Here is a 144,179-nt window from a genome sequence, read left to right on the forward strand (position 1 = left end):
CCCTGTTAATTAGTTGAAATTGGGAATCTGTAGAGAAAAAATATTGAAAAACAGTACTGTTAGTGATGTAAAAAACAAAGAATAAGTTATAGAGGATTATAGAGAAATAGAGGGCATAATCTTACATATAGTACAGACAGGTTTGACATTAATTATGCTCTGTAAAAGAGTAAAAAAACTAAAATTAATAGTTGGACTACTGTACCATTTGAAGCCAAACAGAAAAATGTTTGGATGAGAAGCACAAACGCTGTAAAAGTTATCCTCATTGTTAGTATTCCCATTCCTATGTCATATATCATATGAGCTACTTGCACAGGACTGAAACATAAGGTGCAAATGATTGTCGACCATGACTCTTTATATCATCCTGTCTTGCCTCATCATGATGGGTGATGTTGCACAAGAAAAGGGAGGGGAAAGTTATTGTGAATTTTGCACAACTGAGGACAACTGAGCAAACAGTGTAGATAAATAACCTTGAAACTCTTTGGTTGAAATAGTAAAAGTAAAAATAAAAGTTAAAACTTATAAATAAATGTAAGTGAGCTCTCTAACCATGATAGATACAAACTCACTCACTAAGTCCCTAACTCACTAACAAATTTCCCACGTGTGGGACTAACAAAAGGTAATCTTATCTTAACTCAACATAAAGTTGTGGTGTACAGTATTTTCCCCAAAAAACACTTACAATAGAAATACAGAATAGTTTGTCAAGTCGTCATCGGGGTAGATATCAACATGAAGCTAGGATAGGTTTTTGTCATCAGAATCAGAAATACTTTATTAATCCCGGAGTGCTTCATCAGTTGTTTTAGAAAGATGCAGGAACTCAAATTGTGATTTAAGCACAGCCAAACATGATTCGTAGCAGTGACTGATAACTGCAAGCATTGGGTAATAATTGAAAAAAATTTGGCTTTCATTTTGCTGACCATCACATTATGTTGCAATGCAAAATTGTGCAATTATTTAAAAGGTTATAACACTAAATAATGTAAGTGCCAGTGTCCTCTACAACTAACTCACAGCCCAGCAGAAAAGCTTCCTGTTGTGAATAGGAACATTGTCAGGAAAGCGGAAGGACATAAAATTCTCAGTAAACAGTACAAAACTTTCTCAGTTTATATCTGCATATTACTTCCTTATTGGGTTTAGAATTTGTAGTTTCAGATTTCAAACAACAGTGCAGATCACCACAAGCTGTGATTTGTACTCCCACAAACTCTTTATCAGTGATGCTTGTAAGTTTAACGAAGTTAGCAAATACTTGCTCAAAAAAACGGTTTCAACAGTTAATACTCTGATAAAGAAAAGACTTTTAGCTAGTTTTATGTTCCCATGTAGAACCAATACATGTTTCATCGAATCTCTGCATCAGAGGTGGCAAGGCTAAAGTTAGCATGTCCCATTGAGCTCCAGTAGTGACAAAAGCAGGATATTTAGCAAGCTGTAATTTTTACTCCCAAGTTTCAAAACAACATCTCTGTTTTTCTGTTGTAATAAACACAATTGTGTATAAATGTCAAGAGTATTAAGATGGCTGATAATACACTCAAAAAAGATAAAAACAGTTTTAATAGAGTACTAAAATAAACATGTACAAATAGATACTTGACATATGAAATTCTTTATCTACAAATAGCGTTTGACGCGTAAGTAAGTGAAAACTGTCTGGATTTAGACTTTCAATTAGATCTATACCGACTTGCCTATGCCATGCTGTCATGCTACCTCCCTGGCGAAGGCGTCGGGGTAGGCGCAGTGGTCGGCTGTTTAAACTAAAGCTCTCTTTGGTGCACCATCCCACTACCGTCAAAGGAATACATAGATTATTTCCTGGAGGTTTTTTGCACCGACGTTTCCTGGACCCTGTGGATTCCTGCCTTATCCCCGTGGTCTGCCAGGATGACGCGCCGCTCCTTCGTGACCCCTGTCCTCCTCGGCCCAACGTGCGCCGGGCGAACCTCTGCAATCTGAGGCTGCTGTGTTGGGCTCCCTATGCTGCTGAGGCTCATACCTCATCCCCGGCTCCTAGGATTGGGCTGGTAAATGCCAGATCGATGGTGAACAAATCTTTTATTCTGAATGAGTTATTCACCTCCTGGAAACTGGACTTCATGTGTGTCACGGAGACTTGGCTTAACACTGGTGCACTCAAAAAAAGGAATGAGGTGGATTGTTCAGTGTATATTAATTATTTATTTTCATTTTACTTAAAATATGTTTTTGTTAAGTTAAAATATGTTTTTCTAATCAAGTCTAGGTAATTGTGTCTATTATTGTCTGTACAGAATACTAATGTGTTACTTGATGGCATAACATTTAAGTTAATTAGGATCGATATACTTCGTATATCCACAAGGTGGCAGTAATGCAAAAACAGTTAATAAAACCGCGAAGAACAACAAGGTTTCACGGCTTGGGCCTGCTCGTGCGCAAGACTTCAAATTTAATTTAAAAACGTTTTTGGCGGCGAGCTGCTATTTCGTTTTTGAGAGGTAAGACCACTTTTTTCTTTGACTGTGTTGTGTAGTATCTACATGTTGAGCATGGTTATATTTTGCGTTTGTGTTATGTGACATGTTATGTAGTTTGCGTGCGCCTGTGCTACATTAGTTTTACTGGGTCCTGGATAAGTTAGATATGTCTGCTTTCATCTTGCCAAGCCCTGCCATCGTAACACGGGAACCGTGAGACCACTGGACAGTTGGTGTGTATAGGTATACATCGTGTGCAAGAATTTTGGTAACAGATGAAGTATGCCCCTCATAGAGCAAACCTGGGCTTAAGATGAAATATAATATTACAAGGGATGAAATTTAGTGTGCCTGTTTATCTCAGGCTATTGCAAACAACTATATTAACTGCTGTTGTGACATTTAAAATCCAAAAAGTCGAGGGCGAAAGCCACCGTGACACCATTGTTATGCGCTGTCAGTAATCTGTATTATGTAAAAATGGTCTGTAAATACAGCATGTTTCCTAGTGGAGTTATACATATCAACATAGTTATAAATTACATTTTGTTAAATCACACACTTAAGTTTTTTTTAATGAAATTATTCACAACATATGAGTGGGCAGACAATGGAGGTCAACAGACCTGGTGATAATTGTTTCTATAGAAAGTTAGCACATGGTAGTGTCAGTCTCTTGCTTTTTTTCTGAGTAGTATTTTATGTAGTTGTAATTCAATCAATAATTTGCTTCTTGAAATTAAGTAATGAATTTCTTGTTTTACTTTCTAAATTTCAGATCCTGGCTTTTACCTGCTCCCTCCTATACTGATGTGCTGTATGTGGTACTGCTGAGCTTGTATGTGGTATGTGAACTGTTATACTTTTCAAAAGAAAACTGTTTTATAAGTTAAGTTTTCTTTACTGACCCATCCCATGCCCGTTATTTCTTCTCCAGATCTGAACCAGTGTAAAGGTTGCAGTTCAAGGGCCTGAGGTATGTAATTCCTTTCAGATCAGCTGTGATCAATAGTTTTTGGATCTTGATAAATAACAATAAAAGCTGTAATGGCTCCATTAGCATTTTGTGTAAATGTTTGTGTGAAATTATAGCTTTGATGAGGTCTTTCTATATTATTTTTAGTTGTGAAGTATGTATATGTGTCATGGTCCTGGGCCACGTTGGCCCAGTATTCTTAGTTTTCATGTGTTTTTGTACTTTTGTTCTTTCATTATGCCATGGTTCCTAGGTTCTGCCAAAATGTTCCTTATTTGATTACCCCCTGTGTGCCCTTCTGTGTATCTGTGAGCCCTCGTCTCTCCTTGTGTTTTATTCCATGTTTTCCCCAGCCCGTTATGTCTGTGCTCTCTCTCCTCCTGTCTGAACCTCTGTACTTCCTGTTTTACTTTGTCAGTCTCCCGTCAGTGTTGCGTTTACTCCTGCCTCGTCTTGTTATGATTATCAGTGTCACCTGTGTTCCTCGTGTGCTCCCACTCCCCTCGTTAACCCTCTGTGTATTTAGGTCTGCGTCTCCCTCAGTTCTGGGTCGCGTTCTCCCTCTTGGCTGTGTTTTCCCTATGTGTCTCTAGTTATCCATGTCCCAGTTTAGATTTGTTATATTTTTCGTGCTAGCCTGCAATAAAGCAGTGTTTTGAGTTCACTTTTGGTCTTGGTGAGTTTTGCGTTTGGGTCCTTCTCCTGCCTCCACACAGCCGGTTCATGACAATATGTGTACTAGGGCTGCCACAAACGATTATTTTGATAGTCGACTAGTCACCCAATATTTTTGCGATTAGTCGACTAATCAGATCGTGCATCCATTGGACGTAAAATGTACAGCTTATTGCACCAGCATGCATCTGCTCTTATATAACTATCATTAGCTTACAGCTTTAAGTGTTTAAGGTATGTGCTAACTAAAAATAAAGACAAGGTGATAGTTTATTAAATTTTAATGAAATTTGCAGATTGTTTCGGTGGAGTTTAATAAACTCAGCCGTCTGCTCCTTGCTATCTAAAATATAACAGGACACCGGAGTATATTCTCGACCATCTCACACTTCTGATAATCAGTTGTCTGCTTGAAGTTTATTCAGCTGTGTAAAAACTATAACTTTAATCTCAGGCAAACCGATTTACTCAGGAACAAATAAAATACTGAAAAAAGCCTAACAATAACATTTTTAAGTTATCTAAGTGACTCATGTTTAACCTGAGTAGCGAAAGACGGCGGTGGGTTTGAAAACGATTTGCCGGGAGTCCGGTGTTCTCATGGGCTCTAGTGAGCCTCGAACCCCGGCTAGGTATCGAGCTGGTGGGTAACAGACATCTCCGAAAACGTCGGAGCGCTTTTGAGGTGTCTTGATAAATTGAGCAGATATTTGAGGTTTACACAGCTACATTCTCGCGTGAAAATATGTTAAACGTTTATTTTGTGACCCAGAAAGAATAATAAGAGTAATATTAAAACTAACTAGCTGCCGCCATTGTTGAAAACTGAGCAGGGTCGCGCTATGAATTCTGGGACACAGCTTTTTCTTCTTCGGGGTTTAACGGCAGCTGGCATCCTTGTACATGCAGTGCTGGCATCTTCTGTTTCAGTCCGTTATTACACTCTTAAATCCTACTACTTATTCCTGCGTCTTGTGGGATCTTACAAAGCTTCAAACGACGCATCGACTATTAAATTAGTCGTCGACGATTTTAATAGTCGACGTAATCGTGACTAGTCGGCTAATCGTGGCAGCCCTAATATGTACATATAGTATGTATATTTACAGTACAGTGTGTTGTGTTTGTTCACATGTTTTCAGGTGGAAGCAGAATTTGTGAGGATTACTACTGCTGTACTTGTTCCTAGGCTTTTTGCACAACTTGACCAATACACTGACCAGTTCATAGAAGTCTTCAAGAAAAAAGGAGGCACTGCAGTGAAGAAAATTAGACAAACTTTGGCCCCAGCCACACAGGTGCGTTATTCTGTTGGCAGAAATATTATGGCATTATAAGATCACTTTCAAATTTAAACAGCTAGTGTATGGTAGCTGCACAGTGTTCATTGTACTTACAATTATATTAAGCAAGACAAAGTTTGGTACTCAAAACTTTGGAAAATTAAAATTACCTAATCATAAGTAAAATTTTATCCCTCACTTACAGGTTAAACCATAAGTGAATGGTTTTATGTTAAAGATCAATTTTTGAATGCAAAAAAAGATGATGTTTTTTTTTCGTTACCTTCGTTATGGACATATATAATGTGGTGGAAACCCTGACCAACAGGTTAACTACTCATGTCCATATAATGATTAGTTGGTCTTGTGTACATGTCTATCTCTGCAGTAAATATGTCATTCATTTTGCGTATAATGTGAGTTTGTGTCATCCTAAAGTATTTCTGTTTTCTCTTCCTGTATCTCTGCCACTCTCTACAGAAGGAAACTATTGAAAAGGGGAGGGAGTGTGTCCTCAGTGCACTACCTTCTTACATGAATGAAGACCCAAGCATCCTCTTCAAAGAATACCTGGTTGGTAATTTGAGTGTAGTTTTTATCTGTATTAAACCAAATCTTGAATAACTAATGTTGTCACGTGTTGTAATGTTGTTGTTATCATAATTTGCACGTAACCTGCTAAAATGTTTTTGGGAATCTTATATAATGTATTGTTGAGTCTGGATGTTTTTGTGTCTAATTGACAAATGGGTTTGGTTTTTGTACTCTCCGTTGTAAAGGATTCTGATGCTACAGCTGTTCAAAGGGAGCTGGAACAAATTACCCTTGCTATCTTCACCATTGAAAGAGGTGATGCCAACACTCCTCCAGCCGATGTGGATATAACCGTCGAGGGTGTTCTGTCTGGAAGACATGGCCTCTGCATGTGCACTCTTACTGGGTTTGATATATGCACTGAATCTCAGTTAACCTCGAGACTGAAAGCTTTCTTTGAAGTACTTCAGAAGCTCTTCCTTCGTCTGGACGTCAGCAGACTCTTGACCAAGGTACAGATGCTCAAGAATAAACTGAATGAATAAGCAAACCCTTGATTTGGATGATGAATGTTCTGTCAGATGGACAGAAGTTTTTCGGAGGCTGAATGTGAATAAAATGGCAATTTGTTGAAAATAGCAGATGAAGGGAAAATCTACATTTGAGAGAAATTTAGAAAATTTGGAAAAGTTTGTAAACTACTACAATTAGAGAGATTTTACTCTTGTGGGGGGGCTAGTAAGAGACAATCAAAAATATTGAGATTTAATTGAGAGATGATACTGCACCAGAAATATTGAAGGGTGGTGTGTATATTAACGTTCAAGGTGTATTGTTATGAGGTGGAAGTATGTTCATATTGTGTTTGTGCTACATTGTGTGCATTGTAAAGGTAATTGCAATACATACTAAGAATAAGGGTAAGTTAGGAATGCAAGATCAATATATATTTTGCGGACTTTTAAAAAACGAACAATTGTTTCCATGTTAAAATGTTTGCAACTCGAGTTTTTTGCCCATACAGTGCTAAAACAAATGTTGACAGTGGCAAGTGTTAAATGGTTACTGTTGTGCTGTTGCAACAAAACTGAAAGCTGACAAGCTGTTTTATTGTTAGACCATAATGTTGGCATGTTTTATTAAAGTTTTATTTGGGATGTTGATATAATTTTGTTTGATTGCTAATATCAGTGGACTATTTTTTATTATTATTATTAGTACATTAATTTTTTTAATTGTGGCTGTTGAGGTGGACACTTCACTTTGCAATGTTAAAGGAAAGCACTTCATTGGCGTTGTGTTACTGGACTGACCCTAAGCAATCATTGCAAATAGCAACTTTGCTATCCATTTCAGATACTTTAAAGAAAAAGCACTCCACAGACCTTACTAGCATCACATGTGCATAACTCAAGAGTCATCTTATCAATGTGTTATGTGGTCTTCAATGTTTTTTTTCTTCTATTCCTGGCAGATACAGACATTTAATTTAAAGTCTTGATGTTGCATCTGTCTACATACTGTTAGTTACTAACCCTAATGAGCTGTTGTGTTTTGTTTTGGACTGGGTTTACACAAATGCTCACTGAATGTGTTGGCAATAAAGGAAATTAAAAAAATAAGCTGGATGTACTTAATTCATTTGTGTGGAACCTGTTGACAAAATAGATTTATGTAAAACTAATTAGTAAAGAATACGGTGGCTGAAAATAATATTTGAATTAATCTAACTTAAATTTAACATTTTACTGCCACAAATAAGAAATGTGTTTAAAAAACTAATCTAAACTATCTAACCTGTAAATATATCATTTATGTTCATACAACATAACTTGATTTAGGTAGTCTTAAATATCTCTTGTTAATCCTAAGTAGTTTTTTTAAAATTAGATGACTTAAAGATTTTTGCTTTAAACTAACACAATGCAATTTCGTGGAACCTGTTGACAAAATAATTGTAATTAAAGTCAGCGTTTCATTTTTTTGAGTGTGAGTCCAGTATTTTATCCGAACTTTTACCAGCGGGTTGTTCCTATTTTAACACACCAAGGGAGACATCAGGGAGAGGAGGAGGTACGGCAGTTGTTTTTAAAAGGGATTTTAAATGTAAACAGTGTTTATTACAGCCCTCGTTTTCCAGCTTTGAGCTCAGGTATTTTGAAGTCAATCACTCTAACTTTGTGCTCTTTGCTGTTATTTATCATCCCCCTAAATACAATAAGAATTTCATAAATGACTTTTCAGAATTTCTAGCTGGGATTATGCCCAACTACTATCATGTTCTTATTGTGGGAGATTTTAATATCCATGTCTGCTGTCCTGACAAACTTCTGGTGAAGGAGTTTTTAAGCCTTATTGACTCTTTTAATCTGGTCCGGTCCATAGCTGGTCCCACACATGAACGCGGACACACACTAGACCTGGTCTTGTCATACAGTCTACCTGTGTCTAACGTGGAAGTGACTGACGCTGCCTTTTCTGACCATATGGCTGTATTAGGGCTGGGCGATATGACCCAAAATTCATATCTCGATATTTTTTAGCTGGATGGCGATATAAGATATATATCTCGATATTTTTTTAAAGCCATAAAGTAAGAACAAAAAGAGAGTTCTTAGTCAAAGCTGTGTCCCAGATGTCACACAGGCACTTTTATTAACATACAGCATAGATGTACATGAAAAAAACTACTCAAAAATAAATTATGAGCATTTATTAAATAATAATGCTCCATAAATAAAAGAAAACTATGTTGTTTTTGTGCATAACAAAGAGCTCACAATTGTGCAGTCAAAATGTAAACTAAAAGACGCTGAGCATAATAACATAGACAGATTTCACAGCTGCTCTGTTCCCAAGTTCTACTGCGTGACTGACAGCCTGGAGTTTGAAATCCGCTTCGTAACCATGTCTCTTAACAGGTGCCATTTATGGTCCTTATACACACAATACGGTAAATATACGTTGAAGCACAGTACATATTACTACACGAGGCTCCTCGGTAGCCGTAATGCTCTGACAATCCATCAAGCGGTGCAGCTCCGTAGCTTACCAAAGTCATACTAAAACATTTTTTGACAGATTGCTGAGCGCCGTGTACCACATTAAATCGGTTCGCGGTCATCAAGCACAACCAGAATTCATACATAAGGCGCGCTGTCAACTTTTGAGAAAATGAAAGGATTTCAGGCCGTGCATGGCGTTAGCGTGGTTAGCTCGTTAGCGTGGTTAGCTTGTTACCACGTTGACGCCGTCCAGCCCCACGCACGGGGCGATGCGCAGTAACTCGTTAACGGAGATTTGCCGTGTCCATCTTGTCGCTGCCTGCAGGTGAAGCGATGGGGAAGGAGGGGGAGTTGTGTTTAGTGAAGGAGAGAGGCGAGGTCGAGTAACGTTGCGTAAAGACAAAAGTGGACGAAAGAGAGGCAAACTTGTGGCTCCACAACTATAATTATAACGTAACATAGACTATATCGATATAAAGGATATTGTCACATCTTATATCTCGTATAAAAATATATCGATATTTTTTAAAAGCTCGATATATCGCCCAGCCTAGGCTGTATTATTTGATGCTGTGTTTTCACGCACTACAGTTCAAACCAGCGCTCCTGTTCGCTGCTGTCAGAATATTAACCCTTCCACTGCTGCCCAGTTCTCCTCTGCTTTTAGCCAGCTGTCTATCCCCGCCAATCGTACTTCCTTGGAGTACAGAGGACCTCAGCTCCTGGTATCAATATTCTTGCCTAACTATTCTGGACTCTGTGGCACCATTAAAAACCAGGTAGCCCAAGGCTAAAACAGAGCCTTGGTTTAATGACACCACTTGGGCTGTGAGGAGGGAGTGTCGTAGAGCTGAGCGCAGATGGAAGAGGGACAAACTGCAGGTGTCTCTTCAAATCTTAAAGGACTGCTGGCGCCTCTATCAGGATACGGTCAAAGAGGCTAAAAGAAAATATTTCTCTAAGATCGTTTCCTCCAACAGTCACAATCCATGTGTGTTATTTAAATCTATTGGCTTAGTCTTAAATGCTTCACAAAGTGGCTGTATGGAGGCCTCTCATAAACTGTCTAATGATTTTATGTGTTTTTTCATTGAGAAGGTTGCGGGGTCTCATTTCTTCCCCTGAGTCTGACCCCTCTGTCTCGATCCCTTGCTCTGCTGTTTTTAACCAGTTTGAGCCTGTGACTCTTTCTTATTTAGAGGATGTGGTCGGCCACCTGAGGCCCTCTGGTTCCCTAAACGATCCTGTCCCACCACAATTTTTTAAGGAGATTTTTCCTAGCATAGGCCAGACTGTTCTTACTGTTATAAACAGCAGTTTAATATCTGGTGTAGTCCCTGATAATTTTAGGCATGCAGTAGTACAACCCTTGCTTAAGAAGCCTGCCCTGGACTACACTGTATTGGCTAACTACAGGCCTATTTCCAAGTTGTCATTTATGTCTAAAATCTTAGACAAAATTGTACACTGCCAATTGATGGATTTATTTTTATGAGAAAGGTATCTTAGAGTCTTCCAATCAGGTTTTAAAAACTTTCATAGCACTGAGTCAGCACTCTTAAAGGTTTTTAATGATATCCTCCTTTCCTGTGATTCTGGTAATTATGTTGTTCTTGTCCTCCTTGACCTAACAGGTGCTTTTGACACTGTAGACCACAACATTTTACTGTCTCGCTTGCACCATCTTGCGGGCATTTGTGGTACTGCTTTGAAATAGTTTAGGTCTTATCTTTCTGACAGAACTTCTCCTCTGCCGCTTTTCAGTTTGGGGTCCCGCAGGGCTCAATTTTAGGGCCTCTGCTTTTTTCATTATATTTACAGCCCCTGGGAACCATCCTCAGAAGGCATGAAATATCCTTCCACTATTACGCTGATGACTTTCAGATTTATCTGCCTCTGAAGCAGAAAGATGTGTTCTCTATTAAACCACTTCTAGCATGTCTAGAAGACAATGTAATTCTAATGATCATTTTATACTATTTTATTATTTTCTTTGCTACTTGAGCTAATTTTATTATTTTAAATGTCATTTTAATTATCATCTTGTTTTTTTTAAATATTTTTTCTTTTTTTATATTATTTAAATTTTTTTTAACTTGTTCAATGTATCATTTCTGGCATGTCAAGTGTACAGCACTTTGTGTTCAGCTGGGGGTTGTTCTGAAAGTCTTATATAAATTGCTTGCTTGCTTGCTTTGTCTTCTGTGACTTGTGTCATTATAAGTTTAAATGGATGAACTACTGTATGTAAAAACACTTCCGAATTGTTTGAAATGCTATGGTGTGCAAGATAATGGCTACAGTGGCTTGCAAAAGTATTCGGCCTCCTTGAACTTTTCCACATTTTGTCACATTACAGCCACAAACATGAATCAATTTTGTAAAGGTCAGTTTTTACCAACAGAGATCCTTTGCTAAATTAAAGCAAATTATATCATTAAAGGTCTTAAAAACTGTTATCCATTACTTTATCATCTCTTAGATGGACTATTGCGAGACTAGGCATGGGGAAAATAGGAGGACAGGAAAAACTCAATAACTAAAAGATCAAAATGAAATCATAACCTAGGCAAAGGTAATATCAAATCTGAAACTACAATGTCAAGCGCAAATATATAACAGCATGTTTCATGCTTTTTTTTTTTACAGTGACAGGTAGCAAAGGGAATCCGGAACTGTAGTCCAATTCCTTGTAATTGTTTGTCCTCTTGCCTATTGATCCCACTTATGTGTTCCACTTGCACTTGCAGTACAATCAGCTAATTTCAATTAGTGTGTCAGAGGAGGAAGACAGAGCCACAGCCTGGATGTCGACATAATTTTTTATTGCACAACAGGACGAGAGCGCGATGGTAAAGTTTAAACTGCTGCTGACACAACTTCGGCTCTTTGCAAACATCTACACCAGGGGAGTCAAACTCAATTGCACAGGGGGCCAAAACTCAAGGCACACTTTAGGTCGCGGGCCAAACAAGATAAACATTTATTGAACACACTAAAAAAATGTTTTTTAAACATAAATATGAACAAAAACAGACAGGAATATTATTCCAGATTAAATAAACTTAAAAAAAATAAACTTTAACTTTAAATATTTTGCTCTTCATAAAAATATATCCTGTCAAAATTATGCAAGTTAGAAATATGAACATGCTGCCAAAAACCCCAGAAAAAATAAATGAAAGCATACACAAGATTCGAGCCGCATGTAGACGGATCTGCACAGGTGCAGTTCAGCAAAGTCCGCTTGGCAACAGGGAAAGTGAGGCAAGTTGCACTGGTGCATTTGTGACAGCTTTACTTGAAATGTGCCATGTCCATGAACTGACAGATTTCTTTGCTGAGCTCAAAAACTCTACTGAGAATTTTTCCCGGACTCAGCCAACAGACCTCTGTATGATAAGGAATGTCGGCAAACTCCGAATCTATTTCCCACATAAAAGACTGAAATTGACGGTGATTTAAACCTTAGCTCGGATAAAATTTACGGTTTGCCTTACGGTGATCATTACATGCTCCATTTTTAGGACTTTACCACACAGCCTTTCCTGGTGTATGATGCAGTGATATGCTGTTAACTCACGGGTACAGTTCTCCTCCTGCACCTTTACTCGTATCCTGCTGACTAGTCCGCTTTTTTCACCGCACAACACCGGCCCTCCATCTGTTGTAAGTCCAACAAGTTTGTCCCAGGGCAGTTTCATGTCAGTTACACTTTGACATACGTTTTAAAAAATGTCTTTTCCTGTCGTTTTCCCGTGCATCGATTTAATGTTCAATATTTCCTCTCCACGGATGAAGATGGTCAGCTGTGCAATGTCCATCATGTCTATACTTTCATCCACAGCAAGAGAGTATGCAAGAAAGTTTTTGCTTCTTTCACACAACTGTGTTCTTAAATCAGTGGCCATCTCACAAACCTGATCAGCAATCGTATTTCTCCTCAGGCTCACATTTGCCAAAATCTGCGTTTTGTCTGGACACAAGACGTCGCACACCTTCATCACGCAGCTCTTCAGAGTGGTACAGGGCTGATTTGGCTCCTCTGCTACAATAAAACTTGCTTTCACAACAGCTTCACTTTGTGATTTTGCTCTGGTGAAAAAGGTCTGCTGAAATGTCAGATTCTTCTTTAGCTCTTCTACTTTCTGTAGTTTCTGCTCTGCATTTAGGTTTTTCAGCTTATCCTGAAGTTTTGTCTCGTAGTGCCGTCTTAAATTAAATTCCTTAATTACAGCCACATTAGCTCCACTAATAAGACACACGGGTTTACCAGCAATGTCTGTAAACATATATTCAGTCACCACCTGTGGCTGAAAGGCTCTGCTTTCAGAATCAACTTTTCTCTCCACCATTGTGAGCGGCTAGATTGGCGTGGGAATGTTCCCAGTTAGCCTAGCGTTTGGCAAGAAGGCTGCAGCGCTGCATTATGGGATCTGTAGTTTGTATATTATTAGCGCCTCATATCGCCGGGCCATGCATAACAATAATAATACATCTATATAAAATGATCTCGTGGGCCGGATATAAATGTACGACGGGCCGGATGTGGCCCGCGGGCCTTGACTTTGACACATGTGATCTACACGGACAGCATGCTAACGCTAAGCCAGCCAAGTACCCAGAGTGATGTTAAAGCTAAATGAATGCTGATCCCAGCCCAGCAGCCAGACCCTTGATCGTCAACAGGTAACAAAAACGGTGCATGACTGCGATTTCTACCTGTTAATGTTTCATATGTGTGTCGTCAGGATTTTTTTTTGGTATGTGAGACTGTAGTCCAGTGGCGGTCCTAGCCTGTTTGGCGCCCTGGGCGAACACTCCCTCAGTATTCTGATTCTTAATGTTTTAGGATACATGACCTGCCATTATCCAATGACACATGTGCTTACCTGTATCTTTTGCTCGCTTCTCCTTGTAGGAGCCATAATTAAATGTATTGAATTTTAATGATCACTGGGTTTTCATTTGTTTGGTTGCTATGGTGATGTGTAACGGGAGTCACGTGGGTGCTAGCGGTGACATTAAGAGGGCGTTGTCAGTCTGTCTTTCACTGGTTTGATTTTGACAGAGAGGAGGGCTGGGTAGCCATAGTTTTTGTTGACCGCAGCACAACGAGTTTCCCCTTGTTGCATTAGAGCTGTGATGTTTTAAGAGTTTGAATCGTGAGCCGATCACATTGCTCTGTAAACTTTTCAAGCATAAGTATATATTTATGTTCTTACTCTTCTTATATTTGTTGTTTGTTTACTTGCACTGCTGTAACTGGAGCCTCGTCGTCTCGTCTCTCTATATACTGGACTGTATGTAGCGGAGATGACAATAAAGTTTACTTTGACTTCAGCAGCGAGCACGCGCACCGAGGGCTCTCGCGCTCACTTTTCCCGTATAGAATTTCGAAAAAACATCGGTGCAAATTATAAGTCTGTATCATGATGTCTGGTGTTTTCGTGTTTGTTGGTTTGTTTTTATTTTGTTTTATTTTGCAAGTTGGTTATTAGATGCTGCTCCAGCCAGACAGAGAATCCCCCGCCGCCCCGCCCTCTCCTCCCTGTGCCGCAAGCAGCAGGCGCACCTCGCAAACGGAGGGCGCCCTTACTCCCAGCAAATGGGCGATAGAAAACCGATCGGTGCCTATGCCATTCCCAATATGCGCTGGCATGATGTCGGGGCAGCATGAGTACGAGCAATTTTTTTTTTTTGCCGATATCCGTGATGCCGCCCCCCACCACGATGCCGCCCCGGGCAACCGCCCGTGTCGCCCGTATCTAAAACCGCTACTGCTGTAGTCTATAGGTTTATATTGTTAAATGGTAATTATGAGACAATGCATTTCAGGTCATTTTACAGAGAAACAAGAACGTAATGCAATGAGTAGTGTAAGAAATTGCTTTCACTTGGGAGTAATTAAGTAACATACTGCATTACTTTTAATAAAAGTGTTGTGTGTAACATGTATAATATATTACTTTTTTGGCTAATAACCTCAACACCAATCACAACAAAGAGGGAAAGTACCTTCAACACGTACAAACATTTAACCACATACCATGCAATGAAGTTGCACATATTTAATGTCTTTAATGTCGTATTCTGCTTAGTGATGGTGATGACTCTCAGAGTGGAGCCAATAAGAACCCAGTAAGAGTTGATAAGGAATTGAATCGATAAGCAATATTGATAATTATTGATCATTAGTACCTACTTGGATCGACTCGGCACGGTTCGCCACGGTTTTAAGAGTTTACCATTAGGTCATAGTACATGGTACCAGGTACATTTTTAGCACCTGCTTGGCCGGGGTTCCAAGCAATCTAAGGTAATACAATGTGACATCATCAAACTGCATGCCACCGATTGCCTGGTCAGTGGCGTCACTCAATGAGTCATTAGAGCCTCTCATTCCCAATAATTAAAACTGCCATTTTTGAAATTCGGCAATGAGGGAAATACAAAAAAAAAACAATGTCGCGGTCCCGAGAATCTGACGAAAAGCCATGGACCAAGCTCCAGGTATATCGTCACCTCGACATACACCTTTGTTGTAGCGTTTGTGTCGCACTAATTGTCGCACTCAGCAGCATTGTTATGACGACAACCACACACATAAGGTAGTACTGGATTGTAATACCTTATCTGGATTGTAATGGAAAACCGGTTGATCGGAGTCGAGTTGTAGCGATTTGATCCAAGTAGGTAGTATTAGAACAGGTTCTATAGACACAGACAACTATTCAAACTCACATTCACACCAATGGGCAATTTAGATTCACCAGTTAACCTAACCCAACTAACTGCATGTCTTCGGACTATGGGAGAAAGGATGGAACTCAGGACCTTCATACTGTGAAGAAACTGTGCCACCGTCCATATACAAAAATGTTTTAAATATTTACATTCACATAATACAGCAAATTTAATCAATTTTCATAGTCATAATATACATATTTGGTTAAACATGATTCTCCCATGTTGTTTCAAATATGCTTTTAGCCATTTACTGCCACCTCAGCTCAAATTTTCATAACATACTAGGAAATCATACGGGCCATGCAAATGAGCCCAAAATATTTAAATTACATACTGATTAAATCTCCAGTGTTCTCTTCTGCTGCATTCTCTACTAGTATACTGGTGTCAGCTTGCTCAGGCTGTGACACCCTACTGCTGAAGAAGAGCGGGTTATCAAAGGTGTTAGGGGCGGGTAACTGATGACCAAATTTCTTGAAGAAGAAGACAGCAGTTACCGCCACCACTGCAATCCCAGTAATGACTAACACAACTGCTGTGGTTATATAGACACGCTGATGATGAGGTAATCCAGTTTCTGTACACAGTGAAAAAGTAGATGGTAATCAGCTAAAAATCATTTGTAATAATTTGAAATAAAATATGTAAGATAAATAGTTAAAAGAGGTGTTACTTACTCGATGATGGCGATGGCTTTGGTAGCAATACTACAAAAGGAAAAGAAGAACAATCAAATAAGACACTTTATCACAAAGTAGCTCTACTTCATTTAAAGATAAAAGTAAATTGCTGTGGAGTAAACAGGTATTTGCATTTGTAACATGTTAACAAGAGTTATTCCTTTTGGATTCATATGACTGTGTCATGTCTGTTGTGAACATCTTACAAGAGATTCATATCATTGCAGAAAAGAAAAAGAGAAAACACTGTTATAAATAAAGATTACCTTTTTGTGTCTTGCAGATGTAAGGTCTTTCAACCCACATTTTGATATCCTTCCATGTCCCATCTGATGTACTAATCTCTCCTCTGCGGGGTAATCTGCTGCCATTAACAGGTTGATCTTCAGCCCAGTTAGTGTAACTAATGACTGATCTATCCAACCAGAGCCATTCCTCTGCAGGCAAATAGACAAATAAAAACAGTGTACATCATTTAAAAAAATTATTTATTTTGAACTGAAAATTTAGTTAAAAACAAATGATCAAAAAATATGTTACTATTGTTATTATTGTTATTATTTACCATAAAAAATAAATAATAACCTTTGTATTGTTTTTTAAACAGGCCAATCCAGAAAGATGTGTAACTATCTTGAAAAGTTCTCAAGTTACTTTCTAGAAATTTTTGCTCAGAGGAATTTTCAATGCTGGCAAGCATTCCACCTTAACAAAACAAATCAGATGTTAATGAAAACTACAGCAATTTATTGCATACAGATATCTTTCAGATAAATTGCCTACCATGTGCTACACAGCTGGTAGATGCGTCTTGCCAGCGCTTTTGCTCTGTGATAAAAATATAACAATAACCCCTGAATGGTAACCAGATATAGTTCTTGTTTTCTATTGTTGTCTCTGGGTCTAGAGGACAAACTCCTGGAAAAAGAGTTGACTCTGTTGGCAGCACATCTGTGAATGAGACAGTGATGTCAATGAGATCAATGAATTACATCTTTTAAAACTTTGAAATGTACTTTTTTGACAACGAACGTGTGTGTGTGTGTGTGTGTGTGTGTGTGTGTGTGTGTGTGTGTGTGTGTGTGTGTGTGTGTGTGAGAAAAATTTTACGGACATCAGTACCTGTGATCTGTAATTTACGCTTCTCAGCAGCGATTCAAGTATAAATGAAACAGACATGTCAGTCATTACAGGGTTACTATTAGCCAGTGTTTGGTTGTACCTGTAGACTTCATGCAAACACTCCTTAGTGACTCATTACAGTGAGCGGTTTTCCATTTTCCATCCACATCCATGTATACACAACTTCGGTCTTTGCTTGGTTCATTTTTACCCCATCGACTGAATGTTAAATGCCATCCATCAACATATCTGAAAGAACCATTGATCTGAAAGAAGATTAATGAGACAGCAGTTACCAATCAAGACAACTAGCAGAACCATAGGAACCCTCTCATCTGTAATCCAGTTTTGAGATCCCTTCCCACACGCCTTAACGCCCTCTCACATCTTGGGTCATTTGATCTGAGTAACTCACGATAGGGTGGTGCAAGATCTAACAATGGGTTCACCTGAAACCTTGGCTGATTGTGACCCACACCTGTATTCACCTCTTGGCTCATGTGATTAGGCAGAGAATCAATAGTGGTCCACGACCCTCTTAGGGACGCTCCTAATAGGGCTTAAAAATCTGTGACTCTCCACCCGTTGCTCTTAGAATGAAAGAAGCTTCTCAGATGAGAGAATAAAAGTCATCAAGTAACTTAAAGAAGTCCAGACACTTTTCTTTCCAGGCTTCTTAGAACACTTAGAAGGCTTCTTAGTGACCTGATGACTAAGACACTTTCACATACATGCAGTTACCGATATTATTCGGCTTTTAGGAATATTTGCCTTAGTAAGCATAGCTGCACAGAGGATATAACAGTTGAACGGAGCTGACTCAAACTAACATGATAATCTATACTGCTTAAAAAACAGGTAGGCAAATCAAAATGTACCATTGCCAGAAGGTTTACTGTGTCTCCCAGCACAGTCTCAAGAGCATAGAAGAGATTCCAGGAGACAGTTACTATGGAAGAGCTGGACAGGTCTGTAGAAGGCCCTTAACTCATCAGCAGGACCAGTATCTGCTCCTTTAGCTAAGACAGCCGGAGCTGGGTAAAATGATGGAGTTTTAAGTAACGGTTTAAGATTTTACATAAGAGGTGCTGCTGCTCAATACGCCTTCCTCACACAGATCATCTCCCTGCTGGAGTAGGGAGGCTGCACTGATCATGCCCTGGGTAAGGTAGGCACTTTAGTAAAACAGTGAAACTTGCCACAATGCTTATTTAATGAATGCTGCATTTAAAAGTGTTTATTTTTAATGCAGCATAATGTGCAACTGCTTCTTTATATCACATTTATTGGCATCTTTGTAGTCAAGTTAGCAAGTGCTTTATAACAATCAGTCATGTCAGCCATGATTGAGAGTACAGAATGTAAACACACAGCAACTTCAAATGTGTTTACGTGGCGCTGGCAGATTTATTATGAAAAGGGATAGCTAGATTTAACTGAAATGGATGGATGATAATCTCAGTTCACAAATAAACAAATGATTGGATAAATAACTAGGCCAGTATATTTATCCATCAACAAAGATTTCATTTTCATAATTACAGATTATTTCGTTAGATAAAATCTTTGTTGAAACAATTTATTGTGCCCATAAGTAGATTTTTGATTGAATTTGCAGTCAGAAGTTTCAAAGTGGTTGGCCCTATTATTGAGTTATGAACTTTTTATATGTTTTCGAAAGTTTACCTGCGCTTTGTGTAATCCAAACCATAGAGGAGCCTTGAGATTCAGCGCCAGGAGCTCAACATAAGCTTGTGTCCACTCATTCCTCAGGCTAGCTAGGAGGGAATCGTCATTTTTACAGTACTCTGCAGCTTTATCCCAATTCATTTGTTGAGGAACAACCTTAATTGAGTCATTGAGTATTTTCATGTAGTTAGTAGAAATTGTTGGTTCTGGAGAATCTGGTTGAGATGCGTCTGTTTAGGATGAGAACAGAAACAATTTTATTTTTTTTACATAATAAAACCCTCTGAATCATTCTTAAAAAGTTATTATAGCTATTTCCAATTCTGAATCATACCCTTGATCATATATATTATTATTATTATATATTATTTATAGATGTAGATATTAATTATAGGAATGAAAAGTCAAAGCAAATTCTTTGTTGTTTTAGAAAAGCTAGAGAGAGTCTGATGTAGCTGCAGCTGAAGTTGGGTGGCAACAGGCCTGGGGGTAGAAATGGACTCACCAAGATTTCGATGACAGATAAATCCATTGGTGTCATTGCATGACTTTTGAATCCATTTCCCAATACCAACCAAAGGCTTGGTATTGATCACAAAACAGTTTTTCTGTGGAAACACAGTTGGGTCAACAGAGAATAACGATACTTGATGACACAGGGAACTGTCAGGGAACACAGGGCATTCTTGGATCTTTAAAATCTACTTACCTTTTGATTATAATACCAATACCAACGCTGCAATGTAAACACAAAGATTTTAATTATTTGTACAAAAATACAAAAATATACAGTTCTAGATTATTTCCATTTATCTGACCCTTCACAATAGCTAATATAGACTGTATCTACATGGTGCAAGTACACTGCTCAAAAAATTAATGGAACACTTTTTAACCAAAGTATAGCATAGAGTCAGCTAAAGTTCTGGGATACTGATCATTTAATTAGCAGAACAGGTTGTCAATCAGTGTCAGCAACTTTGTGGTTAATGAAATTATCAACAGGTGCAGTAGAGGGGCAAAAGTGAGACAACCTCCAAAACAGGAATGGTTTTACACGTGGAGGACACTGACATTTTTCCCCTGCTCCTCTTTTCCGAGTGTTTCTTCACTAGTTTGGCCTTTGGCTAGAGTTAGTGTCACTGCTGGTAGCATGAGGCCATACCTGGACCCTACAGAGGTTGCACAGATAATCCAACTCCTCCAGAATTGCACATCAATATGTACCATTGCCAGAAGGTTTGCTGTGTCTTCCAGCACAGTCTCAAGAGCATAGAAGAGATTCCAGGAGACAGGAAGTTACTCTGGAAGAGCTGGACAGGCCTGTAGAAGGTCTTTAACTCAACAGCAGGACCAGTATCTGCTCCTTTGTTGAAGGAGGAACAGGATGAGCACTGTCAGAGCCCAGCAAGTCATCTCCAGCAGGGCCCTGGTGTAAATGTCTTTGACCAAACAATCAGAAGCAGAATTTCTAAGAGTAGCCTGAGATCACTACATCATGTAGGGTGGCCTGTTCTCACTGTCCAACTTCATTGAATTTGATTGGTATTTGCCATAGAATACCATAATGTTAAATCGTTCAGCATGACTGGTTTGGTTGTGGCTCAGTGATAGTCTGGGGAGGCATATCGATGGGAGGATGCAAAGACTTTTACAGGTTTGGCAATGGCACCAGTGTTGCCAACTTGGCGACTTTGGCGATATATTTAGCGAGTTTTCAAACCCTCTTTTCTAAAAAGCGACTAGTGACAAATCTGCCGACTTTTGCTGGTGTTTTTAGGAAAAACCACTTTGTGACATGAAAGCACGTATCGCTCTTACTCTCAACAAGCAGCGGGTGCTGCCATGGGCACCTCGCCCGTGCTAAAGCGCTCACAGGCGGCAGATCGTCCTCACACAGCAGTGTCCCCCAGCTGGTGTCAGAGCAGATGTTAACCCCTACGCGTCCAAACTGCAATGAATTGCACATGAGAGAAGCCGCTGCTCCAGCCCTGACTGTAATGCAGTCAGTTCTTCTTTTACTTTTAGTTTTTGTGGATCACAAGGTTTAAAACTACTTAAAAACACACACACACACGCACACACACACACACACAAAGTAACTCCGCCAGAGTGCCTATTTTGGGTCACTTTTGCCTGTTCCAAGCCCAGATAAAGCAGGTGGGCTGGAATTGTGACAAAAAAAAGCAATAATTGCTAAAAGAATTTAATTTGTAGTTCTAAATATATTCTAAATGCATTTAGGGTGTTTTTTACTCACTTAATGTTCTGATGTCCCAAATCTGGGAGGAGACACCCGAAACACTATCAGTCGTGTCATTAGAAACATGCCCCAATGTCATCAAGCATGTATACAAACATGCGGGGGCCATACAAACTACTGAGTCATCTCTGTACTTGTCCACCTAGATCTTAGTGTGATACTGGTTGATACTTGGCCATAATAGCTTATTAGGTGATTAGAGCATGATGTAGCTATTAAATGTACTGCACTGCAGTGGTTTGAATCCTATCTATCTAATAGACTCCAATTTGCTCATGTATATTGAGTCCTCCTTACACACTTATGGTTAATTATGGTGTTCCACAGGGTTCCATGCTAGAACTGATTCTGTTACATTTCTCACTTAGACAAGTGTAATCTATCCATGAAGCCAGATCACACACACCAATTAGTTAAACTTATCTTGCTGTATGCCTTAAAGACACAAAGATCTGGATGATCCCTAATTTTCTGCTTCTAAATTTCAATAAAACTGAGATTATTGTGTTCTGCCCTAAAAATATTAGAAATATGGTATCTAACCACATGCTTACTCTGGATAGCATTACCTTGGCCTCCAGAGACACTGTGATGAATCTTAAGAGTTGTTTTGACCAGGATATTAAACAGATATGTAAGACTGCTTTCTTGTATTTGCCCAATATCTCTAAAAGTAGAAATATTCTGTCTCAGAATGACGCTGAAAAACTAGTTCATGCATTTATTACTCCTAGGCTTGACTACTGTAGTTTTTTATTGTCAGGATCTCCTAAAAACTCCCTGAAAAGCCTTCAGTTGGTCCAAAATGCTGAAGCGTGAATACTGACAGGGACTACAAAGAGTAAGCATATTTCTTTTATATTTGCTTCTCTTCACTGGTTCCCTTCTAAATCCAGAATTGAATTTAAAATCTTTCTCATCACATACAAGGTCTTAAATAATGGGCCCCCATCTTATCTTAATGACCTATAGTACTCAAAGGAGTTTGCGAAGAAAAGCGTCTGGACTTCTTTAAGTTGCTTGAAGACGTTTCACCTCTCATCCGAGAAGCTTCTTCAGTTCTAAGGTCAAATGGCCGAGAGTCCCAGATTTAAACCCAGTGGGAGTGTCCCCCCAAAGAGGGACAAAGGACCCCCTGGTGATCCTCTAATCACATGAGCCAAGGTGTGAAAGCGGGTGTGGGACCTAATCAGCCAGGGTTTCGGGTGAGCTCATTGTGAAATCTGGCCCCACCTTGTCATGTGAATTCCTGAGGTCAGACCTATAGTACTGTATCATTAGAACACTTTTCTCTCGTATAATTGTTGGATTTTCTCTGTTTTTTTTCTTGTTTTTTTTTCTTTTCTTTGTATTATTGTAGTCTTGACCTTACAGTATAAAATACCTGTAGGCAACTGTTGTTGTGATTTTGTACTACTTAAATAAAATTTAATTTAATTTAATTGAGTACCATTTCCAGTTGTTGCAGTAAAAGTTCAACAAAATGGACTGGCCTGCTGTCTCATTTTTTGACTTTGATTTTCAGGGAATCTTTGAATTCGGCCACTCTGTAGGTTGACCATTTTCATTTTTGTCAAGCAAGGTGACATCTGTTCGTTCCTGACACATTAACCAGTCTATATAGCTACAGATTTCCAGCATGATTTTTTTTTACTCACTGAGAACAGATTATTATTTTCCCACTTACATCATTACCCAAATTGATGTATGACTTTGGTTGTCCATCAGTCCAGTAAGTTCTCCACTGTGACTGAAATAAACCAATCCACAAGTCTGTAGTAGGTGCATCAGCCATTTGAGACAGTAAAAACACTGAAAATGTAGACAAAGATTTATGGTTAAGATATTTTCTTGCAAATAAAAGTGCACCATGGTATCAGCTCTAACTTGTGGCTATGCCAAAACTGCACACCAACAGAAATTCAGTGGTAACTTTAGGTATTGGGAATAGATGAATGTTTGAAGGATGGCAAAATATAGCTTGTTTAAAACAGAGTTGTTGGCTTTGTGAGCTGTCGCTGTAGTATCATAGGTAACAAAATCAAAATACTTTTTTAAGTGAAAAGAAAATGAAACAAACCTTCCACGTCTCTTGAAGTAATAGACACCAAGTTTCCACCCTTTTGTTTGCATTTTTCCCTTGCATCATGCCATGTTAAATTCTGATTGTCAATGATGCTGTAACACTAAAATTGAAAAATGAAAAAGATCAATATAGTGTTCCAACCACTAAGAACATAGTAAATAACAGAAAGATTAAAAGACATGAAAAGACATCTGACCTTAGAGTTAAATTTTTTCCAGGGGGGTGGACATCCACCTTTTGGAGGCACTGTAGGCACTGCGGCGGTGGTGTTTGCAGGTGTTGAGCTGCTGCGCTTACAAATGGACGCATACTCAAGCCCACAGCTGGAGTCATGCCAGAATCCTGCAGGCCAGGTCAGCATATTAAATTAATAACATTATCAACTTGAATGAATAATTAAAAATCTTCAATCAATTTTGATATCACACACTCATTTTATTTTTTGTAACATGTCCTCTTGAGTAGTTGTTTTCTACATACTTTTTACTTTCACTCCCTACATTTTTAAACAAATATCTGTATTCTACTTCTTACATTTTCAAAACAGGCTCGTTACTATTGCTTTAACGCATATGGGTCAAATTATTATTTCGTCCCTGCGAGTCCAGCTGCTGTGATGGATTTAAAGTAATACAGTGTGTGACTGTGACTACATTTCACTTTTTTTTTTTAACTTTTACTTAAGTACGAAGTTGAATGGTTACTTCAGCTCAATGTATATTTTCTAATAGTAGTATTTCTACTTCTGCTTCAGTAAAGAATGTCTGTACTTTTGCTGTTGTTTTATATGTGTGTATGGGGTGTGAAGGATACGTATTACTGTCATAAAACTAGGGTGCCATTAAAACTGAAGGGCTAGTTGTGACAGGATCGCCTGAGTGCTATCTCTGGGTGATACCACTTGTTCTGTGTATGTATTTCAGTGAAACTGAGTCATATTTCGGTACACTCACCATTGTGATATGCCATGAAAGCACAGTTCTCATCAAAGTTCTTGAAGTCAGGTTGATTTTCCTGCCAACTTTGAAACAACAACTGAGAACCATCCATCCACCTTAATGTAACACAGAAAATAAATTTGTTTAAATATATCTGTAAAAGATTTGTGACAATATTACCAAGACAGTGGCATACTGGATTCGTTAAAGATACTCTTATCCGTCTTCTTTTTGGTCACACTTTTGTTGTTTTTAGCTGTAATAACTGAATAAAGTTGGTGGGAAAGATTGCAAACAGGAAACAAATAGAAATTCTTCGCAAATAGAAATGCAAATAGATCTGCATTTGCAGTTAGATCTTAAAGTATTTGGACAATAAGACACATTTAATTTCCCCCTTTGTGTATCAGAACAGTCGATTTTAAATCAAACACTCGAGATATGACTGACTGAAATTAAAACTGGTATACTTATCTGACATGCTGCCTTGCACTAAGTACTCTCTATTTTTAACTTGCTGTTACATAAATATAAGTTAATTGTGTTGCATTTACATTTTTGTCACTAAATTCATACTCACTGAAATGTTCCATCAAGATCTACAGATAGGCCAATCCAAGAACTCAGATAACCTGTTGAAATCTGCACAAAAACATGGATACATAGTAAAACTATGCAATTATACCTTAATTACCCGTTGCCTTGGTAAATCTTTTACATTGCTCACCTGTTTCCATAAAAATATCCTTTCTTCTTCACTGTTGATAGATACCAGGTCACCATGCCTCTGTTTGCAGAAGGTACGAGCGTCCTCCATGGCCATCGCCTTTTTGTTAATGTAATACTGAGCCCCATTCCATTCTAGCCACCCATCAGAGGTCGTGTTATACTCTGAGAATAGATAAGAGATGCGCAATCTATTTCAGTAAATGTGCAAATAATATGACCCTCTTTTTCAAAGATTTCAAAGAAAACGTTATAAAAACGTCTTTGGAAACTACTGTAAATGATTTCAGAAGAGCAAGTCTAGGTTCTATTTTATATTTTGAATTTGTTGTTGGATTACATAAAAAACGCCTTTCATATGAGTTCATATACATTCATATATTCATTGTACATGTGTCCTAGCAGACACAGCTATGGTATCAATTTCAAAATCCTACATAAGTGTTTTCTCAAGTTATCGCATTCACAAACATGACACCCATCCATCCCATCTGCCTGCCCAGTGGGGGTCACAGCAATACCCCATCAGCCTTTAACAGCTTAGTGGTCAAAACAAAACAAAACGCAAAAATACTTTTTAGCCTATTATTATTATATGGGGCGATCATGGCTCAAGAGTTGGGATTTCGCCTTGTAATCGGAAGGTTGCCGGTTTGAGCCCCAGCTTGGACAGTCTCGGTCGTTGTGTCCTTGGGCAAGACACTTCACCCGTTGCCTACTGGTGGTGGTCAGAGGGCCCGGTGGCGCCAGTGTCCGGCAGCCTCGCCTCTGTCAGTGCGCCCCAGGGTGGCTGTGGCTACAATGTAGCTTGCCATCACCAGTGTGTGAATGTGTGTGTGAATGGGTGGATGACTGGTTGTGTAAAGCGCTTTGGGGTCCTTAGGGACTAATGTAAAGCGCTATACAAATACAGGCCATTTATTAATTATATTATACTATTTTCATGTATTTGCCGCGCAGAAAATCAGAATCCATGAGACATCAGTTTCCCTGTCAGCATGGTATACATAATGGTCTCAGCCTGGTAATCCCAATAGAAAGTCAACAGTCATGTAAAGATGCTGTCTGGCAGTGTGGTCAAATTCCTCAACGCACTGGTGCACTTACCAGGGGTGACAGGGTCTGGAGCCGGCTTTGGGGTGACTCCTGTAAAGGAATATAAACAGAGTAGTGTTGAGTTACTAGTGACCACCTTAATTGACATTGTGAGAATACATGAGCCAGACAACAATAATCTTCTGGTCCAAAAAAAATGTTACAAAAGAATTTAATAACTGTGACCATGCTGTACCTGCGTGGATCTGACAAATCCAGCTATTGTACTTCTCACAGTGCACATCACTCCAAAACAAAGTTTTCTCCCAATAATAGTGTTCCATTTGAGCACATGATTCAGCGTTATTTTTATTGTTTGGCTCTCCATCACTCCACTCTTGAAAGTTTACCTTTATACAAAAATAAGATAATTGTGAATAGTAGTAGTAGTATTTGCAGCAGTAGTAATAGCAGCTGTAACATCAGTAATATTAATAATCATCATCTTGATCATTATCATCATTTTGGCTACATAAACCATTGTAGAGAGTTAAAAACTGTAAACTCACCGGGGATCCATCACTCCATACATAACCTGTGTCTGGGTCGGGCGCACTAAGTCCAATCCAGTATTGATTAAGCCTATAATGGACAAATGTATGTTCTAAATGTTTATACTTGTGCAATTTCTTTTTCTTTCTCAAATACCTTTTATTTAGTTATTTTGTATAAATATTTTGCAAAAGCATGTTTCCTTCTATCAGTGATTATGCTTATACACAACTCATTGCTTGAGAATGATAAGAATCTATGACTGCCACTAATGTGTGACTTAGACTGGAGGTGTACTTTACGAAAGATTTTTATCTTATGTAGCTCTGATTGTAGACCAGATAACACCATACCATGAAAATTGCCTCAGCAGTAAATCAGCACCGCTGTGAATGCTGACTAGGTCTCCTCCAATGGCTCTGCAGTAATCTCTAGCCTCGTACCAGGTCTTTGTCTTTTCTAAAGCCTCTGGAAAGATCTTAAACAAAACATAAGAAACTGAATTGTGATCTAAAGCTTTGGTAATATTTGTACATTTAGAACTACATGCTAAACTTGGGCAGTCATTTCTGTTTTTATGTCATCCTTATTATGAATAAGATCAATAGAATAATCATATCCTTCTACAACAGAAAGGATTATGTGATGGGAAGTGACAGAAACCCTTGGGCAGAAATGATCAGAAATCACTAATAAAAGGAAAGTCAAGTTGTTAGCAAAAAGTCACAACTGTCACAGATTTTATGAAATTGATGGGACACACACTCAAAACAATATTAACATGTTTTTCCTCTGCTTAGTCAGTGTTTTTTTGTTTTTGTTTTTTTTTTGGCCAGGTTTGAAGTTAGCTCTGCAATCCAAACGGTGATATTACAGCTAAGCTAAGAGGAATACCATCTATATTTACATTCTGGGACGTTATCACAAGTAGAAGCCTCTTGTCATGTGTCAATGCACACTTTCTTTTGCACAAATGATGCAAATGGCAAGTGTAGTTTGGTTGGAATGAAATCTTTCCTACATAAAACTGATCACAAGGTTGTGAGGTTTTTCTTTATTTGTTTAGTTTTTTGGGGCTTATAGCAGCACAACGCTTTCTGGTTTCGATAATTTTTCTGAGTAAAATAACATCGGACATGTCTTTACCCGTTTATTCTTTTAACAAAACTAGTTAATATTGGTCCTCTGCTACTGCCTTGAATCAGGAGGAGCTCAGGGTAAACTTACTTGTTTATAGTGCTACTAGACTGCTGCTCTTGGTAACTCTACTGTTTGTAAAGGGCTTGTGAAAAATAGTGACTGCAGAGTACGTAAGTCATGTACCGCTGTAGCAGCCACAGTACCTTATAACAGACGCCTCTGGATTGCATCTTACTCCATCCATCTGTGCAGTTAGGTGTGGCAGTGCTCGGTGGAGCAGGGGTTAAAGCTTCCCCCTCTGCCAGGTGTTTGCAGATGTATTTTTCCTTATTGGTACAAGGTAACACATCCCAAAGGCCAGCAGAATGCCCAGTTGCCATAGAAACACAACCCTGCAAGTGACCTTGTGTTATAAAAGAAATTGTTAGCTGTCATTTGTGAAGACATCTCTTAACTATAGTTTACATATCGATTCACATTTTTCATTACCTGGCATATGAGTGTTCCAGTGAGTATATCTTGCATAGGCATTGTTGGTCCACATAAAATATTCTCTGTTTTTCAGGTTTGAGAGACCTATCCAGAAGTGTTTCTCTGGCCTCAGTCCCACCAAGCTTACAAGGAAAGCATTATCCACCCTGGAAATATTTACACAAGTCAGATTAGAGGCTGCCTGATGCCAAATTACATATACATTTATTTTATTTATTTTTTTACACCTGAGCCTTTTTTATAGTAAACATTTCAGAAGTTGTGAAAACTATTTTACCCAGTTGAAACATCAGCTAAGTAAGAGTTTGAGCTCTTGCAGTCATCGTTGGCTTCATGAAACGTCTTTGTCTCAGTCCCTACAAAGTAGCAGTAGGATCCATGTCTTTTCCAACCCTGCATTGCAGAGAAACAACAGTTGGAAAACTATTTAAGCCTGTCGTATAATGTTGTCTTTTTGTGATAGCAAGGAGTAAAACACCAGAATGCAGAATCACTCTGCATCAGTGTGACTACTTGTTTACTCTACTGGAATGTTTTTTTTTCCTAAAAATGCAATGACTACATAAGATGTTCTCTTAATCAGGAGATTCAGCCTGCTTTCTTTTGTTTTTACTACAAAAAAGCACCCAAATAAAATGTTTCATTAGGCATCATACCTTATGTGTATGCTGCTTTCCTAGATATTTCATGGACCACAGGCACAAAATTAAATTTAGACATCATGCCAATTGAAATATACAACAGCCTTTACAAAACAGAAACAGATTACAGAATGTGTGCATTCAGACCAACCAGATGAAGACATTCTTTGGAAAATATCCAAAAAGTTCACATACAGTTTTGCAGCCTGCGTTCAGCACCACTTCATCTCCAGAGGTTTCAGAGTCACTTGTCTTCATGCAGATAAAGCCATGTTTCTCGTCACACACACGGTCAGCCCAGTTTCCATTCTGCAAGAATGAGAAGAACAAAATGTATGTAGACAGGCTACGGTGCATATCATAAAACAAAGACCTAATTTTCCTGGATAATAATGGACCTTCCTGGCATCCAGTGTTCTTTAACAGAACTGCATAGTTTTACAGAAAAAAGCTGGCGTGTCACAATCATCAATAATTACCTCCCCTCTGATCAGAACACAGTCTTCTTGTTCAGAGGTGACAGTTGGTTCCCTAGAGTCCCAGCTAGTGTAACTCACAGGAGAATGATCACTCCAGACAAACAGCCTCTCTCTGTTCCTATCGTTTAGTCCAATCCAGAGTTCATCAGTGGATGCTGCAGACAGAAAATAACATTAATTGTTGTATAATCTTCTTGATACATTCTGCTCATTTGCTACTCTTTAGATGTTACTTTTACACTTAAGTTTTAGACTGCTGCTAATTGTCTGCCAGAATTGCTGGACTCATCATCATATGTGAGATGTGCAGCGATACAGGGATCAGACAACAGAAAGTGACTGAATGCTTATGAAGTGACAAAAATAAAAACGTAGTTTTGTGTCCAAAATAGCAAGATTCCCAAAATGAATGACTAATAAACGGTCATTATTCTAAAGAGGAAGTCTGCATGGTAGGTCTGAAGTGACTGTTAGCTGTGGTGAGAGCCCTGGATTTCTTGAAGGTGGTGGACTGCTGTACATTTCCAAGAATAGATTGCTCACAATTGTATTATGTGTGTAGCTATAAAATAAGATATTCATTAATATCTGTGTTTGAGTGTGTTTTAACTTTTCAGTGTGATGTTCAAATTAGACATTTTAAAAATTAAGGAGAGACAACTTCTTATGACTTAATTACAAGCTGAACACTTCCTGGAACTTTAACAGTTAACTTCATATTTATGCGGAATTTACATCTTTCAGTAAAGTGGATTGAAGTGAATTTAGGGCTGAAGTATAAATGAGCATAAATTTCTTCAATATTCAATCACCTGACTTCTTGTTTTTTTCTTTTGACTTTAATTTTATGAGGTTAAATGTGTTCTCAGAAATGGACTATCTGATATAATCATGTTAAATCCAGCATTGAATTTAAAATCCTTCTCATTACGTACCAGGTCTTGAATAATCTGGCACCATCTTGTCTTAATGACCTTATCACCCTATTAGAGCACTTCGCTCTCAGCCTGCTGGCTTACTTGTGGCTCCTACAGTAAACTTAAACTTAGAATGGGAAGCACATCATTCAGCTTCCAAGCCCCTCGACTATGGTTCAGAGAGGTAACTGTTGCTGAGATTTGCGGTATATACATTGAATAAAACTGAATTGTTGGTGTTTTTCTTAGACCAACATAATAATGTTTGTCTAGGGTCAACACTGTATATGACAAATAACATTATTATGATGTCACAGCTTTGCAACTTGGAAAAAACTTTTGTTGATCCAGGAACATACCAACACAATCATATTAGATCGTGCCTCAAAAATATTTTAGTTAGTCACCAGCAATTGCAGATATGTCAGGAAATTACCAACAAGATAAATATGAAAAGTGTTGGGTGAAGATTATGTTAAAGGAATGCAAATGGTGCTCAGAAGTTTTTATTGCCATACCATATCCAAGTTGAGAGATGATGAAGCTTTGGTCCTCCACATTACGAATGCTTACTAGGTCTCCTCCTTCTTTACGGCAAACTTTCTGAGCATCAGACCATTTTTTTGTTTCATTACGATAAAGGTAAAAGCAGTGGCCATTGTAGGGGATCCAGGGTGCTGTACAGAATCCGCTCTCGGCCGCTATGAAGCATAAGAACAAAAGAAGAAGATCAAAGAAATAGAGTCAATCAAGTTGTTTAAAGAGAAGACAAAATAAGGGATTTTTTCTATACCTTCAGTAGGTGCAGCCAAAGGTCCTTCACTGTAGCAGATGTATCCCAGTTTCTTGTTGCATTTTGAACTTTGCCAAGAGTACTGAACAGCGCCATCAATAATTCCACACTTATATCCTGGATTAGAAACTGGATGTCCTAAAGTACAGTGATGGTAAATGATACTTGTCACTTATGAGATGAGACTCGGCAACTTTCCATTCACACGATTCTCAAGATATTTAGAAGCACGGTGTGTATTGTGTATAAGCATTTTAGTTTTAGTGGAAATGACGTAGAAGCCTGTGATTTCTACCCAAGAGTGACAAGGCTATGTGACACACAACATCACCACAATAATTTAGCGGTTGTTGAAATTGCTGACCAACAGCAAATTCTCTGATTATTGCTATATCAGCAGTGTGACTGGCACACCCATGTGGAAGAAATTTATAAGAAATAGGGAAAAAAATTATTTGCTTGCTGACAGATAACATTTCTTATATAAAGAAAACAGATGCCAAACATGATCAAGATGACCTGCTGAGGTAATTTAACAACAGTAACGTAAATTATCATCAGAATGGTAACACAAGCTCCTGAAACTTGAAAGAAAACTTACCTGAGTCCCAATTCAGATATGCATAAGGATTCCCATTAGACCACTTCCACACATAATCTAAATCCTGGAAGATCAGTCCAACCCAGAGCTTGTACTCCTGCCCCCTATTTGCCCCTAATAGTGCTGTCAGTAAAGTTTAACAGAGAAAAGAGACAGAGAAAACAAAAAGTTACCAAGTGTAATACTCAAAACATAATCATCAGCTGGAGCAGTGTCTACAGTCTACAGACCACAACAACTTGAATGTTTCAAGTTTTAGTTATTTTTAAACCCTCTCAGCTTAAATTAATCATTTTGTTTTAAATACATTCAGTGTACTGTGGAGATTTGTCACCTTACCTGAAACATAAGCTTGCTCGTGAGGATTGCTGATACTGAGCAGGGAGGCACCCTGCTGTTTGCAGCTGGCGTCAGCCTGACCCCAGGTCAGCGCTGACTGTGTGTTGAGCTGATAAGATGCTCCTGTTGTGGGGTCTTTGTTCCAGGTTTCTTTGGCTGTGACACAAAAACAGTCAAAGTATTATAGTATTGCACTGAACTTGTATGTTAACATGGTGTTTCTCAACATTTCACACAAATGTAAAGTTTGGGTGGTTCTGCTTGTACAGTAGATTATTATTCTGAAAACCTGTATTAGAATTTGTTGTGTACTTACAGTTAGTTGGGCAGTAACCCCAGAGTTCATGATCATATTTTGTTTCAACTGCACACCATTTACGGTTCCCTGCATCGTCAAATGGAGTGCACTCCGAGTACCAATTGCTTTTGTAGAAGAAAGGAAACATGCACGGCCTTCCAGCTGCATTTCCTTCAATGGTGTAAAGTTCTGAAGGACCAAAATAAGGAAAACGTATAAGAAAAGAACAAAGAATAGCTTGAATAGCTTAAGCAAAATGATACTTTTATCATCTTCTAATCATTTGACACACTATCTTTGCATTACAACTATTTTGGAACTAAATATGAAAATCTTCAAATTTACTATGCCACTACTATTATTTCCATAAAAGTAATCATGATTTACTTTACAATGTTTTTTTTTTTGTATTATTATTTCAGTTACCTGTATATGTTCTTGTGCAAGCACCACTGGAAGTCCCAGAAATTGTAAGATGGCTACTGGATCCGACTTTATTTGAGAGCACGGCCGAGTTATCAGCAGTGAGGTCAATGTAAAGTTCTTGGCCTTTGAGAGCGATCACAGTTTCATTCTTGCATTCCCACTTTTGGAGCTCACTGGTTTCATCACAGTCATAGAGGTTTACTTCACTGCCCACAGTTTTCCCCTGATTACCCAGGCACTTGTTCTTATACTGAACCAAAAGTCGATCCCCAGATGTCCAGCGCATGGAAAAACAGAAGTTATTTAATTTTACCAAACAAAAACCAGTGCCCCTGTTAATTAGTTGAAATTGGGAATCTGTAGAGAAAAAATATTGAAAAACAGTACTGTTAGTGATGTAAAAAACAAAGAATAAGTTATAGAGGATTATAGAGAAATAGAGGGCATAATCTTACATATAGTACAGACAGGCAGGACATTAATTATGCTTTGTAAAAGAGTAAAAAAAAATAAAATTAATAGTTGGACTACTGTACCATTTGAAGCTAAACAGAAAAATGTTTGGATGAGAAGCACAAACACTGTAAAAGTTATCCTCATTGTTAGTATTCCCATTCCTATGTCATATATTTTCATATAAGCTACTTACACAGAACTGAAACATATGATGATTTTGATTGATTGTCGACCATGACTCTTTATATCATCCTGTCTTGCCTCATCATGATGGGTGATGTTGCACAAGAAAAGGGAGGGGAGGGTTTCTGTGAATTTTGCACAACTGAGGACAACTGAGCAAACAGTGAAGATAAATAACCTTGAAACTCTTTGGTTGAAATAGTAAAAGTAAAATATCAATTAAAGTTAAAATTTCACTTTATATCTCAATGCTCCTTTGTCATATGGAGCGCAGTCAGGAACAATAAGCCCTTGCCAGTTCTAAATATTAGATTCATCCACTTGAATGATTCGGAAATTCTTTGTTCCATAATCGCGATAGGCCGAGATAGGCTCCAGCGCCCCCCGCAACCCTGAAAAGGATAAGCAGAAGCGAATGAATGGATGGATGGATGGACTTCACTTTATAAATAAATTTAAGTGAGCGCTCTAACCATGATAGATACAAACTCAACATAAAGTTGTGGTGTACAGTATTTTCCCTGAAAAACACAATAAAAATACAGAATACTTTGTCATGTAGTCATCAGGGTAGATATCAACATCAATCTAGGATAGGTTTTTGTCACTGGAGTGCTTCATCAGTTGTGTTAGAAAGATGCAAGGACTCAAATTGTGATTTAAGCACAGCCAAACATGATTCGTAGCAATCACTGATAACTGCAAGCATTGGGTATTAATTGCAAAAATTAAGCTTTCATTTTGCTGACTGTTACATTTTGTTGCAATGCAAACTTGTGCAATTATTTAGAAAGTTATAACTCTAAATGACGTTAAGTGCCAGTGTCTTCTATGACTATCTCACAGCCCAGCAGAAAAGCTTCCTGTTGTGAATCAGAAAATGTCAGGAAAACAGAAGGACGTAAAATTCTCAGTTAACAGTATAAAACTTTCTCAATTTATATCTGCATATTACTTCCTTATTGGGTTTAGAATTTGTAGTTTCAGATTTCAAACAACATTGCAGATCACCACAAGCTGTGATTTGTACTTCAGCGAACTCTGTATCAGTGATGCTTGTAAGTTTAACGAAGTTAGCAAATACTTGCTCAATAAAAGGTTTCAACATTTCACAGTCTGATAAAGAAAAGACTTTAAGCTAGTTATATGTTCCCATGTAGACCCACCACATGTTTCCTCGAATCTCTGCATCAGAGGTGGCAAGGCTAAAGTTAGCATGTCCCATTGAGCTCCAGTAGTGACATAAGCAGGATATTTAGCAAGCTGTAATTTTTACTCCCAAGTTTCTAAACAACATCTCTGTTTTTCTGTTGTAATAAACACAATTGTGTTTATGTCAAGGCTATTAAGATGGCTGATAATGCACTAAAAAAATAAAAACAGTTACAATGAGCACTAAAATAAAACATGTACAAATAGACTTTACATATGAAACTCTTTATCTACAAATAGTTTTTGACGTGTAAGTAAGTGAAAACTGTCTGGATTTAGACTTTCAATTAGATCTTTGTCTTCTGTGACTTGTGTCATCACACGTTTAAATGGGTGAACTACTGTATGTAAAAACACTGCTGAATTGCTTGAAATGCTATGTTGTGCAAGATAATGTCTATTTTACTTTTTTTTTCCTCTTTAGCAACTCTACCTTCTTCTCTTCTGTTCAATTATGTACTTGTGCCCTCGGACATGTCAGAGTTGCCAGTAAATAGAATGACTTGACCTAGTGATTAATACTTGTTCAAAAAGAAGAAGCTCCTGTTTTTAAATGATACTGTGGGGAAAAAACTTTCAAGACACTACTGTCAAACAAAAGGTAGTACAATGACTTTCTTCATATCTAAAAGATATAATCTATGGTTTGGAATTTAACACGTTAATTGCGATTAATTAATTTGAAAAACATAACGCGTTGAAAAATAAAGAAACACTTTTAATCGCGTTTTGCATTCCAATCAAAGCTGAACTTTTGTGAGTGCATGATTTCCTGATATACCGATTACACTGATGCACACATCAGAGCTACAAAGAATCAGAAGAAAGGGCGTTGCTAGAACTGATCGGAGGCAAATTTCATTTCAAAAGACTGCCCGACAGAAGCCTTAATAAAAGCGTGGTATTGTGCAAAAAGGAGTTTGCGTAGCACTGAAGCACTTAAACCTTATGGTACCATCTAAATGCAAAACATGTTGCAGCGAGCACAGAAACTGTGGGAGCTGTTAGCTCTAGCAGTCCTAGTTTGGCAGCCCGAACTTGATGAAATGACTGGCTTCTGGACCAAAATTAGTAAGTCAACATTGGACAAACTTACAAATTCTCTCGCAAAATGGGTTGCTCTGGACTGTAGACGACTATCAATGGTAGAAGACAGGGGGTTAGAAAATGTGCTACAGTTAGCATCAGGTGGTCCAGCTTTCCAACTGCCATGCTGAAAGACTATTTCAAGTAAAATTCAACAGCTTTATGACACTGAAAAGCAAGCAAAATTAGACGCATTACAGACAGCCCTGCTAATATGGAGGAACTACACGAGGAGTAAACAGGCCTGGGGCAACAGAAATAGCCACTCATACAGGATGTTTCCTATGGTGGAATACAACACTGGATATGATTTCTCGTCTACTAAAAAATCAAGAGGCTGTTTTTGCTGCTTTAGACAAACAAATGCACAAGCTAGTTATTTTAACAGAGCTGGTAAAACTCCAAAAGGTGGCAACTGTCCTTGAATCAGGCAGGTGAGTAAAAATATTTTTAACTTATTGTTACTGTTTCTTCAAAAAGCTATATAGTTGACAATTATTGTGTAGATTAATAGTTACTTTCTTGAACTGTCTACTACAGGTTTGTGACTGAGCTCCTTGGAGGTGAGACATATGTCTCATGTTCAGCGGTTTTACCTGCTTCTGCCACCTGCATCAAACCACTCCGATGTAGGGCTGCCACAAACGATTATTTTGATAGTCGACTAGTCACAGATTATTTTTGTGATTAGTCGACTAATCAGATCATGCATCCATTGAACGTAAAACGTACAGCTTACTGCACCAGCATGCATCTGCTCTTATATAACTATCATTAGCTTACAGCTTGAAGTGTTTATGGTATGTGCTAACTTAAAATAAAGACAAGATGATAGTTTATTAAACTTTTAATGAAATTTGCAGATTGTCTCGGTGAAGTTTAATAAACTCAGCCGTCTGCTCCTTGCTTTCTAAAATATAACAGGACACTGGAGTAAATTCTCAACCATCTGACACTTAGGTTTAATCAGTTTTCTGTTTGACGTTTATTCAGCTGTGTGAAAACTTTAAATTTAATCTCAGCCAAATGACGCGTCGACTATTATACTAGGCGTTGACGATTTTGATAGTCGACATAATCGTGACTAGTCAACTAATCGTGGCAGCCCTACTCCGATGATGACTCAAACTACATGGTTAAAATTTAAGACTGCCTTCACAAAGGACCTATCCCAACGTGTAGCTACATTCAACCATCAGTGGCTGTTTGACCCACGCTTTAAGGATTTAAAGTGTCTTGCAAAGGGAGAATGAGAAGAGGTTTGGACCAGCCTTGAGGCCCTGCTGCAGGAACAGTGTAAAGATGCCACCACAAAGGAGCCAGCAAAGACAAAAAGACTCCTTCTCTCTTCATTGTCTTCAGACTCTGATTCAGATGAGGAAGCCCCCTGTGTAACTGTCCCATGTGAGAGACTGCTCTCACTTGCAGGTCACATAGTAACAAAGAAGAGAGCTGCCCTGAGCTCTGAAAATGTGAACAGGCTAGTTTGTCTAAGCAACTCCCTGAAAGAGATAGACTGTAAATAAGCATTGAGGTATTGTGAGTACAATGGGTTTGTTATTTTTTGCACTAAAATGTTCGATGATCACGCTGTTTTAAATAATGTTGGCTAGGGTTACTCAGAGTTTAGTGAAGCTGTTCAAATAACCTTTTATGTTTCTGCCTTATTTTTTTAAAGAAGAAAAACGACACTTTATGTTGACATTTTTATTATTATTATTTAAAGACAGTACCATTTTTAAAATGTACTTAAAGTACTTAAAATAGCACTTTAGCACAGGGATATTATTTTAGTTTCTCTGTTTTGAATGGAAATGCAGTTTAAATGCCTTTTTTCTCCCAGAAATTAAAAGAGTTTGAGTTTACAATATTCATGTTCATATCTATTATTTGATTCTGTTGCCCACTAAAACCCTTAGCAACATACATCAAAATTGTAATTAAACAGTATAGCAAAATATTGTAAATGTCAGATTTTACCAATAGAGAACCTTTGCTAAATTAAAGCAAATTATGTCATTAAAGGTCTTAAAAAAAATCATCTCTCACATGGACTATTGCGATTCCCTTATATTTGAAGTATACATGGACTCATCTATGCCATCAATGGTGTTTCAAGTTTAGGGATTTCTTTGAACTGTTCTTTTTCCAGGGTGGAATGATTGAACACAACTCGGCACAATTGTATATAGTATTGCCCAAATTATTTATATTTATTCATTTTTGCTTGATATTTATTTTTTTCTGCTTATAGGAGTTCTGTGTTTTTAGAGTCGAGTTTTTGAACCAGGAATGTAAATGCATCTAGCTTGAAAGCACGTGTCATGAAACTGTGTAAGGCAGACAGGACCCAAAATACAGACTCACAACCAAAATGAAAACTGAACTCAAAATACATTTTTATTGCTGATCTGCAGGCTACAAAACTAAAACTGGAAAACACTAACCAGATGGCACACACAACCAGTGGATGAGGATGGATGGAGGGAGACACAATACATACACAAGAGGGAATCAGGGCAGAGAGGAAAAACCTGGGGAACATGGCTGGACTAACTGACGAGTCAGGGGAACCCAAACTGAACACGATGTACACAGGGCAAGTGACTATCAAACAGAGAGATATCACAAAAATGCAGACTAGGCATGGGGAATGGGGAAAATAGGAGGACAGGAAAAACTCAAGAACAAGATCAAAATTAAAACAGAACCTAGGCAAAGGTAATATCCAAAATGAAAACTACAACATTGTCAAGCATAAATTTATAACAGCATGTTTCATGCTTTTTCCTATTTTCAAAGCATATTGCTTTGAATTTTCTATCCTGACACTTTATCCTTTTATAACCTCCCCATTTTGTTTGCACTTTCTCCAGATTTCCATTTCACCCATGCATGCAGTTATGTAGAGGCCAATGTAGGAACCAAAGATAAACCCAAGAACAATGATAAGTAATATTTTTAAAATATTTTTAAATGTTGATTTTGAGTAGCTTTTTTGTTTTGGGAGACTTTTATTAGTTAGAAAATTGAAACTGATCAATGACAAAGTAATTTCTATCTAAAATTAAAAATATACACGCTCGTGTGATTATAACTGGCAATTTGCAAGGGGTGAATGTGTGTGTCATGGCAAAATACGAGGAGTGAACAATCAAGTAATGAAAACCAAAGTCTGTGCAGATGTATCCGGAAATCCAAAATGAGATTAAAGCACAAATGCAAAACAGAGGTGTAGTGCTTTTGTCTTAATAATGGACTGCAACAGTCATGTGCTTAGAACACACATTACCTTACATCTTTTTCTCCCTCACAACACTGACGAAACCACCAGTTCTTTTAACTCCCATTTTGTTCTTTGTTTCTTCTACTTGCTACTTTCTTCAGCTGCAGTACATTTGACCTCCCAGGGCCACCATACTATATTATTATATTATAATATTATTATAGCACAGTATTGCATAATATGATGTGATATCAGAATTTTTTTAGCTACATACTTGCACTCAGGAGCATAATTTGTGAGTTCTACTAGAACCCAGTGAGAATTGATAAGGAATTGAATAGATAAGCAATATTGATAATGCAAATGGAATTGCCGAATTCGTATCAGTTTCTACCACTAGTTCCTGGTGAGATCAGTGATGGAAACAAGACCGTTTTGGTGTGCAACAAAAAGCGAGTAAGTCATAACCTGATGTGAGTTTCTCACCAATTTGCTCTGTGCATGCATATATGATTGCTGACTCACACATGCATCAATTTCAGCTTAATCTGACTTTTATCCTAACCATAACTGAAGCGACAAAAGCCAGCATTTTTGCAATTTCAATGCTATTGCTGGTTAATTACAGTAGTATACAGAAGTATTATTGCAGTATTGCAGTTACAGAGACAAACTTGACCAGTGAGTATTTTAATGTTTTTTCTGATGAATGAAATAGTACCAAAATCTAACTCAAAAAACAAGGTACAACATTTTTGTATAACATGTTTAACACCACTCAGTGCAAGGTTTATGCCACAGGGCCAGAATTGTTTTTTATGTTTATGTATTGCTTAATCTACCAGTATGTGCAAGCTCTTTATTCAAATATTTTAATGATAAAATCTAATTATTGTTATTATCCATGAATGTTCAAATGTACAGATTTCTAAAAGATTTATGTTTTCTTGTTTTTTCACCACAGTTTTAAGAGTTTACCATTAGGTCATAGTACATGGTACCAGGTACATTTTTAGCACCTGCTTGGCCGGGGTTCCAAGCAATCTAAGGTAATACAATGTGACATCATCAAACTGCATGCCACCGATTGCCTGGTCAGTGGCGTCACTCAATGAGTCATTAGAGCCTCTCATTCCCAATAATTAAAACTGCCATTTTTGAAATTCGGCAATGAGGGAAATACAAAAAAAAAACAATGTCGCGGTCCCGAGAATCTGACGAAAAGCCATGGACCAAGCACCAGGTATATCGTCACCTCGACATACACCTTTGTTGTAGCGTTCGTGTCTCACTAATTACGTCACTCAGCAGCATTGCTATGACGACAACCACACACATAAGGTAGTACTGGATTGTAATATCTTATCTGGATTGTAATGGAAAACCGGTTGATCGGAGTCGAGTTGTAGCGATTTGAGTAGGTACTATTAGAACAGGTTCTATAGACACAGACAACCATTCAAACTCACATTCACACCAATGGGTAATTTAGATTCACCAGTTAACCTAACCCAACTAACTGCATGTCTTCGGACTATGGGAGAAAGGATGGAACTCAGGACCTTCATACTGTGAGGAAACTGTGCCACTGTCCATATACAAAAATGTTTTAAATATTTACATTCACAAAATACAGCAAATTTAATCAAATTTCATAGTCATAATATACATATTTTGTTAAACATGATTCTCCCATGTTGTTTCAAATATGCTTTTAGCCATTTGCTGCCACCTCAGCTCAAATTTTCATAACGTACTAGGAATCATATGGGCCATGCAAATGAGCCCAAATATTTAAATTACATACTGATTAAATCTCCAGTGTTCTCTTCTGCTGCATTCTCTACCAGAATACTGGTGTCAGCTTGCTCAGGCTGTGACACCCTACTGCTGAAGAAGAGCGGGTTATCGAAGGTGTTAGGGGCGGGTAACTGATGACCAAATTTCTTGAAGAAGAAGACAGCAGTTACCGCCACCACTGCAATCCCAGTAATGACTAACACAACTGCTGTGATTATATAGACACGCTGATGATGAGGTAATCCAGTTTCTGTACAGAGTGAAAAAGTAGATGGTAATCAGCTAAAAAACATTTGTAACAATTTGAAATAAAATATGTAAAATAAATAGTTAAAAGAGGTGTTACTTACTCGATGATGGCGATGGCTTTAGTAGCAATACTGCAAAAGGAAAAGAACAATCAAATAAGACACTTTATTACAAAGTAGCTCTACTTCATTTAAAGATAAAAGTAAATTGCTGTGGAGTAAACAGGTATTTGCATTTGTAACATGTTAACAAGAGTTATTCCTTTTGGATTCATATGACTGTGTCATGTCTGTTGTGAACATCTTACAAGAGATTCATATCATTGCAGAAAAGAAAAAGAGAAAACACTGTTATAAATAAAGATTACCTTTTTGTGTCTTGCAGATGTAAGGTCTTTGACCCCACATTTCAATATCCTTCCATGTCCCATCTGATGTACTAATCTCTCCTCTGCGGGGTAATCTGCTGCCATTAACAGGTTGATCTTCAGCCCAGTTAGTGTAACTAATGACTGATCTATCCAACCAGAGCCATTCCTCTGCAGGCAAATAGACAAATAAAAACAGTGTACATCATTTAAAAAAAATTATTTATTTTGAACTGAAAATTTGGTTAAAAACAAATTATCAAAAAATATGTTACTATTGTTATTATTATTATTTACCATAAAAAATAAATAATGACTCACCTTTGTATTGTTTTTTAAACAGGCCAATCCAGAAAGATGTGTAACTATCTTGAAAAGTTCCCAGGTTACTTTCAAGAAACTTTTGCTCAGAGGAATCTTCAATGCTGGCAAGCATTCCACCTTAACAAAACAAATCAGATGTTAATGAAAACTACAGCAATTTATTGCATACAGATATCTTTCAGATAAATTGCCTACCATGTGCTACACAGCTGGTAGATGCGTCTTGCCAGCGTTTTTGCTCTGTGATAAAAATATAACAATAACCCCTGAATGGTAACCAGATATAGTTCTTGTTTTCTATTGTTGTCTCTGGGTCTAGAGGACAAACTCCTGGAAAAAGAGTTGACTCTGTTGGCAGCACATCTGTGAATGAGACAGTGATGTCAATGAGATCAATGAATTACATCTTTTAAAACTTTGAAATGTACTTTTTTGACAACGAACGTGTATGTGTGTGTGTGTGTGTGTGTGTGTGTGTGTGTGTGTGTGTGTGTGTGTGTGTGTGTGTGTGAGAGAGAAACATTTCTGACATCAGTATCTGTGATCTGTAATTTACGCTTCTCAGCAGCGATTCAAGTATAAATGAAACAGACATGTCAGTCATTACAGGGTTATAGGGTATCTATTAGCCAGTGTTTGGTTGTACCTGTAGACTTCATGCAAACACTCCTTAGTGACTCATTACAGTGAGCGGTTTTCCATCTTCCATCCACATCCATGTATACACAACTTCGGTCCTTGCTTGGTTCATTTTTACCCCATCGACTGAATGTTAAATGCCATCCATCAACATATCTGAAAGAACCATTGATCTGAAAGAAAAGATTAATGAGACAGCAGTTACCAATCAAGACAACTAGCAGAACCATAGGAACCCTCTCATCTGTAATCCAGTTTTGAGATCCCTTCCCACATGCCTTAACGCCCTCTCACATCTTGGGTCATTTGATCTGAGTAACTCACGATAGGGTGGTGCAAGATCTAACAATGGGTTCACCCAAAACATTGGTTGATTGTGACCCACACGTGTATTCACCTCTTGGCTCATGTGATTAGGCAGAGAATCAATAGTGGTCCACGACCCCTCTCAATTACTTCCGGCGCCCCCCGTGTGCGGCAGCCTGTTACAGCAGCTCTGCTCATTCTGAGTTTATTTCTTTCTTATCTTTTCTTCTCGTAAATTTTTTATAACTAACGTATTAGTAATTAGACTCTGCAACCATGTTCTACCGTTTTGTGCTAGTTCTGGTCGTTTTACTTAGTTTTTTTCACCCGTGTGTGGGGACCCAGAGCAGGGATCCTTTGTTTACAGTAAGGATCAGCTGTTAGCGCTGCGTCCAGCAGCTGTACTGCCGGCGGACAGACTCGACATTCCCAGCGAGCTGAGGAGGAAAAGACGGGGGTGTCGTGCTGGGAAGGAGCGCCGTCGGCCGAGAAGGAGACGTTATCGACCATCTCTTCCTTATGTAATTAGTGGAAATGTACGGTCTTTGCACAATAAAATGGATGAGCTCACGTCGCTAACCTGGTCACAGAGGGAGTACCGGCAATGTAGCATCATGATGCTAACGGAGTCGTGGCTAACACCGCTAACTCCGGACACGAGCGTGACACTACCGGGATTCCAGCTGCTGCGAGCGGACAGGACGAGAGAGAGCGGTAAGAGGAAAGGAGGGGGACTGGCAGTGTTTGTGAATGACAGATGGTGTAACCCTGGGCACATTACTGTGAAAGAACAACTCTGCAGCAGAGACATTGAGCTGTTAGCCGTTAGCATGCGTCCGTACTACCTGCCCCGGGAATTCTCGCATGTTATCGCGATAACAGCGTATGTCCCCCCCTCGGCCAACGTGGATGCAGCCTGTGACACTCTCCACTCAGTGGTCAGCAGACTGCAAACACAATCTCCGAGAGCCCTCCTCATAATATCAGGGGACTTTAATCATGCCTCACTGGACTCCACACTGCCCACCTTCACCCAGTATGTGACCTGCCCAACCAGAGACAATAAAACACTGGACTTACTGTATGCCAATGCTGAAGAGGCATACAGTTCATCACCTCTCCCTCCACTGGGCAGATCTGATCACAACCTGGTGCACCTTGTCCCTGTGTATGAGCCCTTAGTGCGCAGGGAGCCACCAGCCACCCGCACAGTGCAGAGATGGTCGGAGGAGAGCGAGGAGGCTCTTAAGGATTGTTTTGAGTCGACTGTGTGGGAGGTGATCCTTGACGACCACGGAGAGGACATCGACAGCCTTACCACATGCATTACTGACTATATTAATTTCTGTGTGGATAACACCGTACCTACCAGGACTGTACGGTGTTTCTCCAACAACAAACCTTGGATTACCCCAGAAATTAAAGCCGTCCTCAAGCAGAAGAGGAGGGCCTTCAAATCCAAAGACAAAGAGGAGTTGAAAAGGGTGCAGAGAGAGTTGAGGGGACTGATAAGGAATGGGAAGGACAGCTACAGGCAGAAGATGGAGAACCAGCTTCAGCAAAACAACGTTGGTGAAGTCTGGAGGGGCCTCAGAACCATCTCAGGCCACAAACATCAGAACTCTCTGCCTGGGAGGGATGTGAGGTGGGCAAATGAACTGAATCATTTCTTCAACAGATTTGATTCAGCCATGAGGCAGTCTCCAACATCGGCTGCAGACTCAACCACCCCCACTGCTGCTGTTCCACCTCTGACACCTCAGACACTTCACACCTCCTCTATTCACCCTGCTCACTCCTCCCCACCCCCAACAATAGCATCCAATACACAATCAACACAAGGCTCCAACCTGACTCTCTCAACCACCCAGGTTAGGAGGGAACTGAGGAGGATTAATGGCAAGAAGGCAGCGGGCCCAGATGGCATCAGCTCGAGGGTCGTCAGGTCCTGCGCGGACCAACTGTGTGGGGTGATGGAGCACCTCTTCAACCTGAGCCTGAGGCTGGGAAGAGTCCCACAGCTCTGGAAAACCTCCTGTGTTGTACCAGTGCCAAAGACTTCACGCCCCAAGGACCTCAACAGCTACAGGCCGGTGGCTCTGACATCCCACCTGATGAAGACCCTGGAGCGGCTGGTCCTGGCTCAGCTTCGGCGCCTTGTGAGCTCATCACTGGACCCACTTCAGTTTGCCTACCAGCCTGGCATTGGAGCGGATGATGCTGTCATTCACCTCCTACATCGCTCCCTCGCTCACCTGGAGACCGCTGGAAGCACTGTGAGAATCATGTTCTTTGATTTCTCCAGTGCCTTCAACACTATTCTTCCCTCGGTTCTGAAGGACAAGCTGGAGAACTCTGGAGTGGACCATCACCTCACTACCTGGATTTTGGACTACCTCACCGACCGACCACAGTATGTGAGGACTCAGGGCTGTGTGTCGGACAGGGTCGTCTGCAGTACGGGGGCCCCACAGGGAACGGTTCTGGCTCCGTTCCTCTTCACCATCTACACTGCAGACTTCTCCCACAACTCCACCCAGTGCTTCCTGCAGAAGTTCTCTGATGACTCTGCTATAGTCGGCCTCATCACTGATGGGGACGACAAGGAGTACAGAGGACTGACTCAGGACTTTGTGGACTGGTGCCAGCTGAACTACCTCCAGATCAATGCCAGTAAAACCAAGGAGCTGGTGGTAGACTTCCGCAGGCACAAACATCCTCCACTGCAACCACTGAACATCCAAGGTATGGACATTGAGGCTGTGGACAGCTACAGGTACCTTGGTGTTCATCTGAACAGCAAACTGGACTGGACTCATAACTCAGACGCCCTCTACAGGAAAGGGCAGAGCAGACTGTACCTGCTGCGGAGACTCAGGTCGTTTGGAGTGGAGGGCCCACTCCTGAAGACCTTCTATGACTCTGTGGTGGCCTCAGCCATCTTTTACGGTGTGGTCTGCTGGGGTGGCAGCATCTCTGCTGGGGACAGGAAGAGACTGAACAGGCTGATCCAAAGGGCCAGCTCTGTTCTAGGATGCCCTCTGGACCCAGTGGAGGTGGTGAGTGACAGGAGAATGGTGGCTAAGCTGTCATCCCTGTTGGACAACATCTCCCACCCCATGCATGAGACTGTGACAGCACTGAGCAGCTCCTTCAGTGGGAGACTGCGGCACCCACGGTGTGGGACGGAGAGATTTCGCAGGTCTTTCCTCCCCACTGCTGTCAGACTCCACAACAAAGACTTTAACTGATCAAACACACACATCCACAAATGTGCAATAACACTAAGTGCAATAATCTTTTCTGGCATCGTTGTATTTTTACTCAGTTGTATATAGCATTTTTATCTTATTGTATATTTTATTCTATTTTATTCTAGTGTATATAGTATTCTATTTTATTCTATTCTGTACAGTTGTGTACTGTATTTATTCTTATTTTATTTTATTCTAATTTTTGCTTCATAACTTTTGCACTGACCACTTCCTGCTGTGACAAAACAAATTTCCCACGTGTGGGACTAATAAAGGTTATCTTATCTTATCTTATCTTATCTTATCTTAGGGATGCTCCGAATAGGGCTTAAAAATCTGTGACTCTCCACCCGTTGCTCTTAGAACGAAAGAAGCTTCTCAGATGAGAGAATAAAAGTCATCAAGTAACTTAAAGAAGTCCAGACACTTTTCTTTCCAGATTTCTTAGAACACTTAGAAGGCTTCTTAGTGACCTGATGACTAAGACACTTTCACATACATGCAGTTACCGATATTATTCGGCTTTTAGGAATATTTGCCTTAGTAAGCATAGCTGCACAGAGGATATAACAGTTGAACAGAGTTGACTCAAACTAACATGATAATCTATACTGCTTAAAAAACAGGTAGGCAAATCAAAATGTACCATTGCCAGAAGGTTTACTGTGTCTCCCAGCACAGTCTCAAGAGCATAGAAGAGATTCCAGGAGACAGTTACTCTGGAAGAGCTGGACAGGTCTGTAGAAGGCCCTTAACTCATCAGCAGGACCAGTATCTGCTCCTTTAGCTAAGACAGCCGGAGCTGGGTAAAATGATGGAGTTTTAAGTAACGGTTTAAGAGTTTACATAAGAGATGCTGCTGCTCAATACGCCTTCCTCACACAGAGCATCTCCCTGCTGGAGTAGGGAGGCTGCACTGATCATGCCCTGGGTAAGGTAGGCACTTTAGTAAAACAGTGAAACTTGCCACAATGCTTATTTAATGAATGCTGCATTTAAAAGTGTTTATTTTTAATGCAGCATAATGTGCAACTGCTTCTTTATAGCACATTTATTGGCATCTTTGTAGTCAAGTTAGCAAGTGCTTTATAACAATCAGTCATGTCAGCCATGATTGAGAGTACAGAATGTAAACACACAGCAACTTCAAATGTGTTTACGTGGCGCTGGCAGATTTATTATGAAAAGGGATAGCTAGATTTAACTGAAATGGATGGATGATAATCTCAGTTCACAAATAACCAAATGATTGGATAAATAACTAGGCCAGTATATTTATCCATCAACAAAGATTTCATTTTCATAATTACAGATTATTTCGTTAGATAAAATCTTTGTTGAAACAATTTATTGTGCCCATAAGTAGATTTTTGATTGAATTTGCAGTCAGAAGTTTCAAAGTGGTTGGCCCTATTATTGAGTTATGAACTTTTTATATGTTTTCAAAAGTTTACCTGCGCTTTGTGTAATCCAAACCATAGAGGAGCCTTGAGATTCAGTGCCAGGAGCTCAACATAAGCTTGTGTCCACTCATTCCTCAGGCTAGCTAGGAGGGCATCGTCATTTTTACAGTACTCTGCAGCTTTATCCCAATTCATTTGTTGAGGAACAACCTTAATGGAGTCATTAAGTATTTTGATGTAGTTAGTAGAAATTGTTGGTTCTGGAGGATCTGGTTGAGATGTGTCTGTTTAGGATGAGAATAGGAACAATTTTATTTTTTTTACATAATAAAACATATATATTATTATGATCATATATATTATTATTATTATATATTATTTATAGATGTAGATATTAATTATAGGAATGAAAAGTCAAAGCAAATTCTTTGTTGTTTTAGAAAAGCTAGAGAGAGTCTGATGTAGCTGCAGCTGAAGTTGGGTGGCAACAGGCCTGGGGGTAGAAATGGACTCACCAAGATTTCGATGACAGATAAATCCATTGGTGTCATTGCATGACTTTTTAGTCCATTTCCCAATACCAACCAAAGGCTTGGTATTGATCACAAAACAGTTTTTCTGTGGAAACACAGTTGGGTCAACAGAGAATAACGATACTTGATGACACAGGGAACTGTGTCAGGGAACACAGGGCATTCTTGGATCTTTAAAATCTACTTACCTTTTGATTATAATACCAATACCAATGCTGCAATGTAAACACAAAGATTTTAATTATTTGTAAATACAAATATATACAGTTCTAGATTATTTCAATTTATCTGACCCTTCACAATAGGTAATATAGACTGTATCTACATGGTGCAAGTACACTGCTCAAAAAATTAATGGAACACTTTTTAACCAAAGTATAGCATAGAGTCAGCTTAATTTCTGGGATAGCGGAGCAGGTTGTTAATCAGTGTCAGCAACTTTGGGGTTAATGAAATTATCAACAGGTGCAGTAGAGGGGCAAAAGTCAGACAACCTCCAAAACAGGAATGGTTTTACAGGTGGAGGACACTGACATTTTTCCCCTGCTCCTCTTTTCTGAGTGTTTCTTCACTAGTTTGGCCTTTGGCTAGAGTTAGTGTCACTGCTGGTAGCATGAGGCCATACCTGGACCCTACAGAAGTTGCACAGGTAATCCAACTCCTCCAGAATGGCACATCAATATGTACCATTGCCAGAAGGTTTGCTGTGTCTTCCAGCACAGTCTCAAGAGCAAAGAAGAGATTCCAGGAGACAGGAAGTTACTCTGGAAGAGCTGGACAGGCCTGTAGAAGATCTTTAACTCATCAGCAGGACCAGTATCTGCTCCTTTGCTGAAGGAGGAACAGGATGAGCACTGTCAGAGCCCAGCAAGTCATCTCCAGCAGGGCGCTGGTGTAAATGTCTCTGACCAAACAATCAGAAGCAGAATTTCTAAGAGTAGCCTGAGATCACTACATCATGTAGGGTGGCCTGTTCTCACTGTCCAACTTCATTGAATTTGATTGGTATTTGCCATAGAATACCATAATGTTAAATCGTTCAGCATGACTGGTTTGGTTGTGGCTCAGTGATAGTCTGGGGAGGCATATCGATGGGAGGATGCAAAGACTTTTACAGGTTTGGCAATGGCACCAGTGTTGCCAACCTGGCGACTTTGGCAATATATTTAGCGAGTTTTCAGACCCTCTTCTCTTAAAAGCGACTAGTGACAAATCTGCCGACTTTTGCTGGTGTTTTTAGGAAGACTTATGACCACTTTGTGACGTGAAAGCAATCTGCCGCCTGTGAGCGCTTTAGCACGGGCGGGTGCTGCCATGGGCACCTCGCCCGTGCTAAAGCGCTCACAGGCGGCAGATTGTCCTCACAGCTGGTGTCAGAGCAGATGTTAACCCCTACGCTTCCAAACTGCAATGAATCGCGCAAGAGCGAAGCCGCTGCTCCAGCCCTGACTGTAATGCAGTCAGTTCTTCTTTTACTTTTACTTTTTGTGGATCACAAGGTTTAAAACTACTTAAAAACACACACACACACACACACACACACAAAATAACTCTGCCAGAGTGCCTATTTCGGGTCACTTTTGCCTGTTCCAAGCCCAGATAAAGCAGGTGGGTTGAAATTGTGACAAAAAAAGCAATAATTGCTAAAAGACTTGAATTTGTAGTTCTAAATATATTCTAAATGCATTTAGGGTGTTTTTTACTCACTTAATGTTCTGATGTCCCAAATCTGGGAGGAGATACCCGAAACACTATCAGTCGTGTCATTAGAAACATGCCCCAATGTCATCAAGCATGTATACAAACATGCGGGGGCCATACAAACTACTGAGTCATCTCTGTTCTTATCCTCCTAGATCCAGTGTGATACTGGTTGATACTTGGCCATAATAGCTTATTAAATGTACTGCACTGCAGTGGTTTGAATCCTATCTGTCTAATAGACTCCAATTTGCTCGTGTAAATTGAGTCCTCCTTACACACTTATGGTTAATTATGGTGTTCCACAGGGTTCCATGCTAGAACTGATTCTGTTACATGTTTCACTTAGGCAAGTGTAATCTATCCATGAAGCCAGGTCACACACACCAATTAGTTAAACTATCTTGCTGTATGCCTTAAAGACACAAAGATCTGGATGATCCCTAATTTTCTGCTTCTAAATTTCGATAAAACTCAGATTATTGTGTTCTGCCCTACAAATATTAGAAATATGGTATCTAACCACATGCTTACTCTGGATATCATTACCTTGGCCTCCAGAGACACTGTGATGAATCTTAAGAGTTGTTTTGACCAGGATATTAAACAGATATGTAAGACTGCTTTCTTGTATTTGCCCAATATCTCTAAAAGTAGAAATATTCTGTCTCAGAATGACGCTGAAAAACTAGTTCATGCATTTATTACTCCTAGGCTTGACTACTGTAGTTTTTTATTGTCAGGATCTCCTAAAAGCTCCCTGAAAAGCCTTCAGTTGGTCCAAAATGCTGAAGCATGAATACTGACAGGGACTACAAAGAGAAAGCATATTTCTTTTATATTTGCTTCTCTTCACTGGTTCCCTTCTAAATCCAGAATTGAATTTAAAATCTTTCTCATTACATAAAAGGTCTTAAATAATGACCCCCCATCTTATCTTAATGACCTATAGTACTGTATCACCTCATTAGAACACTTTTCTCTCGTATAATTGTTGGATTTTCTCTGTTTTTTTTTTCTTTTTTTTTCTTTTCTTTGTATTATTGTAGTCTTGACCTTACAATATAAAATACCTGTAGGCAACTGTTGTTGTGATTTTGCACTACTTAAATAAAATTTAATTTAATTTAATTGAGTACCATTTCCAGTTGTTGCAGTAAAAGTTCAACAAAATGGACTGGCCTGCTGTCTCATTTTTTGACTTTGATTTTCAGGGAATCTTTGAATTCGGCCACTCTGTAGGTTGATCATTTCAATTTCCGTCAAGCAAGGTGGCATCTGTTCGTTCCTGACACATTAACCAGTCTATATAGCTACAGATTTTCAGCATGATTTTTTTTACTCACTGAGAACAGATTATTATTTTCCCACTTACATCATTACCCAAATTGATGTATGACTTTGGTTGTCCATCAGTCCAGTAAGTTCTCCACTGTGACTGAAATAAACCAATCCACAAGTCTGTAGTAGGTGCATCAGCCATTTGAGACAGTAAAAACACTGAAAATGTAGACAAAGATTTATGGTTAAGATATTTTCTTGCAAATAAAAGTGCACCATGGTATCAGCTCTAACTTGTGGCTATGCCAAAACTGCACACCAACAGAAATTCAGTGGTAACTTTAGGTATTGGGAATAGATGAATCTTTGAAGGGTGGCAAAATATAGCTTGTTTAAAACAGAGTTGTTGGCTTTGTGAGCTGTCGCTGTAGTATCATAGGTAACAAAATCAAAATACTTTTTTGAGTGAAAAGAAAATGAAACAAACCTTCCACGTCTCTTGAAGTAATAGACACCAAGTTTCCACCTTTTTGTTTGCATTTTTCCCTTGCATCGTGCCATGTTAAATTCTGATTGTCAATGATGCTGTAACACTAAAATTGAAAGATGAAAAAGATCAATATAGTGTTTCAAGCACTAAGAACATAGTAAATAACAGAAAGATTAAAAGACATGAAAAGACATCTGACCTTAGAGTTAAATTTTTTCCAGGGGGGTGGACATCCACCTTTTGGGGGCACTGTAGGCACTGCGGCGGTGGTGTTTGCAGGTGTTGAGCTGCTGCGCTTACAAATGGACGCATACTCAAGCCCACAGCTGGAGTCATGCCAGAATCCTGCAGGCCAGTTCAGTATATTAAATTAATAACATTATCAACTCAATTTTGATATCACACACTCATTTTATTTTTTGTAACATGTCCTCTTGAGTAGTTGTTTTCTACATACTTTTTACTTTCACTCCCTACATTTTTAAACAATATTCTACTTCTTACATTTTCAAAACAGGCTCGTTACTATTGCTTTAACGCATATGGGTCAAATTATTATTTCGTCCCTGCGAGCCTCCAAACATCAAACCGATTTGAGCCTAAACAGAAGGCAATCCTGTTCATGTGTTTATCACCAGAGGATGACTCATAAAAAGAGATGACATGTGCCAAAGTCAGGGGTTAAAGGTGGGATGGTGTTTTTCTTCTTTTTTTTCTTTTTTTTTTGTCACAACACCGCAACAACTGCAGGTGTCCGTACATTGCGGTTTAGGTACTTCAGCATCTAGCTAGCGCTACAAAAGAGGAATGAGCATAATGGGAGTGACTTTTTTTTTTTAAGTGGCAGGTAATTTCAAATTTGAAGTTTCTATCAGCTCAGCAAACATCAGCAAACACACAAACTATTTGTGTGCAGTTTGTCTCAGTGTGATGCAAGCTAAAGGTCCAGCTGCTGTGATGGATTTAAAGTAATACAGTGTGTGACTGTGACTACATTTCACTTTTTTTTTTAACTTTTACTTAAGTACAAAGTTGAATGGTTACTTCAACTCAATGTATATTTTCTAATAGTAGTATTTCTACTTCTGCTTCAGTAAAGAATGTCTGTACTTTTGCTGTTGTTTTATATGTGTGTATGGGGTGTGAAGGATACGTATTACTGTCATAAAACTAGGGTGCCATTAAAACTGAAGGGATAGTTGTGACAAGATCGCCTTAGTGCTATCTCTGGGTGATACCACTTGTTCTGTGTATGTATTTCAGTGAAACTGAATCATATTTCGGTATCACTCACCATTGTGATATGCCATGAAAGCACAGTTCTCATCAAAGTTCTTGAAGTCAGGTTGATTTTCCTGCCAACTTTGAAACAACAACTGAGAACCATCCATCCACCTTAATGTAACACAGAAAATAAATTTGTTTAAATATATCTGTAAAAGATTTGTGACAATATTACCAAGACAGTGGCATACTGGATTCGTTAAAGATACTCTTATCCGTCTTCTTTTTGGTCACACTTTTGTTGTTTTTAGCTGTAATAACTGAATAAAGTTGGTGGGAAAGATTGCAAACAGGAGACAAAGCTTCGCAAATAGAAATGCAAATTTGCAGTTCAAGCTTAAAGTATTTGGACAATAAGACAAATTTAATTTCCCCCATTGTGTATCAGAACAGTCAATTTTAAATCAAACACTCGAGATATGACTGACTGAAATTAAAACTGGTATACTTATCTGACATGCTGCCTTGCACTAAGTACTCTCCATTTTTAACTTGCTGTTACATAAATTTAAGTTAATTGTAAATTGCATTTACATTTTTGTCACTAAATTCATACTCACTGAAATGTTCCATCAAGATCTACAGATAGGCCAATCCAAGAATTCCGATAACCTCTTGAAATCTGCACAAAAACATGGATACATAGGAAAACTGTCTGTGTGGATTTTTTTTTTTTTTTTGCAAGTTTTTGCAATTATAATTTAAATACCCGTTGCCTTGGTAAATCTTTTACAAATGCCATTGCTCACCTGTTTCCATAAAAATATCCTTTCTTCTTCACTGTTGATAGATACCAGGTCACCATGCCTCTGTTTGCAGAAGGTACGAGCGTCCTCCATGGCCATCGCCTTTTTGTTAATGTAATACTGAGCCCCATTCCATTCTAGCCACCCATCAGAGGTCGTGTTATACTCTGAGAATAGATAAGAAATGCGCAATCTATTTCAGTAAATGTGCAAATAATATGACCCTCTTTTACAAAGATTTCAAAGAAAACGTTATAAAACCGTGTTTGGAAACTACTGTAAATGTGTTAGATAAGCAGGTCTTGAAAAAATAATTTTTTTTCATGTAAAGCTCATGTCTTTCCAGCTGTTCACAGTGAGGCTTTAAAATTATGAACAACAACTGCATGTTTTTCATCTTTTCCTCAAACTACACAATCCAATCTTCCTTTCTTCACTGTGAGTTTTATGCTCATACTGTATGAATGAGATCCGGTTGTGGCAGATGGCCCCGCCTCCCTGAGCCTGGTGCTGCCGGAGGTTTCTTCCTGTTAAAATTGAGTTTTTCCTTCCCACTGTCGCCAAAGTGCTTGCTCATAGGGCCTCATATGATTGTTGGGTTTTTCTCTGTATGTAATATTGTAGGGTCAACCTTAAAATATAAAGCACCGTGAGGCAACTGTTGTTGTGATTTGGTGCTGTATAAATAAAATTGAACTGATAAACAGATAAACAGTTCAACTATGAAAAAACAGTTCAGTCTAATTCAACTGATCCTGCAACCGTCAGATACAGAGAAAAATAAAGGATGGTCAGCCATTAAATCCTTTCAATGGCCTTCACACACTCATAGAACTGATTTTCTATTTACTATTATTATTCTTACAGGTTTTTATTTTGTTTTGTTTTTCGAAACCATTATCCCATTATCTTTTGAGATTTCAGAAGAGCAAGTCTATGTTCGGTTTTATATTTTGGATTTGTTGTTGGATTACATAAAAAACGCCTTTCATATGAGTTCATAAACATTCATACATTCATATATTCATTGTACATGTGTCCTAGCAGACACAGCTATGGTGTCAATTTCAAAATCCTACATAAGTGTTTTCTCAAGTTATCGCATTCACAAACATGACACCCATCCATCCCATCTGCCTGCCCAGTGGGGGTCACAGCAGTACCCCTTCAGCCTTTAACAGCTTAGTGGTAAAAACAAAACAAAACACAATAATATTATTTAGCCTCTCCAAAAGTTGATTCTGTTCATCTGGACGTAGCGTTTTGTGGGGGAAACGTTTCGTCACTTATCCAAGTGACTTCTTCAGTCTCAGCTGACTGCAGGTTTCCCCAATCTTATAAACAGTACATTTGCATAATGACTGAAACCAGCCCACTGAAGGATTATTTAGCCTATTATTATTATTATTATTATATTAATTATATTATACTATTTTCAAATATTTGCCATGCAGAAAATCAGCATTCATGAGACATCAGTTTCCCTGTCAGCATAGTATGAATAATGGTCTCAGCCTGGTAATCCCAATAGAAAGTCAACAGTCATGTAAAGATGCTGTCTGGCAGTGTGGTCAAATTCCTCAACGCACTGGTGCACTTACCAGGGGAGACAGGGTCTGGAGCCGGCTTTGGGGTGACTCCTGTAAAGGAATATAAACAGAGTAGTGTTGAGTTACTAGTGACCACCTTAATTGACATTGTGAGAATACATGAGCCAGACAACAATAATCTTCTGGTCCAAAAAAAATGTTACAAAAGAATTTAATAACTGTGACCATGCTGTACCTGCGTGGATCTGACAGATCCAGTTATTGTACTTCTCACAGTGCACATCACTCCAAAACAAAGTTTTTTCCCAATAATAGTGTTCCATTTGAGCACATGATTCAGCGTTATTTTCATTGTTTGGTTCTCCATCTTTCCACTCTTGGAAGTTTACCTTTATACAAAGATAAGATAATTATGAATAGTAGTAGTAGTATTTGTAGCAGTAGTAATAGCAGCTGTAACATCAGTAATATTAATAATCATCATCTTGATCGTTATCATCATTTTGGCTACATAAACCATTGTAGAGAGTTAAAAACTGTAAACTCACCGGGGATCCATCACTCCATACATAACCTGTGTCTGGGTCGGGAGCACTAAGTCCAGTCCAGTACTGATTAAACCTATAATGGACAAATGTATGTTCTAAATGTTTATACTTGTGTAATTTTTTTTTCTTTCTCAAAGACCTTTTATTTAGTTATTAATGTATAAATATTTTGTAAAAACATGTTTCCTTTTTTCTATCAGTGATTATGCTTATACACAACTCATTGCTTGAGAGTGATAAGAATCTATGACTGCCACTAATGCAGACCTTCCCAAAGTGTGTGGCCCGCCCCCTAGGGGGGGCGCAGAGCCATTGGGGGGGGAACAAAGCGCTTGGACACTGCTAGCACGGGCGGCCACAGAAACGCAAAGCAGGAGATGAAGTATCGCTGAATATGTTTCCAAACGAACCTCATTCTAAGCCAAAGACTAGAAAACATGGTGAAGCATATCTTCCCTTTGGCTTCACCTGCACAAGTGCTGAGGTAGGTCTCCCCTGCATAATTGGTTTTCCCTGTGTCGGGAGCAGCGCTGGGTTCTCCAAATCAGGGACTAACAGTATCCCACAGCAGTTTATGTTTTTGAACCCATTTTGCACAGAGAGACATTTTTTGAAAAATGTATTGATAGCAATGTTGAATATTATTACACAGTGAAAAAACAACTACACGTAAAATAATTACACGGTGATGCCTCTGCCTTTCTAAATGGAGGGCGTGTAAAACCTGCAGATAGTCAGATTAACAGTATTGTGTCTCTATCTGCCATTCTGCAATTCATCTCATGTAAACAATAACGTGGCGCACAGCGTGACGTGAAAAAAGGCACATACCTTTGACGTGATGAACTCTGTATTCCTCCTCCACGTGTAAACGCAAAAAAGGAGTTTTAAAAAATCTCCGTTTTCGGTGATTCGAAACACCGTTTACATGTGGACGAAACAGCCGCGTTTCCAAAAATCCCCTTGTAGGCGTGGACGTAGCATAAAAGAGTTAGTAGTTTATTTTATTACTACCTGTAATTTATTGCAGATTACTTGTATTTGCTTAATTTTTTACTAAATGTTTGAGGTGTGAAATAAACCGCAATGGAGCAAAATATGGGTGTGTGTGGTTGGAGGATGTGTGCGCGTGCGGGGGGGGGGGGGGGGGGGGGAACATTTTTCTTGTAAACAAAGGGGGGCCCAGCAAAAAAAGTTTGGGAACCACTGCACTAATGTGTGACTTAGACTGGAGATGTACTTTACGATTTTTATCTTATGTAGCTCTGATTGTAGACCAGATAACACTGTACCGTTCAAACTGCCTCGGTAGTAAATCAGCACTGCTGTGAATGCTGACTAGGTCTCCTCCAATGGCTCTGCAGTAATCTCTAGCCTCGTACCAGGTCTTTCTCTTTTCTGAAGCCTCCGGAAAGATCTATAAACAAAATACAAGAAATTGAATTGTGATCTAAAGCTTTGGTAATATTTGTACATTTAGAACTACATGCTAAACTTGGGCAGTCATTTCTGTTTTTATGTCATCCTTATTATGAATAAGATCAATAGAATAATCATATCCTTCTACAACAGAAAGGATTATGTGATGGGAAGTGACAGAAACCCTTGGGCAGAAATGATCAGAAATCACTAATAAAAAGGAAAGTCAAGTTGTTAGCAAAAAGTCACAACTGTCACAGATATTATGAAATTGATGGGACACACACTCAAAACAAAATTAACATGTTTTTCCTCTGCTTATTCAGCAAGACTTTTTTGGTGTTTTGTTGTTTTTTTTTTTTTTAATTTTTTGGCCAGGTTTGAAGTTAGCTCTGCAATCCAAACGGTGATATTGCAGCTAAGCTAATAGGAATACCATCTATATTTACATTCTGGGACGTTATCACAAGTAGAAGCCTTTTGTCATGTGTTAATGCATAAATTTCTTTTGCATAAATGATGCAAATGACAAGTGTAGTTTGGTTGGAATGAAATCTTTCCTACATAAAACTGATCACAAGGTTGTGAGGTTTTTCTTTATTTGTTTGGTTTTTTGGGGCTTATAGCAGCACAACGCTTTCGGGTTTTGATAATTTTTCTGAGTAAAATAACATCGGACATGTCTTTACCCGTTTATTCTTTTAACAAAACCAGTTAATATTGGTCCTCTGCTACTGCCTTGAAAGGGCTTGTGACTGCAGAGTACGTAAGTCATGTACCGCTGTAGCAGCCACAGTACCTTATAACAGACGCCTCTGGATTGCATCTTACTCCATCCATCTGTGCAGTTAGGTGTGGCAGTGGTTGGTGGAGCAGGGGTTAAAGCTTCCCCCTCTGCCAGGTGTTTGCAGATGTATTTTTCCTTATCGGTACAAGGTAACACATCCCAAAGGCCAGCAGAATGCCCAGTTGCCATAGCAACACAACCCTGCAAGTGACCTTGTGTTATAAAAGAAATTGTTAGCTGTCATTTGTGAAGACATCTCTTAACTATAGTTTACATATCGATTCACATTTTTCATTACCTGGCATATGAGTGTTCCAGTGAGTATATCTTGCATAGGCATTGTTGGTCCACATAAAATATTCTCTGTTTTTCAGGTTTGAGAGACCTATCCAGAAGTGTTTCTCTGGCCTCAGTCCCACCAAGCTTACAAGGAAAGCATTATCCACCCTGGAAATATTTACACAAGTCACATTAGAGGCTGCCTGATGCCAAATTACAAATACTTTTTTTTTTTTACACCTGAGTCTTTTTTATGATAAACATTTTAGGAGTTATGAAAACTATTTTACCCAGTTGAAACATCAGCTAAGTAAGAGTTTGAGCTCTTGCAGTCATCGTTGGCTTCATGAAACGTCTTTGTCTCAGTCCCTACAAAGTAGCAGTAGGATCCATGTCTTTTCCAACCCTGCATTGCAGAGAAACAACAGTTGGAAAACTATTCAAGCCTGTCGTATAATGTTGTCTTTTTGTGATAGCAAGGAGTAAAACACCAGAATGCAAAATCACTCTGCATCAGTGTGACTACTTGTTTTTTTTCCTAATAATGCTATGACTAAATAAGATGTTCTCTTAATCAGGAGATTCGGCCTGCTTTCTTTTGTTTTTACTATAAACAGCACCCAAATACAATGTTTCATTAGGCATCATACCTTATGTGTATGCTGCTTTCCTAGATATTTCATGGACCACAGGCACAAAATTAAATTTAGACATCGTGCCAATTGAAATATACAACAGCCTTTACAAAACAGAAACAGATTATAGAATGTGTGCATTCAGACCAACCAGATGCAGATATTCTTTGGAAAATATCTGAAACATTCACATACAGTTTTGCAGCCTGCGTTCAGCACCACTTCATCTCCAGAGGGTTCAGAGTCACTTGTCTTCATGCAGATAAAGCCATGTTTCTCGTCACACACACGGTCAGCCCAGTTTCCATTCTGCAAGAATGAGAAGAACAAAATTCATGTGGAAACTGAAATTAACAAGAGATAGGCAAGATACGGTGCATATCATAAAACAAAGACCTAATTTTCCTGGATAATAATGGATCTATAGTATAGTATATTAGTATAGTATAGGACCTATAGTGGATGCATAGTTTTACAGAAAAAAGCTGGCGTGTCACAATCATCAATAATTACCTCCCCTCTGATCAGAACACAGTCTTCTTGTTCAGAGGTGACAGTTGGTTCCCTAGAGTCCCAGCTAGTGTAACTCACAGGAGAATGATCACTCCAGACAAACAGCCTCTCTCTGTTCCTATCGTTTAGTCCAATCCAGAGTTCATCAGTGGATGCTGCAGACAGAAAATAACATTAATTGTTGTATAATCTTCTTGATACATTCTGCTCATTTGCTACTCTTTAGATGTTACTTTTACACTTAAGTTTTAGACTGTTGCTAATTGTCTGCCAGAATTGCTGGACTCATCATCATATGTGAGATGTGCAGCGATACAGGGATCAGACAACAGAAAGTGACTGAATGCTTATGAAGTGACAAAAATAAAAATGTAGTTTTGTGTCCAAAATAGCAAGATTCCCAAAATGAATGACTAATAAACGGTCATTATTCTAAAGAGGAAGTCTGCATGGTAGGTCTGAAGTGACTGTTAGCTGTGGTGAGAGCCCTGGATTTCTTGAAGGTGGTGGACTGCTGTACATTTCCAAGAATAGATTGCTCACAATTGTATTATGTGTGTAGCTATAAAATAAGATATTCATTAATATCTGTGCTTGAGTGTGTTTTAACTTTTCAGTGTGATGTTCAAATTAGACATTTTAAAAATTAAGGAGAGACAACTTCTAATGTCTTAATTACACTTCCTGGAACTTTAACAGTTAACTTCATATTTATGCGGAATTTACATCTTTCAGTAAAGTGGATTGAAGTGAATTTAGGGCTGAAGTATAAAGGAGCATAAATTTCTTCAATATTCAATCACCTGACTTCTTGTTTTTTTCTTTTGACTTTAGTTTTATGAGGTTAAATGTGTTCTCAGAAATGGACTATCTGATATAATCATGTTAAATCCAGCATTGAATTTAAAATCCTTCTCATTACGTACCAGGTCTTGAATAATCTGGCACCATCTTGTCTTAATGACCTTATCACCCTATTAGAGCACTTCGTTCTCTCAGCCTGCTGGCTTACTTGTGGCTCCTACAGTAAACTTAAACTTAGAATGGGAAGCACATCATTCAGCTTCCAAGCCCCTCGACTATGGTTCAGAGAGGTAACTGTTGCTGAGATTTGCGGTATATACACTGAATAAAACTGAATTGTTGGTGTTTTTCTTAGACCAACATAATAATGTTTGTCTAGGATCAACAGTGTATATGACAAATAACATTATTATGATGTCACAGCTTTGCAACTTGGGAAAAACTTTTGTTGATCCAGGAACATACCAACACAATCATATTAGATCGTGCCTCAAAAATATTTTAGTTAGTCACCAGCAATTGCAGATATGTCAGGAAATTACCAACAAGATAAATATGAAAAGTGTTGGGTGAAGATTATGTTAAAGGAATGCAAATGGTGCTCAGAAGTTTTTATTGCCATACCATATCCAAGTTGAGAGATGATGAAGCTTTGGTCCTCCACATTACGAATGCTTACTAGGTCTCCTCCTTCTTTACGGCAAACTTTCTGAGCATCAGACCATTTTTTTGTTTCATTACGATAAAGGTAAAAGCAGTGGCCATTGTAGGGGATCCAGGGTGCTGTACAGAATCCGCTCTCGGCAGCTATGAAGCATAAGAACAAAAGAAGAAGATCAAAGAAATAGAGTCAATCAAGTTGTTTAAAGAGAAGACAAAATAAGGGATTTTTTCTATACCTTCAGTAGGTGCAGCCAAAGGTCCTTCACTGTAGCAGATGTATCCCAGTTTCTTGTTGCATTTTGAACTTTGCCAAGAGTACTGAACAGCGCCATCAATAATTCCACACTTATATCCTGGATTAGAAACTGGATGTCCTAAAGTACAGTGATGGTAAATGATACTTGTCACTTATGAGATGAGACTCGGCAACTTTCCATTCACAGGATTTTCAAGATATTTAGAAGCACGCTGTGTATCGTGTATAAGCATTTTAGTTTTAGTGGAAATGATGTAGAAGCCTATGATTTCTACCCAAGAGTGACAAGGCTATGTGACACACAACATCACCACAATAATTTAGCGGTTGTTGAAATTGCTGACCAATAACAAGTTTTCTGATTATTGCTACATCAGCAGTGTGACTGGCACACCCATGTGGAAGAAATTTATGAGAAATAGGGAAAAAAATTCTTTACTTGCTGACAGATAACATTTCTTATATAAAGAAAACAGATGCCAAACATGATCAAGATGACCTGCTGAGGTAATTTAACAACAGTAACGTAAATTATCATCAGAATGGTAACACAAGCTCCTGAAACTTGAAAGAAAACTTACCTGAGTCCCAATTCAGATATGCATAAGGATTCCCATTAGACCACTTCCACACATAATCTAAATCCTGGAAGATCAGTCCAACCCAGAGCTTGTACTCCTGTCCCCTATTTGCCCCTAATAGTGCTGTCAGTAGAGTTTAACAGAGAAAAGAGACAGAGAAAACAAAAAGTTACCAAGTGTAATACTCAAAACATAATCATCAGCTGGAGCAGTGTCTACAGTCTACAGACCACAACAACTTGAATGTTTCAAGTTTTAGTTATTTTTAAACCCTCTCAGCTTAAATTAATCATTTTGTTTTAAATACATTCAGTGTACTGTGGAGATTTGTCACCTTACCTGAAACATAAGCTTGCTCGTGAGGATTGCTGATACTGAGCAGGGAGGCACTCTGCTGTTTGCAGCTGGCGTCAGCCTGACCCCAGGTCAGCGCTGACTGTGTGTTGAGCTGATAAGATGCTCCTGTTGTGGGGTCTTTGTTCCAGGTTTCTTTGGCTGTAACACAAAAACAGTCAAAGTATTATAGTATTGCACTGAATTTGTATGTTCACACAAATGTAAAGTTTGGGTGGTTCTGCTTATACAGTAGATTATTATTCTGAAAACCTGTATTAGAATTTATTGTGTACTTACAGTTAGTTGGGCAGTAACCCCAGAGTTCATGATCATATTTTGTTTCAACTGCACACCATTTACGGTTCCCTGCATCGTCAAATGCAGTGCACTTCGAGTACCAATTGCTTTTGTAGTAGAAAGGAAACATGCACGGCCTTCCAGCTGCATTTCCTTCAATGGTGTAAAGTTCTGAAGGACCAAAATAAGGAAAACGTGTAAAAAAAGAACAAAGAATAGCTTGAATAGTTTAAGCAAAGCGATACTTTTATAATTTATCAACATCTTGTAATCATTTGACACACTATCTTTGCAACTAAATATGAAAATCTACAAATTTATTATGCCACTACTATTATTTCCATAAAAGTAATCGCGAATCACTTTACAATGTTTTTTTTTTTAATTTCACTTACCTGTATATGTTCTTGTGCAAGCACCGCTGGAAGTCCCAGAAATTGTAAGATGACTACTGGGTCCGACTTTATTTGAGAGCACGGCCGAGTTATCAGCAGTGAGGTCAATGTAAAGTTCTTGGCCTTTGAGAGCGATCACAGTTTCATTCTTGCATTCCCACTTTTGGAGCTCACTGGTTTCATCACAATCATAGAGGTTTACTTCACTGCCCACAGTTTTCCCCTGAACACCCAGGCACTTGTTCTTATACTGAACCAAAAGTCGATCCCCAGATGTCCAGCGCATGGAAGAACACAAGTTATTTGATTTTACCAAACAAAAACCAGTGCCCCTGTTAATTAGTTGAAATTGGGAATCTGTAGAGAAAAAATATTGAAAAACAGTACTGTTGGTTATGTAAAAAACAAAGAAAATCTTCATCCATTTATCATACTTGCTTCAACTGATTTTTATATTTATAACTGCAGCAAGTTTACTTAAAGAACAGTTTTTATGATAAAATCACAAGTAACTCATTGTAGAACTGTAAAAAAAAAATACATAAATACAGTAAGAAATGATGGAAGACACAACAGTCTTACATATAGTACAGACAGGCAGGACGCACGATACTCTGTAAAAGCATTAGCAAAAAATACAAGAAATAGTTGGATTACCATACCATCTGAAGCCAAACAGAGAAATGTTTGGATGAGAAGCACAAATACTGCAGAAGTTATCCTCATTGTTAGTATTCCCATTCCTGTGTCTTATATTTTCATATAAGCTACTTGCACAGGACCAAAATGCAGGGTGTGAATGATTGTCAACCATGACTTTTTATATCATCCTGTCTTGCCTCGTCATGATGAGTGATGTTTTTACAAGAAAAAGGAGGGGGGGGGTTACTGTGAATTTTGCCTAACTTACTTGTATACTGATTTTCTAGCTTATCCAAAGAAAAAAAATGTAGACATCATCCCTGTAGTCAAGAGAAGTGGGAGGGAGAGAGATTTAACTCAAAAAATGTATGATTTAGTAAAAAGAAGTTGAATTAAGTTAATTGATGTTGGTAAACAGAGCTTTAAGGGGGGGAAGTAAAATAAAGTATTCATATATAGCTGGATTAAAAGGGATCATATTTAGTGCCAGAGGAATGAGCCACTGCTCAGACTGTGAACTTTTGGTTTTGTATTTTTTGTTTTTTTTCTCTGCTAATTTTTGCCATGCTAGAGTAAGGAATCAAGAAGATTTGGATTTCCACTCATAAGTGCATCTTATGATCCAGTTGTGCTTATCCTCAGATCTTGTTTTTCCCCATTCAGCTGACTCTTCAGGACCTTGATTTAGCGCTTTGATTTAATTCAGCATTGTGTTAGAAGGATACAGGGATTCAAATTGTGATTTAAGCACAGCTAACATGATCCACAGCTGCTATGATTGGTAACTCCAAGCATAGGGTAATAATTGCAGAAATTAAGCTTTCATTATCCTGACGGTCAGAATTTGTTACAGTGGAAAATTATGAAATTATTTTTTTAAAAATAGCACTCTAAATTATGTATGTTTGTTTCTTTGTTTAATCTAGAATTTGTGTTCGTACTTAGTTTTTTCACTCAATTCGTCACAAGCTGTGATCACCAAGCTCTGCATCAGTCATGTTAAGGCTTATATGTTTAATGCAGTTATCAAAATACCTGCTCAATAAAACTGTTTCAACATTTTTAAATGTCTGATAATACAAAACCCTTTGAGCTAGCTATATTTTTCTATATAGCCCTACTACGTTTCCCTGAATCTACATGCATAAGAAGTATAGAGGTCAACATGGATGACACACATAGGAAGTTTCAAAACAGCTCTGGTTTTCTGTTGTAATAACCACAACTGTATGTGATGTCCAGACCAATGAGATAGCGCATAATGCAAAAAAAAAAAAAAAAAAAAAAATCAAAATGGCTTGAATAAGCATGATAATAAAACACACGTACAAAAAGACATATGATATATGAATCTCTTCATCTGCAAATAGTTTGTCATGTAAGGATGTTAAACTGCCTGGATTTAGACTTTCAATTAGGTCTTTTTCTCCTATGCCTTGTAAGGCACCCATATAATGATAAGTTTAAATGGGTGAACTACTGTATGTAAAAACACTGTGAAATTGTTAGAAAATCCTCTGCTCAGAACAAATGCAAAATAATGACTATTTTACTTTTTTTTTTTCCTGTTTAGCAACCCTACTCTCTTATGATCAGAAGTGACGTACTATGCATTTGATCATGTCAGAGTTGACTGTAAATAGAATGACTTGGTGCAGTGATTAATAGTTATTCAAAAAGAGGAAGCTCCTATTTCTGACTGATACTGTGTCAGACCTCTCCGTGAATCGCTACCTTATCGTGGTGGAGGGGTTTGTGTGTCCCAGGGATCCCAGGGGCTATGTTGTCTTTTGCCCCCTGGTAGGGTCTCCCATGGCAAATTGGTCCTGGGTGAGGGACCAGACAAAGAGCGATTCAGAAGACCCTTATGAGAAAAACATCGAGGGAACAGTTTACCCTGCCCGGGATAGGGTAACCGGGGTGCCTGAGGGTGGGGCCCGGCTGGGCACAGCCCGAAAAGGGGACATGGGCCCATCCTCCCGCAGGCCCACCACCCGCAGGAGGCGCCATAGGGGTCGGGTGCATTGTGTGCAGGGGCTGACAGGGACGCTGGACAGACCTAGCGCTCTTAAACGTATAGTTAGGTTGCACTGGGAACGCCTGGCAGAGGCCCCAGTCAGCAAGATCTTCAACTCACACCTCCTGCAGAGCTTCAACAGCATTTCGAAGGAGACTGTGGACATTGAGGACATTGAGTCAGCACCTCCATTGCCAAAGCCACTGCACTGAGCTGCAGCAGCAAGGTGGTTGGTACCTGTCGTCGTGGTAACCTCCTTACCAAATGGTGGACAACAGAAGTAAAAGGAGCCACCAGGCTGAAGAAATGGTAAGTGGTAAATGGCCTGTATTTATATAGCGCTTTACTAGTCCCTAAGGACCCCAAAGCGCTTTACATATCCAGTCATTCACCCATTCACACACTGGTGATGGCAAGCTACATCGTAGCCACTGCCAGAGGCGAGGCTGCCGGACACTGGCGCCACCGGGCCCTCTGACCACCACCAGTAGGCAACGGGTGAAGTGTCTTGCCCAAGGACACAACGACCGAGACTGTCCAAGCCAGGGCTCGAACCGGCTTGGGAGGTCGCCGATTACAAGGCGACCTCCCAACTCTTGAGCCACGATCGCCCCAGAGTCCTATCAGGTTTGGTTAGCCTGTGGGACTTCGGAGGCAGCTGATCGGTACCGACAGGCCGAATGCGGAATGCGGCTCGGGCAGTGGCTGAAGCAAAAACTCGGGTGTGTGAGGATTTCAGAGAGGCCATGGAAAAAGACTTTCAGATTGCCAGAGATTCTGGCAAACCGTCAGGCGACTAAGGAGGGGAAAGTGGTTAGTCATTATAGACATATAATGGCGTCAAGATGGCGCCATTGTGTACGGCCAGCCGTCTGTGGACTCCGCTTTTTGAGTACTGCTTACTCCTTGTCCTCCTAATTTTACTATGCTCTCCGAACACTACTGCACTAATTACCTACGACCGACAAACTCTTTTAAATCTTCGACCTTTTTACCACCAAAAATTGGACTCACATCGGAATTTAGGATACTTTTCCCATACTCGAACGGACTCCTCCGCCTGTAGGTACTATTTGCCGTTCCTTCCATTACATAAAAAACGGCATAGGAAGCGGGGCAGACGGAGTGGTGTTCGCGTTCGAATCAAAGCCCATTTAAAAGCACTTGGAGTGGTTAATTGCCGCTCCATTTCAGAAGGTTTTTTGGCTTTCTCAGTATACCCTCAGACAGTGTCGCTATCGATGGATTCACTATGCCGGCCAGCTAGCCCCAATGGTACAACCAGCAGAGTTTCCACTTGGTTGGAGTTTGAAGCGGGACACTGGAAGAGGAGTGGATTACACCAATCTCCGCCAGCTGGGACGTGCATCTAGGAGTGACACAATCGACGTTCTTCGGATGGCACTACTGAATACTAGGTCACTGGCGAACAAGTCCTTTATTGTTAATGACTTTTTCCTAGCGTCAAGGCTGGACGTTTTGTTTTTAACGGAGACCTGGATCCGCCCCGGTGAGTCCTCTCCCTTGTCGGAACTTCTCCCTCTAGACTGCGCCTTCTTTAACACTCCTAGGACTGTGGGCAGGGGTGGAGGAGTAGCCTCGGTTTTTCGAACTAAACTCAGAGTGCAACTATTGCCCTCTGCCTCATATTCCAGCTTCGAGGTACAACTTCTGGAGCTGCTTGGTTCCTCTCGGATTCTCTGTGTGGTAGTGTACCGCCCTCCAAAATGTATTAAGGATTTTATCAGTGAATTCGCTGACCTTCTAGGATCTATCCTCATGCTTAATGATCGTGTTCTTATTTGTCGTGATTTTAATATTCATTTATGTTGTGAGGCTGACCACCTCGCTAAGGATTTTTTATCCCTCATTGACTCATTTAATATTACTCAGTGGGTTAGACAACCAACTCACACTAAAGGGCATATGCTGGATTTGGTTCTGTCGTACGGCCTGGATATTTCCATCACTGACATTAAAGATGCTGGGATTTTCCAGTTATGTTTAACGTCCAGTCATGTAACTTGGATCTGAACTTTGAGGGCCCACAGTGCCTAACACGCCTGATTAATTCGGAGTCTGTTGCCCTCTTTTCCGAGGCTTTTACTAACACTGTTTGCTATGATGACTTTAGTAATGCTTCCCTCTCGGTTGATGGTTTAGTTAACTTTATTACCTCTACATGCTCCTCCATCTTGGACACTGTAGCCCCAGTAAAAACCAAACGCTGTAAAATCTCTCGTCAACCCTGGTTAAATGAATCTACCATTGCCCTCAGACGTGATTGTCGCCGAGCTGAGAGGAAATGGAAGAAAGATCAACTCCAGGTGTCTTTAGACATCCTGTACATGAGCCGGTCCAAATATCAGAAGGCCGCTAAAATGGCTAAAACGTCTTTCTTGTCAAACATTATTGCAACTAACAGTCATAACCCTCGAGTTCTATTTAAAATTTTCAACTCAGTGGTTAATCCCTGCCCTGACGTCTTGATGGATGCCTCCCCGGCCCTTTGTGAGAAATTCTTGAACTATTTTGTAGATAAAATTTCACTGCTAAGGGCTTCACACCCCCTGATTGTAAATCATGCCCCAGTATGTTCAGCTGCCTTCCGTCAGTTTGAAATGGCATCACTCACGACGTTAAAAGAATTAATTAATACCCAGAAAAATTCTAACTCTTTGCTTGACACCATCCCTTCGCGTATAATTAAGGAGGCGTTCGATACTATTGGGCCCTGTATCCTAGCTTTAATGAACTTATCATTGTCATCTGGCTGTGTCCCGACTGCCTTTAAACATGCAGTCGTGCAACCAGTTATAAAGAAAGCTAGCCTTGATCATAATACGCTAGCGAACTACAGACCGATTTCTAAACTTCCTTTTTTGTCAAAAATCCTAGAGAAAATAGTGCTTCAACAACTTCAGACTTATTTAGAGAGAAATGGTCTATATGAAAAATTTCAGTCTGGATTTAGACAGCGTCATAGTACTGAAACTGCTTTATTAAGGGTTTTTAATGACCTGCTCCTAATTACTGACACGGGGTGTCCCGCAATCTTAGTCTTACTGGATCTGACGTCAGCATTTGACGCTGTTGACCATGATATTCTTTTGACAAGGCTTGAACAAGTAGTTGCCCTAAAAGGAACTGTCCTTACATGGTTTAAATCCTATTTCTTTAATAGGTCATTCTCAGTCATGATAGGTAAATATTTTTCCACACCTGCTCTCCTTCGTTGTGGTGTCCCCCAGGGCTCAGTGTTGGGCCCTGTGTTGTTTTCCTTGTATTTGTTGCCATTGAGTTCAATATTTGCTAAACATAATGTCTCTTTTCATTGTTATGCGGACGACATTCAAATTTATCTTCATCTGACAGGACTTGCGTCCTCCCCATTACATCTTCTGCTTGATTGTTCAAGGGATGTTAAGGAATGGCTATCACAAAATTTTCTTACACTAAATGAGAAGAAGACAGAAATTATTGTCTTTGACAGAGATACATCTCCAGGACGGCTGAATGACATACTTGGTCCTGCTGCTAGTCATCTTACTGATGCTGTTAGGAACCTTGGAGTCATTATGGATAGCTCATTTAAACTAGATAAACAGGTATCTAGTGTGGTTAAATCCAGCTTTCATCAATTACGTCTAATTTCCAAGGCTAAATCTTATATTCCCTACAAGGATTTGGAGAAACTTATTCATGCCTTCATTACTACAAGGCTAGATTACTGTAACTCCTTGTATATGGGCCTACAACTCTCCCTTCTTCAACGACTGCAGCTAGTTCAAAATGCCGCAGCTCGCCTTCTGACTGGCTCAAGAAATTACGACTCTATTACCCCTGTCTTGGCAAACTTACACTGGCTTCCCATTAAATTTAGAATTGATTTTAAAGTTTTACTGCTTACTTACAAAATTTTAAATAATATGGCACCTGATTACCTAGCTGATCTTCTCTGCCCGTATAGCCCCATAAGAGCACTAAGATCATCAGACCAACTGCTCTTAGTGCAACCCAGGTCTCGCTTGAAAACCAGAGGTGATCGTGCCTTCGCCGTTGCAGCACCTAGGTTATGGAATACACTTCCTTTCCATATACGCGCATCGGATTCTATTCAGTCTTTTAAATCACGTTTAAAAACATATATGTTCGACATTGTATTTAAGGTCAATTAGGGCAAACTTCATCCGGATTGCATTGGATTATGTAACTATTTTATTATATTTTCATATTTATAATTTTATTGTATTTTGATTTTATGTGTACTATGATCTTATGGAAAGCACTTTGGTGTACTTCGGTCTTTGAAATGTGCTATATAAATAAACTTTGATTTGATTGATTCTCTACCTGCACTGTGTATAGTTCGGGTGGAGCGCTTCTGACTTAGACTGAGAAAATTGTCGGGCCGTGGAAGGAATACTTTGAGGACCTCCTTAATAATAATAATAATAATAATACATTTTATTTGAGGGCGCCTTTCAGAAACCCAAGGTCACCTTACAAAAATACAATTAATAAAAGGAACAGTAGTCATAAAATACATAAAATAAGTTAAAATGACAAAACAGCGTGACAACAGATAAAATCAGCATTAAAGCGAATAAGCCAGTTTAAACAGATGTGTTTTGAGCTGTGACTTAAATACGGAGAGGGAGTCAATATTTCTTAGTGCAGGAGGAAGAGAGTTCCAGAGCCGGGGAGCAGAGCGACTGAAAGCTCTGTTCCCCATAGTAATAAGGTGTGAGGACGGAACAGTAAGTTGAATAGCAGATGATGATCTGAGAGAGCGGGAAACAGTGGTGATATGGAGCAGGTCACACAAATATGAAGGAGCAGATTTATGGATACACTTGTATGTAAGAAGTAAGATTTTAAAATTTATCCTGGCTTCTATGGGCAACCAGTGAAGCTGCTGAAGAACTGGGGTAATATGAGCACTTAACGGAGTTATGACCCGAGCTGCAGAATTTTGAAGAAGTTGGAGTTTATGGAGGGACCGTTTAGGGAGACCAAATAGGAGGGAATTACAGTAATCAATACGGGATGTAATAAGACTATGGACAAGGATGGCAGCAGCATGGGGAGTAAGGAAGGGACGGAGTCGGTTAATATTACATAAATGGAAGTAAGCAGACCGGGTTATGTAATTAATGTGAGACTGGAATGAAAGAGTATTATCAAGTATGACACCCAGACTCTTAACCTGAGGGGAGGGAAGGGTGGGAGAATTTTCAATGTTAATGGAGAAACTGTGGGATTTGGTTAAGATAGATGGTGTACCAACAAGTAAAACTTCAGTTTTATTACTGTTAAGTTTGAGAAAATTGGAGGAGAACCAGGATCTAATCTCAATAAGACAGTCTAAAAGGGAGGTAGGTGGGAGGGATGAATTGGGTTTAGAAGAAAGGTAGAGCTGGGTGTCATCGGCATAACAGTGAAAATTTATATTATATTTTCGGAATATATAACCAAGAGGGAGCATATAGATAATGAATAGAAGAGGCCCTAATACTGAACCCTGGGGCACACCAGCAGAAACAGGAAAGAGAGTAGAAGAATGGGATTTAAATTGGATAAACTGAGTGCGGTCTGAGAGATAGGAGGTAAACCAGGCAAGGGGGGTGTGACTAATACCAATGGAAGCTAACCGGTTCAGGAGAATATTGTGAGAAATGGTATCAAACGCCGCACTAAGATCAAGAAGGATGAGAATGGATAGGAGACCAGAATCAGCTGCCATCAGAAGGTCATTGGTAATTTTTAACAGAGCAGTTTCTGTGCTATGATTGGGGCGGAAACCAGATTGAAATTGCTCATAGAGATTATGGTCATAGAGATGTAAATGAAGCTAGGCGGCGACAACTTTCTCAAGGATTTTTGAAATAAAGGGGAGATTTGATATAGGGCGAAGATTATCAAAGTTATTGGGGTCTGCACCAGGCTTTTTGAGAATTGGGATAACAGAAGCCTTTTTCAGTGCTTCAGGAACAATTCCAGTGTTCAGGGAGGAATGAATAATATTGGTTATAAGAGGTGCTAACGAGGGAAGACAGGCTTTAACTAACACAGTAGGGAGAGGGTCAAGTTGACAGGTGGATGACTTAGATTTTTTAATGAGATTAGATACGTCAGTTATGGAGGGAAGAGTAAAGCTTGAAAATAACTGACAGGAAGACAATGGGCGAACCAGGAAATCTACTTCAGAGTCAGGAGCTCCTAAAGAGTTAAGCTGACGGTGAATGTCTGAGATTTTACAAGTGAAAAAAGAGATAAGAGAGTTGCAAAAATCAACAGAATACATGTGGGAGGGGAATGTGTCTGGAGGTGTTGTAATTTTACTGAACAATGAATAGAGGGACCCGGAGTTACCTTCATTAGAACTAATTAAACCAGAGTAGTAAGCAGATTTGGCTGAGGCAATGCAGTCCTTATAAAACAAAACATGATCATTGTGCATTTCTTTATGTACAGTAAGTCCGGTTTTCTTGAATAGACGTTCGAGTTGGCGTCCTTTAGCTTTAAGGTGACGCAGGTCGGAGGTAAACCATGGAGCTGAACGGGAAAATGACACAGTTCGATGTTTAAGGGGAGCAAATATGTTAAGAAGGTTATGAAGGTTGACATTATAATGACAAACGAGTTCATGTGGGGTTGAGGAGCAGTGGATAGATGGAAGATCATGGACGGCAGATGAAAAAACAGCTGGGTTGATATTACTAATTTTCCTAAAAGTGATATTACGAGAGATACAGGTTTTGGAAGCGGTTATGTTTGCATCAAAAGAAATAAACATATGATCAGACTGAGGAAACAATGTGGCTTTACAATGGGTGGGGGTAATGCCAGAACAACAGACCAAATCCAGGATATGACCTTTGGAATGGGTAGGAAATTTTATGTACTGTAGAAGCCCAAAACTTTCCAGACAGGAGGTAAAATCTCTGGAAAGAGGGATTTTATCATTGTCCATATGAATATTGAAGTCACCAGCAATGATCAGATTTGGAGAAAGTACAGAGAAATGAGTGAGAAGAGCAGAAAATTCATTTAAAAACTCCTTGTTTGGCTTAGGTGGCCGATAAACAGTACATATGATGGTGGGGGTAGATCCAGGGAGCTGTAGTGCAGTGTATTCAAATGAATGGGAGGGAGGGGCAGAGACAGGGAGAACTTTCCAGTGCCTCCGGTGAATTATCGCGAGACCTCCGCCCCTCCCCGAGATGCGAGGTTGACAGGTGTAAACAAAGTCAGATGGAGTGGAGTCGTTGAGAGAAACAAAGTCATTAGGCTGTTGCCACGTTTCAGTCAAACAAAGAAAGTCCAACTTACGATCACAGAGGAGATCATGTATGAGATGTCCCTTACCAGTGAGAGAGCGGATGTTTAATAGACCAAACTTGATGTTGGAGTTACCATGCCTGACAGTAGGCTTAGTTGATCTAGCCAGGTGGGCCAGCACACTGTGGTCAACAGCCCGGTCAGTCTTGCGGGGAGGACGACGAGTTTTTGACCAGATGGAAAATATTGAGTTAGTGTCACTGATGTTGAACTTCCGCCGAAGCCCTCGGTGGATATACCTGCGGCGGGGCTGGAAGGCGATGTCCGGGTAGAAGTATAGAGCCATGGGTGGAGAGACAGCCAGGCAAAAACGGAGCCGCAAAAGATCCGTAGCAGAGTACTGGAGAAGAGCTGTCGCCGGGTGATGAATGATGGATAAAAAAACGCAGGTGAGCACGAGCCACACCAACACCCTGTGGATCCACATCTTAATCAGGGCCGAGCACTGAACACAAACAAAGGGACCGAACAACCAGCTGACAGCTGCACGCAAGCAATAAAAGCCCGCAAGTATTGCGAAAACAAGTCAAAACAGGGTTGCGCCTTAGATACTTGATTTAAATTGTCGTCAGCAACTAAAAAAAACTATAATAAAAATAGTAGTAGTAGATAATAACGATAATAACCGGTGAGCAGCGGCAGCCAAGCGCGCCAGCGTTCACTCGACCGGATCAACTCCCAATCCCATTCGTACGTCCTCCGTGGAGGAAACAGAGCTTGGGGATGAGGGGAATGACTAGCCAATCTCCAGGGGTGTGGTCACTGAAGCAGTTAATCAACTCCTTGGTGGCAGAGCACCTGGTGTGGATGAGGTCTGCCCTGAGTTCCTGAAAGCTCTGGATGTTGTAGGGCTGTCCTGGTTGACACCCCGCTACAATGTTGTGTGGAGATCATGGACGGTACCTCTGGATTGACAGACCAAGGTGGTGGTTCCCATTTTTAAGAAGGGGGACCGGAGGGTGTGTTCCAACTATAGGGGGATCACACTCCTCAGCCTCCCTGGGAAAGTATATGCCAGGGTGCTGGTCCATTAGTCGGACCTTGGATACAGGAGGTTTTCGTCCTGGTCGTGGAAAACTGTACCAGCTCTTTAACCTCTCAAGGATACTTGAGGGTGTATATGAGTTTGACATCTAGTCTACATGTGTTTTGTGGACTTGGAGAAGGCATTCGACCGTGTCCCTCGGCGTGTCCTGTGGAAGGTGCTCTGGAGGTATGGGGTGTTTGGCCCATTGCTACGGGCCATTCGATCCCTATACAACCGTTGCAAGAGCTTGGTCCTCATAGCCAGCAAAAGTCGGACTCATTCCTGGTGGCTGATGGGCTCTGCCAAGGCTGCCCTTTGTCACTGATTCAGTTCATAATTTTTATGGACAGAATTTCTAGGCGCAGCCAAGTGGCACAAGGCTTTCACTTGGGTGGTCTCAGAATCTCACCTCTGCTTTTTGCGGATAATGTGGTTCTGTTGGCTTCATTGGGTGATGGCCTCTAGCTCGCACTGGAATGGTTCGCAGCCGAGCGAACATGAAGCATGGAAGAAGTTCATAGTAAAGTGTCAGCAGTTTAGAGACTTTTTGTAATTTTTATTTTTAGCTGTGAACTGGTCAGAGTGATATGACTCATTTTCTTTTACTGATTATGGTGGCTCTCATTGTGTTTGTCAGAAAGACGTTATATAAGGTTAGAAGGACATTAGTTTAAAAAAAAGTTAGAAGGACATTTGTTTGTATAACACTTGTTGATAAGATTTTATTAATTTTAACCTAATATAACATTTTTCAATAATTACATTTAATATCTCACATCAGCTGTCTCTTGCCAACTCAACATGCAAGTTGTGTAAGGAGAAAAAAGGAGAAATCACAACTCTAAATAACAGCAGCATGGAGCATAATGACTGACTTTGAACCAAAATAGCGTTCATCATTTAATTTACATTGTACATATCATTGACTTGTTGTCAATCATTATTTCACAGATAAAATTCAAAAATTAAGGAAAACTTAGTGCTCGGATGAATTTGTTTTTAAATTTATTTTTTCTTTTTTTACAAAGATAAGATAGATGTTCAAGTTGAAGCTGATATTCACACACACATGAAGAATGAGTCCCAGCCTCTTCAAAACAATGAGAAATAGTAGGACCTGTACCCATGGCGGGTAGGAAGGTTTACACAATAGAACCTGAGCCTTTGTTGGCTCTATAAAGAATACACAAAGTGCATAAGTGAAAAAATAGTGCATAAGGGAGAATTCATGAGGAGCATGTATTCTTGCTAGTTACACTCGATATGACAGGAAGAGTAAACAGTGGATGAAAAATACTGATGTGGTAGAAAGCATTAAAAATTGTTTTGTGCTTATATTTCACTTACACTGTGTCACTTTATATAATGGCATGCCACCAAAATTGCGATATAACTATTGCTGCAACTTCAAATTAGTGAGTCACAGTGAATAGGAACTTGTTGGTACGTAATTATCCAGCGTGGATAGCTGTTCTTTTCTTCTTAGCAAAAACAGAACTTGATAGAGAAAGCGACAGCAGGGAGTTTATGCCCACAGTAATTAATTAGTGGAAATAAATGGAGAGCGATCAGCAGAATTCATACAGCTCCTTAAAACATTAAACTTTTCTTTATTGTTTATTTCTTCTACCAATCTACCAAGCTTTTAACCAGGGAATTTCATGCAGTATACACTGAGCCAGTCCATCACAGGGACAACATAGAGAGAGGACTATTGATTTCCAGGCCAATTTAGAATTACTTGTTATTTTTACAAACTGTTTAATGCAATAAAAGCTTTATTCCCCTCCTAGGTCTCTCAGGTCAGCTGACAAGCTGCTCCTGGAGGTACCCAGGTTTAAGAGGAAGCTCAGAGGGAACAGGGTCTTCTCTATTGCTGCTCCAAATCTCTGGAACAATTTGCCTCAGCACATAAGAGAGGCTCCGTCATTGTCCACCTTTAAAGCATGCCTTAAAACTTACTTTTACTCCCTTATGACACAGTCTGCCCAGACTTTTTATATATTTTTAGTCTAATTAAATTTGCATTTAAAAGTTGTTGTTTTTTTTTTCACTTACACTATTTTCCTTTTTTATTTGTTATGACATGTGTACAGCACTTTGTTTTCAGCTGAGAGTTGTTTTGAAAGTGCTATATAAATACATTTCTTGCTTGCTTGCTTGCTTGCAATAAAAGCTACCCCACCCCCTACACACAAACACATACACCCAAACACATACACCCACACACCCTGCCCCACCCCCATCTCAGGCCAGATTTCTTTCAGATGTTTTTTACTAAAGGGCAGCTACACTAATGCTTTCTCATGAAACACTGTCACCTGGTGGTGAAATGTTTAGTTCAGTTTTGTACAGTGACTGTAACTATTTCCTTTAAGGTATACTGACAGACACAGACTAACAAAATCCAACAATAAATGAGAAGTGGAAACCAGGTTGGCAGAAGCTTGAGAGCCTAGAGCAGGGGTGGGCAACTCCAGGCCTCGAGGGCCTTTAGAGCTCACCCTGGGTCAACACACCTGAATCAAATGATTAGTTCATTATCAGGCCTCTGGAGAACTACAAGACATGTTGAAGAGGTAATTTAGCCATTTGAATCAGCTGTGTTGGATCAAGGACACATCTAAAACCTGCAGGACACCGGCCCTCGAGGCCTGGAGTTGCCCACCCCTGGCCCTAGACGCATAGAACAAGAGTGCTAATCAGGGGAAACACTAGTTAACACAGATATGATTTATATTATATTATATTATATTATATTATATTATATTATATTATATTATATTATGAATAGAATTAATCAAAAACTAAGCAATCTGTGACACGACATGGCATGCATAAAGACATATTAAAAATAAATAAAATAAACAGATGCTAAACTAGTAATACTGTCATAGATAGAAGTAGGCAAAGGATCTCTTGTGAGATTGAGAGAAAAGAATGATGTGGCAAGTTAGAACACTGTGTCCATCTTGAATGAAGCAACACAATATCCTGTTTTGGGATGGAAACAGTCAGATGTTTGCTCTTAAATTCTTCCCAAATGTCTCTCATAGCATTTTCAGTTCCTGTTTTGCTATCGATCTTTCTAGCACAACATTGTGATAATATATGAAGCTTTGCTACCACAGTAAGAAAACCCCTGAGATATATATTATTGGAACAATCACTGCAGTTTTTTCAAATCTCAAATATCACCAACACCATGCTGTTCCATATGTAGATTAGATCTGTTAGTCCAAAGTGTGCCTGAGAAAAAACAAATTACACAGCAACGCTAACACAAATTTTGCTTTTGAAAACTAGAAAGATAGCGACTAAACATACTAAATACACATTGTTTATTGCCAAGTTTAATGTTTATTCAATACCAATAGGCAGTACATTTATGTATTTCAAGACTACAAGCAATGAACAGCTACTAGTGGATCTAAGCACCACATGTAATAACTATATACATTCAATCACAGGGATAAAGAAAAACAAATCAAATAATAATCCTATTCATACAGACATCCTAGAGCTTAAATTGGTCTGTAATGAGGTTGCCACCTCCACTGAAACTCACACTTAGTGACTTACTGTTAAATAATTGCATATATTTACTGCATATAGTAAACAACCAAATAATAAATCATCAAAGTGTAATGCATCAGTTTGGAACACAGTAACGTTTATATCCTAATAGACCCCACCTAAAATCACAAAGTTAAAACTGGTTCAGGGTTTTCTGCATTCTCTATTAGTTTATTGGTGTCAAGCACATCAGGTTGCGATCGTTCACCATTGAAGTACAGTGGATTTTCAAACGTGGGGAAGGGACCAGGAGACTTCTTGTAGAGGAAAAATGCAATGACTACCAGTGTGGAAGTGATCGTAATCACCAGTACAACTACCACACTAGTGTGGACACGAGTGTGATGATCTTGATCTCCATTAGGTCCTGCAGGTTTAAGCAAGCAAGTTCAGATTTTAAAACATGATTTAAATTTTCACTAATTTTCACTAATTTTTCACATTATTAGTAGTAGTATTGTTATATAATTAAACAACACAGAGCCATATAAAGACAAAACTTACCACCTTTTGATCCTGAAGTTTGAGGCATCACTAGTGGCAAAAAAAAACAAAGGAAAAGAAAGAAAGAAATGGTAAAAAACTCAAACATTTAGGTTTATTAGCTCTCTCTTTCCTGTAAACCATAAAACTTTAGAATTAATGTAAAGTAAGATGTAAGATATCCAATGGTAGATGGCATCTGTGTGGGTTACTAACAAGCTGCTTAGTAACACATGTAATGAGTATTATTAATTATAAATTATTATAGTTGTGCATTTGTTAATATTTTCCTTCGATAAATAATTGGATATAATTACTTCACATTGACACAATTATTTTACCTTTGGCTGTTTTACAGATATATGGTCTGTCATGCCATCTGCGACCTGAGTTCCAAGTCCCATCTGAGGTTTGGATTGCTCCATAATCAGAATCCGGCTCATCTGGAGCCCAGTTAGTGAAGTCCAAAATAGTTCTATCCAACCAAAGCCATGTCCCTAGGGGCAAACAGAAATGTATTCCTTTTTTCACTTTGCTAACTTACCAATACCCCACTGAATGTGGCTACACAGTTGCTGACAAGAAAGACATGATAAACAGTACTGATTTAGTGGTGATTTGAGGTTTTAGTTTGTTTCTTCAATTAAGTCAATAAATTGTTAATATGGTTTCATTAAATAGTTTTTCTATAAACACTAAAAGATTACACTTATTGTGGCCATACCTTTATGAGTTTTAAACAGACCAATCCAGAAAGAGTTGTGTCTGTCTTTGAAATTTGTCACAACGCCTTTGATGAATTCTTGCTCGGAGGGATCTTCAATGCTAGCCAACACTCCACCTTAAAAACAAAAATCAACTGGTTGTAACAATATTGAAAACACATATTAGGCTTAATCTTAACACCACATATTTACTGTATAGTGATTCTAAAATTGTGACAAAATATTCAGTATGTATCTTACCATGCCTTACACAGCTGCTAGCTGCATCTGCCCATTCAATTTCATCTTGGATAAACAAATAACAATAACCCCTATATGGCAGCCATGTGTAGCTCTGTTGGTACTCTAGATCTGTATCTTCAGGACAATTTCCAGGAAATATTGTAGACTCAGTTGGTGCCACTTCTGTGAAGAATAGAAGCAATAATCCTCAATGAATCACAAAATGTTTTACTGTGACTTGGTGAAACGGTTATCTCCTGGGATCAAAATGTTCTGCGATGTCTGTTACTGAAAATTAATGTAAATAATAAAAGAAAAAAGAAAAAAAAACCCTCTGAAGCAGCTCTTATTTAATGGACAGTAATGGGTCTCAAACTCTCACAGGCCATCAAAGTTCTGTTCTCGTTACTCTCACATGATCAGAACACAGAGCACTGAAAATCCTGCCTCTTACTTTTAACTACATCCTTCTAAAGACATTAATAAGCAGAGATTGCTTGACATTGGCCAGTTACCTAGCAGTTGCCAATTTAGTAATATGTAATATAGAAGTTAAGACGTATAATCAAGATGCCAAAGATGTAGGAAAAATCATTAACTTGTTAAAACATACCTGTAGACTGCATACAGGCACTTTTTATGGTCACATTGCAGAAAGCGGTCCTCCATTTTCCATCCACATCTACGTACACACAAGGTTTGTCCCTGCTTGGTTCAAATTCAGCCCAGCCGGCATTGTTCAGATGCCAACCATCAATATATTTAAAATAACCTCCAGTCTGAAAATAAACATGGATCAGATGTTGTCAAATCAATAGTTTTGTGGGGGATGTTTTCTGTCTGTCATGCTTTTATAAAAACTGTTTCTGCCAATATATGTTATATAGATTACAAATTTAGATTTTATTAAGAAGTCAGCAACCTTGGGCCATATGCCATTTGTAATGATTTTCCAAAATAAGTCATTTAATAACTTTATCACATCTTATTTTATACATAACTAAAGAACCCTGTATAACTCTTATTTTCAAGTGTCCTGTATGTTTAATCATTTTTATAGTACACAGGTGTAATTTTGGATAGTTGCAGCCATATACCTGCTGTTTGTTAAGTCCAATCCAAAGAGGAGTATTGAGTTTTATAGCCAGCAGCTCAACATATGCCTGTGTCCAGTCATTTCGCAGGCTGGCCAAGTTGGCTTTATCAGCGTTACAACGTTTCTGGGCATCATCCCAGGTCAGATTTTGAGTAATAATCTTGATGCTGTCATTTCCCAGAGTCTCATAGATATTATAATCTATGGTTTCAGGTGGTGCTTTCATGTTTGGATCTGTTAAGAGCAAAAATAAAATTAGACATGAGATTGATTCAAATTTTTGCACCACTGCAAACATTATAACCGTCAACAGGACTTTTTATTTATTTTGTTGTCCATTATTTGCAAATTTGTTCCCCATAGCAGGCCAAACACACTGATGTGAGTGAGCTACCACTGGATGCAGTTGTACAACAACAATTTAACTTCTTAACATCCAACAGATCTAAGGCTTATGTTTGAAATGAAGCTCTTTTTGAATTTGGATCAAATGCTACTTAACCCTACCCCTAAATGGTTCACTAGAGAACTGGTGAGACTGCAGGAGAACAAAATATTTTATGAATTATGTTTAGCCTCTGAAAATTTCTACTCCAAAGAGATGGACTCACCAAGATTCTGTTGACATATATATCCATTGGTGTCATTGCAAGACCTTGTTGTCCATTTACCAATCCCAAAAGCAGGATTTCCGTTCATTACAACACATTCATCCTGGGTAAGAATGGTAAGTGATCATGATTTTAAAATCTCTTTTTTTTAAAATGTGCAATTAATTAAGATTACTTTTTGCATACAAGCAGTGGTGACATGTTTAAACTAATATTGAAAATCACTACCTCATTCCATCTTTTATAAAAGGTGCCAGGACGATGGTGATATCTCTGCAATCAAAATGATCATTATTAATATTTCATTAACATTTCTATTCCTGGGAGAGGAAAAACTTTTGGTTGGAGTTTGACATTGATCTCTGACCAAGACAAGCATCACTGGACACATGTATAACCACACCTACCTGTCAAATCACAATGCATAGTTCAAACTATGTTTACCTCATTCCATCTCGGATACACCATCCCAAAAGGTTGTTCACGTCTCTAAAATCAAAATTTGCTAGTGTAAATATTTCTTTAAAATTTCTGTGAAAAATAATAATAGCTTGACACTAAATTCTGTGTAGTTCAATTCAATCATAGCATCACTGAATATATATCTGTAACTCGACAAGAAATGCACCTTGAGGTGACTGCTGTTGTGATTTGGCGCTATATAAATAAAATTGAATTGAATTGAAAATGTGAAATCATGATACAAAAGCAAGCTGTAAAATGACAATACAGCTACTGATAGTTGTACAAAGGATTAGCCTCACATTACACCTGTATGAGATTGAATGAACTCACAGAATAGCCCCAGTTGGTGTATTGCCTATTTTTCCCATCGGTCCAGAAAAATCCCTCTTGGCTTATAGCATTCAAACCAATCCACAGGTCTGTAGATGCTGTATGAACCATTCTGGTGATCAAAAATGCTGAAAATTGAAGATACAGACACAAGATATTAAATGTAGGTTTCTGGTTTCTTTTCCATTTTTGGTAAAGTATTCACATCTTCATAAGCTGTATGATATGTTTAACTCTTTCCTCCATAATGACCTCCCCTGTGCCCTTAATGAGGAGTTTTGAAACCTTAATATACACCAATAAAATGTGGTTTGATAGCCATTTGAATGGGCTTTAGGTTTTTCCAAACTTAGCCCTAGTAATATGTAGCCCTAAGTACAGACAGAGATCAACCACACTAACTTCTGATGCACACCCAGTAATTTTGTTCTGGAAGCAGGCCTAAAATGTAACAGAAACCATTGAGTCCAGAAAAGGGAACCGAGGGATACACCTAGTAGGCATTTAAGGGGGAAAGAGTTAAAGTTTAAATGCAAATCTGAATAAAACATAATTAGAACTAACCTTGCACACTTCTTGAAGGTATAGAGACTAAATTTCCCCCCACCTCAATGCATTTTGACCGTGCATATTCCCAGGTGATCTGCCTTTCATTAAAGATGTTGTAACACTGCAGAAAAGAAATGTAATTATTATTATGATAAGAGTTAGGTGAAACATTTCACCACTGAAACCTGTGTATTTTACATGATCTCATTTATAATTAGTACTGAATGAAGCACACAGATGGAGGGGTCAAAATTTGCTGACTTTTTTTAATGCCACTCCACATTTGACAAACTTCTTTCTGCTTCCTTGATTCTCCTTCATTCGTTTTTTAATCAGTGATTTATTACATTTTAAAGAATCAACTTGACATTTGAAGCCAAATAAAGGCTCAATGTAAAATTTGATGGTGGGCCTCTGCTGTAATTTTGTCATTTTAAAAACTTGTCTGAAATAAAGTTTTAAAAGTCTGACCTTTGTGCCAAATTTCATCCATCTCTTTGGGCAGCCACCTGTTGGAGCAACTGTTGGGGCTGCAGTGGTGTTGGTTGGCGATGTCCTTCCTCGTTTGCAAATAAATGAAAGCTCTCTTCCACAATTAGAAGTACTCCAGAAGCCTATAAGATCAACAAAATTAGGAACATTATCCTAATCCATTAATCAATTATTTTAATCCAGACATCGTGTCTAGATTTGATCATTTTTCAATTCAAGCGTTCAGAGCATTTTTACTCACCCATGTGATAAGACATATAAACACAGTTTTGATCAAAGCCACTTGTGCTGGGTTGATCATCATCCCATCTTCGAAATGACACCGGAGTACCATCCATCCACCTTAATGTAGAGCATTATAGTTAAACTTTTAATTGGAACATAGGAAAAATTCATCATTTGATGTTAGACTTTTTTGTATTATGGCGTCACTATTTCTAGTCCATAATAAATAAACAAACATGTGACAACATGGATTTAGTTCACTGATGACTAAAAAAGAAAAATCTTCTTTAGATCAAATGGCAGGTCTTTTGAACTGATATCTGAAACTTAACCAGTAAAAAAAGGAAATATACCTCATTACAAATCTAATAGGAAATGCACTTCTTATCAATGATCATGAGTCGGCCTAAAATCTCCCTTTTCTCCTTATGGCATTAATTATTACTCACCAAGGTGACCCATCAAGATCCACTGACAAACCTATATAATAACGCCCATAGCTTCTGGATATCTGTAGACACACACACATAAATATGCACAATAATCTCTAGTGTGTGTCACATTCTAATGTTTTCGGCCTGCTCTAATATATTAATAAAACAAAACAAAAAAGTATGAATTAAATACATAGATATTTACCTGTTTCCATATGAAAACATTTTCCTCTTTACTGGTTATAGATACTAGGTCACCGTGCCTCTGCTGGCAGAAGTGACGAGCATCTTCCATGGACATTGACATTCTGTTTATAAAATACTGATTCCCTCTCCGCTCCAGCCAACCATCCGAAGTGGTATTGAATTCTGTAAAAGATTAGAAACACATTGATAGACTTGTCAGTGTTCTACCGTATCTTTTGGTCAGATCCGTTTGTCCAGGGAGACCCAACCTTAAAAAAGAGCAACTAAAACACCTGGTGGCCACATCAGACTTTTGAAGAGGGCTGAAGGTACACAATGAATAAAAAGGTATAAAATGTAAAATCTATCCCATTGATATTCAGATCATCCCAAATATTTTTCAACTAAAATTTATTTTTATTCATTAATTTCTTCAGTGATGTCATTATCAGAGGTGGAGCAAGTAAAGTACAAGCATTCTTTACCTAAGTAGAAGTACAGATATATTTGTTAAAAAAAAAGTACTGCAGTAGAAATTGAAATACTAATTCAAGTTCATTCCACACTCACTCAATTCTACCATCTATTTTTTATGCATAGGTAACTGAACCTTGTCCTGTATTAATGTCATTCTAAAATAATATTATTATTACATGAGAACACAAATGTTATTCCAATCTAAACCTAATGAATGAACTTTGCTTAAATCTGTTATGTAGGACACAAACATTTTTTAAAATAACCATTTTCAGTTGTCCACATAGTAGAGCATGACTTTGCCTCCACACCGCCACCAAATAATTTTTAATGTGTTCTCCAGTAGATTTTCTTAGTGTGCAGGTTTTGATCACTTCATCACTTTGTGGATTTACAAAACTGAATTCAACATGATGTATGCAGATGTTTCACAGCTATACTAACAGTATACTGTATATTGTCCTTATACTAGACCTTTAAAGTTGGTAAAAAGGTGGATGCTTAATCTAAGCATCACATGCTTAAATGGAAATTAATATACTACATTTACATAACACTGATCATGAGCACCACAATATGAAAATGGATAGAAATTATCAAAACACATCATATACAAATCCAATATGTAAAAATGCTGATGATTACATGTAATCAGTTTATCAAGTGTCACTAAGCAGTCCTTATCTTTAAATATAACCTCTCTTTTTCCTCCTTAGTTTTTTTCTATATTGGTCTCATACTCTATAAAAATACTGTTTATAATTTATAGTATAAGTTTGTTTATTTGAAAGGTAACAATGAAAATGATTTATCATACTGCTTTGGGAATTTGCAAGTTTGAGCTACAATGCAAAACCACCAAAAAGGATGAAGCTGTACTCGGGCAAATCCGCAATCCAGGTGTTGTAGTGCATATGTGTTATTCACCCAGGTTATGTTCGAGGTTAATTCATGTGAACTTACCCACCACAGTATTATTCGGAGGTAGTTTTGGAGTCACTCCTGCAAGAGCACAGACAGAAGTCCATTTTATTCAAAGGACAGGAAAGCAACAGTAAACATGTCGTTGCACTCTGTAGTCTACACTGAGGTATACTGTAATGCAGTCATTATTTTTAGTCCGAAATGTGTTTCAACAATAGTGACAATTTCCCCAATCATATACACTGAAATTATGGCAAGAAGCGATTACATAATATTGTGAATATTAACAATAATCTCTTCACCCCTGAAGACAGAAAAGAACATGCATACGAAAGTTAGTTAAAAAATGTTCCAGCAGTGAGACTGGTCAGCATTCAGTCAACTATACCTGCACGGATCTGACACAACCAGTCATTGTAACTGTCACAGTTCAAATCATTCCAAGAACCTTCTTCATCCCAGTTATGTATCACAAACTCAGCACAAGATTCTGCATTGTTGAAATTGTTTGGTTCTCCTTCCTGCCAGTGCTGGAACTCTAGCTGTTAACAATAAGAAACAACAACATCATGTTGAGTTATTGTAAATATTTTATTAAAATAACATTTAATGATTTAATGACAAAAAACAAAAGAACAACAAGAACAGAATGCCATTAACTTACTGGGCTTCCATCAGTCCAGGCATAACCAGTGCTTGTTTCAGGAATGTGAAGTCCAATCCAGGCTTTTCCACCTCTGCTGTACAAAAAAGGAAACGACACTCTCACTGTCTTCTAAAGTACTAAAACAAACATTTTAGCTACATTTGCAGTTAGCGGATGGTGTCAGTCTCATCAGAGAAGCAGCTAAAACATGTCCATATGTTCTCACCCTACAGGCAAGATATGGTAAAATATGGTGCATCTGAATTTGCTACTGCATACACAGGCCAGATAAGTAGGTGTGAAATTTACTACTATATGAATGCTTTTTTTCAGTAGGTTAAAACACCAACATGGTGTGTTGTGTGAATGTGAAACATATTTGCCAGCATGCTGAATATTTTTAAACAGGATTATTTCACGTAGACCATCATTGTCTAGAGTTTGATCTTATGTTAGGATAAACTAATGGTTGTATGATTTAGACTGGAAAATAATTGACAGAAGATATTATAAACAGTAGTTGTTATTGTAGACTAAGTCATGCTGTACCTGAACAGTCGTAGCTCAGCAGAACTGTGGATGCTAAGCAGATCTCCTCCAATGGCCCTGCAGTAATCCCTGGCCTCAAACCAAGTCTTTTCTTCTGAGCGAGGACCTGTAAAAAACTTCAAACGCAAGACAACAACTCTGTAAATTTCTCAACCGCAGATAGTTCATGCAATTGAAGGTAATTAAATTTCATTTAATTTTGTGAGCACAACACTGTATGGAGTCCTGGGGAATAAGGAGAAATAGAATGCAGAACAAGAAGAACAAGTCCCTATCGTAATGAATGAAGAGATTTTTAAAACTGACAGGTTGCTAGTGTATCATAGGACTAACACACAGAGACCCACTTACACTCACATTCACACTTATAGCATATTTTGGCTGACATCGCATTGCTGTAAAGTGCCAGTGCTAAATACGTCACAATAGACAAGAGTTCACTCAAGGCTGACCAAAGGTTGTACCTTAGCGCACATAGCTCTCGTTCCCACTCGAGTCCAACCCTCTGGACATTTAGGAGGAGCTACAGTTGGTGGTGGAGAAGTTGGAACCATCCCCTCTGCCATGTACTTGCAGATATATTTTTCTTTGTTGGTGCAGGGAAGCAGGTCCCAAAGTCCAGCCAAAACCCCAGTTGTCATGGCAACACAGCCCTGCTGGTAACCTTAGGGCATTGAGGAAAGCAATAGTCATATGCAACTTATTGGGCTTCAGTTTATTCCTGATATTTAAGGACAGAAATTCAGATGCAGCCATACCTGGCATTTGACTATTCCAGTGAGTGAACCTTACTGTGGGTGAGTTGGTCCACTCAAAAACATCAATATTTTTTTGATTTGAGAGCCCTATCCAGAAGTATTTCTCTGGTCTCAACCCCACCAAGCTGACAAGGAAGGCATTATCCACCCTGCAAAAATGTGTACAATTAATAGATTTCTTGTCATGCTGAATATACCGTGCAGCACATGCATCTGCATGCATGTTTGTGGATTTCTCAAACAAGCTGTTATGTGATTTATAACAAAGATGAACTGGTTGTTTTCTTACCCATTTGAAACATCAGCTAAGTATGAGTTTGAACTCTTGCAGTCTTCACTAGCTTGACTGAAAGTCTTTGTCTCAGTGCCTACAAAGTAGCAGTAGGAGCCATGTTTTTTCCATCCCTATAGGAGAGTAAACACATCACAACTGAGGAGTACATTAAAATTTCATTTATCTATTTTTAATCTATTTTTTAGAATGTACTACTGTTTTTACAAAGTGAAATTTGAACCTTAATCATGCTTTGTTATTACTCACAGCTTTACATCCAATGTCTATATCTGGTTCATTTCCAGTGCTTTCAGTGGAACTTTGCTTCATACAGATAAAGCCATGTTGCTCATCACATGACCGATCTGCCCAGTTCCCATTCTGCAAGAACAAAAGCATTGTAAACACTTGCAGCTTTGTGGGCTGGATTGCTGAATGGATAAAATGCAAATATTTATATTATAAATATTTATATTTGCTTTGGTATATTTCTCAAAATACTAAACACTCAAAGTGCTTATACGTGCAGTAAAACACTATCACATCCAAAAAGCCTGTTACTTGCCCAAAACCTTCAAATCATGAAATGTTTTAAAGTTTAGATATTTCGTAAGAATGACACATGGCTATAGAAGTAAATTCATCGCCTTCTAATTCTAAAACAGTCTTGTCCTGTTTTCTCTCACATTGAATCTATTTTACCAGTCTACCACACCTAAGATACTGATTTCATTTGGAAAACATTCAACTTTGTAAACCAGTGTGGAAACTATGAAGAAAAATGTCGGAAGAAAATATCCTGCAGCACACAACTAAGTTAAAACGGTAGAAAAATATGTAAAATATCAGTATTGTAAAACATGTACTCTAGAAACAGCACAAAAAATACAGTTTAATATTTCTTACAAAACTTTTTCTTGAAGATCAAAACATCAAGGGTAGTGGATTATGCTTCCTCCATGCATGATTTGTCTAGCTAAACACATATAGATGAATAAATATGCACAAGGTCTTGCCTCTCCCCTGATGAGAACACAGTCATCTCCATCAGTGGAGACTCCTGGTTTTCCATATTCCCAGCTGGTGAAGGACACATGAGAGTGGTCACTCCAATCAAACAGTCCCTCTGTCCTAATGTCATTCAGTCCAATCCAAAGCTCATCAGTGGATGCTACAGAAAAATAATGGACCAAATATCAACCAGAAGCTCAAATTTCCCCATTACACTGAAAATTACTTGTATAGTTCATAGACTGGTAAAGAGCGACAGGCATTGTCTGAATCGTGCTTTAACATATGAAAAAATCAACAGCTCACACATGCGTGGAAATATTTGACATAGACTCGCAGCAAGCTGGAGCTGAATGAATGACATGATCTCTATTGTCACTCCTAAATGTACAGTCATGCTGCCAGTTATTACGTGTAAAGTGTGCATGTCATTCTCATCTGTTAAGGCTTTCTTAATAATTAGTCTTTTATACAAAATTCAGTATTTTTTTTATTATTTGCCAGAGTAAAACCAATTATGATATAGGGATGAATACAGCACTCTCTCAGTGATTTTACGAAGTGAAACTGTTATTCATATATTATTGAGTGCTTACTCGCTTTGTACTCACTGGCTGGTTTTGTATTAGTAAGCATTTTGGTTTTAATTAAAGACAAACTTGAATAAACTCAGTAGGTGTAAATAGAAACTGGATTAGGTGGAATACACATTTTGATTAGGTTTAGGTGAGATAGACAGTTTAGTTAGAGTTAAAAAAAAACAAAAAACGATTTAAATTAAATGCAAATAAAGATGTTGTGAACTAAGCCTGTGTACTTTTTTTAAACCACAAAATATCCCTAAAGGTTACCATATCCTGCCATAACAATAAAAAGTTTAATGATGCTATTAGTGAATTACAAACTGGAAACTGATATGTTCAATCTCAGCACATGTGCACCTTGTCAAATGTATGAAATATATTTGCTGTTGGGAATCTGTTTTGTATTAACATTATTTCATGGAGATATGATTGCCACATACCGTATCCAAGCTGAGAGATCACAAAGCTTTGATCCTCCACATTTCGGATGGTCGCTAAGTCGCCGCCTTCTGCACGACAAGCTTTCTGAGCGCCAGACCATGTTTGAGCATTACGCTGAAGATGAAAACAGTGGCCATTGTAGGGAATCCAAGGTGTTGAGCAAAATCCTTGTTCAACTGATGATGAAAAGAACAAATATATAAGAACTTCACTTCTGATGTCCCCCAGAAACTACTGCAATCTAGAGAAATATTCAAATCGCGGTGAAACAGAATAAAAATTTTTTATATACTTTGTGGAGGTGCTGGTGGGACCCCATCTTTGTAGCAGATGTAGCCCATTTTCTTGGTACAGGATGAACTTTGCCAAGAGTGCTCTCCAGCAGTGTCAAAAATTGCACAGTTGTGTCCTGGATTAGGAAGTGGATTCCCTAAATCAAGATAATAATGATGATGGTTAACACTCACACGTGACCCAATCATGCACAATAAAAAAATAGAATACAAAAAATTGTAGGAGTACTTTAAATCTTTGAGTAATTTGTAACAATATTGGTAGTATTTAGCATTTAGAAAAACTAACAACAAAGGGATAGAAAATGAAAATATTGTATGAGTTCACTTGTTAAAAAGATAAAAATGTGTAATAATTAGCAGCAACTTGGAGACATGAATGAATATTTAGTTGGGTTTTTTTTAAGGTTTAGACTGTTTTACTTCTTACAATTATCTACATGAATTCTGACAGATTAGATTTGCTTAACACTGTAATTCTCTGCAACTTTTCAGTTAATTTCCAGATCGCTCACATGTATTGAGGATTAATGCTGAAAGGAACTTCGTCCTTGCAGTGAGGACTTACCAGAATCCCATCGCAGATAACGGAAAGGTTTGCCATCAGTCCACTGCCAACCATGTTCTGGGTCCAAAACTAACCCAATCCAAAGTTTTTTTCTCCCTGCTCCCAATAACGCTGTGTGTTCAAGTGTTTATGAGACAGCGGGATGAAAAACGAAAAGCACTTGTTAATCTTTCCTGAATTAAAAAGCTTTAAAATTGTCAGTTGGTAGGAATAAGACAGACAGACAGACAGATAGATACTAAAATATAGTGCAGGTTCATGCAATATCAAAAGTATTTGTAATCCGAAATCTTGATTATTTTATTTAAAATTCAAAATGCTGCATCTGTTTGAGTTCTGGCAAATATCCACCAGGTGGCACCTCACCTGAGATCAATGCTTGCTCACTGGGCTCCACAATACTGACCAAGGAGGCAGCCTGCTGTTTACAGCTGGTATCAGCTTGTCCCCAAGTCAGAGATGACTGTATGTTCAGCTGGTAATATGCTCCTGTTATGAGATTTTTTCTCCAGTGATCTGTGGCTGTATGTTGACAGAAAAAAAAAATTAATTCAAATAATTCTTAAATTTTCACTCCAGTGATGTTGAAATTTGACAAACTCACAAGTGGTTGGGCAATATCCCCACTGTTCACGTTCAAATTTTGTTTCAACTGCACACCATGGTCGCTTTGTTGAGGAGTCAAATGTAGTGCAGTCTCCATACCACCGGTCTTTGTAAAGGAAGGGAAACATGCAGATCTTTCCAAACGCATTTCCCTCAATGGTAAATAACTCTAGAGGTGAAAAGAAAAGGATTCAGGTTGGGTCAAGTGGCTATAGACAAATGCACACTTACACATAAAAGCATATGTTTTATACTATACCTCTGTATGTTCTTGTACAAGCACCGCTTGAGGTCCCTGTAATTGTGAATTGATTATTTGGTCCTGTTGTTTTTGAGAGAGCAATTGTTTCATCAGCTTTCATCTCAATGAATAAATTATTATTTTTGAGGGCGAGCAGTGTTCCATTCCTGCATTCCCACTTTTGCAGGTCGCTCTTGTCATCACAGTCATACAGGCTCACTTCACTCCCTATACTTTTGCCCTGAGCTCCCAGGCATTTTTTAGTTGTGGTAACATAAAGCCGGTCATCAGTCGTCCAGCGTAGGTCAAGGCAGCGGCTAAACTTTTTCAGCAAACAAAAACCAGTGGCTTTGTTCATGAGTGAAAACGGGGAATCTGCAAAGGGGAAAGTTAAAAAAAAATTGATCAGCCTATTGCACAAAGTTTATTCCAATATGGATTCAAACAAGCCTTTAATGAAAGCTGTGTTTGAATCCATAAACATCCTAATATATATATATATTTCCCAAAAATTGTGGGGTGTCTCAAAGGTTGGTCATGACAAATCATTAAATCAAATGTTTGAGCTTATACTGTACCATTTGTTGTTGAGCATTGGCATGTTGTGATGAAGAGGCCAAAGACTGCTAGAGATATTCTTGGGAGCATCATTCCTCCAATCAGTCTCAGAGCAGCAGACAATGTCCATGCATTGCAAGCAGAGGACTTATGTGCCTGAACGTGAAAAGGAGGCAACCTTAATATCTCTGACATGACTCTGTTTCCCCCCCTTCATTGAGAAAGTCTCATGTTTCACATTGGCACATTTCAACATTTTGCTACTGGTACGTGGGTGGACAGGAAGGAAGGAAGGGCAACATACACAAAAGCACACAAACACACACTCTTTCTGTTAAACTCCAGACTTGGCAAAAAGCTGTCCCATTCACTTCCCCTCCATAGGAAGAAAGAAATGCGTAAGAGAATTTGCTAAACATGTTTCATGAATCAGCATTAGTGATCCAGAGAAACAGTAATTCACAAGCTTTGATGCAGTACATATGGATTTATAGTGTTGCCTTTGACATCTTCCTTATGATTAAGTAGGGGTCAGGATCACAAAGTTCCTCACAGTACTACACTACCATAATACTGTAACAATGTTATCAGGATAAAGGCATTCTGCAATATTCTACACAGCCCAAGATCGTCTACTATCACACTCAGTGATATATTTGTAATGAAATTAAGAATATTGCTCTGAAGAGGCAAAAGCAGGAAATGTGCTTCTATTTATTTGTACAAATATATTAAATTCATAATGCATTTTCTGTGTAGAGTTTGCATGTTCACTGCAAGGCTGCGTGGAGTCTCTCCAGGTTTTCTGGCTTTTAAGCCAACAAGTAACGTACCCAATGACATGTTAGCTTATCTTGTGATTCTAAATTGGCTGTAGGTGCAAATGTGTGCAAGTGAATGGTTACCCTGTGTCTCACCCAATGAAGCTGAGGTGACTGATGTTACCGATGCTATAATTCATAATGTTATGACAGATCCGGGGTAAAGCAAATTGGCGGTTGCAGTCACACTAATGAAGAAAACACTGTGTGCATCCTGAGTGTAGTAACATAATGTCCTGCTTTAGGGTGTAGGCATCCAGATGTTTTTTTTTTGTTTGTTTTGTTTTGTTTCCAGTTCTTCCTTAATATCTATCACTGCATTTTGTATTTTCACTTCCCCTTTGGTTATTCTCCTTTTTGTGGTGGCACATTGTGCTGAAGTATGAACCTTTGTTACCACAATGATGTTTTTATGATGCCTGGATGAAGCTGCTACACTAATAAAGCTCAAGCTTTTGTTAAGCAAAAAAGGAAAATAATACTTTTTTCAACATATTTAGAAACAAAACTATTATTGTAGGGTCAATCACAAATACCTTTAAAAATATAAACACAAATGCTTCACAACAAGGTGCAAACTATTGTTTACACAAAAAGCCCAGATTAGACATAAAATATCTAAAATAGAGTGCACAGTTCTGAAAAAAAATCTTTGGAGAAATGAAACTAAGATAAATTTGGATGATGGGAAAAGAAAAGTACAAAGAAAGAGAAAAACATTAACGATCCGAAAAATTGGTGAAGGCAGTGTTATGGTATTAGTGTGTTTGGCTAGCAGGGAGACTGGGTCACTAGTGTTTATTAATGATATTAATGCTATTGATGATAGAAGCATCCGGATGAACTCTCTGCTCAGATTTAGCCAAATGCTGGAAAACTGATCGGACAGAGCTTCACAAATGGATAAAGTAAAGTTGTTGGTTATTTAAGATGTTCTTAAATAACCAAGTCAGTCAGCTGATCTAAACCCAACAGAGCATGCTTCTCACAAGCAAGCAGCAACCAGTGGTGGCTGCTTTAAAGGCCTGGCAGAGCATTATTAGGGAATAATTACATGTGATGTAAAAGGGTAAAAGATCTGTGATTTCAATTGCTAACCAAGTATTAAAAACAATCCTTATATCCTTATATTAGTTTGTCCAGATTTTCCTGGAGCCAACCCAGTTAGAAGGTCAGATCAGACCCAACAGGCTTGACCATTACAGCTTTAAAACAGGAAGTTTAATTCACAAAAAAAGTGAGAGCTCTCCACTTTTGTATATTTATATCAATTTTAATAGCAACAAGACACATTAGTAAGACCAAAAGAAAAAAACACTTAAATACTTGACCACAAACCATGTTCTCAAGCCATTAAATGCTTTTGTAATCTACAAAATATAAGTTAGCCATGCATTACGAGTTACGATTTACAAGCAAATGATAGAAATGCAGTGTAGTTCATTGAGCACACCCTGGACTTTGGTGCTTGATAAGGTTTCACAGTCTCAGCTCAGCTGTGGTAATAAAAGCTGATGTCCAGTATTTCAGGTACAAACTGAAATACTGGACTTACACTGTAACCTGGTTATGATGTTGAGATGTTTCTTTTTATTTGGACTCCTCATGTTTCTCTTGTCATCTTTGTTTAGATGTGAAACAAATATTTGCTCTGCTTTCAGGTATGTTTCTTTAATCTGAAATTGCTTGCAATATCTTTTTTGTACATCCTGAGGAAATAAGGGATATAACAGTGAGGCAGAGTACTCATGACTCGTGTAAGCTATGACAAATTGTGCAGTGTTTGCTGTAGTAGCTTTAAAATGTATGAATAAGAGTAATATAAATAAAATGCACCAATAAACATGTCTCCTTGATATCTTCTTGTAATGAAACTGTCTTCACAGTATTGTTAGTCATCATCTTGTCTCGTCCTGATGAGGAATTTAACTGTAATTCTGGTGAATGTGTTCCTGCTGACCTCAACTGTGATTTCAAAGAATTGTGGCGACGGCTCTGATGAGGAATTTTGTGGTATGTGGTCGTTCTACACAAGTTAAGCTGAAGCTTAAATTTATATTTTAGTGTCAGCTATTTAAAATTTACCAGACATTACTGGAGAAATTGTGCTGTCCTTGTCTCATGCACACAGTCAGTTTAACATGTGTTGAGTAACTCGTGCATCTGTTAAGATTTATAACTCTTTGACTACATCATGATCATTATTTTGTACCTGTTGCAGTCTGTAAGAAATGTAAACACAATTAAAGCACAAATAAACAAATATAAGCGATCATGTGTTCTACTTACTGTTCTACTTTGAAGTGACTATTTTTCTTTTTACAAGAGTAAATTTGTTCATTAATTTACAAACACTGGTTGTGAGATGCTATGTAAAAGCTTGACATCAGAACTTTTTCTTTGCACTTTTAGTTTGTAGCTTTCAATGATAAATCCATAATTTGATATATCATCTAAAAGGCTCATGCGACTTTGAGGATCACTCCTGCGGTTGGAAAAATGTTAGTCAAACCTCTTATTCCTGGAGAAGGCAGATGGCAAACATTACCTTAATACCTGGACAGGACCATACCACAGGAAGTGCATGGGGTGATTAGTATAACTTCCTGTCATATTGTTGATGGCACATTTTAAAGTGGATGCACAAACTACTGAGATCCATTTTTTATTTGATTATGAGATTTAGCCTGTTAACACTGGATTTTTTTTTTTTCTGATTGCCACAGGTCATGTAATGCATATAGATGGTAAGGAAGGAGGTGGGGTTTTTTCAGATGCTAATTTGGAATATTCTGTTGACCAGGGAGCTGCTCTGGGATGCCAGATTAGGTACTAAAAATTAATCATTAATATATGAGTCCCTGATTGATAGTGCATATCAGAATGCCCCGTGCCAGCAGTTATCTGTTTTTATGTAATCTGTCTGTTAATATGTTTCAGGTTTTGGTACCATATTTATGATCAAGAATCATCATCACTCCCATCAACATCAGCTCTTACAGTAAAAATGGTCAGAGACCACACTGAAACAGATTTACTGAAGATTTCTGGTGAAACAGATGGTTGGGAGAATGCCACAGCGTTTATTGGGAATCAGCCAGGAGGATACAAGGTTAGCAAAGCATCCTGTAGACTTTAACCTATACACAGAAAGTAACAGTAAATATTTAATTAAGGTTACTATCTTTTTAGTTCCTCCTTCATATTATATTGATCTTTATCTGATCTTTAACTGTTTCCTGTTCTTCTGGAACACCTCTGCATCCGGGGGAACAATAAAGCATTTTAGGTTTTATTATTCTGTTTAACTTTATTTTTGATCAGTGGCTGAATGTTCTTGCCACATCTGCAGGTACACAGTCCACATTTTCAGTGTTTTTTTTTTTCACTAAAAATGCAAAACCATAGCACTCAGCATTATGAAGATGCTTTTGTAAATTAAAATACACATCATAATTTCAGGTGAACTTAAGCAAACAGGCCAACCAGGTAAAATCCGGATGCTTTCCATTAATCAAAGCAACAAATGTATAAAAATTTAGATGTACATGAATGTCAGTGACCTAAAGTGTTATTAAAAAAAGAGATTACAGTAATACTAATTTTATGGCTGTTTGTTCTGACGTATCGACCAAAGTAGTTGTCATTGTTAAAAAATATGCCTTTAATTCTTTTAATTTAGTAATCTAATCTATGCTTCTCATTTTGTCATGTATGGACCCAATAGACGTCTTTTCTACTTGTAAAAAATGTCAACATCCGTCAGTTTTATCAGCCATACTGGAACCTGTTTTAACCCAGTAGATGACATCAGGGTTTCAACCGTGTTTGCATGGCAAGATGAAGCTGTCATGTTTTCAGTAATTTCCTACTGTACTTAAAAGCAGCAGTGTACAAACACAGTACAGAGAGTTTAAGGAACCATTTGTTCATTTTTGACCCTCTGCAATCATAACTAAGAGATTGGGGGGGGGGGGGGGTCTTCAAAGAAATGCAGTAATCTTCTCTTATAAGGGTGAAAAAATAATTTCTAATTTTTGATTATGAATTTAATACTGACTTTTCAGAACAAATGAAGAGTAAAGGTCTTTTTCTTTTTGCAGCTGCTATTTTCATTCAGTCTTTCATTTTTGGAAAAACTGGATGTTATGTTGGATGATATCAACTTTGAATACTGTAAAGAGGGGGAAATCCCAGCTGGAGGTACAGACAACCTTTCATGTGACTTTGAAAAGGATACCTGCGCATGGTACCATGACTACAGAGCCAGTCTCTTGTGGGAAAAGAGTAAAGGTGGATATGATCGCCCAACTGGGAATGGTGAGTAGCCTACTGAGCATTATCATATAGGTTTAATATTTTGGATCTTCCTGGGAGACATGGATTGAAATATTGTGATTAATAAATAATATTAAAGCCATCATGAAACTATATAGCAATGCAGTTTAAGTAAACTATAAAACCATCCAGAGTACTATGCATGGCTTCTGATATGTCTTTTAGGTCATGTGATCTTCTGTAGTATTAATAACGCAGTCACAATCTTAAATATCTGCTCACATGTAAGATTTATGTATCATCTATTACAAATTGCAGTAAATTCAAGTGAGTGTATAACTTCACTTTTCCATCTCACTCATCACTTCAAAGTTTATGAGATTGCTTTGAGTGTATCTCCTGTTGTATTTTGTTTTTCTTCTGCAGGCTACTACATGCTCATAGAAGCTAAACGAAACCTAAACATCTCATCAGCAGCCAGACTCATTAGCTTTCCTCAACCTGTGGGTCAAGTGCTTTGTGTGAGTTTCTGGTACCACATATTTGGCAACAGCATTGGTACGTGAACCGCTGTCCATAACTGCACTTGGAGGCAAATTTCATCTAAATGCACAAAGAGAAAACAATCTGTATTTTAATGAATTGAGATACAGTAAATGTATTGCTTTTCTCTCATCATCAGGCTCACTCAAGTTTATTGCAAAGCATTCTGGTGAGCCTGAGACAGTTATGTGGATGAGAAGTGGCACCCAAGGAAACAAGTGGCATTATGCTGATCTTACCTTCAACAGCGACAAACCAATACAGGTATAACTGATGTTTTTGTTATTGCTATAGTTTGTTTGTTTGTCTGTTGGCAAAATCTTTTTCAAGGAATACGACTGGAAAAATATTTTGTGCAACAATGACGTATCTGATGTATACCTGTTTTCCAGTTTATTATAGAAGCTGTTATGGGAGGTGAACAAGGGAGCATAGCCATTGATGACGTAGTGGTGTTCAGTGGCGAAAATGGTTCTTGTCCACCAGAGAGAGAGTGCACCTTCCAGGGCTCCCTTTGTGGTCTGCTGCCTCACCCATCTGCAAACTTCAGCTGGGACCGGATCACTGGAGAGTCCCAACCAGCCAACTCTTCAGGCCCCACAGTGGATCACACACTGGGGACAGATCAAGGTATGCAAATGTTTAGAATAACAATATATGGTTGATTTTCAAAACCACACATATATTTAATGTTTTGTGTTGTTGGAAGAAAATTCAGTGGATCAATTGAAGTGATATGATTCATCCTCTGGGGAGTATGAATGACTTACATTTTATCAAGGCCAAAGTCCACTTTATTGTCAGTATTTGTTGTTTCCTTTCTAATCTTGAAGTTTAAGGCAGGACTAGAGATGCAGTGCATGTGTTATGTTTATTGGCACATGTTACGTTTTCAGTAGAAATATTTTATCTTATTTGAAAGTACCTGCAATGTTTTTTTGATGATGACGCATTGTCACACATGATATATTTAGTGTTTTAATAAACACGGTGCCTTTCCATGCTAAGCAACCTGTGCACAAAGATAACTATGCATGTCCTCAAAATAAAGCAGAATGTATGATAACGCCACATATTTGTAGGTTATTACCTGAGCGCCCAGTTGTGGAGCCATCCTGTGGGGTCCAGAGGAGCAATGACGAGCGCGGTGCTCCAGCCTACCCCTTCAAAGGGGGAATGCCTAATGTTCTGGTACTACATGGAGGGAAGTGGCGTGGGAGAGCTAAATGTGTATCTTCAAACCCTCGGCAGCCACGAAGATCCCGTCCAGCTCTGGACCAGAGCAGGTGATCAGGGGAAGCACTGGAGGCATGGAAGAGTGACACTTCTCAGTCCTCATAGCACATATCAGGTATGTACACATAAACACAATGTTTTTTGTTTTTTATGACATTTTCTATATTTTCTGTAGTTTATCTAATGATATAATATAAAATATATACTGTTTTGAGGTTTTTTCCTCTGGCACAGTGTTGTTACACTTCATCTAATAACAATATATATGTCTATAAAGATTGCCACTGTTGATTAACTGATGTCAAGAACCAATTAACTGATTGTTTTAGTTGTGTTTTCTCCTGTATGGCTTTTTCCTTGTGCCTTGTGTTCAAACATTTTATATATTTCAAGGATAACGAAACACTTAAAAAACACTTACTTTCATCATTTTAGCAATTATACTTTAAAGGATGTCATGTGAAAGACAGAGCTATGACACGAAATTTGTGCTTTTGAATTCGAGGTGATTTTTGAGGCGATAGTTGGGGATGAACCAAGCAGAGATATTGCCATTGACGACCTCATAGTCCTGAATGATGCATGCCCTCCGACGGGTAAGTAGCCACAGTAGATTTTAGATAACAAATCAATCGTAGTGTTTATTTGTTCGATTGATTTGATTTGATTACACTGTGTGTATCCAGCTGTATAATGTGTCTGTGTATTTCTTTGAAGGTTTTTGTGACTTTGAGAGGGACTTCTGTGGTTGGGTCAACAATCCTCCCCCAGAGTTTGGAGTCGAGTGGGATTGGCTCTCTAGCAAAAGTGATGGCTCGATGATTCCACCCAGAGACCACACCACAGGATCTGCTTTAGGTAAGTTACATGTCACACATGTACTTTAACTATAATGGCAGGTTCATTTCAATATTACTGTTATAGCATTTGCTCTATAAGTGAAGATATCCTTCAAATTCTTAGGCAATGTCAGAAGATGCCACTTTTTAAAAAATAAATATGTTTTTCAGGCCACTTTGCATTTTTCATGGCATCCGATTCTGATAAAGAAGAAATTGCCCAACTGGAGAGTGAATCAATGGCAGCTGTTGACCAAGCTTGTCTGGAGATGTGGCACCATGTTGGAACATGGCTATCAAATAGTGAGTACAGTTTTTTTTTACTTTGTATTTAGCTTATTTTATTAACAATCTGCAAATATGTGGTGTAAACGACATAAGGTCTGGTTTTCTGCAGTCAAACATGAATAGTTATCAACTTTACAATAACTTAAAGACAGAAACTACCAACATTAATGTCAGTCACGTCATGTTAGTGTTGATTACACAGTGTAACAGTAATTTCATGCTAAGTCCAATGCCAGTCATGAAAAAACTCAATCCAGATCTTAGCACAGTTGTCAACATTGGCATTGTAAGTGGAAAAATTCTTTCAACCTGTCAAGAGATCAGTGAATCTACTATAGTAACATGTGTCCATTAAGGAAAAATGGGAATACAAAATAATAGCATCAATGTAACTACTAGCAGCCATAAATTGAAGTAGCAAAAGCATTTGTGTGCAAATTAGCATGAGTTGAACCATCACTTACATTCATTAAAAACCCAAACAAAAGTCTTATCATTAGTAGTGCTTTGTGTTAGACAAATAAATTGCTGTGTCTTGTTTTTATTACCTTATTTCCTTGCCAGTGTGATCCATTCTCAGCCGTTATTTAAACCCCTAAATAAACTGTCATATGTTGATGAGTATTGAGGCATGGATCCGATACAGACAAGTGAGGCAGAGCCATTTATTGAGGCTGAAGTTAAAGTCGAAAAACAGCACACTGAAGTGGTTCAACCAACTCTAAGAAAAAAAACTGAGAGGAAAGACTGTTTATACACATGAAGGGGGTGGAAATACCAAGTAACAAGTCACAGCTGCAGATAGTCAAGACAGCAGGGGAGGGAGCAAAACCCAAAACCAGGAAACCAGGAAAGAAATGACTCCTCTGTTAAGCATCGCCTCAACAGAAGAGATACCACGGGAGAATGAAACAAAGAGAAACTAGTAAGGGAACTAATAAACTCCATAATTAAGAAACAAATAAAGGCTCCAAATACTAAAATAATATTAAAACTTTAACATTAACTTTAACTTATACATAAATAATAAACGTAACTAAGAACCAAACAGAGAACCTCTAATAACAAACATAGCATAAACAAAGAAATAACAGTTAATTATTCTCTTGATGACCCAGGGCCTTCAGCTATTACACTGACGGTGTTTGTCAATGAGGCTGCTGGACTGCGTGCTGTGTGGAATACTAGTGGATATTCGAATAACACTTGGATCCGAGACAGGGTGGATTATAGCGCATCAGGCCCTCACCAGGTAAGAATTGCATCATTTTTGATGTTGATTTTCTCATGAAAATATTGACCAATGATAAATCAGCGCAGAGTTTTAAACTTCTATTGTTCTTTATCACAGATTATTTTACAAGCCAGGTGTCCCGCCTTAACGGATGAAAGCTTTTCCCTGGATGACGTTCACATAATCAGGAACATGTCTTGTGATGACCTCATTCCAACCACTACACCATACCCAACCACCACCATGACCAGTGCTCCTGCCTCTGCCATGGACTGCACCTTTGAAGAAGGTAAAAGTGCAAAAATTTAGCAGATATAGCTTTATTTGTTAATAGTATGCTACAAAAGGAAATGCCATTCAAGTTATTATGATTACTGGCATTAGAGCTTACAATCATGGTCATGATAATGAAAATGTTAGACATAAAATTACCTTTAAGAGCTTTTTCCACAACTAAAAGCTCATAATCATTGCCATTGTATTTTTCTTTTTTTTTTTTTCTTTTAATCATCAGTGACTTTGAAATATATGGACACAAGTTAGCTCAATGAACAATAAAGAAATATAAATGAATTTACAATATTTGTGGGTATTATTGGTATCCCATCTCCTTCATGTCCAGTTCAAAACACCGGGCTTCATAACAGGACTTCGCTAAGTATGCATTGGCTACATCCATCACTATATATGATCTATAACATATATAGTTATATAACTATAACTATATATGATCTATCTATAACATTTTAAAATATTATAGATATGAATGTGTAACCACTCCTACATGCATTTTTCTTAATTTGGGTATGTCAATTTTGTCTTTCCTGCTCATGTACTTATATAGTGTTTTAATACTCTCTGTAAAAACAGGTCTGTGTAACTGGGTCCAGGAGGCCAATCATGATTTGAACTGGACTCTCAGTATTGGACTTCCAGTTGACCGACCATGGGATGGACCTCAGTATGATCATTCTGTTGGGAATAATGAAGGTATTCATTATTGACACTAATATAAGCACAGAAGCAATGCATTTATAACAGAAGTCTAGTGACACACCTTAGCTGAAAAATAATGAACAATTTTGATACCCAATTATCTTTTGTCTTGTTTTTCTAGAGAAAGTCTTTCTTTCTTTCTTCTTCTTCTTTTTTTGGCTGTTCCTTATAGAGGTCACTACAGTGGCTCATCTGCCTTCAACTCACCCTGTCCTTACCATCCTCATCTGTCACATCAACCTTCTGCATGTCATCCTTCACTACATCACTACTTCTCTCTCTGTTATTCTCCTGTTAAAAGCTCCATATTCAACACCCTTTGGTCAATGTATCCACTATCCCTATTCTGCAAATGTCCAAATCATGTCAGCCTTGCCTCTCTAGCTTTTTCTCCAAGCTGATCAATCTGAGCGGTCCATCTGATGTACATATTTCTAATCTTGTGTATCACTCCCAGTGAAAATCTTGGTACCTTCAACTCAGCCTCCTGTCTTCTTGTCAGTGCCACCATCTCAAACCATACATGATTACATCATACATCCCACAACCAACTTGTAAAGATTTCCTTTCTCTCTTGTTGGTATGCTTCTGTCACCTCTGACACCCATCTCCATCCACTCCACCCTGCCTATGCAGTATTCTCCTGTTTCCACAGCAGTCTGGCCTTTTATTCTCATCTTCATCCATTTTCCCTCTCTACTAAGGTTTCTTTCTACTTATTAATGGATTTGGATCTAAGGATGGTGAAAAAGCAGTCATCTCTGTTCCTGTCATTACTCGCGCATCACCAATCTGTGTTGATTTCTGGTATCACATGCTCGGGCCTTCAGTGTCAAACCTGGATCTGCTGGTTCAAACAGTATGTAACCCTTTTAACACAACTGAACCTTTTCAGGCTGTGCTTTATATCATCTTCAGATTCCTTCACATTCCTTTACATAATTTTTTCTAGCAATCATCTGAACTCTTAGCTTGGACTCATCGGGGAACGCAGAATCTAGAGTGGATGAATGCGAAAGTAACCCTCAGCATGAATGATATAGTTCAGGTAAACCTCACTATGCCATAAAAATGTCAGTCAATTTTCAAGTTATTTTTTAGCTTCTGACTTTGAATAGAAATGTCTCTACTTCAGAAACATTTAATGTAGCACTCTGGCAGCATTAAACTTTGCATCATCCTTAATTCACAGATTGTGTTTAGTGGTCAAAGAGACACCAGCAGTCAAGGATTCATTGCTACTGATGACGTTAAAGTTAGAGAGGGGGCCTGCAGTAATCACGGTATGTAAACATTAACTCAGTACTCCCAGTTATCATCAAATAATATCAAATCAAGATCAAATAAATGAATAAAATAAAACCTTGCAACCTTTTTGTTTTAAACACCATTTAGATGCGTGTGGGTTTGACTCGGACTTGTGTGGCTTTGAGAATGATGTGAGTCATTTGGGTCGCTGGATTCGCAGAAAAGGAACAAAGCATCATGTGGATCACACATATGGAACTGAGAATGGTGAGTGCTGAACTGTGGCACAGTGCCACTGCACAATGCGGGATTAACAGAGCAGAGCAGTCATGGTCTCACTCCAACAGGACAATATTTATGCTGTAACTATAATGGTAATATATTGTAAGTCCTAAGTTTGTCCCTTGATATCAACTTGTGGATCAGAGCTCTACAATAATAAGTCTCATGTGACTCATCATCTTGTAAAATGATTATCAAGATGGAGTATGTTGTATAATGTAACATATTGTTTTAATGTGAAAATACTGCATAGCTTTATTACTCAATCCAATCATCTGTATTTGATGTGTTATATCTAATATTTCATACAACTATTTTAAAAAAGGATTCTGTTACTTAAAAGGCCTGCAGGATTATCAAGGTGTAGGCTCTTCTTTTAGCTAATCCTCTGCAGTGTTTGACACCTTTTAGATGGCAGCTAAAGCTTAGACGGCTGTTACAGACAATATAATACAATACAATATTTTACCACTGAAGCAGAAATGTTATAAATTGCCATAAGCTGATTTTCACAGAATCGAGTTCAACAAATTCTCTGAAAGTAGCAGCAATGCTCTCTGCCTCAGATTTTAGTCATTGTTTCCCAGAAATGTCCCAGTCAACAGTCGTCTTTGCATTTTTGTCAAAAAACACATTTTGTTTTTATAGGTTTCTACATGATGGTAACATCAAATTCTACACAGGATGAGATCGCTGAGCTGTTCACACCAGATTTACCTTCAGCTAAAGAAATGTGTGTGCGCTTCTGGTGAGTTCAAAGATCCATCACAGATTTACAATTGGAGGTTGAAGACTGGTGCACATATTACTGTACATTTAATGTAAATGTACTATTTTTAGGTACTGGTTACCCACAGACTCCTCTAGCAACCTCGCTATCCATATAAGACAAAGCGCAGAAGTTGGTGATGTCCTCTGGCAGCAGACTGGAGGGCTCTCTACAGGCTGGGAGGTGGCAGAGGTCACGGTGTCATCACCTACAAAATTCAATGTAAAAGCATTTGTTTTCTTTTCTGACAATCAGACAGTCTTATTCTTCCAGTATGTTTCATTTTGTATTTTTCTTTATCTTCTGTGGGAATTCTACCTAAAACAGCTGTGTTGCTTGATCAGGTGGTGTTTAAGGCTGTTCATGTGGCTGGCACGAATACCACAGTGAAAATTGATGACTTTTCTGTGAGGGACGGAGCCTGTAGTCCTCCGGGTAGCTGTGACTTTGAGTCTGGACAATGCACCTGGGTCAACATCCTCCAAGAAGATGGACATGACTGGGCGCTGGCCAGAGGAGGCTTCCACGGTCCACCAACAGACCATACCACTCAGATCCCGGAGGGTACGGCCTTAAACAAGGATTACTGAGTCAAGGTTTTAGCCACAAAAATGTGATATACAGGGGAAAAAAACTAGATAAGCCAACAGTTCTCTTTGGTACATTTGGATAAAGATTTTTACATGTTGGGTTGGTTTTCCATCGTCTTGCAAGACTTGCTACAGGACTTATGAGGATTTATATGACCTCCATTGCATTTCAGTCTGATGATATCAGCTTTTTGAGCCTTTTAGGGGGATTTGCGTGCACATTTTGCATATTTGTGCATATTAAATAAAACAATCAAGAAACCACTCTTGGTTTTAGTTATATATTTTGGTTCAAATTCTAGTGGCTGACAGCTCAGTTTTTCATTGATATCCGCATTGGCATAGACAGTATTCAGACTGTATTCAGACAGTATTCAGACTTAAAATACATTTAAATCCTTGAAACTGCACTGACCAACATTTTTATTTGCTTCCATATTTTATGTGTAATATTAAAGTGGTGTCTCTTGGGATTCCCATCAGCTCTGCACTACTTAAATGTCTTCTAGCTGACACTAGCGTTACGGTTTAGGCTCACCCTTACTGCTCTTATCTGCCTTATAAATAGCAAAAGCTAAACACTCAGAAAGTCAACCAATGGTGTGGATTCCAGTTCCTATTGAACATTTTGTCTTTGTTTGAAGTTTCAAAATGTGACAGATGGTGTGAATCATCTGAAACTTAGTTAATTATAATCAAAAACTGCTGATGTTGCAACCTGATCTATGTGTACTGAAGTTAATGTTTAACTGACATAACATAGTTACTTGAAACATACTTCTCTTTTTTTATCCCTGACTTATGTCCTGTTGCTGACCTCACCTCCTCCCTGTCTACATGTATTGTTTCTAAATTCTAGATGCTCTCTATTTATAAATATCTAAACCTTAACAACTGCATTAATATCATTAGAAAATAATATGTTTAATCTTTTAACATTTATCCTGGTGTACCCCAAGTTTGAATTATTAAAACAACAAAAGGCAGCAGCATTAAATATTAACTGTATTTATTTATTGTGTGAATTTTGTTTTCTTTTTGCATGGAGGTCGGTTCCTGTTGAGCTCGTCACCAAACCAAAGTCACAGCAGTGTTGCACAGGTAGTGTCTGAATGGATCCAACTTAAAGACACCACATCCTGTCTCACCTTATGGTACCACATGGACAACAGGTCAGCAAAAAAAAAGAGCAGGGCTTTGTCACCAAGTGCAATATCAGGTTGCACTTTATCCCGTTTATCTTGTGTAGTTTCCTCACTGACTTCCTCAAGAAGTATGCACAAATGTCATGTAGTCGTGAATCACCTGCTTTACTTTGTGCAAGACTGAGAATATTCTGTGGCAGAGTTCAGTTTGTTCCAAAAAGAGTTGCACTACCAACAGTGTACCCAGCAGCCTTTTAACCCTGTAGCAATAACAGAAAGATGCCATTATTAATTTTGGATATGAAAAGTGTACATTTCGTGTTTTTGACAAGAATCTCTCTTTTTTTTCTCTCAACAAAAACAATTTTCCTGTTGTCCATCAGCGACTCGGGGACTTTGCAGGTGTTCATACGTTCAGGGCCGTCAGACAAGGATCTGATGTTCCACAGTAACAGCAGTGAGAGCCGCTGGAGCAGGTTCTCTCAGTCTGTAGAGACGTCCAAACCTTTCCAGGTATCCCAAACAGACTTAGCTGTTACATTAGAACCCAGGAATATTATATAAATATTTACATGCTCTCTCAAAAACAGCTGCTGATCGAGGCAGAGACTAAGAGCAGAGGATTCATTGCCATTGATGACATTGGTCTCACACCAGGCCTCTGTCAAGGTACTGCTATTCTTTTTTGTTGCATTCCTTTTTTCTTAGTAAAGCAAGTTACAGAAAATATTTTGTTTTCTTTTTGACACAGTTAATGAAACAGATTTGGGGTTTGCGGATTGCTCGTTTGAGAATGGCACATGTAACTGGGACGACATCAGTGTTGGCCAGTGTCGGTGGACGAGAGGAAAGAACGCCTCTGGGAATACAGGACCACCCGTGGATCACACTCTGGGCACTAATCTGGGCAAGGCCAAATACGCACACTAAAGATATAATAATACATTTACACCAAGTGTCAAATCAAACTGTCTCAGATTACTTTTCCTGAACCTGGGCTCTTCTTACAATCTCAGCCGGCTTTTGTCTTTTTGTACAATTTGTACAATCTTAGCAACACCTGTATTTATGCAGTTTCACACTGAGATAAGTGTAGACAATCAGCAGATTTTTAAGTAGGTTCTGATCTGACGTGTCCAGGTTGGTACATGGCAGTGGAACCTAACCGGGGTGATCAAATGAGCCCTGCTACCCTCCAGAGTCCCTCCATGAAACAGGCCAGCACCACCTGCATACTGCACTTCTTCTACAACATGTATGGGGAGGGTATGTTTATAGGATGTATGTCTACAGCAAATAAATAAATAAATAATACAATTAAAAAAAATATTCCAACCTTTGCAACAATCAATCAACAGATGCAGAAGAGCTGAACGTGCTACTGAAGGAGGGATCCAGAACCACCAGGCTGTGGTGGTTATCTGGTAACCACGGAGATTCATGGCAACACGGTGAAGTAACGATTGGCAGAATACCTCAGGACTTCACCATCCTGTTTGAGGCCTCCAAGAACTTCGATATGCCCGGATACATCGCTATTGATGATGTGGACTTCACCAACTGCAGCCTGCCTGGTAGGCTGCCTGCTCTCCCTGTGCACTCTGATGTCCTCTTTATTATTTTGTCCCTTTTGAAGATCACTTTTATTTTTTATCTTTTTAAAAATTATTATTAGAGCCACAGCCTCAATGTCCTGAGGGTGTGTTCACATGCAACAACAGCGTGTGTGTGGACACCAACCATGTGTGTGACTTCAGTGATGATTGTGGGGACTGGTCTGATGAAAACAACTGTGGTGAGAAAAGAAAAATGCTCTGTGGTAGATTTTGTACTTGGAAACTGAATTTTTTCCTGTATTAATTACATTTTTTTTAAATTATTCACTTCTTTCTTTATCTGCTAATCACGTAGAGGTACAAGATGTGTTGGAGCGCTGCAACTTCGAACACGGTCTGTGTTCCTGGGCGGCAAGCGATGTGGACACACCTGGAGCTGAGTGGACGGATCACAAAGGAGAGGACGCCTGGCCCCACCACGGACCTCACAGGGACCACACACAAAATTCTGATGCAGGTCTGAGAGTTAAAGTCTGAATTATCTTTGCTTTGAATCAGTAATGCTATGATTTATTTTATTGTTTAATTCCCTCTTATCCAAACAGGTCACTACATTATACCTGGAACTCACCTGACTGCAAGTGGCGAGACATCAGAGATTCTGTCCAAAACTTTATTGCCCAGCTTTAATTGCACTGTGAGTTTACTGTATGTAAATTAAAGTGTCGTTTAAAGAAAAACACCACCTTGTGTTTTTTACGGTACTGACAAGTCATGCCACAAAGTTACATAAAAGCTAAAAGAAAATCACCAAAATGTCAAATGGGGAGAAAAACCAGACGGTTAATAAGCTTTTAATATGCCGCAGTGGTTTCATTAATACAGATAATAGTAATAGCTGATGGGGGCAAAATCCTGACAGATTGACAAACTGCAGGAGATAATAATAATAACCTTTGATGTATTTAATAGCATCTATTTGAAGCACTTATGGGGCACAGTACAAATAAAAACTGCTGAACACTCCTGTAATTATACTACAGTGATAACAATGCTTATCTGCACATATTTTTATTACCTTTCTGATGCTTATCTCGAGTAATTGCAGTAAAGTATTAACTACTCCTGCAGGTTGCTGAGTCTACAAGAATTCTTTAGCAAACACCATCCTGTCGTCAGCCCGTTCTTTTTATGCTCACGGTACTGTTGCAATACTTTCAGGTGAGGTTCTTCTACTTCAGCCTGAATGATGCTTCAGGCCGACTGACTGCACAGTCCAGGACTCTACGGTCCGGTAGTGACGACAGAGTTTTATGGACCAGGGAAGCATCACAAAGCTACAGCTGGCAGAGAGCCGCGGTTACGTTGTCCTCCGCGACCAGCAGCAAGGTTAGTGAGGACACAAGCAGTTAACTGAATGGCAGCCACTGCCTCATGTGTATAAATGTTGTTAGACATCAACTTAAATAATAGGCTTAAATCCCTGAAGCTTACAGACATTATTGAAATTATAAGACCAAGAAGACTGTTGAGGCCTTTGCATAAAAATGAAAGTATCTGTAGATGAATGAATACTTCTTATATGTACAATATAATTATGTGTTGTATCAGAGCTGCTCCCTAGCAAAATAATAGCTAAAAGGCCACAGTCTAATCTCTGTTTTATCCTCAGATTGTCTTTAGGTATGAGCTCGGCGACGGTCCCAGAGGTCTGGTTGCACTGGACGATGTATCTTTCTCCAGGGATTGTGTATTTGACCCCGACAACAGCGAGCTACCTGACCCGTCGTCCACCTCTGCCCCACCATCAACCTCTAACACACCCACTTCTCCACACTTGACCTCTACTGCACCCATAAACCCCTGTCAGGTAAGCTGCAGAATCTGACTTTATGTCTGTGATAGCAAACTTAGGAAACATAAATCATTCCATTATAAACAAGTCTAAATACACAGTGGGTATTTATCTCTTTTTTTTTCCTGATGCAGGATAATGAGTTTTTTTGCTGGCAGTCACCGGGAAAAGTGTGTATTCTGGCTACCTTACAATGCGATTACCATCTAGACTGCCCGCAGGGGGAAGACGAAGCCGGCTGTGGTGAGAGCTGCATATTGTATTCAGTGTTTCTAGCAAGAAGTTTGTCTTGAAAAAAGTGTTATTATCAAAGTTGTGGCAAAAAAAAACTATTGAGAAAAAGGCCATTTAATCACTGTTTTTCCTGAATGTGGCTAGTTGGAGAGGTCATTTAAAACAGTAACGCTGCCATAAAATACACTTCTGTAGTCCTCTAAATGCCAGTGTTGCCTACTGCGACAGTCCTTAAAAAAATTCCTCCTTTGCAATGATTAAAATGATTCATCCCATTTTAAAGCCTGCCTGTTGTTGTGCTGCTGAATTTCATTATGAGTAGTGTTATTACATTTTGCCTCCGCTTGACAAAGTAAATATGGTGGAGTAAATATTACCAAACAGTATTATGAAATTTCACTCTTACTTACAGTGTTTATCCACTGTATAAAGATAGTTTTATTCTCAGGCTTTTCTTATGCCAAATATTCATCTTTAAGCCGTGCTGTATAAAAAAGAAGCACTGGAATAGTTGGGAAAGTTTTCATAAGCGCAAGAAATCAGATACAGATGGACTCTGCATAGAAATGAGTTGCACATTTATCCCCAAACAGGTCATGTGCAATTTCAGCGCCAATGAAAGAAGAAATTTAACTCTTCGCACACTTATGCAGTGTTGTGATTTGCAATCCTTGATGACAGTTTTAGTGCTTTGACATAACCCTAAATAGGCTGTTTGTGCTAGAAAACCCTCCAATGTGGTTGAATTATAACAATTCTGCAAAGAAGAGTGGGTCAAAATTCCTCCACAGCAATGTGAAAGATTCATTGCCAGTTATCGCAAACGCTTCGCTGCCAAGGGTGGTGACTACAGTTATTAGGTTTAAGGGGTGATTACTTTTCATATATGGGAGACTGGTAGGTTTGCATAGCTTTTTTCCCTTAATAAATGAAATCATCATTTAAAAACTGCCTTTTGAACTCAGGAAGGGGGCAAAACTTTTTCACAGCATTGTAATTGCCACCAAAACCTCTTTTATGCCTTTAACATGAGAAAACTGGATCAGTTATGCTCTTCTTTCTTTTGAGGCTTGTTTTTTTTGGGCCCAGCACCTGTTTTTTCTTTGGCCGTGATGACCATGAATATTGTGAGTGTTTTATCAGCAGAAATTCTTTTGACTGACGCACCTGCATACAACACAAAATCTTTTAAAAGTGGTTTACTTCTCTCGAGCGAGTGATTTCCACAGCAGTGTTACATCTTGATTTGAACCCTTCAGGTCCGTGCACATTTGAGAATGATCAGTGCCGATGGACTGATGTTAGCGATGGACAGAGCAAGTGGCAGAGGCAGCGAGCCAGTAACAACACTGAGCCACCCACCGATCACACTGCAGACACAGGTGGCTGTTATTGAGTAGTTCATTGATGCTATTGTCATAGCTTCACTTCATAGCGTGTTTAATCACCAGGTGTCTGTTATTCTCAGGCTACTACATGAGAGTTAATTTCAGTAAGGGGTCTACACAGAGTGAAGCTCAACTCGAGAGTCCCCCGCTGTCTCCATCGTCCCCCTACTGCCAGATTCGGTAAGCAGTGATGCTCAGACAAATGATCGCGTCAAATCTGTTTATTTTGATGGATATATTTGATGGATATGTCGGTGTATGAATTGCTCAATGCTTCAAAGCTCCCCTCCCCTCTTTCTACCATGCAAGTGTCTTCCCAATCCAACGCTCTCTCTGCTTCTTCCTTCCTTCTTTCCTACACACAGGTTTCACTTCCACATCAGTGCAGAGAGCGCTGGGTCACTCAGAGTGCTTATGCAGCAAGCTGGAGCGAGTGAAGCAATCTTGTGGTCACGTAGTCACAGCACCGTCTCTGATTGGAGCCCGGAGCATCTGCCTGTCGGCCTGCACCAGCAGCCTTATAAGGTGTTTGATTTTCCCCCCACTCAACAGTGAAAAATGTACACGGGAAGCAATGAGAACAAATGAGTTTCATATAATAATAAATAATAAATACTAATCATTAAAAAGTGTCTGACCATTTTTTGTCCCCAGGTTTTGTTCAGTGGCGTAAATAATGCAGCTGCTACTCAAGACCATGTTGTTGCTGTGGATGATATCTCTTTCCTAAACTGTGAAAAATCCTACCAACCACCAGGTAAATAAAGTTAATTCAAAGTGACTGTTAGTGAATATATGACATGAGAGGTAGGAGAATGAGTGTGGTGCATGTATCATTTTATATTCATTTTTGTGCCATGTCCAGACTTCCTGGGTTATTTTTATTTTTCCCTTCTCAGCTCTGGCGTCCTTTGGCTGTTCATTTGAAGATGGTCTCTGTGCTTGGGTTCAGGGGGCTGAGGATCAGCTGGACTGGCTTAGCGGGGCAGGTCCCACTCAAACCTCTAACACCGGGCCTGCAGGAGACCACACCAGCAGCAAAGGTCCTTTTACCTCATGCTAAACTTTCATTATACTAGTCACAATATTGTTGTATATTTATGCAAGTGCCAGATGCCTTGTGTCCTTCAAGGCTGGCCTTTGTAACCTTCGCTGAGCAGCAGCCACTGTGACCACAAGTGACCATTAATGCAAATTGACTGTTGACATTATAACAAGTAGAACTGAGTGAACAGGACAGACTGAGTAATGTCCATCACAAAATGGCAGAATGCACATACAAGACAAATCCTGTAAGACTAACTGCAAGACGGTGCATCTTAATTCCACAGTTAAATCTTAAAATTGATTAACTGGGGAGTTTTCATAAATTATTATAAACATTAGCTTAGTTTTTGGGACTATATAACCAAAAAGAAATAGTATTGTATTGCTTGAAGCAGTGGCATGCTTACATAAAATTATAGTCTTACAAAATGTCTATTTCTTTTTACCTTTAGCATTTCTCAAATTTTGGTTTCTAAAATTCTCTCTTTAAACTTTTTATGACACAATGTGAAAGTGGAGCATCACTCCTCACATGCCACATATGCAAGCTTAGGACATAAGTTGCAAATGTATTTTTATTAAAAGGTTGAGACCTTGAAGTTGTCTTGTTTTTGTTTCACAGGGAAATACCTTTACATCGAGAGTTCCTCACCGAGCATAAAGGGTGATTCAGCCCAGCTGAAGTCTTCACTGCTTCCACCTGCTGGTGAAAAAGGATACTGTTTTTCATTTTGGTACCACATGTTTGGAGCCACTGTGGGTTCCCTCAAGATGTTCCTGCAAACATCTGATCCCTTAGAGAAAACTCTGGTAAAAATATGCATGAAATTAGTCATTTTCTCAATTTGTTTTATCCAGTGAACGCCAAAAAATATGGCAGAGGCCTTAAGAAGGCCACTTAGGTTTTTTTTTTTCTTTTTGTTAGTCATGCCGTTTAAGTCTGGACACGTTACTTCCCTTTACTGCAGGAAAAAAAGGGAAAAAAACCGTCTGTGTGGCCGATTGAGAAATATTTGCGGCTGTTTCCACTGTGTTTTTCTCTGTGTTATTATACTTTTCACATTCTTGTGAAATGCTGATTGCAAAATCACATTAATGCATGGCATAATGAATGCGAGATGCACACTTTCAGTGCATAACACTGTGTTGCAAAAATCCTCCTCACATCCTCATTGGGATGAATGAATCAACATCCTGTCTTTCCTGTAGGTGTGGCAAAAATCAGGAAACCAAGGAGATGAGTGGCTGCAGGTTCAGAGCCATGTGAACCTGCAGAAAGTCCACCAGGTTGTTCTGGAGGCAGCAGTGGGGGGAGAGGCTGGAGACATAGCCATCGATGACATCTCCTTGAGTCCTGGAGCATGTCCTGTTTCTGGTAATGCTGAAAATGATAAAAATTCCAAGCAACCACATTAATGTCTGTTATTTGCTATTTTTGCTACACATTTTAAGTAATTATTATGTTTCCTTTTCAGTATACTAGCTGTATAGATCAAGTAAAATGCTAAGTGGGGGTGTAATAGTCATTTTGCAAGTATTCATTTTAAAAATGATGCAATAAGTGGATAAAAACATACCAGGTACTTCACGTGGGCATTTCAAGTTCCCCTGCCTCACACTCTCCTCTCCCCAAATACCAAAACAAGCCCTCCAAAATTTGTGAGGAAGCTGCCAAATTTCTATTTCGTCCTCTGTCAGCTGCATCTCTCTCTGATGTTTCAAACTTCCATCATCCCAACATCCACCCCTTGGCTCCAAAGAGATGTTTACTTAAGTTTAGACTCCAATTTCATTCATTTGCTCTATTAGATTTCAAACAGGAGCTCTCTGACCAAAATACATAATTGTTTAGCAGCTCACTGAAACTGCAGCAGAAGTAGTCTTATCCACTGCACAGGGAGCACATATAGCTAACAAGCAGACAGTAATGTAATTAACTGCAACAGATATTCTAGTGTTAATCAAAAACTATCATGTCTAATGTCCTCAGATTAAGGTAAAATGTAATAATGTTGTACAGATTTGTGTGACTTTGAGGATGGGAGCTGTAACTGGCAGCAAGCAGCTGGTGACTCTGAGTGGATCAGACATCAGGGATATACTCACAACTCTTACACAGGACCGGAGAGCGACCACACCACCAGCACGCCTACGGGTCACTACTTCTACCTGCCTTCATCGTCTACTGACAGAGCTGGCCAGAAAGCTGCAATGTTTTCACCTCTGTACCCAGCATGTGAGAGACTCAGCAGTATTTATATATAATGCAGACAGGGGCCTGCGTTCAAACAGGGCCAAAACAGTTCAGAGGATTCAGATGTGTTTTTTTGTCCTTCAGACAAAGGATCTTGCGTGCAGCTGTGGTACCACATGTATGGCAAAGGAATGGGGACACTAAATGTTTACCAGCAAAGTGAAGATGGGAAGGAAGCTTTGATTTTCTCTCAGACAGGAGACCAGGGCCTTCTGTGGAGGTTTGCTCAGGCTTCTCTTCTGCGTCGGCTTCATCCTTACAGAGTGAGTCACAAAGATCCATCCAAACTAGTGAACAGAGCAATTTAAGTCGTCCTTTATTTAGTCCAGTGATTAGTTTTGTGTATTCAGTACGTACAGAAGCAGAGGGCAGCGCTCCAGCTGTAAACCAGTGCCTTGATCAGAGGCACAAAAACAGTTACATAAATAAACACGTGTGAACAAATAGATGCACAGACAACAAAAAAAGCACACAAGTAAAAGTACAGTGTCTAAATACATTTTTAATTTTTCACACTCAAATTTTGGCATTTCAGGGGGAAATATATTTATTTTAGTTGTTTTTGTTCTATATTTTTGTCAACAGCTTTGCTTACTGGTAAAAACAACTTAGCTTCAGTAACTGAAGTATTTTAAAAAGTAAAAAATATTTAAATGAGCTTCACCTTATTCTAATATGAAACATAGTTAATGCTTGTCTGTTAATTCAGTAATTATAAAATATTAGTACATTTTAATACATGTTTAACCCTGCTGTGGGTCATTATGTCCCCATAATCAGTATTATTACTCGCCACTGAGGTTGTTCTTTTTTTTTGTTCTTTTTTTGATGACACTGTACTTTCACTTCCACTACATTGTGGTATTGTTACACAAGTAAACTCTGGGAGTTTTTTTCATTACTACAACTGTATATATATTTGTAAGCCATTTCCTTTATGTTGTTTTGATATGGTGCTTAGTTTGACTGTGTTTAAACAACATCTGTAAATATTCAAAATAATGTAAGAGGTGTTATATTTTCATTTAATCTTTGTGTTGTGTAGAAAAAAAATCAGTTGTTTTTGTAAAATGTAGTATGCACTAGTTGTTCTCAGAAAACAGTAAAGTGTTGCCTGGTAATAATGTGGTGAATCAGAGTAATCTACAAAAAACAGAAGACCAATATTTCAAAACCTGATCACATAAAACTGCATAAACACATATTACTGTGAGAGTTTATTTTCTTGGGCAGACAAAAATTGTGGCACATTAATTGGTAACAGTACTTTGAGCGTACAACAGTGCAGTGTCACGGAAATGATACAAAAATGTAAAATAACACTGAAATAACTCTTCCACTAAGATTTTTTTAAATCCGGTGTACATGCTTTGTGTCTCAGATTGTGGTGGAAGGTGTGAAGGCTGGCCCTACACAGGAGGGGGACATGGCTATTGATGATGTACAGCTGACTGATGATCAGTGTCCTCCTCGTGGATTTTGTGACTTTGAGGACACGATGTGTAGCTGGAGCAACCTGGGTGAAGGAGTCGACCAGGGAGACTGGCTCCGTGGCAGTGGTGGTTCCCCGAACCCACATACAGGACCCAGTGTGGATCACACTACTAATTCCACACAAGGTAGTAACTATACTGGATAGAGACAAAAAGTTGACTTTACAGATGCATAAAAAACACAATTGCCACGAGTTCAGTTATACAGCGCGAGTGACTCAAGCAGCATTCATAAAGAATCATTGTGGGAATAAAGCACTTTACAATTATTGGCTCGTGAGAAATAGCAAATGAGCACTGACTGTTTGAACTTTCATGCATGAAACGCTTGGCTTAATGCCTAATGCAGAAGCAAGCTGCAAACCACACGACAAAACTGCTAGCAGGAGGTCACTTTTTACACAAGCAGGAAATACAGAGCTAAGTTTATTCAATGTTTGCATTAACCCGATGTTCTTGAATCTAACATTCACTTTTATTTTACGTCTCTTTTGGGTCTCCCCTGGTCCTGGAGGAACCTGGAGGAGTTCTTAGTTGCCTGAGTCTATGATAGTTTCCAGATATATAAATAGATTAATTCTAAATAGAATATAAATATTAATTGTAGCAGTTTTATTCATCAATAAGGTTCCGCATAGAGACATAATTGATTATATAGAATAATTTGTCATCGGTAGACTGTGTTTGGGTACAAATACATAAACAGAATTGTATTATAGGTACAATTGGAAAAAAGGTATCAGTTTACCAGATTTGCAGTCAGCAAGTCCACCATGTCCAACACTATGGCCTAAAGGAAGTATACCATCTGATAAGATAAGATAAGATTTTGATATGCATGCTTGTTTGAAATCACAGTTTTTTATGACACTGGCTGCTGTTGTTAATCTGAATGTGCTTGCTGTGTTTCCATCAGGTCACTATGTTTACGTGGACAGTTTTGTGGGTGAGTGGGGAGTCTCATCCTTCCTGGTCAGTGATGTTTTACAGCCCTCCACACGAGGGCACTGTCTCACATTCTGGTACCACATGTATGGAAACCATGTTGGGACTCTCCGTGTCTATATAAATAACAGGTAAATACTTCTGTCTGAAGATCATCAATATTAAACAATATTATTATACTAATGAAATTTTCTGCATTACATAACATAAATGGGTGTCGTCCTCACTTGCAGGAAAATGCAGGCTGGTGGTGATGAAGTGGGCCTATTGAAGTGGACTGAAACAGGAAACAAGGGAGAAAAGTGGCAGATGGCGAATTTGTCTGTCACACATGATGAAGCATTCTGGGTATTAATGAGCTTGTGATAAGTTTCATGTGGAGAAATACACAAAATATAAAAGTGAAAAATGAAATGTTGATTTTATATCGCAGCAGATTACATTACAGATTACTTACCATTACAGAGAAATGATTCACAGGTGGACACAAGTAACACATTTGGAACAAAAACTCTTATGATTGCTTTTTGATAAAGCCCATTAGCCATTTGAAAACTCAAGATAGTGGCAATTTATATACATTACATATAATAATAATAGGTGTATGGGTTGTACAGTGGTTACCCACTTTGTACCTATGGACCTAAACAAACCCAGGTCCTGGTGACTCAAGATTTAAACTATGTGCTTTTCAGATGTGGATCCCTGGGCACCACATCATACGAAAATGTTTCTGTTAAAAAAAAAGGCTTTGAGTGCTAGGTGAGAGTAATTGCTATATAAATTACTGCTGCATTATCACTGCTGGACATTTGATTTATTTGTTTTAACACTTACAGTTGTAATATTATATTCTTATGGTATATATTTAAAATTATGACTTATTCAGTTTCATCTTATTCAGCATCACGACGTGGACGTGTGTATTGCACTGCTTTCGTCGTTATCAGACGATGAACATTTGATGACCTGATTGCTCCCCGTGTTTTAACTTTGCTCTTTGATGCGTAACAGTTCTTCTCAGTTGGTTCTTCATAATTTTTAATGATAATTTCACTTATGGATGTTGTGCTCATCTTGCATGATCAAAATTAGTAAACTGATTTTGAAGCAATGGTAAGATTGTCCATAGAGACAAAATGTTAATGTCAATTATGCAGAGAAGGTCTGACAAGGATTTTTATGCAAACCCTTCATGAACCTCAGCATTAACAAAACACTGAAATATTAAACTAACAGCAGCACTTAAGAGATTATGTATTTGTATGGGTTTACTGAGGATTTATATAATTTGTGGCTGAGTATTTCACTTTCTCTCAAAGCCTTCATTGTCTGGGGATTGTGACAGATGTCAGGAGCAAACGTTTGAATTTATAGGCGATGGCATACATGCTGTAAATGCACTTGTATTTATGGGCTTTAAGACTTTATTTACGTTTAAATTACAGATTGTTTGTCATTACAGCAGTTCTTTTGTTAAACCTGCGTCTCACCGACTTCATTCATGGACGTGAGCTCTCATATACACCCATACAGTGATATACAAATCCCTTTAATTTAAGCAGTTTGGAGCATAATTTTGTGTTTGCATGGAAGTAATTTTATTCTTCTTATGTGATTTGTACAGTTGTGTGAGCTGAGAGGTGGGCAGCAGTATATATTTGACAGCTACATTGCCTCGCTACAGTCTGCTTCATGTTTTTTTTAGATATATATGTAACCTTTAAGCTTATCTCTCTTTCCTTCGCCACAGTTTGTGTTTGTGTATCAGCGAGGCAGAACGGCAGGTGGGGACGTTGCTCTTGATGATATCACCATCGTCCCAGGCAGCTGCTACACAGAGCCTCCCATTGATCACGCTAACAATCAGGGTAACTGTAGGCCGCCGGAGGATACTTCATAAATACGTCTTGCTATTTTTTTCATAGAAAACTAGAAGAAAATAATTTCTTGTAGCAAAACACCTACTTGCATTAATATTTGGGGCAGACACTGTCTCTTTTTTTTTTCTTTTGAACTTTATAGCACAGACTGCCAAGTAACGTTTACTCCCATTTGTTCAAATCAAGATACTTTAAATGGGTCACGAATATTTATCATTTGATTTTGGCAGCTTGAAGTTAATTTTTAAAACACATCAAACAGGACTAAACACTGAAAATCGATACATGTAATAGTTATATATGTCTAGGTTGTTTACCTCCACAGGACAGTGTGTATTTGACTAAACAATGACTACACAGTGCTGCTCATTTATGTGCTTTTATCTGCCTTCACTGATAAGAAGAACATCTTTGAATATTGTCAGCTTCATCTTTCAGAAAGTGAAATATTAGAAAAACAGTAATCAGTTTGAATGTGCATTGATCATGGTTCTCTTTGTGTGCAGGTATGATTGTCGGCCTTGCAGTTGGGCTAATTGTTCTTGCTGGGATCATCATCTTCATCGTCCTTGTTATGCTGAACCAAAATCATAATAAAATGTAAATTTAACAACAGTGATTAGGGATTCAACATCAGGTACACATTAATGATGATTGCTCATTTTTGATGTTCAATAACATTTGTGCTTTGTGGTCAGGAATCAGCAGCTATTTGTGAATGATGATGATGCGATTAACCAGAACTCAGTGTTTGACCTGTATGACTGCAGAATAGATGTAAGTAAACATGATGTGGTAACAGGAATCCTGTTTTTTTTTTTAAATCAGATTATTTAAATATGTTTCTTTTCAGGGCACGCAACATGCCACTGAATCTGACTTCTCCTTCTTTAACAAGATTTATGATCCATCGCCGCAAGCAAGGGAGGCCACCACTTCATCGACTGACGCTTAGGCCAGATGTTTTTCTGTCAAAGTAAATAAAATAAGTAAAATCGAAATGATTTTTCTCTTTATTGAATAGATGTTAATTTCATGAAATCAAGTAAATTACATTAGAATGTGCATGTGGGACCTGATGTAGGATGCATCCCCCCGGTGGGCCCTGAAGATACTGCAGGTTGGCATAACAATATTTTGCCTTTTAAATTATTCACATAAAAAACAAAACAACACTAGAAGAAGACAGCCATTGTATTTAAAAATGAAGCATTACTCTTAATTTTCTGACCCATTTTCCCATCTTTAGCATTCACTTGTAACAGGAAAAACTAAAACGGGAAATGGCTATCAGGTGCAAGAAGTAAAGCTGCTGCCAGCAAGTCGACACTAAATCAAAGTGAATCAGTGAAAAATACATTGAAGGAAATACTCTAGCCTCTGCTTGTGTGATGAGGTAAAACCTTTGCAAAAACTTATAGTATTCTTATTTTAGGAAACTATACATTTCCCTGTCATTGTGTAATAGAGGGCACTTTTTCTATAAAGGATCTTATGATGTCCAAAAGCAACTTCTTTCAAAAGTCTTTTTATTAGACAAAGGTTTCAGTGCAATGTATAATACAAGGTACTTTCAGAATTTTTACATTCTAGTTCTATCCTCGACCATTAAACAACAAAGAAAAACACACAACCGAACATAAAACAAATAAACAAAAATCAGGAACAATAGTCGTGGGCCTTTCAAAAAAGTCCAGAAAAGGGGACCACAGTTTATAAAATTTGTTTTTTGGCCCACAAGAGATTCAGGGTAGCGGCTCAGTTTCTGACCACATTACTGGGGTTTACTACAGTGTCAAACTAATATACAGTGGTGCAGCAGTCTCCATTCCACATGTTTTCTATGGTTATATTAGCATCAAAATGCACTTGAAGTGCTTGAAGTGCTACATCTAAAAGGTTTTCCTTATGGAGGATGCATATTTTCAAGAATGATGTTGGGTCCTGAGTTCACCCACTTCAACAACTGTGTTCTTCCTGGGACCATGGGAAATATTCAATTATCAAAATAAAAATGTAAATAAAAAATAATTAATTTGTTTTCTTTTCTAAAAACAAATATAGAAGGTATAATTTATTAAGTTATCATAGGCTAATTCTGACTAATTACAAAAAATATTTAATTTTTAGGACGATGACTGAAGTACTCCGATCTTCTGCAGGCACTTCCTTTACTACTCAGTTTTTAAAAATCCTGGAAACACCTGCTTTCAAGATTACCTGTTTGCATAATGTAATAATCTGTGTGTGCAAGAGAGAAATAAAAATATCTTCTAGAACATCGAAGGCCCTTTTTTCCCATTTTGATTCATTTATTTGATTACTCAAAAAAAGAAAACTGGATCTTCATGGGGCCCCTGCTTGGGTTTGAGAATGTCACTACTACGCCCCTGTGTCCCCTCAACGAACCCACAAGGTCGGAAAAAAACAGTAAATTGCATTTTTAAAGCCAAAGATTGGCTTTAAAGCTCCTTATTTATTCCCACCGTGGCATACATCTAGACACATCGAGCAGCAGTTGAAGACAGTCGCTTTTTTTTTACGGCTTTTAGCCCACCAAACCACGTGGGACATTATAGGGCTTTGGAGTTGACGTCACGCCGCAGTGCATTGTGGGATCGCGGCGCCATGTCAGTAGGCTAGAAAGCAAAACAAGCGCACAATGTTGGAGTGTTGGAATCGGGACTGCCAGAACCATGCTCAAAATCAGCGCAAAAGACAAAGGGCTGTATCGCGACCGATTGCGCCCAGACGCCAAGAGACGGTACTTTGAAAAAAATTGCGTGCATCGGTAATGTGGAAGGAAGTGGAGTGGAAACCTACCGCCTTTGTCCTATCCCGATCTTCGCATACCTTGTCTGTGGAATCAGCTCATACACAGCAAACCAGTTTAAGAATTATAAATCCCTGGAGGCCCACATCCAATTCACGAACGGCTGGGTGCAAGATTTGTCCATCTTTAAGCCTCCACGCTGCGAGTACGTTGTCGTTAAGACAAAGGTAAGTCGGTTTGAACTTGATAACTTTTTAAACAACTTCCTTGTTACATTTTTTGATTTGCACGTACAGCCAACCCATCTATATTAGCCTTGGTTCATTACAGACCTTTTAATAAAAGTGGTTTTTTGTGTGTTTCAGGTACTGCACTCACAACGACTGAATGAAACTGCATTACAGCCATGGGTCATTGTGAGCACCAATGGGAGGGTTGAGGCTGCTCACTGCACATGCATGGCTGGAGTTGCAGAGACCTGCACCCATGTCGCTGTTCTTTTGTTTAAAGTCGAGGCTACAGTGCGTATCAGAGTCACCAGAACTGTAACAGACGAGCCAGCATATTGGGTATTGCCCAGAAATATGACCAAGATACAGCCCGAGGTTGCACATAACATTGACTTCTCCTCAGCAGCTGCCCAAAAACATGGTCTTGATGAAAACATAAACACACCCTCCTTTTGCCTTTGAGAGGCAAAAGGAGGCGATCGCAAAAACGGCAGATTCCTGCAACGCTGGAGGATTTGTCACCATTACTGGATACACTACTGTCAGGTACAAATACAAATCTTTGTTACCAGCGCCAACCACTGTGACCTCGTTGTGTGGACACAGAGAGACCTTGCTGTGATACGCATCTTCCCTGAAGTGGATTTCTGGGAACCACGTTTAAAGCAAGCACAAGACTTCTTTCTTAAAGTGTGTCTTCCTGAACTTGTTGGGAAATACTTCTCCAAACAATGTGCTGCTCTAAATAGCCTGTAATGTTTCATTTTGTGGTTCAAGATTGATGCCAGCTGTGTGTTGCCATGTAAATAGTTTGCATTTCATTTTTATGTACTTGCTAAGTACATGTGAACAGATCAAGAATAAAAAACAAACAAACAAATATACTATTCTTTTCTGTTTTATTGAAACTACTTCACACAAAGTACAATTATTTACAATGAACTACACATGCAACACAACAGCTTTATGAATACTCAACAAGAGCAAGTTTCATTTGGCGCTGGTTTGACAACCACACTGGGGTACATATTCACCAAAACACAGCAAACCTTAATCTTATCAAGCAGTGTTGTGTTTATTTCTGCCCACATTTGCAACTGGTACCTCAACCTCCACTTGTCCAACACAACTGCTGTCCACTGCCTCCATGACATTGTGATTTTGTTGTTGGTCTTCTGTCAGATCTTCATCGATCACTTCTGCACGCAGCACACCTTCATACTCTGCAGCTGCATAACAAAAGCCTGTAAGATAAAATTAGTGCATACACATAAGATAAATGTACACCAATATTCCAATGACAGGTGTGTGATTCATCTGGAAGTTATGTGCGGATTAGTGTACAATGATAGCAATTTAGTATGTTTTTAGAGGCCCATGTGCAGTGTTGGTGCCCAGTCTGGATTTGTTACATTCATTTCATATGCTGGTTTGCCTGCAATAATGCTAAATCATAAGCTACTCAGTCGACATGACGTGGTTCTGCAGCATCACACATTAGCATGTTTTATCTCATTATCTATGACCTCAGCGCATTGAAAATAACACTAAAAGCCTTTTAAGAGTGATATGTATTAATTTAGAACTCACCGGAAAGAAAATGCGGAGAGCAAACCAACAAAAAGCTGGGGATTGCAGAGCACTCGATATCCGCTCGTCTCACCGCTGCAATGCAAGCCTGACGTCTTTGTTTAGTAATATCGGATAAATGGGATCCCTCACGTTGCCTCCAGGATGGAAAATGATGAAAAGAGAGCCCATTATCCAGCTTCTTGCCTTCACGATCGTGTGATCTAACGTTGTAACTGACAACACAACACGTACGAACCATAGCTGAAGCTGTATCCGCTGTCTGGCCTACTGTCATGGCGAAAGGGGGCGTGGCCCACCTCCCGTGACATCACGCTCCAAAGCCCTATACTCGACGGCTTCATTGAACGAGCTCACAATCAGAGAGAGTACCAGGAAGATAGACAGAGGGAGTACTGTGCTGAAAGAACAATGGGAGTAGACGTCGAAACCCTCAGACCAGGAGACGGTAAAGCTTTTATTGTCCTCCCTTCTTTAGTTCCAATTATTCCGTCCCTTTAAAACTATATTTACCTTTGGGTGTATATCAACCTTCGTTTTCTTTCTTCAGGAAAGACTTTTCCGAAGCAAGGATCGACAGTTTCAGTGCACTATGTCGGTAAGCCTCGCCTCTTTTTGACCATTTATTCATTTACTTCGAGGTGAAAAAATAAATATGTATTAGTATAAACTGGGTTTGTAATAAGCATCATTTCTCATTTCGTGGACCTGCGGACAGTTAAATGAGAATATGATTGGTGGCAGCAAGCTAATTCTGTAGCTAGCACTGCTTAGCTTAGCTTATCTTAATTTAGCGTAGCATAGCTTAGCGCCTGGAAATGAGGGGGCGGATAGCTTGGCTCTAAAGACACCCTCTCTCTAATTCTTGCCCACCTTTAAGATTGCCACGTAATACCTGCAATAAATAAAATGCGAGAAACGGCAAACTATTGTTAGGGTAACGTGTGTCTTTATTCTAAGGATTTGTGCTAATGTGAGTTATTCTAGCCGCATCCTGACGGCAGCTTCCGGCGTCCCAAGATGTCGAACAATTCCTGCTCAAACTAAGCAGCACCGTGTGCCCTCAGCAGTACATTTTTACCCAGTCACCTTGTGTGTGAATACCACAGTACAGTCACTCGAATCTTTTAATTTGTACCGTTTGGCTTCGCAGAGGCTATCAGGCTTTGACTTTATTAATTTGGGGCTGCTTTCCGACAGGCACCCTGACAAACGGCAAGATGTTCGACTCCTCCAGGGACCGGGGATCACCCTTCCAGTTCAAACTGGGAGCAGGTGAAGTCATCCGTGGTTGGGATGAAGGTGTAGCTCAGGTAAGTGGAGCTTTGAAGGGGCACACTGATCAATGTTATGTTAAACACATGAAGATACGTTCGTTGGCTTCGTTTTGGCAATAGCTCCGAGTCATTTTCCCCTCAAAAATAACAAAACAAAAATATCACTGTGGCTTACTTTAGTGTTTATGTGTAAGATTATTGTAAGTCACAAATGAATCTGTTAAGATGTTGCTGCCTTTTATTATCAGAGGCTGCAAATATGAGCAGAAACCAGGCCGTCCATTATCTACATTTTACACTCTGAGCCATTTTATCTGATGTTTGCTAGCAAGCCATTTTAATTCTGTTATTTCAGTACTGCTTTTTAGAGCTTATGCTTTATCATATAGATTTTTATTTAATAGTTGCATATTTATTTTACTTTACATTTTCATTTCAAAAGGATTTTATTTTTAATAAAGTAATGGTATGCCAAAAATACCAGAGATTTCATTGCTTGGCTAGATTATGAGGTAAAACTGTATCATAAAGGTATGTCGAAGACCGTAATTAGGATTGGTTGTTTTTTGCTTTTTATTTCATGTTTCTTATTAACTTAGTCATGAAGTGCACAAAGGCCAAAATACTACTGTGGTTATGAGGTGTATAGGTTTAAATATTTCAAAATACAAACACAATCTTCTACACAGAAAAAAAAACCCCACTTTGGTTTGGTTGCCAGCAACTTGCTGCTGTTGCCTGAAATTTGCAAGAAAGACACTGCCTTTTCCGCAAACACTCGCCCACTACTTGCTGCACAATAGTAAAGCACTAAAAAGTGCAAGGTGCAAGCAGGCAGTGCAGAGCAATCAGTCATGCAAACTGCAGCTGCTGCACACACAGTGAAACTGTTCATGCTGCACGTTACAGTAACAGAAAATACAGGCAACTTTCACCTGGGGCCTTCAGGCCTAGTATTTGTTGTTGTTTGTTGCTGTCTCATATGGCTTCACTCTCTTAAGCCAGCATGAAACGTCTAATGAACTATATTCACTTGTGTGATAGGACATTATTAAAACCAGGAGTTCTCAGCCTCAGCTGGACTTTTATCTTTTTTTTTTTTTTTCTTTTTTTAACACCTCTTCAAAGCTGTATCAATCACTGGGAGGGCTTTTAAAACAAAGTAAACTTTGTTCATTTCACTCACCTATCTAACTTGGTCTTCATCTCCTCCACAGATGAGCCTGGGCCAGGTGGCCAAGCTGACCTGCTCTCCGGACTACGCATATGGCAGCAGAGGATATCCACCCAAAATCCCTGCAAATTCCACTCTTATCTTTGAAGTGGAGCTTCTGAAATGCTGAGGGTTTAAATTGAGTGTTACTATTCATTTTTCTTCCTCATCCTTTCCATCCACATTTAACAGTTTGATCAAAGGTGCTGTCATTATCATTCAGAAACATTGATTAATTATTGTAGAAAGAATTTGTCTCAAATACATCTTGTGTAGATGTATTTGAGACAAATGAGAACAGGCAAATAAGCGTCTTAAGGTAGTGAGATGATTGTGAAGTCTCTAAAATTTGAAGTAGTAGTAAAATAATTTGGGGAAATACTGGTAGCGTTCTTGCTGGAAGTTGGATGACATCAGTAATACTCTGTTTAATAAATATGAAAAACCCAGCTTAAGATCAGAATTCAGCAATCCCTCTGTTCAAAGAAATCGAAAATCCACCAAGTGCACCTTGGAAAAACACAAGTGTCGAGTCGTATGCCAAGGCCAGTGCTTTATCTTGTAAATTTTAAATAAAATTATTTCAGTGGTTTCTTTCTTTGACCATGCTCAGTCTCTCCACTGAACTGACCAATAGATTCTGTTTGTTTGGTTTTTTTTAACTCTGTGTAAGAGCCTGAAAATCTAACTGTAATTAGTGATCTACAGGTGTTGGTAAATGGGTTTACTGACCTTTTAAACAGTAGGCTCATATTTACCAAATGCATATGACCAATATTGATCTCATCTCACTTTATGTAGAAAGTCTTTGCCAAAAAAAGCCTGTTTAATAGGTTTCAGATGAATTTAAACTGGCATTGGACGAAAAAAAATCAGTATTAAAGGATATGATTGCTGAATCTGGCCAGTTTATATTGGTAACCTGAAGATGACAATTTAATGCAGTCTTGGATGCTAAGTGAAATTTGAGGATTTATTTAGCCTTATTTTCTGCCACTTGCCTGTTAAATTTTTAAGTTACCTGTTAATTATCTGCATCTTATCTATTACTCAACACAAAGGGCACACGATAGAGCGCCAGAAAACCAAGTAATATTTCAAAACGTGTTGGATATCAGTCCTTTTTAGGAAATTTTCATATTGTTCAAGCGTTTTTAAAGTAATGTGGTAATCCCTGTTAAAACACATATAACACCTTTTAGTGAATATTTTTTTCTGAGTAGATTTATCCCTTCAATAAAAGCATTGATTTGACAGCTTAAACAACCAAGATAATAGGAAACTCTTTCTATGTTTGGAAATAGTAATGCATGGTGACCTGTTCAGTTTCAAACCTAATCATGCCATTTATATTGGTTACATTTTACGAAACCTGTTCTCCTTTAACTTTCCTCCTGTATCTTTGAAGTTACAAAGTGTCCTTGTCTTTTGTCATAATACAGTCACATTACTGGTAGTGGTTTTTTTCTTTCTTCACTGTATCATCCATTGGAATTTGTCTTATCTTTGGGAACTGCATTCTTGAATTAAAAGCGTAAACTATAAATGTCTCATTCATTGCTACACCAAGTCTCTTATTTCCAAGAATTGGTGCAGATTTCTAAATTACTACAAATGTGTTTTTGTTCTGCTTGCTTAAACGTATGTCAAAATTGAAATATAATAGGAAAGATTTCTGCTCTGTGGGTTTAGTGGTTGGAGTTAAACTGATCTGTAGCAGTTTAATGCTAAATCCTGGCCAGAAGTGTGAATTGCAGTACATTTGATCAAGAAGAGGTGGTTAACTCATGCACCTATGTACCCTTTTGCCTTCCTTTTATTTTCACCTTTTTAGTTGCCAATTGTATTTTATTTTTTTTAATAGCAATACTTTAAGTGTGCTTTTTTATATAGGAAAGAGATGAGTTTTTATAAAGTGCCTATAAACAAAGAGTATCGTTAAGCTAATAGGCATTGCATTACTGTAATAAAAATCAGTTATTGTTTAAGTTTTACCATATTCATGCCTATTCGAACAGGTAAATATTCATTATACAGCTTCTTCAGTTAAAGACAATACTATTCAAGATATATATCCATTTATTCGATGTCTTATACATACACTAGTGAGTTCATGGGTTGATTTTTAGTAAGTTTATGAATAATGTAATTATGCTTATATATCTGTAATAGCTATTTTATAATACAGCAAAGCAACATCCAGGGTGCTCCTGCTTGTGTTGAGAGCCTAGCATAAAGTCACACAAGTGCCGCAGTTTCCTTTATCTCGTCTACATGTTTGTATCCATGATGCACTGCCATCTAGTGGGGAATAATTGAGTTGCATTCACTTACACTCAATAAGTTACCATCATATATATGTTATAAGATTTCAAATCATTTGACACTGGCTGTTTTATAGTCTGTTGTTGTGTAAAAAAAACAAACAAAATAAACCCCAAATAGTACTGATATTTACTGCAGTTTATGCCCCTAGTAACCTGCAACACCTAATGGATGAAAACAGGAAGTCACTGTAGTTTTGAGCAAATTTTTATGATAACAGAAATATTTCAAGCATCAGAACACGTTTTTCAGGTCATAATGAAACAACATTGCATAAAATAGCATAAAGAATATATTGCACAATCAAAGTGAATTTACTCAAGTGCAGGTGTTACAGGTGTTATGTGTTTGGGCTTTTATGAGGCCTATTTAACAAAGCCCACCTCTGCAGCCAGTCATGGGCTCTCCAGCTTATGATCCAATATTATAAGTTTTAGCTTCTTACACTTACACTTAATAATTTCCCTGCATTAGCTCATTTAATATAACACGATTTTCCTATACTAAATCGAAATTTATGTTTTGAGTTTCCTTTAAACTGATTTCTCATGGCAGTCAATAGCTATAGAATTGACTGGTATTTCTTATGTTCATTCTGCATTCTGATTCCCTTATTGATTTGTTCTACGCTGTCATCCGTTAAAAGCCTATAGAGGTACCTGCTAATTGGCTTTGTATTTTGAATTCCCTTTAAGTTGTTTTCTGATCAGTTGATAGCTATAGCATCAACTTGTATTTGTCTTATGTTTATTTAGCATTTTTGACCCTCTTATTGGTTTGTTATCAGTTCTTATCAGTTAAAACCTATAGAATCAATTGTTTGTCTTAATTTCTGCATTTGGATTATTGTAATTGATTTTGTTATCGGTGTCATCAGTTAATACCTATAAAAGAATTTTGTTCTGTTGTCAGTTTGTAGTAATCAGATCTAACTGGTATTTGTTTTATGTTCATTTTTGCATTCAGATTCTCCTATTAATTTTGTTATCAGTTGTGATCAGTTAACAGCTGTAGAGTTAACTGCTAATTAGTTTTGTTTTTGAGTTCCCTTTGAGCTGATTTCTGATATCGGTAAACAACTAAAGAATTAGGTGGTATTTGTATATATTTGTCTCTGCACTTTGATCTTATAAATTGATCATGCCATCAGTTGTGATCAGTTAACAGTTATAGAGTTAACTGCTAATTGGTTCCCCTTAAATTGATCTCTGATACCAGGAAACAGCTACAAGGTTAACAGGTTTATTTTTGTGTCTGTGTTAAGGATATTGATTGATTTAATTGATTTTGTCATCAGTCAGTAATCAACTGACAGCTATGGAATCAATTATATTTGTTTATGATCTTTCCATTTGATCTTAAGACTGGTTTCTCTTATCAGTGGATAAAAGTTAAAAACACTCCTAGGGTCAACTGCTATTTGTTCATGAGCTTGCATTTGGATCTTTAATTAAGTTATTAGTTTGCACTTGTAAGGTTAGCTGCTAGCTGTTTCTGATTTCTGCATTTTATTTTGTGACTGGATTCTCTTATCGATTGGTAACAGTCGACACTCTTAGGACTAACTGCTGTTTGTTTATGCATCTTATATCTTGATCTTTAATCACGTTATCAGCTAACACTTTGGGATTAATTTATTTGTTTCTGATTTTTGCACTTGGTCTTGAGAAAAAGAAATAAAAGTCCCTTTACCTTTTTTTTAGAATTAGTATAATATATTTTTCTGTTACTTGAAGACTTCACGGAGTGAAATTTGTTGTCTGCTGGCAATAGGTAGCCACCTAGTGGTTAGACCCTCTCATAACATCAAGTATTGACAATGCAGAATTTTTAAATCACAAGTTTGGATGTTTTCTTGCTAGATGACACTTTGTCATTGATAAACAAACAGCTTAAACATCATCAACTGATGATGATGGTTAAACACTCTTAGGGTTCACTGCCGTTTAAATCTGTTCTTGTATCATGATCTTTTAATCTAGCTATCAGCTAATAATTTTGAGGTAGCTGCTATTCGTTTCTGTTCTTTGCAGTTGATCTTGAGGTTAATTTCTGTTATCAGTTGATGACAAGTTAATGATCCTGTGGTTAGTTGTTCTGCTTTGCATTAGATCTAGGGTTTGATCTTAAAATATATTTTTGGTCAGATTAATAACCGTTAACATTCTTAAATTAACTGCTATTCTGTTTATGCAGAATGATTTTCATTCATTATCTGTTTTATGTAGTTAATTGCGTGAGTCAATTCCTAAATTCATCCCCACGTTGTTTTGTTTTTGTTTTGATTTTGATATAATTACTGTTGAATTGATTGTTAAATTGAGTCTTGTTGTGTTTGATTAATTTCAAATCAAGTATTGATACAGATTCTTTTTGAGTTGATTCCTGGAGTTGTAGATGATTTGTATCTCATCTTATTAATTTAGTACAGTGTGTGTGTTTTTGAATCATTTACCGGCTGGATTGAACAGCTATGATTTTGCTTATTTCAAATTAGAATAATTAAGTTTGCAGTTTTATTTCTGAATTATTTTTGTTTAAATTAAATTTCTGCATTTTTGGAAAAAGAAAAGCATTGTACTGATCGTTTCAAAAATAGAGGTTGATCATCTAAACCTTAGTAATAAGTAAAGTTGAATTTATTTTTGATCCCAAACAATAAAAGAAAAACGTAATAGTAATTAGACCTGGGAGTAAGTGAGTCCTTATTCCTAGAAGAAAACAAAAACAGATAAACCAAAAGTAAAACATTAAACAGGAAAAGGGATAGAAACTTTAACATAAATTAAACAATAACAAAGAAAATTTCAATAAAAGCGTGATGGCAGACATTGCAATTTCACCGGGAATAGAGAATTTGGGTCAATTAGAGAAATATGTTAACGACCGGATGCTGGATGATATAGAAGATAAGAAAGCAAGATCTACAAGGGAGAAGAAATTGAACAAGAGATGGGGTCAGTGGAAAAAGGAAGGCTATATATTGTTGGGTCTGCGCTTCCACAGGCCCCGCTGGTTTAGAAACTTATTCCCGTTAACGACAAGCAAGGAAACAAGACGAACATCTTCAACCGGTTTTTACTTGCTAGCAAGGGAGGTCTGTCTCAGGAAGCACTCTGAATCCAACCACAGACGAACTCGACTCTGGCCTCCGCTTGCCGCCTTTTATTGAAAATAGTTACAATACACACAAGCATCTCCCATTGTAAAACCCCCCTATGGTTACAAAAGATAAGGCACTATCTGTGTCTGTGTGTGCACATGTAAGCATGTATGTGTATATGTGTGTGTATGCATATGCGAGAATGTGTGTGTGTGTGTGTGTGTGTGTGTAGGTGCATGTGAGTGTTTGTGTTTGGGGGTGCATTTGTATGACCTCCTGCTCACAAAAGGATCATAAAAGCAGGAAGCTTACTCAACAAGAAAACAGAACCCTCACATAGATGTCCCTATAATAAAACACTACAGCCTCCCCCACCGTCCAACAGGCTGGAGAGGTGGTCAGAGACAAAGGAATGTCTTTTATCATGCTGCTTGAACTAAGACTTACAAATTTAAGTAACACAATGACAACATTTAACAATTTGACTCCAACATGTATCGTCTTGTCTTGGGGGGCCACTACCCAGGAGTGCAACCATATTCCAAATAGAGAAACAAGCTAATGACGAATATGAGTACGCACACTCAGAATGGAAGAAGGAAGGAAGGAAATGGACAAAAAAACAAGAGCACATGATGACAACCATCGTGAACCACCATTCACGTTGGCAGTAATGACACCCGGTTACGCCAATCGGAGGTCACTAAAATCAATATTGAATCGGTGTGTAACTTTGCCAAAACAATGTCGGACTCTGTAGTTTTCTCTGGTCCCCTCCCCAATCAGACCAGGAGTGACATGTTTAGCCGCATGTTCTCCTTAAATTGCTGGCTGTCTGAGTGGTGTCCCAGAAACGATGTGGGCTTCATAGATAATTGGCAAACCTTCTGGAGGAAACCTGGTATTGTTAGGAGAGACGGCATCCATCCCACTTTGGATGGAGCAGCTCTCATTTCTAGAAATATGGACAAATTTATTAAACCCCCCAAAATATGACTATCCAGAGTTGGGACCAGGAAGCAGAGTTGCAGTCTTACACGCCTCTCTGCAGCTTCTCTCCTCCTGCTAACCACCCCCCCCCCCCGTCCGATACTGTTGAGCATAATATTCTATTAGCGCGATTAGAGCACGCTGTAGGTATTTCAGGTACTGCGCTGCAGTGGTTTGTATCATATCTATCTAATAGACTCCAATTTGTGCATGTAAATGGAGAGTCCTCTTCACACACTAAGGTCAGTTATGGTGTTCCACAGGGTTCAGTGCTAGGACCAATTCTGTTTACATTATCCATGCTTCCCTTAGGCAGTATCATTAGAAGACATAGCATACATTTTCACTGCTATGCTGATGATACCCAGCTCTATCTGTCCATGAAGCCAGATAACACACCAATTAGTTAAACTGCAGGAATGTCTTAAAGACATGAAGACCTGGATGGCCGCTAACTTTCTGCTTCTTAATCCAGATAAAACTGAGGTTATTGTACTCGGCCCTGAAAATCTTAGAAATATGGTATCTAACCAGATTCTTACTCTGGATGGCATTACCTTGGCCTCCAGTAACACTGTGAACTGATACCTTGGAGTCATTTTTGACCAAGACATGTCCCTCAATGCACATATTAAACAAATATGTAAGACTGCTTTCTTCCATTTGCGCAACATCTCTAAAATTAGAAATATCCTGTCTCAGAGTGATGCTGAAAAACTAGTTCATGCCTTCATTACTTCCAGGCTGGAATACTGTATTTCATTATTATCAGGATGTCCTAAAAACTCCCTGAAAAGCCTTCAGTTAATCCAAAATGCTGCAGCAAGAGTACTGACAGGGACTAGAAGGAGAGAGCATATTTCTCCTGTATTGGCTTCCCTTCATTGGCTTCCTGTTAAATCCAGAATTGAATTCAAAATCCTGCTCCTCACATACAAGGTCTTAAATAATCAGGCCCCATCTTATCTTAGTGACCTTGTAGTACGATATTACCCTATTAGAGCACTTCGCTCTCGCACTGCAGGCTTACTTGTTGTTCCTAGAGTATTTAAAAGTAGAATGAGAGGGAGAGCCTTTAGTTTTCAGGCCCCTCTTCTATGGAACCAGCTTCCAGTTTGGATTCGGGAGACAGACACTATCTCTACTTTTAAGATTAGGCTTAAAACTTTCCTTTTTGCTAAAGCATATAGTTAGGGCTGGACCAGGTGACCCTGAATCCTCCCTTAGAGTTTTTCCTTTCCAGTCACCTTTCTCACTCACTATGTGTTAATAGACCTCTCTGCATTGAATCATATCTGTTATTAATCCCTGTCTCTCTTCCACAGCATGTCTTTATCCTGTCTTCTTTCTCTCACCCCAACCGGTCGCAGCAGATGGCCGCCCCTCCCTGAGCCTGGTTCTGCTGGAGGTTTCTTCTTGTTAAAAGGGAGTTTTTCCTTCCCACTGTCGCCAAAGTGCTTGCTCATAGGGGGTCATATGATTGTTGGGTTTTCCTCTGTATCTATTATTGTACGATCTACTGTACAATATAAAGCGCCTTGAGGCGACTGCTGTTGTGATTTGGCGTTATATAAATAAAATTGAATTGAATTGAATTGAACCATAGATATGTGCTACTGGATATTAAAGGAAGACGAGCAAGAATCCAAAATCCAGACTACAAGTTACAAGGTGAAGACCAAAAATTACAAACATCATCACAAAGAACTGAGCTGCCAACTACAATACCTGGAGCTTCTACTGCGCTTAAACTCCACCCTAAACTACCTGACTGTTTGAGTTTGCCTAAATCTGATAGCACACCTGGGGACATCGGTCATCCAGTGAACTTGAATTCCGTGATAATGGACGTCGCACCTGAAGGAAAACCTGATGCAGAGAGAGAAAAACAACAGGCTGCTGGTGAACAGAGTGTGAAGGAGAAGCTATCGAGAGATTGTTTTGACATGGCTACCAGAGAGGATGCAGCCACAGACAAGCTGGGGCCCTGGTCTGAAGGAGATTCCTCCTCCTCTTCCCATAATCCCTTCCAAAACCCCTTCCTTCCAACAGACGAGCTACAAAGACATTCCACACTGATTCCTCCAATAACAAATCAGGAGATTCCAGGAGGAGAACAGCAACTGGAAGAAAGAAGAGGATGAGTGACTCAGATTCTGAGAATCAAAAAGAAAACACTGACAACGACCAAGAGGAGGAGACTGCGGCTCTCAGTAAGAAACATGCCAAGAAAACTGAGAGACGTCATCAGTCCAAGGAAAAATCAAAACTGACCAAACCAATAAAAAAACAAAGACTGGCTTGATGAATGCTGCAATGATGCCATGAATGGAAGAAGAGGACACAATAACTTGCTATGCCAGTTCACATGACAACAACAGGAGAACCAGTTTTTTTCAAAGATATAGAAGAACTGGTGAAAACGTTACCACCTTTATCTACTGGAGCACCAGCATGGATTTCGACTTTTTAAAACAACACAGCAGGAGAGACACTTGCTATTGGAGACATTCCTGCCTTGCTTTTTTGAACAGAAGGAGTACACAGGGCACGGAGGCTCTTGGAAGAAATTGGGATTGGATCTGAAACCCGTGATAATGATCGCTTTGATCCCTTAAGAAATGCCCTGTGGGAACATATGAGAACCCAGTACCCAGGGTTTAAAGATCTAAGGGCACTTAAAGGATTGAAGTTGGAAGTCAATGAGTCCTTGACTGAATATCTAGCATGAGTAGCCAAGCTCTGGGAACATCACACAGGAATGTGGCATGATAGAAGTGAGACAACCATACACTTGTGCAGAAAACAGTGTGAGATCTATAGATTTGCCAAGATCTGTGCAAGGGTCTCTTGGTGGAGTGGTTGGATTGAGTGTTATGACGGATTCATCGTGGAGAGAGCACTTGCAACATCATGTCAGGAGACACAGAGAAAGCAAAGAGGAAGATGAAACAACGAACCAAAAGGCTGCTTAAGCATCAGAAGGAAGAAAAGGGTTCAGAGGCCAACAACAACAAAGTTAGAGTCAAACAAATAGTGGCTGTGTTTGTCGACTTAAAAGCAGAAATATAACAAGCTGTGGCTGCTGCATTGGCTACACAAACACAGCCTGAGCATGAACCACAGCTACGACGACAACAACAAGGTCCAGGCCCAAGATCTGCACCAATGTGGAATGCTGGAAGAGAACGCTTTAGAGGGAAATCCTAGCCAGAGGTGCATGAAAGACAACAAAGGAGGCCTCAAATGGACAGAGTCATTTGCTTCACCTGTGGAACGAGAGGACATTGGAGGAATGAATGCCCAAACCAACATCCGCAACAGATGAGGGCCCATAGACCAATATTTGGACCACAACAACGGATTCCAGACTATGACAATAGGAGAGCACCAAACTACCGACAAATGCCCCAACCAAGATGGAGAGGTGGTCCCCGAGATCTAGACCAAAACCCATACTGATGGGGCCCTGGAGTATGTGCAGGTCCGATTTCAACACCTATGACAGAGCCAATTGAAATCTGTACAATCGAAGGTGAGAAGATGTGCTTAATGGCTGATGGTGGAACAATAATTTCATCATTGAACATTTTAACCATTGCCAACAGACACTCTACAGCTGAACTGACTTGGGCTCAGAAAGAAGGAGTGGAGTTTTGAGACCAAACAGGCATAGGTGAGCCACAAACTGAGCCACTGGAACATCCAGATCTTGAGAAAACTTGCTAAGGTGAGACAGAGCCGCGATGAAAAGACACATGAAAAAATCGGTACAAGGAAACATCATGCAATCTGCCTTAGCTCAGGTGGCAGAAATTTTGTCTCTCACCAAAAGCACAACTTTCAGGAGGAAGAAGGAGTAAAACATCTATATTGACTCAGCAATGCATGTCATGTGGATCACAATGGAAATGGAGTTTTCTACAACCAATACTCCAGTAAACAAAGAACGATTGGAAGAACTGATACAAGCTGCCCAGGGAAGTGGCAGTGATGAAATATAAGGACATCAAAGGAACTAAACATGGTTGACAAAAGGAAATGAAGCAGCAGACCTGGCAACTAGATAGGAAAGGACAAATGAATGCTCTAACAGAGGAGGCACACTACCACTATTTGACAGAAATGACATCAAAACAATGCAAAATAAGGAAGGAGCCTACAAGATCAATGAATGCATGGAGAAAGAGACAACATGGAATAATGGACTGGAGAGCACATGATGGGAGGTCAAGTTGCTCCAACAAAATGTTGTCAACTATTGTTAAAACAACCACATTGTCCTACACATGAGAGCAAAAAACAGACTCAGAAGAACATGGAAGGCCTGTAAGTGACACCCACACATGGAAGAGATGGTGGAAAACTGTGTGAGGGAATGCAACATCTGTAATAAATAAAACCCAAAGCAGCCGTACCAGTGTTCAAAAAGGGAAGTTTCCAACACTGAATGCTTCTTTTAAGGATATTAAAATGGATTCTACAGACATGAGGAGCTAACAAAAGACAACAAAGAACATGGAAATCTTCTTGTGATGGTGGACAAATTCACCAAATAAGAAGAAGCAACACCCTGCAGAGAAAAGACGTAAACCCAGTAATAAAATGGCTGAGAAATGAACTGGTACCGAGATATGAAGTACCAAGAACCATCAGATCAGACAACAAATTCCACTGTAAGACGTGGAGAAACTTTTGACATCACTCATTTCTGCAACATCTTACCATTCAGTATCGCAGGCAATTGTAGAGAAGCTAATAAAATTTTATAGAGGAAACTAGCCAAAACCAGAGGAATATTTTTGTATAACAAAGGGTATGGTAGATTTGTCATGTCCAAAATAGAGTTATGTAAGAGCAAACACCTGTCCACGTGACTAAGGTTTTTCCCCTTAAAATAGTCAATCATTAAAAAGTAGAATACAACCAGCAGGGGCATATGTTAGGATGTGGTACTGCAAAAGAACAAAAGCAAAAAAAAGAAAGAAAACCCATTGTGTTTAACTTTGATAAATTCAAATTATAATGTACCATTACACTCAGAGGATTAATATGAAATTAAATGTGTGTAAATTTTGTATGAAACACATGACTGATAACTGTTCTGTCCTGAGCTCATTTCCTATAGAACCCAACTTGACCAAACCACCAGTTTTCATGCCAAAGGAAGGTAATTGCACATGTCTGACAGAGGAATCTCAACAAAAGTTGGAAAGGTAAGGGGTGACAACACCATAAATGTCACTTATGATTAAATTCCTAAAATCTTGACACCAGGGGCAGAGTTGTTAGAAACTGTTAAATTTTCTGCACAGTACCTGGTCAGGTACTTACACAGATGTCCGCTTGGGACAGCTAGTAACAGATATAGGTCATAGACAAAATACAGCTGTCCAGAAAGTTGAAATAGACGGTCCACTTTGACAATTTTAATCCTACACAAAATTCTCCAAAATTTGTAGACAGAGGAGTTCTAGATAAATATAATTTAGCAAACTCCATAGCTATTGGGGGTTTGAATCTATAGTATTTCAAAATAACACCCGATAAAATGATTGACCATGTTGATTATGTTCATTACAATGTGCAGAGATTGGCTAACTTGACCAGGGAATGCAATAACAGGACTATCAGTACAGTCGACGTTAAAGTCACTTGTGACAGTCCAGAATAGGATGGCGTTGGATATGCTCTTGGCAGAAAAAGGATTGGTGTGATCAAGGTTTGGTTTGGCCTGTTGTACGTATATTTCAAAATGATACAGCTCCGGACGGGTCAGTTACCAGGGCATGGAAGGACTACAGACATTATCAAATGAGGTGAAGGAATTTTCTGGGATTGAAAATCCTCTGGGTGAGTGGTTGACTGAAACATTCAGAAAATAAAAAACTGTTATTTTATCATTGATGCTGTAATTGGCCACATTCACAGCTATATTAACTTGTTGTGGATGTTGTCTATCCCATGTTTGACGACTCTAATTAACAGATTGAAAACAGCAGCACTAAAGAAAGAACATGCAGTGCCACCCTATCTGATGCCAGTGTCAGTTGGGATCAGTGATGAATCAGGTGAGCTGGATTCATGACTGAACTGAGACATAAATTGCCCCTAGGTGCATAGAGGTAGGAAAAGCTAAATGTATATTGCTATTTTCGTGCTTAAGCTTTTAATGATCAAAAGAAACTGAGTCATGTTTAGAAGATAAAATACCTGTGTTTGTTTAGTGCGTTCTCATGAGGAGTCAGGCTGACGGTCTGTAAGACCCATGTAGCACTTACGTGGGTTTATATACAGTACCAATGGATAATAACCAAGGTAATGAGTAATTTGGGCTAGTATCAGAAGATTAAGAATGACTCTTAGAGCTCTGGTACATGAATGACAGAGAAACCAGACAAAACACCGTTGTGTGGCTTAAAAGTACTTTAGTGATGTTAAGCCTTTTAAAAGAATTTTGTAAACAACACAGGGTTACAACAGGTTTTAACAGAACTTCAAGTATAAAGATTTCCCCCGAAGTAGCAAAAAAATAGAATAAAATAAAATTGTGCACAAGTAAACAATTAGTCTTTTTTAAGTCCAAATGGTACCGGTGGGGCCCATGACAAACGGGTGTATTGCAATAGAGTCCATCCAGTGAGGATTGTGTGTGTGTGATCATCTGTCCTACCGCACTACTTGTACAGTAGAGGATTGTAGTCCATCAATGTGCAAATGAGTGTGCGTGTGTATGTATATCGTCTCCTAGGATCTTGGGTTGGCTCGCCATCCAGTGAACACTGGAATACTCTGGGATCTGGAACCGCTGACCTGGTCTTTGGATTCGTCCCATATAAAAACCGCTGTCGAGTGGGATGCTCAGCGTTTACGTGACGCCACAGCTTAGTAAACCCTCTGGTTTCGCTCTGCCCTCGATAACAAGTTTTAGCCCGCCCGCTCTGTTCGGCTGTAGAAGCAAGAGACTGAAAACTTGGGAGCTGGTTCTAAGGAGGGACAAGAGCTGCCTAGAGCTTCACTGATTGGCTGACACGCGAGGATTGGAATAAAACAATAGGCTCTCATCAGAGCTCATCAACCCTCGGAGAAACTTAACCCTTGTTCAAACAAAATAATTATATAAATCTGTGTCCCTTTTTTGTTTAAATAAATATATTGATCTCATTTCACTTTCATTAAACAAGGACAGTAAGAATAGGAACAGTGAACATAAAATGTTCTACTTTTTCTTCTTTTTTGTTTTTGAGATGATTTTAGGAACTGGGTTACACCCAGTATCTGACCGACTGAATGGGGACGACAGCTGATTTAGCACTGACATGACCAAAAGATCCCACCCCAGTGAAGAGGGAAAAGCTGAAAGGCTGAGTATCACACTGGAAGGGAACCTGTGGTTAAATTTGTATTGTTGTTCTGACCCCTTTGCAAAGGCAAATTAAAAACTCACAAAGACAACCAGCTTGTGTGTAATTCTATTTATTTCAGAATGCTCATAACAGTGGCCAATTATGTTTATAGGTCGTTTTCACCAATATGTTTTACATACATTTAGATAAACTTTTAAAGTATGTAATATCATATTGGTACATTTCCCTGCAGTTTTATTGTCCACTATTGTGTAAAAACATTTCCATAGAGATAATATATTTTATAATTTCACTGTTAACCCCCCTCACCACCACCTTCATAGTTACACTGAATTAAACAAAAATTATACACCGTTTGCAAGATAACGAATGGGATGCTGCTGACAGAGAACTACATGCAGGGTTTTTTTTCTGTAGCTACTGTGATTTATCTCAAGCAGTTTCTTTATCTCCAGAGCTCCTTTCACAGTCAATCTCTGCACAATCACTCCAGCAGTCACCTTGTGCTCCAACCAACAAAAAAGAAAATCAAGCTGGTTAATCTTAATATGACACATGTGTAGTTTGTCTCTTGAACACTGGAGGGCACTCAAGTACTCTGTGGATGATTTAGAAGGCTTCAAGAGTGATTAGTAATGTACTACAAGAAATACTTTGTTGCATCATTTTAGTGTGCTCCTTGTGCGCAACAAAAACAAAACAAAAAACAAAACCTGTCTTAAGTTTGCAATCTACATTAAGCTATAATGGCTAAACAAGCAGTTTGGTTTAATTTCAACTTAATTTTTGTGCTTATCACAGAAAAAAAGAAAGTCCTAAGGCACAGAGATATCTGATAATGATGATTAGGCAGGTGGAACATCTCCAGGTTTTCACTGTACTTGATTTGCTTGTAAGAGTCACATTCTCTTCTCTCGCAAACTGAAAAGAAAACAGAAATCCAATCTGGTCAGATGCTTACCACAATGCATGCAGGTACCTCCCATCCCTTTCATTATGAATCACATATAATATGATGTAAAATTTGATGTTACCTTTTCATCAGAGGAGGTTGGCAACTTCTTTCCTGTGTGGATCATTTTGATCTTTGTAGCCCTGGTTAGCGATCCAATTATTAATAGTAGTTAGATGGTCATCTGTCATAACACCTTTGTTTTTAAACTGGTCAAACCATTCATTTACCATCTTTTCACTGTGGTGTGGAAAACTGTTTTCAAAATCTTTAAGTCTGCTTTTGCTTATATTTGTATTCTGAAAGTTTTTGAAGTTCCTGCTACTATCCAACCAGAATCTTGGCATTGAACCAATGATCGTCAGCTTGAAAGTACCCACAACATCATCATTACTTATGGTTTTAGTCAAAAGGTCTCTGAAGGCTGGTGATTTTGTACTGGGAAATTCACGATGTACTTCTGCAGGCACATAAACTGTTGGAAGTTCACGGCCATGATATTTGTGCACATCAGAAATGTTCCCAGTAGATGAGTTTGTTGCCACTTCAAGCATGGCTTCTGCTAATCTGGTATTCTGGTTCAATTTTCTGGCCTTCAATATGCAACTGACTGGTGGCTGGTGATCTGCATTGATGAACTTTCCAGTTCCTTTATTTTCTTTTGCATATGTTTGCCAATCTTTGTATTTTTTTACTTTTCCAACTTCTTCCTGGCGTAACTTTTTGCTTTCTTTTATGGTTTTTTTGGCTCCAGCTCCCTCTAACATGTACCAGTCCCCTCCCCTGATTGTTTCAGTTAATTCTTTCCGCTTGATGAAAGGCTCCCATTGGCCTGGGTGTCTGAGGAGAGCATCGGCCTCCACAGATCGAAGACGATTTGCTTCCAAAGTGATCTCTTCTTTGCTGGCTTGTGGTTTCATTCCATGTGCCAAAGCATAAAACAGACAACTCTTGCCCTTGCTGTCTATGCTCACTGTCTGGTTATTGATGTGCACATCATAATGGCCATCGGGGTATTGGTCACTCTTTGGTCTGTAGATCAGGGTCACAGTTTGATTGGCATGTTGAGTGTCTGGGCTCAGCTCCTGCATTTTGGTAAGTCTTCCATTGCTGTCCTCTGTTAGGATGACAACTTTAGTGCCAGTGGCTTCTGACAGGACTCTGATATCAAGGATGGTGCCTGCAGTCGTGGAGTTCTTGATCTTTTCAGCATGTGATTGTGAGTGTTGACCTGCATCTCCTTCAACTTTTAGGTTAGACTTTGGGTGTTTTGGCATGTATGCAATGTATCTGTTGTTCTGTCCAGCTCTGAGCTTTTCCTCTGTTCTGTCACTCTTTAAACCCTTTCTCACATATTTACCAATAACACCATTTGCTTGGCCTTTAACAATAGAAAACATGTGACTGGAGACCTTCTGGTGGAAAACTTCTACCAAAGCATCAGCCAATAAAGTACTGATGGTGCCGGCTAAATCCTGCTTGAAATCTTTCAGCAGTTTAATGTCTTCTGCAGACAGATCACTGACATTCACAGTCTCTGATTTTTGTTGCTTTTCTTTAAATATTTTCAGCTGTTCATGAAAATTTGAAAAGAACTTGTCTGACAGGCTGAGCACTGCACTGATGGCTTCTCCTGTCAGTGTGACCATGTGGACACCTTGTATAACTGTCAGAATTGCTTTTCCTGTTCCTCCAGTGTGTGATTTAGCTGTTTTAATCACGGTGTAGAGGGATGAATTCAGTTTGTTCTGCCAGCTGAGGTCTGCATAGAATGGCTGTATTGCAGTTTTGCTTAACTCTGTGAAAACGGCCAGCAGCTCTTCCTTTCTTTTCTCATCATTCAGGAGGTCATGAAGTTGTTTTTTGTCCTCAAGTTGTGAAAGAATAATGAGGTCTAGTAATGAAGATGAAGGCTCTTTTTCTATTTTTAATTTTACTTCATGATCAGTTCTCTCTTTCACTTTGCTTTTGATTTCTTCTAATATTTTTTTAATTATTTCATCTTCAGCCTTTCCCAGTCCAAAGGTGATGAGTTCTTGTGCAATTTGTTTAGCTGTGTGTTTTACTGCATTCTTCATATTTGCCTTTAAAACAACACTGAGGCCATCTTTAGCTTGTCTAGAGAGAAATTTTGGCATTGACTTAAGCTGTTTGCCAAATTTAAGTAAGGATTTACAACATTTGAAGCCCTTTGATATCAGCTTTCCAACTCCGAACCCAATGAGAGAGACTCCAATAGAAATGGCTTTTTCTATAGCCCATGACTTCCAGCTGAATTCTCCTGTCACCATGGCCTCAATGCCAGTGATGCAGTCTGATATTCCCTCAATAATGAGTCCCATTCCAACTTGAGCAAATGTTCCAAATGTAAATACAGTGAGCAATGCTCCTCCAACAATCTGTAAAACTCCAAGAAAGAACACCAGCAGACCTTCCCATGAGAAACGAGGCTTTTCTTCCACAGCAAATACATATTTCAGACCTCGACTGTAGAGGGCGTGAGCTTCAACTTGGAGATCTTCACCAGCATCTGAAACTAGTGAGAACATCGGGGATTTGGGGGCCATTGCATCCCTGCCTTTCTCTCTTATTTCTTCTAATTTTTGGATGGCCTCAGTAATGTTTTTATCAAAGTAACTATACATTGTGGACCTGGTTGATAACTGTTTTTCCAGGCTGGTTGGGTTGCTGTTGGCTGAGTCTGCAGAGGGCATTTTTACAAACTGAAGACAGACTATTAGTTCCTCACTGAGAAACTTCAAAGATTCCTGTGCCTTTGTTAGCTCGTCTATGGCCTTAGTGAGGTAATCTGCTTTCTTTTGTTGTATAGTGCAGTATGCATGATTGTAAAAAGCTACAGCTGCCCAGCTTTCATCCTGTTTCATGGCTTTTTCAAACATTATGGCTGCGGTATCCCACTTTTTTTCATCCAGTGCAACATTTCCAAACTTGATGTAGTGATAAATGCTGGAACTTGGTGAAGTCTGACTTTCAGCCTGACTTTTTGCCTTTGACAAATCAGCTTTCAAACTTTCTTCCAATTCATTTCTCTTCAACTGATCAATTTCCTCTGATTTAGTTTGCAGCCAAATCCCCCAGAACTCATTCATGATGGCAACAACAGCTCTTTCCTCGTCTCCATCAGTGGTGTTATAAATATGTTGAAGTGTTTCACAGTATTCTGTAAACAGGTCCTCCCGCAGTTTCATCTCAGCAACATCGTTCATTATATGATTTATCTTTTCTGCTGCAAGTTGGTCTCTTGTGCTCTTGGCTTCTTCCAGAGAGGACACTGTGCTGAAAGATGGCTGCAGGTGTTCAGTGGAAATGATTATCTGAGCAGATCCAGGTTTACCTTTGCGTGCAGTTCGTCCAAAAGCCTGGAGTTCCACTCTTGTGTTCTCAGAAAGGAAGGAGAGGATCACAAATAACCCTCCATTATTGTTCACCTCTCTGGACACTTTAATGTCTGTGCCACGCCCAGCAAGGTTTGTGGCAACAATGACATCACCACGATGCAGCTCCTTGTCTATTTTACTCAAACTGTCTCTGTCACTGCGGCAGTAGAGAATGATTTCACCTGGAATGCTGCTCTTCAGCTCTTCGTAGATCTCTTTAGCTTTGTTGATAGTTTCACAGATCACCAAAGCTGCTCTTCCTTCTCTGTATGAATTTGGGGAAATCTGAGCCATGACCACATGTTTTATTTCAGATTTCCATTCTTCAGCTGTTTTTTTCAGAGTACCTTTCACCTCAAATAACTTCTTCCTGTTGCATGTTGGCATTTTGCACACAGAGAGATTTGGATACAGGTCCTGCAAAAACTGAATGTCTGCTTTGCTCCCCAGTGTTCCTGTTGTTCCGTATATTTTTCCCTGGTATTTCTCAAAAAAAGAAACGTTGGAAATGTAGTTTGTCACTGTTGAAATTGTGCTCAGTTTGACTTGGTGTTTAATCTCCACAAACTGCTGCAGACCATCACCCCACTTCTTATTCAGTTCAACAATACCAGTGGATTTGAAGTCCACTGGACAGACGTTGTCATTTTCTACGACATATTCTCGTCCTTGTTTCAGTAACATTGCCAGAAAGGCATTCTGAACCCACACTGAGACTTTCTTCTCCACCAGATTCTTCAAGAAACCAGGAATGCTGATTTTGTCTTTATTGTTTTCACATGGGGTGTACTGAATCCTCTCAGAGACCAATTCTGCAATGGGCTTGATGAGAACTTCTTCTGACTTATAGAGAGGACAACACAATCCTTCCTCCAAGACAAGAAATGAAAGCTCTGGGATGTCCCGGTCATTGTATGGACTGCACTTTTGAAGACAGAGCAGTCCCTTGTCATCTAGTGTGTAAACAGTAAAGCCATAAGGGACATAGTCCTCAATTTCTTTGAAAAAGTCAACCATAGCATCCTGACTCACTGTTTTCAGTTTACTGAGAAGTTCATGTTTTTCACTCTTGTAGATATCTTCTGTAAATCCTTTTGGCACAATGTTGGATTCTTCAGCAATACCTAAAATGTCCATTGGATCATTAATTTCACTGC

The 144,179-nt window shown here is 38.7% G+C and overlaps 5 protein-coding genes and 1 long non-coding RNA gene across 8 annotated transcripts in view; 1 reads left to right on the forward strand and 5 right to left on the reverse strand.

Moving 5' to 3' along the window:
* LOC134616143 (macrophage mannose receptor 1-like) overlaps positions 1-2,021 on the reverse strand; it is a 35,698-nt gene extending 33,677 nt beyond the window's left edge. The window contains exons 1-3 of the mRNA XM_065469521.1: positions 1,860-2,021; positions 1,033-1,051; positions 1-27 (exon numbers count right to left, since the gene is read on the reverse strand). The exon at positions 1-27 is cut by the window's left edge and continues 330 nt beyond it. Coding sequence (XP_065325593.1) covers positions 1-27; positions 1,033-1,051; positions 1,860-2,021 — 208 coding nt within the window. The remainder of the gene's footprint in view (positions 28-1,032; positions 1,052-1,859) is intronic.
* Positions 2,022-16,032: 14,011 nt separating this feature from the next.
* Positions 16,033-33,523, reverse strand: LOC134616144 (macrophage mannose receptor 1-like). The gene is made up of 31 exons (XM_065469522.1): positions 33,460-33,523; positions 32,924-33,280; positions 32,516-32,686; positions 32,200-32,355; positions 31,861-31,983; positions 31,260-31,397; positions 30,985-31,167; positions 29,550-29,704; positions 29,266-29,379; positions 28,707-28,822; positions 28,427-28,575; positions 28,141-28,340; positions 27,182-27,275; positions 26,815-26,909; positions 26,502-26,655; positions 26,318-26,356; positions 25,212-25,375; positions 25,065-25,126; positions 24,500-24,600; positions 23,743-23,888; positions 23,541-23,646; positions 23,148-23,272; positions 19,907-19,933; positions 19,703-19,805; positions 19,195-19,427; positions 17,609-17,774; positions 17,170-17,337; positions 16,972-17,091; positions 16,653-16,823; positions 16,384-16,413; positions 16,033-16,283 (listed from the first exon to the last, which is right to left on the reverse strand). The coding sequence occupies exons 1-31, from the start codon at positions 33,521-33,523 to the stop codon at positions 16,033-16,035; spliced, it is 4,281 nt and encodes a 1,426-aa protein (XP_065325594.1).
* A 7,362-nt stretch (positions 33,524-40,885) lies between these two features.
* LOC134616146 (macrophage mannose receptor 1-like) lies at positions 40,886-63,252 on the reverse strand. The gene is made up of 30 exons (XM_063460884.1): positions 63,189-63,252; positions 62,527-62,883; positions 62,132-62,302; positions 61,838-61,993; positions 61,499-61,621; positions 60,898-61,035; positions 60,623-60,805; positions 59,195-59,349; positions 58,877-58,990; positions 58,337-58,452; positions 58,066-58,214; positions 57,780-57,979; positions 56,863-56,978; positions 55,562-55,634; positions 55,249-55,402; positions 55,065-55,103; positions 53,467-53,630; positions 53,278-53,339; positions 52,728-52,828; positions 51,633-51,778; positions 51,431-51,536; positions 51,038-51,162; positions 47,944-48,046; positions 47,480-47,712; positions 42,473-42,638; positions 42,022-42,189; positions 41,824-41,943; positions 41,503-41,673; positions 41,237-41,266; positions 40,886-41,136 (listed from the first exon to the last, which is right to left on the reverse strand). The coding sequence occupies exons 1-30, from the start codon at positions 63,250-63,252 to the stop codon at positions 40,886-40,888; spliced, it is 4,254 nt and encodes a 1,417-aa protein (XP_063316954.1).
* Positions 63,253-76,907: 13,655 nt separating this feature from the next.
* Positions 76,908-91,014, reverse strand: LOC134617267 (macrophage mannose receptor 1-like). Of its 3 annotated transcripts, none has more exons than XM_063462474.1 (32): positions 90,901-91,014; positions 90,341-90,697; positions 90,080-90,250; positions 89,842-89,997; positions 89,476-89,586; positions 88,907-89,044; positions 88,614-88,790; positions 87,595-87,749; positions 86,846-86,959; positions 86,594-86,709; positions 86,305-86,453; positions 86,011-86,210; positions 85,547-85,662; positions 85,016-85,088; positions 84,740-84,893; positions 84,391-84,429; positions 82,970-83,133; positions 82,780-82,841; positions 82,347-82,447; positions 82,085-82,227; positions 81,629-81,734; positions 81,065-81,192; positions 80,714-80,758; positions 80,498-80,542; positions 80,270-80,372; positions 79,660-79,892; positions 79,176-79,341; positions 78,581-78,745; positions 78,340-78,456; positions 77,957-78,112; positions 77,637-77,666; positions 76,908-77,499 (listed from the first exon to the last, which is right to left on the reverse strand). In XM_063462474.1, the coding sequence occupies exons 1-32, from the start codon at positions 90,971-90,973 to the stop codon at positions 77,258-77,260; spliced, it is 4,305 nt and encodes a 1,434-aa protein (XP_063318544.1). In that variant the 5' UTR covers positions 90,974-91,014; the 3' UTR covers positions 76,908-77,257. The 3 variants fall into 3 exon arrangements, with proteins under 3 accessions (XP_063318544.1, XP_063318545.1, XP_063318543.1); XM_063462475.1 differs by having other exon boundaries at positions 77,640-77,666; positions 85,016-85,091; XM_063462473.1 differs by having other exon boundaries at positions 85,016-85,091.
* Positions 91,015-121,857: 30,843 nt separating this feature from the next.
* On the reverse strand, positions 121,858-122,679 carry LOC135932192 (uncharacterized). The gene is made up of 2 exons (XR_010573322.1): positions 122,398-122,679; positions 121,858-122,051 (listed from the first exon to the last, which is right to left on the reverse strand). It is a non-coding gene; the product is annotated as an uncharacterized LOC135932192 (long non-coding RNA).
* Positions 122,680-122,724: 45 nt separating this feature from the next.
* LOC134616750 (uncharacterized) lies at positions 122,725-126,440 on the forward strand. The gene is made up of 4 exons (XM_063461734.1): positions 122,725-122,845; positions 122,948-122,995; positions 123,598-123,710; positions 124,892-126,440. Exons 1-4 carry the CDS (start codon positions 122,809-122,811, stop codon positions 125,015-125,017), a joined length of 324 nt encoding a protein of 107 aa, XP_063317804.1. The 5' UTR covers positions 122,725-122,808; the 3' UTR covers positions 125,018-126,440.
* The last annotated feature ends 17,739 nt before the right edge of the window (positions 126,441-144,179 follow it).

The sequence above is a fragment of the Pelmatolapia mariae genome, linkage group LG18 (assembly GCF_036321145.2).
Source record: "Pelmatolapia mariae isolate MD_Pm_ZW linkage group LG18, Pm_UMD_F_2, whole genome shotgun sequence".
Classification (NCBI taxonomy): Eukaryota; Metazoa; Chordata; class Actinopteri; order Cichliformes; family Cichlidae; genus Pelmatolapia; species Pelmatolapia mariae.

What these genes read in the sequence shown, in the direction of transcription:
- LOC134616146 (XM_063460884.1), bottom strand. Translation starts at nt 63,252, where the DNA reads ATGAGGATAACTTCTGCAGTATTTGTGCTTCTCATCCAAACATTTCTC. An exon ending in TTAGCTGATGTTTCAACTGG is followed by an intron (nt 58,215 to 58,336) that starts GTAAAATAGTTT and finishes AAATATTTCCAG; the next exon opens with GGTGGATAATGCTTTCCTTG. An exon ending in CCAGAGGCGTCTGTTATAAG is followed by an intron (nt 56,979 to 57,779) that starts GTACTGTGGCTG and finishes TTTTGTTTATAG; the next exon opens with ATCTTTCCGGAGGCTTCAGA.
- LOC134617267 (XM_063462473.1), bottom strand. Translation starts at nt 90,973, where the DNA reads ATGATGCTCCCAAGAATATCTCTAGCAGTCTTTGGCCTCTTCATCACA. An exon ending in TTATCTGCGATGGGATTCTG is followed by an intron (nt 89,045 to 89,475) that starts GTAAGTCCTCAC and finishes ATCTTGATTTAG; the next exon opens with GGAATCCACTTCCTAATCCA. An exon ending in CGAGAGCTATGTGCGCTAAG is followed by an intron (nt 85,663 to 86,010) that starts GTACAACCTTTG and finishes TTGCGTTTGAAG; the next exon opens with TTTTTTACAGGTCCTCGCTC.
- LOC134616144 (XM_065469522.1), bottom strand. Translation starts at nt 33,523, where the DNA reads ATGAGGATAACTTTTACAGTGTTTGTGCTTCTCATCCAAACATTTTTC. An exon ending in CGAGCAAGCTTATGTTTCAG is followed by an intron (nt 31,984 to 32,199) that starts GTAAGGTGACAA and finishes CTTTACTGACAG; the next exon opens with CACTATTAGGGGCAAATAGG. An exon ending in CCTAGTCAGCATTCACAGCG is followed by an intron (nt 26,910 to 27,181) that starts GTGCTGATTTAC and finishes ATAAACATTTAG; the next exon opens with AACATACATTTGTCCATTAT.
- LOC134616750 (XM_063461734.1), top strand. Translation starts at nt 122,809, where the DNA reads ATGGGAGTAGACGTCGAAACCCTCAGACCAGGAGACG. An exon ending in AACCCTCAGACCAGGAGACG is followed by an intron (nt 122,846 to 122,947) that starts GTAAAGCTTTTA and finishes TTCTTTCTTCAG; the next exon opens with GAAAGACTTTTCCGAAGCAA. An exon ending in GGGATGAAGGTGTAGCTCAG is followed by an intron (nt 123,711 to 124,891) that starts GTAAGTGGAGCT and finishes TCTCCTCCACAG; the next exon opens with ATGAGCCTGGGCCAGGTGGC.